The following is a 113,208-nucleotide window of genomic DNA, read 5'->3' as shown; positions in this document are numbered from 1 at the left end:
CTAGCAGTTAGAGGAAGAGGAGAGCCCTTAGGCAGAGCAGCCCTTCCTCTGAAGGCTTCTGAGCAGAAGCACGGAGCAACATGGCAATCTTTATATCAGCAAAAGCGGAGATCATGCTACTTTTTTTGGTTCTTACTCAGAAACCAACATGCCTGTTTTTGTTTGGTTGGGTTTTTTTTGCTTTTTTCCCCCCTCTGCTGCAGAAAGCCTGGCTTTTACCCATTCAAAGACTAGGAAGTGCAGTCCAAAAATGGAACTTTTCTGAGCCGTGCTTTGTGCTGCTTTGATTTGGGTTCGGTGACCTCCCATTGCCTGCAGAGATGTATGTGACAGCTTCGTCAGTCGATTACAGAAATAAGCACCGGTTCCTGTAAATTTATTTCTCTAATGCCTCAACTTCAGGGAACTTGCAGCGTTCCCAGCTGGTTCCCTCGGTTTACGGCAGGCTCTGTGGCCAAAGGAGCCCCTCCACGGCTCGGCCGGGGGCTGGTGGCAAATTCCCTCGGGGGGGGGGGAAGGCACCGTGAGCCTGCTTGCGTCAGAAATAGCCCAGCACCAAACCCGTAATGCAAACATAGGGATGAGGAAAGGGCTGGGAAAGGAAAGTGTCCCATAAGAGGAGCTGGCCTCCTTCCTGGCCTTTCCCACCATCCGACGGGAAAGGGTAAGCGAGGCTTCTGGGGTCCCTCTGAGCCACGGCGGGGAGAAATCCCACCCGTCTGGCTCCCCCTCCTCCACGTTTAGCTTGGCTGGTCTCCAGATGATGAATGGCCATTTAATGGCCAAATGGAAGGAGGGAGGCCCGTGCCAGAACACGCGAGCTACAGGGCATGGGAAGGCAAAACTCGAGGGGAAGGACCACAGATTAGCCACTTTTTTGCACCCATCTCCCACCCACCCAGGCATGGTCACAACCCCCACCCCCTTTCCTTAAAAAGGACAACATGAATGTGATGTGCCCTGAGAGAAAAGAACCGTTTTTTGTTTTAAAAGGGGAGAGTGAATAGGACTGCCAAGCGTTGCTGTTTATCCGCCTTGCTGGACAGCTTAGTGGCTTAGGTTTTGGGAGTTCGGTTCCCGGCTGCGCCTCTTTGACAGGGGCTGGACTCGATGGTCCGTAGCATCCCTTCCGGCTCGGCAGCGCTCAGATCTTCTTAACACGCACCCACCGATCCGTCTCTAAATAAACCTTTGCGCCCTCCAACACTGGGTGCCCTTAAGACAAAAGTCACTGTTTCTCTGCACTAGTTGCAGTCCCGGGAATGAGCCGTCGCAGGACCCGAAAGGGGGCCCAGGGACTGCCCCGAGGATGCTGCCGGGGTTGCAGGAAACCCTGTGAGGAGGGCGGGGGGGGGGGTCCGTCCCTCGGGGACTCCCTCCTCGACTAGCCAATTTCCACTCCCAACCAGAGTCCATTTCTTTTGGTGATTTGTTGGGAGCAGATCAGCCTGGCCGCCCTTCACACAACAACAACACCACCACGAGAGCTGCAGCCACCAGGAGCATTTTAGCGTTGCAACGTCTGACTCATGCGCAAACACACACACACACACACACACACACACAAACTTCCCTCCCTATCCCATGCGCTCGAACCTTATTTTAATTACCGCAAGCAACTCTCGGCCCACTTCGCCTTGTTAGATTACAGTTCCCATCTGCCCCGGCCCGAGTAGCCCAGGTCAAGGGATGCTGGGGTTTGTAGTCCAATCGCATCCGGAGAGCCACACTTTGCCCACCTTCCCTGGTTGTTATTTTTAGTGTGTGTGTGTGCTTGTTCCACAAAGCCACAGGTGTGCCAACATCATGGTGTCCTGGCTCTTCCCAGTCGGAATGGCTTCAAAGCTGTGGAATCAATTTGGCAGTATTTCCCCCACACACACCCCTTTGTCATCGCTCTCCCACCCTCCATCATCCCCCTTCCTCCTCCTCCTCCTCCTCCTCTTCCTCCTTCCTGTCCTTCTCTTCCATTGTAGTGACATTGATGGGATTTGCAGGCAGGAAAAGTCCACGTGATGGGGGCGAGCGGGAGGGCGAAGCTATTTTTCCACTGGGTGCCTAACATGGCTGTGGAGAAGCACACCGTTTACTGTTAAAACCATTTCCAGCCATCCGGCTTCTTGGGCAGCTGCAAAGCCTCCAAACAATTCTCTTTATATTTTCAAATCAGACTATATTTGGGTGTCCTCAGCGGGCATGTGCCTGGTGGTAAGCAATCCTTTAGAAATATTTACTTTAAACATGCGCCTGTCCTTTTTCTCTTTTTTTAAACAATAAAACAGTACTTATTCTAATTTTCCTACCATGAGAAACTTCCTAAAAGCCAAATTGTCCAAGTTTCACAATACCTTTTAGGGCAACAGAAGCCAGCTACATTTTATGCTTCTAAGCATCGCAGCACCAGGATGCAAATTAATTTTAATACGCAAAAATAAGCATTTGTTGTTTCTCTCTGAAAGCAGTTGTAAAAAACCATGGACTAAAGAGGGTGGACTGTTTTTCTCAAGGAAAATTAACCTCCTCCCCTGATGCTTCAAGATAACAGCAGCTGCTGCCGCCTCCAGTTTTGGGAGTCCTGAGAATTCCATTCCAGGTTTTCCCCTGCACTTTGCAGATGTTAGCCAAGATTCTGAAGCTTATCTTTTGGGAAGCTCTTGCAAAGGGCACATTGAAAGCCAGAGTGGATTGATGGCACCCCCTGAAATTGGAGTCGCTCACCAGCCACCACTGCCTCAAAACCACAAAATCCAGGGTTTCAAATTACCAAGCTGCACCGTAAAGTTAAGCTCTGCTCTCACTGTCATGTTTTTTCTTGATACATCATCCATTGAGGCAAGTCAAAGCCTCTTGAACCCAACCTGGGTGAGGGGCTGACGGTTCCAGTTGACCCAGGACCCTCAGAGAGCCACGAATCCTAACTCCCTGGGGGGGGGGGAGAAACCAAGACATCAACCCCCAAAGCCAGTCTGGGAGATAGTGTGTGCTCAGACTGTGAGGAAGGATTGTATCTGATCACAACTGAAAAGGCTTCTGGCTGCCTGGGGAATCACTCCAGCCTGTTCCCCCCGCTCCCCGCAAAAGTAGCCCTTTTGCTGGACCAAAAATATCCACCTTAAATCAGGATTCGGGCTGGGCTGGAACGCTATTGCCTGTATGTTCTGCGACCTCCAGGAAATATCTCCCACTGGACTCTGCCGGAAGTAATGTATGTCCCAAATGTGAGCGGTTTCCCACCCTAACCCTTAGAGTCCAGCACAAAAACATTCTCAAAGGCTCATCACCAGCTGGGCTGATGCTCCCATCTTATCTCAGTTCAGTTCTGGAGGGACGCCCCTTATCACTGGAAATGCAGTTGTCCGGCCTTCCCGGCCATGGGCTTTCTTACCAACAAGCAACGGCTGCAGCTTTCAGCCTGAGAAAAAACAGGCAATGGGCGGCTGAGGCACAGAGTTCATGGTGGATTAAGCAATGTCAGAATTGGCTGGAGAGTTGCAGAAGATTATGAGCTGCTGCTGGGAGCACCGAGCGCCACCAAGGGAAGACTAAAGTATACAGTGCTTTTTCTTTTTCTTCCTTCCTTCCTTCCTTCCTTCCTTCCTTCCTTCCTTCCTTCCTTCCTTCCTTCCTTCCTTCCTTCCTTCCTTCCTTCCTTCCTTCCTTCCTTCCTTCCTTCCTTCCTTCCTTCCTTCCTTCCTTCCTTCCTTCCTTTCTGCAGGCTTTGGAAAGCAAAGGAGAGATGATGTTTCCTTAGAGTTTTTATTTTAATTTTTCATAACAAAGAAAGAGGGGTCATTCGCAGGAAATTGAGCGACAAGATCAAGATCGACAGGAGGAGCCCCGCCTTTGCGTTGCACATAATTCAGTTATGAAACCTGCAACTTCACGCCAGCGGCGAAAGCCACTTGTTCAGGTGGCTTTTCTAAAAGATTAAACAGAGAAGGCTCTTGGCGGCTATTGATTTAGCTCTGGCCAAAAAAAAAAACCCAAAAAGTTTCCCAGTGCTTTGAAAAATTGCACACTGGCTCAGAGAGTTTGTGTGTTTTACCTCCCCTGCAAAAGTAACTTATTTGCGTTGTGGAGTCTCTGTATCAGAAGCAGTATATCTAGAGCTAGAAGCCTTCCCCACTAGCTGTGTAGGCCAGGATTTCTGGGAGTTGTAGTCCAAGAACATCTGGGGACCCAAGGTGGGGATCCACGGATTAAGGGCCAGGTCAACCATCCTCCCTAGAGGATAGTTACTTAACATATCACAAAGAAAGGAGGAATTAAAAGGGTACCACTTTGCATAATACTGAATATCTGTTAGGTACAGAGGCAAAATATGATTTAAAGAAAAAAAATATTTTAGAACAGAATTATCATTTGCTGCTTCCAAATTGAGGAAGGAGATGTTGACCAGATGGGGTGACTTGCGCGTCGGTAAGTCTGCTTCAAGGCGCTGCTACCTGTGGATGATGAACAGCATCAAAATTTTGGCTCTCCCTTTGTAGAGTTGCAGAGAAATGTAGAAAGAAGGTCCTCGCTATGGAGCGAGACCTTCAGTTTCGCTGGTCCAGCCTTATGAATTCTGACCAGAGGGTGACTTTCCAGTTTTCAGTCGAGATGCCTACCTAGGCCTAAGCTACCTGGAGACCAGCGGACTTCCCTGGTTGTCTCACATCTAGATACAGGCCAGGCCTGTTCATGCAGGAAGGTGGGCAATTTGGATTAGACTGGACAGTCTGTTGGAAGAAGAAGTGGCAGCCCTTCGAACAGAGGAATGTCCTCTGTAAAATAGAAAACCTGGCCACCCCACATCAAGTCTATCCAACGACTCTTAGGGACATTTGGCTGCAGGATGCAAAGCGGGGTGGAGAAGTCAAGAGCCCCTTGGAGGAGCACATGCTGACATACTTTGCAAAATTTTGCATGCCTCATTTTCTCTCTCTCTCTCTCTCTGTCTGTCTGTCTGTCTGTCTGTCTGTCTGTCTCTCTTTGCATATCCTAGATAACTTCCAGAAAGTTGGTCTGGAATAGAGAACTCTCCCCATTTTCAGCACTAGAAGCAATCCACTCGGCACGCCTTGTTGCCCCCCCTCCTCCCCCAAACAGGGACCTGTAGACAAATCTTGAACCCCGGGTCGGCAGGACTCCAGCGCCCTTTTCCTGCCTGGTGAAAGAGCTGTGGCAGGTCATATTTTCCCCTGCCAGCCTCTTTTGCTGCTCCCTCGGCTGGGAAGCAGCCTTTCCCTTCCTGATGAAGCTTACGCTTGAGGTTTTTCCGCTCCATTAAGCAAGTCACTAAGCAATTTTTGACAAAAGTCTCCTGTTATTGTCTTTTAGACACGGGAGGGAAACGGGCACTGGGATGAAATCGGCTCTCGACACCATGACACGGGCTGTAAAACAGGGGTATTGCTCTGGCTAAGAAATGGAAAAGCGAAGAAGAACATACAGCCAGGAAAGGCAGGGGCCGGGTGGGGAGACCCAACCTGAGCAACTTAGAACTTGGAAGTAACACCTTGCAGCACAATGAGTTCCTTGAGGAAGTTATCTTACTGGACTACAAATTCTAGCATCCCTCGGGCAGCGCAGAAGCTCCTGGCACAATAAATCGGCAAGCCTTAAAGGCGCCACAAGCGTTTATGGACTTGCTGCTGTTGAAGGAAACTAATACAGATGCCTTTCCGAAAATTCCTCCAGCAGGATAACTGTCAGTAATTTAGTTCCTTTTGAAGAAGGTGGAAAGACAGAACTACTTTTAGAAGTAGAACTGCCAGGGTGACTGATTGCTGAGGGGAGGATGCTGGAAGTGCCATGAGCAGCCATTGCTCTTGGAAAGCTATTGCTTGGCTCAGGTTCCTCTTTCCTGGGATCCTAAGCAGAGAAGAGCCAGCCCTTCAAGCTGAGCGTTTGCACCACAGAATTCCCGGCAGAAGCAGAGTGAGGATGAGGGGGTCCCTCGTGCGAAACAAGGAATCTATGCCAGTGTGATGCACGGTGTAGAGAGCTGGATCTGGGGTTCCCTGGCTCAGCCATGAAGGATGCTCAACAGCTCTGCATGGGTCAATCCGTCCACAGGGCATCATCCCTCGCTGGTCCAAAGGGAGCTGGCCAGAAGGAAGAAAGGATGCTTTTCGGAAGCATAACCCTGATGTGCTGTGGGTTCCATTGTTTTGCCTCCTTTTCCTCGACTGAATTATCTCGTCTTCACATTTTCAGTTAAATCCTCCAACTCAGTTTTGCAGCAAGTGACGCGAACCTCGCACGGCCACCAACAGGATTCTGGCCAGCAGGGCAGAGATGCACACGCCCAGCACCCTGAGCTATTTGGAGGAAAGGTGGGGGTAGCGAGTTCCAGAGTCAGGACACCCTCCAAACAAAGGTGGATCCAGGGGCGGCTTGTGAACTTGGATGGAAAAACATGTCACCCCCACGTTTCTCAGGCACTTCAGAGTTTCTTAGTTAGTGTCCTTTAAGCATTCTTTGATCAGGGAAGCAGCTTTTCCATACCTGCTGACTTTTATAGTTTATTTTGGGGCATCCTCTACTCCAGTCACAAGCCAGCAATGGGCAGCACCATTATGTTTAAAGTTATATACAGGGAATCTGCTCCTAAGATCGCCATCTATTAAACGAAGGTTACTAACACTGCATTTGGTGGGGCAGGCATAATGAGATTTTGCTGCGAGATTGTAGTTTTATGCACTTGGACAAAGCACCTCCTATTGAAATCAATGGGGTTTACACCAGAGGTGCCATGTCCCTGTAAAAGTATTTCTATGCACATGATTTGCTTGAGAAGGATTTCAATAGGGAATCAATAGGATTTCGTTTCAAGTCTCCATGCCTGGGATCACACTTTGTGAAAACTGCCGAGCCGGAAGGGACCCTGTGGGTCATCCAGTCCAGCCCCTGTCAAGGAGGCCCATATGGGGGAATCGAACTCCCAACCTCTGGCTCCCCAGCCAAGTGCCTTAAACCACTGAGCTATCCAGCAGTTCTATTATATTTCACAGGGCTATCCCAACTTTCAAATCACGGCTGCAACGATGACAGCACAGAGCATACACTGATCTGTAAGGTGGCGAAGAGGCAAGTTCATAAAACGAAAAAAGGAAAAAAAAGCTTTTTAATTAGGGCTGAAAACCACAGTCAATTTATCAATACGATGGATTGATCTGTTCCCTAAATTGAGGTTTTTAAAATGGGAAGTTGGATAGGATTTTAAGAACCAGAGAACGGAGAACTCCAGCAGCACAAGGGCAGCCGAAGCAAAATGATTTCCCAAAACCTTTGATGGTTTTATGGTTTCAGTCTTATCCTACGCAGGTTATAATCCAATATGCTGGCAGTTCTTAACGGTTCACCCATCATTCTGTCCAAAAAAAAAACCCCACACCCCTGTATGCCACCCTGACATGAACCCTCAGCCATGGGCACAAAACCCCTTTATCTCGCCAAGACGGGTGGGGGCTTTGTTCCCTGGTTGAAAACTGCTGGTCTGCAGAAGCGAATCCTGCATCTTTCCAGGTTTCTCCACAGTTGGCACTTTCCAGACAAGATGGACCACAACGCCCATCATCCCCATGGGACACGTTCCGTTCTCCTCCAACCCAGCATCCTCCAGACATGTCTTACTCTGAGCACGGATGGTGGGAGTTGTCGTCCGACACACTCATGGGCTGCTGGATTGTGGTGAAGCTCAATTCTTCCCTTTCCATCCTCCAGGATCTCTCCTGATTTAGATGTATCCTGGTTCTGTTCTTCTTCCCAAGCAGGAGGACATGGTGATGCTGGGCGGTGGGTGGGTGGCATGACATTCCTTTTTACAATAAAATAAGCCCGCGCTACAAGGGGAAATGGCCATTTAATTCATTCTTCAGACCATGCATTGATTTACACTTCTCCGAACAATCTGCGTTTCACGTCTTTGTTTTCTCTGCAGGAAAGCAGAATTACTGTATTGACTTTGTTAAATATCTTCAGTTCATGATGTGAGGCTGCAGCATAATTTTAATCAGGAAATGATTGATTAAATGGTAAAAAGCTGAGACAGTTCATCAACTGGTAGGGAGGAACTTCTCTGCCGGCTTGAGAGACAAAGTGGCCATGAAATCAGAGAAGTGGGCGGATTTTTAAACAGGCGAAGAAACTTTGCAGAGCGTACTGGGGGGTGCCAAAAAAGTCAAAAGCCCACAATGAAAAACGAAGGAACAATTGGCTGAACAGAAGGACAGCTGCCCGGCGTGCAGTTAATTGTGGATGAGTCAGCAGGGGGGAGAGATATTGGCCACACACCAAAATGACATTTTAGAAAGCCTTCACATTTTCAAATTAAGTTTAGATTCAGAAATGTGTTATGGATATGACTTGATGAGTGTACTAAACAAAAGGCAGAGTTGAGTAATGCCATTGAGGGTTTGTTTGATGGGCTGAGTGCTGTCACGTCAATTCTGACTTATGGTAACCCTTTTCAAGTAGTGGCTGACCCACCGCTTTTTCTGGGGGACTTTACAGCTTGCCCAAGGCCAAACAGGCTGACTCTCCTCCCCGGAGAGGGGAATTGAACTCCCAACCAGATACCCAACTCACTGAGCTATCAAAGCTTTAATTGCATGCTGTCAAGTCAGTTCAGATTCATGGCAAATCTTTCCAGGGTTTTCCAAGTAGAGAATATACAGATGTGCATTACCCTTCCCTTCCACTTGGGACAACCTTAGGTCTGTGTGCAGCTGGCCCAAGGCCACCCAGGCTGGCTCTTCTCCCAGAAGGCACAAGTGGGGAATTGAACTCCCAGCCTCTGGCCTGCAGCCAGAGGCCTAACTCACTGAGTTGTCCAGCCAGCATTACCATTTATTAGGACTCCAGAAATGTGAGCAGAAGCAGCGGAAAATGAAGCAAGCTTTTGGGTTCTCCAGAACTCTTCACTGAACAAAATTCAAGGTTGGGGAAGATATGAAGAGATTTTAAAAATTTGGCACTGGATGAAAATATATTCTTGGACTACAGCTCCCAGAAATCCTGGCCAGTTCAGCTACTGGTGAAGGCTTCTGGGAGTGGTAGTCCAGGAATGTCAGGGGACCCAAGGTTGGGAACGACTGCTTGGACAGGAGAGGAGAGCCTGTCTCGTCTTTCAGATCAGGCATCAGAAAGTTTTTAGGCTGGCCGTGGAGAGATGTTGCTGAACTCTGACATCCCTTCTCTTGTCTTGAAGCAGAACCTCTAAGAAGTGGTCCCCATCACAAAGGGTTCTGCGCTGGTGGATTTCTGTCTGGGCTGGAGCTGCCCGTTCTCCGCTCTGGACCCCGAAAGGCGATCAAAGAGACGTTTCAGAAACTCAAGGAGAGCATCAAAGATGCAGAGAGGACTTGAAATTAAGAAAACCTCTGAGGAGCATTTGAAGGAATTGGGTAAACTCGGCTTAGAGGAAAGGAGATTAAGAGAGGAGAGGATAACAGCCATCAAATGTTTAATAGGCTGTGGAAAAGGATCTTGAGTTTCACTCCGGGGAAGGTTAATCTAGAGGATGGATGAGAAGTGACAGGCAATGGATCTCTGGCTTTATAGCTGGATGCGCCTTTCCCAGCCCCCCGAAAAAACAGGCTTCTGATTTTAGCAACTCATGAAACAGATGGAAGAGCAAAATCACCCCCCCACACACACACACATGTGTGCAAACATCTGCCACTTGTTTTCCACCATGCCCTACTTTTCTAAGCACTTCCCCTCTTCCCTCTCCTCTCAAAGTTGCACTTCAAACGCTGAAGTAAATAAAGAAGCGCTTGAGGATTCTGTTGGAGTTTTTGCAACCTCGCAGGCTGCCTTTAGCTGGTTTGGCTGGAAGGGACCGTTATGGGCTGGGGTGACTGTCAATATATCTGGCACTAACCAATCATTTCCCCCCTCACCCCAGGATTCAAAGAGAGTTCCGCCTCTCAGCTTTGTGTTCTTTTTCCCTCTCTTCGGTCTGTTGGAAGCAGATCGTGTTATTCATTTGCTGTCGGTCCGTTCACAACTGGAAGCAAAGAAACGTTTTCGTTCTTCCTCCCGTTCTAGGCATACCTTTGCCTTCTGTAGATTGGATGTTTGAATTCAGAAATCATCGCCCTTCCCCACATGGGAAAGGAGAAGCAATGGAAGAATGAGGAAATGCTCCGGGTGCAGAGATTGGTGTGGTACAAGCATTTGGGTACGTTCTGGCAAGACCGAGGAGGATACTGGGATTTGTAGTCCAAAAGGAAAAAAGGGAAAAAAAGCCTTTTCCAAGCTCTGAAGCTGAGGGGCTAGAAACGAGAGAAATGGAGCAAAATCCAGAGTGCTACAGCTCGTTTGAGTCCCTGATGCTAATATGAATGATTCATTTCTTCAGTGGCTCAGCTCGTACTGTGTTGATCCCGCCACGTCCCGATGGCTCGAGTCAGAGTGCATTACACAAAGAGGTTAAATTAAAGTCACCTCATGCCTTCTTAATCCCGGCTGCTGAATGCCTGCCTAAAGTGGGAGGGTTTTTTTAAAAAAGGAAAAGGAAAGCAGAAGAAAATAAAAAGCAACCACAGCCCAGCTCTGCCAGAAAGTATTATTATTATTTTTGGGTGGACAGACTTTAACAGTTCTCTAGAGGTGGAAAATTTCCATGACTGGTGGGGTGGCCACCCTGAGCGCCGGGCCCTCTCCACGCCCTGTTTTGGGTTGCGAGGGGGGGTCGGAGTCGTGGCAGGGTGCCAGGGCGAGAAGAGCACGCCGGGAAACGAGGAGGGAGCCTCCTCTTGGCACCTGCGCCCTGCCACTTCAATCAGCAGCTGGACCGGTGCCACGCTGGCCAGCTACCAGCCCCACACCTGGAGGGAGGCAGGCACCCCCCGTTTCTCTTTTCCCGCTCTGCCACTCGCCCTCGCCTTCCTGACCGCCCGGTCACCCTGACCTCAGCAGGGAGGAGAAGGGTTCCTGGGCTTTGCAGGAGCGAGAGCCTGACCTGCTCAACGAGGCCGGGAACCACGCTGGGCGGTTCAGGCGTTGTAATTAAATGGGAGGAAAGGCTGAATTAGAGGGCTGCAGGAGGCATCTGGTCTGCTCCTTTGCGGTCAAGGGTGGGTCTCCTGGAGACGTAAGGCTCGGTTCAGCATCTGCTGGCATGGGGGCATCGGTCCTAGATCACAGGACAATCCTACATAATAATAATGATCATCATCATCTGCCATCAAATCCGTTCTGACTTATGGTGACCCTTTTTCAAGGATTTCCAGGCAGAGAAGACTCAGAAGTGCTTTACCCTTCCCTTCCACTGGGGGCGCCCTGGGACTGTGCAGCTGGCCCAAGGCCACCCAGGCTGGCTCTTCTCCCAGGAAGCCGAGCGGTGAATCGAACTCACTTTTGATATCTAATTCACTGAGATCTCCAGCCAGTTTCAAGACTATATGGTAGGTTTTAAATTAACACAAACCACTCAGTGTATTTCCCCTAGTACAGTTGCTGTGAACAGACAGCTGGGGCGGACAGGCGTGGCCTTCCATATTGTGTTGGGCTACAACTCCCAGCATTCTTTACCACTGGTTCTGCCAGTCAAGATCCACGGGGAGCTGAAATCTAATCAGGTCTGGAGGGCCAGATGTGGCTCACGTTGACTACGTGTGTATGTGTGTGTGTGTGTGTGTGTGTATGCATATGCATGCATGCATGCATGTGCATATGCACCATTTAAATGCTCTGTCCTTTTTTTTTTTTTTTTTTAAAGCAAACCTAATTCCACATTAAAATCTTTTTTCTGCACAATCACCAGAATCCGGCCTAGCAATGGATCCGGCCAACAGCTTGAGGATGTTCCTTTTTTTCCTCGACAAGAATTCCCAGCTTTAGTGGGTGGGGGATCATGGGAACTGTAGTCCAAAAGAGGTAGTGCTTCTGAGGTCTTTTCTAGCTGCTTGCAGGCGGACTTGAGCCAAATCTGAAACTTGTCCTTTTAGACACACTGCCAGAAACAGCACCCGTTTTGCAGAATGCTGGAATCCAGTCCTTGCAGATCCACAATGCCAGTCCCCCCAAAATGCTCTGTGTTCTTTTACTCCACCTTGCGGCCTCAGCCTGCTTTTCTGCTTCGCCAAACAAAAAAAACAAGCTGATTCTCTTTCAGTTAAAGATGTGTTTGGGGGGTGGTGGGTGGGAAAGCAACCCAAGAAAAGCCTCACATAATCCGTGGTTCAAAATAAATCTTGCTAGCTGCAGCAGCATCATGCCCAATGGCAGGTGTTGAACCATATGGGCGCTCCATGTGTTCCTGCGTGTGCCTGTAGGTCTATAGGGGTGCTTTTGCCTCCCACTCCCATCCTGTGGGAGACCCAGGGAAGGAGAGGCAGGCTGGAAACAACAACAACAACAACAACAAAAACCCCACAAGTTGAGCTCTCTAGCTAGTTATTATATATATATAACTAGCTATATATATCATTTTTCCTACCTGGGTGGGATCTACTGTACTGGCAAAAATTCCAGGTGCTCTACAGTAAAATGCCCCAAGCTTTTCTGACTCCCAATATTTTAACAAGGCCCAAGTGAAACCACAGCCAGTTGCTCATCTCTCCGCCTAAGGGTCCCCCTCACCTGGGAAAAAAAGGAAGGGCCGCTGGTTGCATCTCAACCCGTTGCTATGCCGCCCTGCTGGCTGGTTTTATCATGATGGTTTTATAACAATTGGAACAATGAAGGCCAGTTCATCAGGACAAATGGGGCACTATCCCACCCGAATCATCCTACACCCTGTCAGTCCACTCCTGCCTGCCTTCTTAGTAGTGGTGGAAAGCCAGGGGGTGGCTGGTGGGATCAAGAGAGGAGGGGTGTGTAGACAGACAGACAGACAGACAGACAGACAGACAGGCAGGCAGGCAGGCAGGCAGGCAGGCAGGCAGGCAGGCAGAGAGATAGATAGATAGATAGATAGATAGATAGATAGATAGATAGATAGATAGATAGATAGATAGATAGATAGATAGATTGATTGATTGATTGATTGATTGATTGATTGATTGATTGATTGATTGATTGATTGATTGATTGATTGATTCTAGTTTATGGTTCATGGGGGTTGCCACAGGAAGTGTATTCAATTCCATAAAGCAGCAATTCACGTCTGATTCTAGTTGGTAGCCCATGTAGCCGTCGGCAGCTTTGGTGGGTTTTTTGGACTACACATCCCAGCGATGCTCCCTAGGGGATACTGGAACGGCAATAAACTGCATACTACTAGAAGCAACATCCTTGACACGTGCCCAATGTCATAATTCCTGTCCTGGCAAACAGAGACAAGGTGTGTGTGTGTGTGTGTGGGGGTGCCAATTGGAGAGCAAAGGTCTGGACCCGACTGACAGGCAAGGTCAGGGATTCCCCAGGGCGCCCCCCCCGAAGTGGGGACTTGAGGTGGGGGTCCCTAGGGGAAGCAGAGCCTTCTCCGTGGGTCTTGTGGCTTAAGTGCGCCCGGACGAGCCATGGCCTAATCATGGGGTGAATGGCCACTGTTGCGGGATTCCCTAGTGGTGAAGGCAAAGAATTTTGCACATGCTCAGGAAGACATATTTTGGCTACAGAAAACACACACAAGGGCTAGCCTGGAAGTTTCTTTTTTTTTTAAAGGGGTAAGAGTTGCATCCTGGCTGAAATTGATCTCTGTCCTTATAGAAATGGCAGGGATTTGCCCAGAGTAGACCCTTGGTCTAGAGATGGGAGGGACAGAAATCTAATGAAGAATCAATCAATCAATCAATCAATATTGTTTAATGGCCTTGACTTGTTTCAAAATAACAAAGCAAAATAAAAAGAGATAAGCAACCTGTAGGCGCAGTCTAAACCCACTGGTGTGGATCCACAGAGGACCACTCGAAGAAACAGCCTTACAGGTAAGGAGCCTCTCTCTCTTTTTAAAAGAAACCAAAACAAAAGACAAGAAAGAGGGCTCGGGGAAAAAAAATATAATAATAATAATACAGTACGCGTTCCTTCGCGCCCTCTCGTGGAGATTCGCTGTAACTGCAAGAGCCCCGCCTCTCGGCGCCTCCTCCTCACCTCATTCGTCGTCTCTCCCCGCCCAGGCCGCCTTTGATTGGGCGCCGCTGATGTCTGTCGACGGCAAGAGGTAAGATGGCTCCTGGCAGCAAAGAAATGGGGTTTTGGTGGTTCCCCTTTGCGGGGGGGGGGGCATTTAGCTCGTCAGTGGGTTGCTGGGGGGTTTTTTTTGGAAGATTTTAGGAGCCCCCTTTGCAGGTTTGTTGTTAGCAAGACCTCCAGGCTCGGGACAGCGGTGGTTTTGGGCCTGGGGGCGCCTCTGGAAATTGGGAGGGGGGGGTTGCAAGGAATAAAAGGCTTCCCCCCCCCCTTTCCATTTATGTCTTTAGGAGAGGCAAAGAGTGGAAAAGTTCCTTTTCTCGGCGTCAAAAAAGGAGCTGCAGTCGCACAGGTGGCAGTAAGTTTAATCCTGCAAACAAGGCTTTATTGCTCCGTTTGGACTACAACTCCCACAATCCCCTGTCCCCTGCTGTCTGGGGATGCTGGGGGTTGCAGTGCACAGTAAGAGTCATCAAGGCTTTTTGCATTGTCTCTTTTTCTTTTTTTTCCATGCCTGGAAGTGCTTCCTAAGTTGGGCTCTCTCCCCTTGCCACCCCGAGGAGCCCTGGAGAGGGTGAGTGTGGAAGGGCAGGGCCCCCCCCCCTCGTTGTGGCAAGGGTCTCTCAAAGCCTTCCCAAAGAGAGCGACACACACACACACATACCCACAGAAGCCGCTGCACGGATGCAAGCGGGGGGGGGGGGCGAACCGGCTCTAGCCGTTTCCGTCTCCCTCCAGAGCAGGGCTTTTGTAGGGCCAACGGACCTTAACGGTTCGCTCAGAATCAGCCCAACCCAAAATACATCTGCGACAGCAGGAGACGCTCATCATATATTGCTGCTGGGAAATTCATTTTCCTAACTCATTTCAGTTACTGTTGGGTTACAGCTAAGCTCTGAAAGGACAAGAACACCTGGATTTGGGGGGGGGGGAACGACAGATGAGGTCAGGAGCCTTGCTAATCCAAAGGTTTGCAGGAAATTACCAGTTCCTTGTCATGTTTCATTGGCAACGCTTGGGATTTGAACTGGGGCCTTCTCTTCCTGGCCCCTTTGTTAGCTGGCACCTCCCCTCTGACCGGGAGCGTCTCTCCCTCCATCCCAGCAGCCTGTAAGGAAGGTTCATCCTGGAACATTCTGTATGCCAAGCATGTGCCGATCCCCCGAGCTTGAGTCCTCGTTGCAGGAAAGCGTACCTTCCCCTCGCTGTGCTGTGTTCGTTTCCTTTGCAGCCGACCGTCTTCCACGGGCTTAAGCACCAAACCCCAGGGTGTGTGTGTGTGTTGTGAAAGCTGATGCAAGCCTTGATTGCCCCCCCCGCCCAAAAAAAGCATTATACATTTGGAATATACTTTGGCTGCTGCAGAGCGTGGAAACATATTTATTTATTTAACAGACAAACTTGCATACTCACTGATAAATGCCGGATGCTATTCTGGGTGGTTTACATCAAAGGAGCCAATCAATTTGAGAATATAAGAAAGCAGAACACATAGAATATTCAGATTAAAAACAGATAATCAATTTCATCCAGGGAAAACAGTACCAATGTACATTTTGCTCTTCCACTAGTGAGAGAAATTGGCTTTTGGTCATGGAAGGTAGAATGATTTGGTCGTGAAATGAGAAATGAAAAGTACAGATGGTTACAGCTGATCATTCAGGATAAAAGGAATGGAGGGAGGGAGGAAGAAAAGTAAAGAACGGAATGGCTTAAGGGCCTGGGGGACTGCCTTAGATGCAACCCAGCCTGGCATGGAAGGGAAAAATCAGTCCTTTTGGGAAAAAAGCTCAGAATATTTTCCTTTTATCTTTTTTTGAAAAAACAGAGGGCCGTTGGGGATCCACCCCAGCCACGGCAGCCCACCAGTTCCTAAGGGAGCGGTTCCCAAGCTCGGATTCCCAAACGTCGGCAGATGGCCTCTTCTCCGGGACACCATGAGGATGGCTCTTGCTGTTCCCACCACTCCATGGCGGTGCCGAGTGTTCACCAGACTCTGGACGAGATGGATTTCGAGAGAGGTGCGGGATGCCTGATGACTTTGCCGTGGTCTGCAGGGACGTGAGCCTGTGGATCAGGAAGCAAACATGATCAAACCTCTCTCTCTTCTCTCCCTGACCCTTCTTTGTCCTCCTGCGGTGGTAAAAATAACCCTGCCGTCTCTCTCGGTCCTCACCCTCCGATCTTGTTGCAAAGGGTTGTTTGTTTTGGGGTTTAAATTTAGGCATCGCCTTTCTTTCGGCGAGCTCAGGGTGGGAGGTCTGTGGCTCTCTGGTCCACTTCACAGCAGGCCAGCAGGGCAGGTTACACCACGTACGATTTAAAGACCCTCCAACGCCTATTTTCCCCATTGACCTGGGGAGCCACATAGACTTCCAGACGAAACCAGAAGGGGCGACAGGCCTCCTTAAGGTTTGGAAACACAGCTGTGGCACTGGAAATTGGCCTTCCCATGGTGCCCGCTTTTGCTTTAAAGTTTCAGCCTCTGTTCTCTGTCCCCCAATTTCGCTCAGCTTCCAGTCTAATGAAGCATTTGGGAATCCTCCCATTTTTAACCGACCCACCTCTTGCATTCTGTGGAAGGGAAATTAATTCCTGGAAGCACAGGGCTAGAGAACCTGGCTGCTGCTGACCAGCTGTCAGACTGAGGGGTTTGGGGACCTGCTCCTGGTAAAACACGACACGGCACTTCCCCACCTAAGAGGTTTCCGCGGGCCCGAGACACCCTCTCCCTCACCAGAACTTTTCTCTGCTTACAAAATAAGTTTTTTTTCTCCGTTCTGTCTCAAGGCCAAGATGGTTGAGGTTGCTTCGCCTCTTGAGTAATGGCTTAATTTACTGTTTCAATTTGCATATGGTTGCAAATCATTTGCAGTGGGTGAGTGTATGCCGTGCAAGAAACATAGCCTGAAAAGAGGCATCCTTTGTGCATGAAACAAGGGTCTGGGGGTACGCAACACTCTCACCTACATGGAAGGCCACCTTCTGCCACTGGTGACACAGACAATTTGACTCAAGATGAGCTTGTTGGGTTTTTTCTCTCCGCTGGAACGTAATGCCCCTTAGTTGAAGGCATCTTTTAAGATGATTAATGAGTTTAAGCATTGCAATTCCATTTGAAAGAGTTATTTCTCGCCTTCCCCTCCCCCCCCCCCGCTTCTCGGAATGAGCGTGATCAGAAGTTGGATTAAAACAGGGTGGATAAAAATCAATAATTTTCCTTCTCTATCCCCTCTTTCTTTTTGTACCCTTTATCCCTGTTTCTAAATAAATATATAAAAAAGGAAAAAAAAAGTCAATAATTTTTAAAATATCAGAGGGATTCAAATCTTGATTTAAACGTTTAAATTTTATTTTTAAAAATTTGTTTTTTAGAATACTGCATTGCACTCTTGGAGCGGCGTATAAATTAAATCAATAAATAATTTAAATAATCAAAAAACGGCCCAATTTTTAAAAATTTAATTCGTGATTTAGATCAAATCACGGTGTTCTTTTCTTTAGGGATTTGGTGTGCGGCTCTGAATGGAGACCTCGAAAGAGTAAAAAGTCAGATCTTGCGCCACGGCAAACCCAGTGAACCAGACGCCTTTGGGTACACGGCTTTGGTACGTATCCTTAAGGGGCCGGTCCAGGCTCTTTGAGAGTCTTGCCTTTGCAATAAACCGAGGCTGAATGTGTGGATGACCCGTTAGCTGAGCCGTCCAGTCTGAAGGGCCACGTTTTCTGTCCCCGCAGCACTACGCCAGCCGCAACGGCCACTACCACGTCTGCCGCCTCCTCTTGGAGAGCGGCGCCCTCTGCAACGCCCAGACTCACGGTGGGGCCACCCCACTGCACCGAGCGGCTTATTGCGGCCACGTCGAAGTCGCTGAGCTGCTGTTGGAACACGGGGCTGATCCGACCATCGCGGACGACGAGGGAAGGACCTGCTTGCACAAGGTATGGCAGGTGGAAGGGGCTCCTCCAGGTTGCTCTGCATCAATGAGCGGAGGTGTGCAGATCAGCGCTTCACCAGGGCGTCATGGGGGCTTTGTCATGGGATTAGCAGCCTGAGCACTGCATTTAGCGGCGGAGCAGACCTCCTCCCTCCATGTTGGCTTGTGTCCTTCAATCGCAGGAGGGCACCGTCGGAGAGTGGCGGGTCGTTTCCAGCCTCATCAGACTCTCAGGGTCTGCACCAACCCCTTTCACAAAAATGACCGTGTCTAGAAGGTCATTTTCTGGTGGGGAAAAAAGCACACAAAACACTGTTTTCAAATAGAACACTGCACAATTTGCAATCATAGATATATATATATATGAAAATTAAAATGTTAGGAAGGTTAGACTATTTTTGACTAGAAACAATATACTACAATAGCGTTATCTTGGCCCATTTGCTAAATCTTGTACGCATGACTGGGCATAAAGTCGTGTAAGTGCTGCATGGATTGAATTTCTCCACAATCACAGAAAAGTTGTCCTGTCTCCAACTTGCACCATTTTACCCGATTTGTGTTTGATCCTCTTCTTTCGCTTCAAAGAACAGTCAAGCCCCTTCTGTGTATTCTCTGCTTCGAAAACCCTGGAAAGGGTTGTCATCAGTCAAAATGGACTTAATGGGACATGATGATGGTAATGATGATTTAGTAAAAAAAAAAGGGGGGGACACAGTTCTCAAGCTTTGGTGCGTGTCTGTGGAGAAGCGAAGGCTCCTTTGAACTGATTCTACATGAGGTGCGCCTGAGGCTTAAATCCTGCCGCCCGTCGTCCATTTATCATGCCTTTTTCTGTCCCTTTTTGCCGGCTTCCCCTTCCGTTCGCGCCTCCCTCCCTCGGATCCTCCTCAATGGGAAGGAGCCCAAGGCCTGACCCTTCACTCTTGCACTGAGGACACTTTTCCGTCTCTTCCTCCAGGCGGCAGAGAAGGGACACCGGGAGCTTTGCAGCCTCTTGCTGGCGCAGGATGCGGACCTGAAACACCTCCGGGACCAGAATCTGAAACGGGCCTGTGACCTGGTCCCCGACACGGACCAAGACCTGCGGGAGCAGCTGGCAGGCCCGTGACTTGGCGGGCGGTGGCTGCAGAGGACCTGGGGAGGGGTTGGGGGCCCCCCTTTTCCGGCAGATGGCTCCCTCGCTGGCATGCTCTGGTTTTCTAGCTGGGGTGGGCGGGCAACACCTGCCCATGGCGTTCCCTGTCCACCTCGATCCATTTAGAGCAAAGGATGTCCCATCTGTGCGGCTCTTCAGATGCGGTTGGACTGCAGGGCCCATGAGCCCCAGCCGGGCTAGCTGTTGGAGAGGGGCGAGGGGATTTGTAGTCGAGCAAACCTCCGGAGGTTAAAAACGACTTGGTTAAAAGCTACATGATGCGGTGCTCTTTCTCTCCCTGTCTCCTTCCCTCTCCCTGACCCTCTGTGTCATTTCTGGCCTGGCTTGCTCTTCAGTGCGATAGAAGGCGGGACAAGCTACTTTGTGTGTGGAAGGATGGGCTTTGCTAAAATGGGTTCCTCTCTCTTCCCTTTAAAGCAGCTAAAGGAATAGGTTCGGATTGGGAAAGAGTGTAATCTTTGTCTCTGGGTTTAACATTCCGTGACATGGTATAACACGGGTTCCTAACCTTGGGCCGGTCTCCAGATGTTCTTGAACTAAAACTCCCAGAAGCCTTCACCGGTAGCTGTGCTGGCCAGGATTTCGGGAGTTGTAGTCCAAGAACATCTGGGCCGCCCAAGGTTGGGAACCACTGGTTTAACATCATAGTATGGAGAAGTAGAACACTTGGAGGTGCTCTTCCCCCCCCTTTCCGTCTGCCACCAGCTGCAGCTTGTTCCTTTGCTCTCCTCCCTCGTCCTCTCTAGATGGGCGGCATATAAATGCAATAAATAAATAAATAAATAATAAATAAATAAATAAATAAATCTCTTGTTGACTCTGCAGGCGTCTAGTCCTCATTGCTACTCAGACTGCAGCCGTGGCCGCGGCTTGTCCTGGGGCTTTGGGGTTTAATTCAGGGTGGAGAGCATCAGGAACAAGCTGCCAGAGTTTGCAAGTGTTGCGTTTTGGACTACAGTTCCCAGAATCCCCCAACCTATCCAAAGGCAGGGTGCGGGGAGCGGGATTCTGGGAGTTGTATTCCAGAAATAGCAACACTCCAGGCTGTAACCCAATCTCACAGGCATGTTTGGATCCTCCAGCGCGTTGAGTCCTGCGATGAGTAAACAGAACCTGGTTTTGTCGTTAGGAACATGTGGGTCACCGCTCTGCCCAAATGTTTTTCCCAGATGGGCACAGGGCCTATTTATATCCAGCCTTCAGGCTTTAAATGGCGAAGTATGTCTTGGTGGGAAGCAGTTCTCGGTGGGCTCCTGGAAGCATTACCTGAGCGTCAGAATGGGCACAGCTTGGAAGTTGCTTTTAAGACCGAGGCGTAAGTCATGACCCGCTGAAGCCACCCGTAAAGGTATGATGTTGGGACGATGCTCCTGGACCGATCCTTGGACCAGGAGGATGGAATGCATGCCTTACGGAAACCGGAGGAGGGCATGAGTGGCTAGCAATGGCATCTCTCACATTAGAGAGTGCCAGCAGGTGAGCGGGCACTTTGCTGATGTGGTGGTGTCCTGTAATTGCATCCCTCGTATTGAGCAGAGAGATCTCTGGGTATCCTGTGGTGCTCAGAGTCCACAAAGCAGCATGCGCTAGCCCTCCATCCCCCGGCTAACCCTTTTATGCCAACCTTGAAAGGACAAACCACTGCTGGCTTCTGACCTTGCCCGCCCCACCTTACTGATCCTGGAGTCTCCATCCAAAAAATGTCAGAGACCCAGAGTCTCTCTCTTGTCAGCTTGAGCCCTTTGATGCTGAGGCTGGGAGGGAGGTGAGATGGAATAGCATCTCCCTGGGATTAAATATCATCCTATCTTGGTGCTATTTTCATCCTGCTTGTCTTGTACCTGAAATTTGAACTCTTAGCAGGCTAATGACACAGAATTCTGGCTTTCAAATCCCTGTAACCCATTCCTTTGACCGATCCCTTTTTTGGGGGGGGAGGTTCTTTAGGAAGAAGCCAGTGGGGGGCTGGGTCAGGGAGGTGGGGCAAAGCGGCTCAAATTTTAGCCTGTCGGTCTTCTCCATTTATCAACCTGAGAGATCAGAAAAGGTAGTTTTTATTTTATATTTTTCCTTTTTGGTATTGCCTCTCCCGGAATATTTCAGCCCGCACCGACAAAAGCTTCATGGGAGTTGTAGTCCAAAAAAAGCAACTTTCCCAAACTCCTATTAGCCTGAGCAGAAAATTGTGATGTCCATGAAAGCCGAAGGGTGAGAAGAGGCGACTGGTCTCTGTCCTGTTCTTTCTCTGGACTTCTTTCTAAATCTTGACTGTGTGCCAAATGACAAGGAGAAAATGCCTAAGGCTGTACCCTTTACACATAAAAGTTACTGTGGATTTATTATAATATGAATGTGCATTGTGCTTTAGTGTGTATAGAGCACTTCTTGTTATGTTGTTTCATTGCTCCTTGTCATCCTTTAAGGGAGGCCAGTCATATTGGTCTTGGGTTGTACGTAACCTCTCCATGGTGGCCATGGGGTTGGGTAGAGCAGTGGTTCCCAACCTGGGGTCCCCAGATATTCTTGGACTACGACTCCCAGAAATCCTGTCCAGTCCAGCTGGTGGTGAAAACTTATGGGAATTTTAATCCAATAACGTTTGGGGACCCAAGGTTGGGAACCAGCGGGCTAGAGGCTAGGAGAGGCTGGTAGAAGACCAGCCGGTAAGTTCATGGAAGAAAAGTGGGTTTTGAGCTCCCTGGTTCATAAACCAGCTTCTTGATCCAGTGGTTCTCTGTTGGGTCCTCCAGATGTTTTGACAAGATTCCCTGACCTCTGGCCATGCTGAGAGCGGAAATGCGAAAGATCTGGGGGATCAAAGCAGAGAATCCCTGTCTTGATTCAAAAGTCCTTCATAACCGCTGGACAACTTATGGCCTTCTAACTGTTATGCCTTTGCATATCTCATCCCTAACCAGCACAGCTGTTGGTGAAGAGCAATGGTTGTTGCAGCCCCAAAACACCTCAAGCGGGCATGAACTGCCCACATACTTACCTTAATACCGTAACAATAATCATGGGCCGTCATCAATTCTGACTTAAGGCAACCCTTTTTAGGGTTTTCAATGGAGACAATATTTAGAAGTGCTATACCCTTTCCTTCCTCTAGGGGGAGACCTGGGACTGTGCAGCTTGCCCAAGGCTACCCGGGCTGGCTCTTCTCCCAGGAGACACAAGAGGGGAATTGAACTCTCAACCTTTGGCTCCGTAGCCAGGTCCCTAAACCACTGAGCTACCCAGCCTCTACATTATTTTAGGAATGCGCTTCTTGTGTGAAGCCAATAGTATTAGTCGAGATTTCCAGATGAGGCTAGGAGCACCATGCATTTCCTAAGATCACAGAGCAGGTGGGTAGGCCAGACTGAAGTTTCATCTGTCACGTTTCCTTCCGTTGGTCATCTCAAATATGGCCTCAAAGTTGATACTTTTTTCCCAAAAGGTTGCTGGCTAACGAGAATGGTGATCTTTGTGAGATGCTTGGCCTGCTAGCTCATTTTCCGTCATTCAGGATCCATCACCTCTCCATCATCAAAATAGCCCCAACGGTAATCAATTCAGGGCGCCGGTAGTTGCTAATTAAAATGCCTGGCTAGTGTTAATGCCTCGGCAGCACAACCGTACCAAGACCGAAGTGCCTGTAGGATTCTGACGTCATCTGGTTCCCGGGTTCTCTCCTCACTTGCAAATTGGGCTAGAACTTAAGCCGATACCCTGTTTTATCCCAAATCTGTTCCCAGCCCTCCAGCTCATGTCATGAGACCCTCCATTCCCTGGGTTTGGGGAATCTTGTTGCTGTCCCTCCTTCTTCCATCACTGTCACATTCCGGAAATGTGTGAAGTTATCAAGTTATTTTAGCCGGTGTTACATGGCACCTGAATTATCCAGTTTGCTGGACCCAGGGAACGGTGGAGAGGGCGTTGTTCTGGACTACAGCCCAAACCCACCCTCCTCAGGGCGGCAATAAAACCGGCTGCCCACGCCAGGTGCTGGGGAGTGAGCGTTGCGGTTCTGGAAGACAGGGGGACCATGGATCTCTTCAGCATCCAGCAGTTGGTAAGAGGATGGATGGCATTTGGGGTGGGCGGGCGGGTGGGTGGGTGAAGAGAGGGGAACCCCCCACCTGCATTTGGATGGCCAGGTCTCTGATGAGACAGGCTTTTCCAGAACCCCGTTGGGACTGCGTACTGAATGGGGAGGGGGTTTCTCATATTTAAGGCTGGTCTAGAACGTGGAACCAAGCCACAGTTTGAAGACAAGCTCTCCAGGGGTGGATTTAAATTTCCACCGGAAAAAGAAAAGAAAAGGAAGAGGGAGGGAGAAAGGAAGGAAAAGAAGGAAGGAAGGAAGACAATTTTAGTCTACTTGTCATAATACTTATCAACTTATAACAAGTCATCACGTTATAACAAAGGCGTCTCCCACGTTTTCTGCTACGTCAACCAGCGTATTATGAAGAACTGTTTCCGACAGCGGTTGCCTCTTGTATTGATTTGAAGTATTTAGATTTTGTCTTGGGTTTTCTGTATGATGTCCAGTTAAGCGGGTTTGGATCCAAGCAGCTGAGGTCAGTTCATCTTTCCAGTGGCCAAGGGGTGCTGGCCCACTGCCCCCCCCTCGGCAGCAAAAAGCAATGGCCTTGTGGCCCCTCAAAGATGACCCTGTTTTATCTGGCCTAAGCTTCTGCAGCTTCCCTTCCCCTGCCCGCAAGGCGGATGGATGGATGGAGCTTTCGTAGCGGCTCAATTTGTTCCAGTCCATTTCTGACGAGTGTTTTTAAAAGCCAAAATGCCTAGATCTGTGCAGCAGAACAGTCGTCCTGCGTGGCCTTCTTCCATCCCCCAGATCTGGTGTGTTCAAACGTGCTCACGGAGGGAACGTGACTTTCTTTACGTGTGTTTGTGACTGGAAAATTATCCACGTCAATGGTGTGATCAAAGCGTCTCTTTTTTTAGTAGGAGAACTAAAAATACTTGAATAGAAAAGACACAATTCCTGTGCCTTTATGACATGGAAGTGACTCAAGAGTTTTTAAAAGCTTATGATGACAAAGCATAAACAAGGACCGTTTCTGACCACCTGATCGCATCTTAAGTGCATCTCTCAAGAGAGGTGGTGTCTCCATCATCCTCGGAGCAGCCTAGACCAGTATGGAGAGGCCCCACGACAAGCTTCACATGGGCCACAACCCCTGTACACAGAACAGCTGTAAAGATGATGATCCTGTGTCTTTGAGCGGGCGGTGACTTCTAAGAGCGGGCCGTTTGGAAGGGCCTGGCGTTTGGAACCGCCCGCAAGGTGGGCAGGTTTGTGGCTTGTGGCGTGTCAGCTGCAACCCCATGAGGTGTGCCAGATACCTGCAAATTGGAGAAAGCTCGGTAGCTTGACGTAGAGCACAGCCTTGGGGGGAAAAACGAGGGCTTGGGACGACGTGTCCCAGAATCTACCAGCCTCTCCGTGAGAGGTGTGGGTTTTGCTTCCAAAACGCTGGACTCCCATGTCCCAGAAAGGCTGGCCTGGCCGGCTGCGCTCTTTGCCTGCCTTCCTCACCTGAGGCAGGTGCCTCCCTTTGCCAAGCGAGAAGGCCAGTACGCAGCGCCACGAAGCGACCCACGTCCTGATGTGATGTTTTCATTGTGTAGTCAAGCTAATGAATTGTATAGCTAATGATGTATGAGCAGCTGGGTCATTTGTTTTGCTCTGAAGGTTGGGATCCTTTCAACAGACGGAAAAAGAGCCCCTCCCCTGGTGAGATCAGGGATGGGGGGGCTTCTTGCAGGGCGCATGGTTGATTGTTCATTAGTATCTGGATTTAACAGAATTTAGCAAAAGCCCCCATGCCTCCACCCTTCTCCCTGGCAAAGGTCAAAGGCAGAGAGTCTGCATCCGGTGATTTTTTATTTTTTGCAAAGGGCAGAGCTTTGAGTTCCACTCCAAAAGTCTGGTGCTTTTGCCCCAAAGCACATGAGATCTGCATTTAATTCCTTAGGGGTGTGGAAACGTTACTGTTTTGGGGATGAGTATTTCCAGCATCCCATGGGCAGCATGTCCAAGGGTCTTACCCAATGGGATTTATTCTTTTTAAAGGCTGTGTTTCCCGAATTCTGAGCCTGTAAATAATAGTAAGGTAGATAATGAGAGATGGACCATAAGTAAGACTGACCGCCAGAGAATTGATGCCTTTGAATTGTGGTGCTGGAGGAGGCTCTTGAGAGTCCCCTGGACTGCAAGGAGAACAAACCTATCAATTCTAAAGGAAATCAACCCTGAGTGCTCCCTGGAAGGACAGATCCTGAAGCTGAGGCTGCAATAACTTTGGCCCTCTCATGAGAAGAGAAGACTCCCTGGAAAAGACCCTGATGTTGGGAAAGTGTGAAGGCAAGAGGAGAAGGGGACGACAGAGGACGAGATGGCTGGACAGGGTCATAGAAGCGACCAACATGAATGTGACCCAACTCTGGGAGGCAGTGGAAGACAGAAGGGCCTGAGAGAATTTCCTGGTGGATCGTGCCCTATTAGGAGCTGGGGATTTTCCACCACTGAGCTGTTCTGCCTCAGGCGCCGGAGTGTCTCTGGCCGGCCTCATCGTTGATGGTGCTCCAGGTTGAGCACGAGGCTCCGCGGTGTGCCAGGAAGGCCGAAGAGAAGTCCATGCATGCTTATAAATAGAGGCTGATCCAACAGGGGCAAGAGCCGTCGTTAGTGGCATGACGGGAATGTCGCCGGCTGGAACCCTGGGAATGATCTTCCCTCGGCGGGAAAGGAAGGGGGCGTCTCAGAACAGGTCAGCTATTTCGGAGGAACTGATCAGCTCAGGCAGAGAGCGACAGAGCCCTCAGGAGGGAATGTGAGGGCGACTCAGCTTTGGGGGCAAAAAAGACCCTCTCTTCAAAGCCTGGAAGGAGGAAGTCCCATATTTCTTTATTTAAAGAAAGAAGGGGAAACTATACTAAAAGAATAAATAAAGGATTTTAAATGAATGGAACACATAAATATTTTAAAAATTAAATACAGTTACTAACAACGTAATAGCCCTGTAACCATGGCTTTCAACGCATGGGTGGCTTGACTTACAAGAGTGGAAGAGAGTTAAATTCCCTGAATAGAAATGAAGCAATTTTGACGGTGGAACAAGAAATGCTTTCCATTTATGGGCAGTTTAAGGCATTTTAGAGGCATTATGTTAATATATGCCATTCTTCTATCTATCCAAAGAGGGTTCCCCCCCACCTCCTTTTAATACTTGAATGTAAAGGAAAAGGAACGATCCGCTCAGCAAGCAATGCAACCCATTACTTTCCCCAAGTATTTGAATGAGCCATGTCATGGAATTACTTTCCAAAAGGCCATCGTTCGGTGAAAAATAAGGTTTAATGCGCTCCTTTCCCTTCTCTAGGTAAGTGGTGAACGGCATGAGGGGAAAGTGCGAGGATTCGAAGTCCTGGCGAGAGGCGCCGCCCGGGAGCCCGAGAGCTGGCACTCCGGCCCGGCTGGCGTGTGGGAAGCAGTCAGCAAGGAGAAGAGGAAAGTGGAGGAGGAGAAGAAGAAAAAGGTGAGTGAGGAAGGGGAGTGAGGACCAGGTGCCCCAAGAGGGTCGTATGTCTCCTGAATGGCCCCGTGGGGGCAGAACAGTAGGAAACCACCGCCACCCCCCGTATCTGCAGGATTGGTATCTCTGGTTTCATTTCTCTGTGGTCTAAAAAATTAAAAGAAAAATCTTAGAAATAAGTCTTTCCACAATGTCGTTACCAGAATTGGCCACTAGAGAGAGCCAGAGACCATGCTATGTGCCGTGTTTGCTGTTATCGTGGGTTTCGGTATCTGTGGGGCGGGCCTTGGAACCGATCCCACCCAGTGGCTTAGATTTCTGGCTGCAGAGGGAGAGGCTGCGGGTTCAGTTTCCCACGATGTCTCCTTAAGAAGGGCTGGACTTGATGGTCCTTAAGATCCCTTCCAGCTCTGCAATTCAAGGGCTTTTATGAAAGTCAACATTCTGTGATGGGGGGGGGGGATAGTCTGCTGTCTTATTGTCTCATATGGTCTGCTTGCTTCCCCCCCCCATTAAATAGTTTCCCTACAGATCACTTGTTTTTAAACTGACAAACCTAGAATTGGAAACACAAGCACGTTAACATGCTAGCATTAAACAATTAGATCAACCCCCAAAAAATATTGTTCAGAGTTAAAACATGGAGAAAATTTAACACATGCCAATTGTAACTTTTTAAAAACAAATATCATACAAGAATGATTAGAAACGGCCAGCAAGCCGATTAAAGTAGCGAGAACTATGGTTATTAAAGAATAATTCCACTGACGTTTAACCATGAAATCAAGGAACTGCAAAACTGTCGTTAAACATTTTAACAAATTAGGCAACTACAGATCATTTTTAAACATAGGCCAGAGTGCTGTTGATTTTTTAAAGTGCAGATGTTGCAGTAAAGAATGGAAACAAATGACTGCACAATGCTGGTCACGAGGCTGGCCATATGGTCATGCACCTGACTAGGCATGCAACCAGAACTTTCTTAATCAGTTTCAATTAGCTGCTTTAACATCTATGTTTTCCCTAATGTACACATAAGAAGCCAGAAACGTTCCGGGCTTTATTTCCAAGTTCTTAAAGCCGTTGACTAATTAGGATTTTCCCTGGCATAAATTAATTTCCAACTTTCTGTCTCCTTAGCTCGAGTCACTCAACAATTCCAGGCTGAAGATAGAGAGCCTGGAGGACTTGGAGGCTATTATTAAGCTTCGGAAGAATAAGAAGAAATTGAAAAAAGTGGTCCGCCCAAAGAAGCAAGAGCCGGAAGTGATCGTGAGTATTTACCGGCCTTGCTTGAAACCAGAGTTTGGAGGAAATTATTCGGGGGGGGGACTGCAGAAGACGCGCATCTGAAGTTCTGTTGTTGGCGCTGGGACTGATTTCCTCGCCCACAACAAGGTCCCCTGGTTAAGGGGAGACTCCTTCTCCTGTCTTCTTTAGACAGAATCTGTGGGCCCAGCACAGTTCCTTCAAGCCGTGCTGGAAAACCGAGTTCCTGTGATCAACAAATACCTGGAAGATGGAGGGGACCCCAACGCTCACGACAAGGTACCCGGCGAGCTTGGGTTCAAAAGAGATGTGTGTTTGCATCATGATGATGAAACAGAGAATGGGGGAAAGAAGGTCAGCTTGCGGGCACGGGGAGGAGGGGGAAATAGAAATGTCAGTATTCTAGTTAGGAAGTTAAAGATTAAGAGGGACAGAGCATGCAGGTAACTCACTACGAGTTATTTGTAATTCATTCCCACCACCACCACCTTTTTAGTAATAAACAGAGCTTGGGGGGAAATAGTGTTTCAATTACAGCTCTCAGATTTCCCCTCAGCTGGCATGGCCACTCCCACCCATGAGTTCTGGAAGTTGTATTCCAAAAAAAAAAAAAAAAAAAAAAGTTAAGTTTCCAAACTGGGTAACTGAAAAGGTGTCTCTGCCTTTGAAAACAAAATGAAGTTCCAGCTTCCTCCCTTTGCCTCCTGGTTGAGCGGGCTGTGTTCTCAGGGGAACAGCTCCATCTGCCTGCCACAAGAAATATTGTCCAGAATCCTCCTTCACTCACATTTTATACATGCCCAGTTCTCTAATTAAAAACATCTAGCTGATTAGTGGGCTGATTATACCCACATAAATTTGCATCTGCTCAAAACCGTTTAAATCATGCTTTGCTTTTGATCCGTCAGGTCCTGCATGCGCTCTCTGCTTCGCAATTTCCCCATCGGAAAAAGCCGTTACTGTTCTTGCTCGCAGAACTGAGATGTCATGGATGTTAATGGTTCACCCACAGTTTTTTTTTAAAAAAATCTTTTTGCAAAAGGGTGGTCTAAAAAAAAAACAACCTGCAGGTTTTTTTGGGGAGACTGGCGAGGATGAAACAGGAGCGCTCCCTGAGTGGGGAGGAGGCGACTGACGTGCCTTCGGGAAGAGAAGGACAGGATTGTAGGGGCAGGTTGGCACAGAACCACCGGTACCCCTAAACCAACCCCCCCTGTGTCCCCCCCCCCCGATTGCAGTTCAAATGTACAGCCCTGCACCGGGCCTGTTTACGTGGCCATGCAGAGACGGTGGACAAGCTGCTGGAAGCCGGGGCCAAACTGGAACCGAGAGATATGGTGAGTCTTCTCCAGCGACAGCCTTCCTGTCCCCTAATGCCGGCTCAAAAAGATTGTGCCCATCTTTACGGCGTGAGCGGTCCTTTCCCTTCCTGGGTCTCTCCCAGGATGATGACATACCTTGGTTGGAATTATCTCAGCCTTGTGCCGTTGCCTGGGGTGACTGACCCTCCATCAGTCCAGCAGTTGACCAATTGTTCATTTCCTGCTAGAGCCATGCCTCGTTCCCCCACCTGCTTTTTCAGTCAGTTATGTGGTCATCTGCTGGCCATTAGCCATTTATACAGTTAGAAAGCCGTCTGCTGGAAGCAGGCTATATATATCTGTTAAGGCCTGTTTGGGTAACTGGTCGATTTTGTACAGTATGCTTTTTTTAAAAAAAAATCTGTGCAGAACTGTAAATGGAAGCCTTTGTTCTTTCTCTTATCGATGTCTCAGAGTGTGTTATTGAGACTGTAAGTGCCAGCGGATGAGAACCTTAAGGAGCGGTCTACTCAGGGGAGACTTAAAGCTAATTTTGCTCTCTAGGTCCCTGTGCTTTGTGCCATGTTTTCCAGGCAGAATTCAACATTCTGCCAAGGCTACTAAGGGTAGAGAAATGTGTTTAGCTTGAGAGTAACACTCAAAGTCAGAGATGTTCTCGGGGCCCACAGTCCAGGCAAAAGGATGGAAACCTGTTTTATTTTAGCTTAAAGCCCTTCCTCGTGGTAATTTAAGCCTTAGGGAAAGCAGGCTGGCTTCTCGATATGGGAGAATCTCTGCAAAAGTCTGCAGTCTGGCCCCGAAGGCGTTACGGGGTGGTGGCTATTTGAGGGACCTCAGGAAAACCAATTTGGCCCTCAGGAAGGGACGGTTGAAGCCCCCGAGACTGGGGTTTCCCCCTCCCCTGCCCTGTGTAACGGCCCTGTTCTGCTTGGACACAGCTGGAGGCCACCCCCTTGTTCTGGGCCTGCCGTGGGGGACACCTCGAGATCCTCAAGCGCCTGATCAGCCGGGGAGCCAAGATCTCTACTCGGGACAAGGTGAGCCCCACGGCCCGGCCCCCACTTCCACCTGTATGAAAAAGGAGTTCTTCTTTCACGAATGCCGTTTCCCAGCCGGCTCTGGGCTGAGCTGGTGGTGGGGTTCGGCACTCCCACCCCCAGAATCCTGCAGCCATTCCCGCCACTGAGTCGGAGGGGGGTGTTTCTTATTGTCTGGCAGCTGTGGAGCACCCCGTTGCATGTGGCCGTCCGGACGGGCCACTCCGACTGCGCAGAGCACCTCATTGCCTGTGGGGCCAGCATCAACGCTCAAGACAAGGTATGAGGAACGTGGGCCTGTCTGGAGGAGCGCATGTGGATGTGAACGCGCGATCTGAGCGGGGAGGGAAGTAACTGAGAAAAGAGGGACTGCGGAGCTGCGCAGCCTCTGGCTTGCGCTGAGAAATGTTCCTCTCCAGAACCCACCTCCCAACCTCTTTGTGGCAGCCTAGCCACCCGAGTGTTCTTGGGTTTGTGGTTCCCCCCAAAAGATGGGCTTCCAGCAAAGCCAGTTCGACAAAATAAGGGCAAATTTAATAGCTGTTTACTTAACAGATGCTGGCCAGCTGCAAAAATCAGGGTGTGGGTTTTTAAGTTTCGTTCTCTGGAGAGCATGCAAACACGGTACGGTGGTGGTCTTTCCAGGACTCAGTATTTATTGGTACATTGCTGAATTACCCAGAGGGGTTTGCTCGGGGTCTTGAGCAGAGAGAGGCTTCTTCTCCCCTGGGTGCAAGGAATGAACCCAGAAAAGTATCTTTGGGACCACAACTCCCAGAATCCCCAGCCAGTGTGGCCGATGCCCATGGGATTTGTAGGCCCAGGGGAGACCACAGACACTCACCATCTCCTTTCCTCCCACACTCCTGGCCAGGAAGGAGACACCCCGCTTCATGACGCAGTCCGGCTAGGGCGCTTCAAGGCGGTGAAGACGCTGCTGATGTACGGCGCCGGCCTTGGCGTCCAGAACGAGGTGAGGAAGGGGCATTTCTTTGCTACCTTTTTTAGGCTAGGTCCCAGCTCTGCAAAAAGGGTGGCTTCTAACACCTTCTATTCCCCGCTGCTTCTCTGGAATCCCTGCCATGGCCAAGGGATAGAATACGTGGTTTACAGCCCTCTCCCCATCTTCTGAACACCCAGGCTTTGCAGCCCAGCTGGAAAGGGGGAAAAGAGAGAGGGGGGGGGACATGGGATTGAACGGCGGCAGGGAAGCCCCTTCCTTCTAGCCTTTCCAGAGGGAAAGCCTGGCAAAGTTAGTAACCTGGGTGATTGTTTCTTTCGACAGGCGGGAGTGACTCCGGTGGACCTGGTCAAGGACTGGCAGACAGGCATCCGGGAGACGCTGCAGGCCTGCGCTGACCGACAGCGAGCCTCCGCCAAGAACTGATGGGTGGGGGGAGGGCTGTCTTCAGGCGGCAGGGGGCCGGCTCCCCAAGCGGGGGCGCTCCTGCCTGCTCCCTCCTCTGGCCTGTGACCAATCTCTGTCCCTTTCTTGAACCGGGCAAGGGGCACTTTGGCCCGGCTGTGGTGGCTCTGATGCCAGGGGGCTTGAGGGTCCCTCTGGGCATCCCCGGGCGGAGTCCCTTGGGGACTTCCTTCGTGCCTCTGAGGCCTTCGAGGGAGTCTTCTGGGCTTCCGGGAACCAGCCGGGAGAGCAGTGCTGGACAACCCACCCACCCCCGAGCCCGTCCTGGCGCCCGCCTGCTGGGTCCCACAGGGCCCACACACCTCCCATGGGGGCACTTTTTGGCCAGGTTGGCAAGAGGAGAGACCAAAAAGACCCCGGCAGGTCCTTGCGTCCTCCCTCTGGCTGCCCTTCTCTGACCCCAAGGTAACCACGTGGAGGAGGAGGAGAGAGGCTTCATGGGCCCGCTGGAGCCAAAGTGGAGGGCAGGTGGGAGCGCCGTCGGGAAGGGAATGGCCGTCGATTCTGGGAGTTCCCGAAGCAACGGTGGAAGAAACGGGCAGCGATGGGCATGAAGGCTTCATAGCCCTGCCCGTTCCGTTCCCAGGTGGGCTCGGCAGGCTTTCAGAGGGACGGACAGGTTGGGGTGGCTGGCCCCACGGAGCCCCTTTGAGCCAGCGCTTCGGCTTCACAGGGGTGCCTGTTGCTCCCCCCGACCCTCTTCTCAGCCACCTCCCAGCCCCCTTTAAATGCAAGTGCATTGAGGTCCAGCCCTCTGGCTCCCCTGCTAGATGTGGGCCGAGATCCTGGGGTCATGGATAGTGTGAGCTGAAGCCCCCCCCCCAGGCCTTTCTCAAGAGGGCAGGACCCCTGCGCCCTCGCTCTAGACCCCTCCGGTCCTTGTCCTCAAGCCAAAGAGGCGCACGGCTGCCCTTGAATGGTGACCCTGCAGACCCCCCCCCCCATCATTCATGTCTCGGGCTTGAATGTCTCGCGCCAGGGACCTCCCCTTCCTCTTTGCCATTCCTGGCCACCGCCGGGTCCCAGGCGTCCCTCTGGGCACAACGACCCCCTTCATTCCTTGTGTGCTGACCTCAGCGCTGCGGGTCAGGCTGAGCGCCTCAACAGGCACACGGTTCTCAAAGATGGATTCCTTTGCATGCCAACCAGGCCCCGAGGTCACTGGCGGCACCAAGGCGGCATGGCTGCCGGTGGGCCAGGCGGCCTTTTTTGTTGTTGTTGGCACCAACTCATGACCGAATGTTTTCTGCTTCTGGAGCGCGTGAAGCAGCTCCTGAATTCTTAGCGATTACTTTCCTCGTGGGCCGGGTTCCGCGCAACTTAACTGTACATGACTATTATTTGTGACCGATCAAGGCGAACAACTGTGAAGGTGCCCCAGAGCCAGGCCGGCCGGCTCTTACTGACCGTGCCAGAGGATGGTAGCCTTGACTTCCCCACCTGGCACGTGGTTGAGACTGGACTCTGGGGAATGAACTTTTCCAAGGCACCCGCCCCTCTCTCTCCCAGCCTGGGCTGGAAGGAATTCCTTGAGCTGGTCTTTGCAAAGCAAGGCTGGCTCTCACCTCTTTCGAGTCGATCTTGAATCTAAACGCACCACGAGAAACGTTCTAGTCGCTGTTCTGTACGTTACAGACAAAAGCTGAAGCCACGCTGGGGAACCAGCGCTCTACCGGATGGGTACCTGACTCTCTGAACATCCATTCAACAGGGTTGGATGAGATTTCTTCTATGGTTGTTTGATCTGGGAGGCGTTCTCCTAACTTTGCCACATTATCTGGTCTCGCTCTTGTGGGCAACAATCCTCCTTTTCTTACTGGGTGGCGGGTGGACTTCAAAATGACCCTTTTTGTCCTTTGCAAAGTGGGACCGATTGTGGATTGCAAAAAAAAAAAGTCTTGTTACGAAAGATTCGTTTTGGCAGAGCTGGGCTGATGGGATGCGCTTCCTCTTTATTCTGTAATAAAACTGTTTCAAGCTTCGTTTTGGATATCAAAAGCTTTCGGAAATTGTTTGTGCTTGACCAGAGAGGAGCATCTCTTCCTCCTCAGCCCTTCCAATGGCTGAGCCCAAACAATGAGCTCAGAACCACGGAGGAAACGGAGGCTCCCTAATGATTTCATTCTTGACCAAAAAAAAAAAAAAAAAAAAAAAGGTTTGGTCAAGACCATTTTTTTCTATTCTGCTCAATAGCAGAAAGATCACCCCTCTTTTGTAGAGTTAGCAGCATTAGCAGAAAAGGGGGGATTGCATAGAACACCACATTTTGTGTAAAATACGGCACAAAATACCTAGTTATCTGCACAACAAAACGTGCACGCTTGTACAAAAAAAGATGCCAAAATGCAGGAAAGGTATGAAAACCATGGGGGAAGAGGGCTTGACATGTTTCATTCTCAATTCTGGAAATTAGTAAACATTTACATCCCTAGGTTGGATGCACATTTTGATGAGACGCGGTCCACATCTGTCGGAAAAGAAAAAAAAAAAAGGAAAGCAAGGGAGCAGGCAACTGTCTGGCCTCCTGTATGAAAAGTTCCCTGCAAATAAAAAGCTAGCCTGTTGGGAGAAGCCTCTTTCCCCAACTTTCTACTTGAGGGGAGCGGGGAAGAACTATGGAACAAAGGACATGACGTCTTTTTCCCCATCCATAGCCCGAAGGGGTTCCCCCAGTTCAGAACCATCAGCCCACCTTCTGCCAGTCCCAGATTATCCCAGTCTCATTATGACACAGGGATTAAAAACCCATTTTCCTCCATCCAAGGTATTTGCTGATGGCTTTCCCAGCAAGTCGGCTGATCCGGGTGAACCGACCGAGGAGGGAAGGCACCAGGTGCCAAGTGGACAGCAACTGGTCAGCACCGAAACTGGACAGGACGGGCCCATTTCTTGAGAGGCTTTTCCTTCAAGAGAGTGGCGGGCGGAGAAGGCCTGATCCAAAAGGCAGACGCAGGACAGAAAGCATAGGAGAGAGAGAGAAACAGGGGAGCAGGGTGCTGGTTTAACTCAGGCAGGGTTGCAACCTCAAAGATGGTCTTGCAGGGAACACAATCTCCGATTCTCACCTAAGCCACGCTGGGCAATGGCGCCCGTCAGTCTCACATTGGGCTGCCAGCTACGTACATGCCTGCACCACCTGCAAGTCAGGCCTTATAGTGGGGGGGGGGTGTTTTCAGAAACTGAGCGGCCCTGTGCACCCCAAGAGGCCGTTTTTCTGGCCCCCCAGAAGGCAAAGATCACTCCTCAGCCAAACGGGGGGAACCTGTGCTTCCAAGCCACCCAATCCTTGGCTAAAACAAGACCTGGCCCCCTCCGATTGTCTTTGCAAAAATCTGCGGGGTTTTCCCCTAACACTGGCAAGGGTCCCCACCCCCACCTGAAGAGGGCATGTTGTTGTTCTTCCTCCGTGGGGTAGCGTCATCGCCTGGGCTGCCGGAGGACTTTAGACCTAGAGCATCCCCGACCCAGTCTCAGCACAAAACGATGGCAAGGGTTAATGAGTTAAAACCCACCCATCCAAGGAGTTGCCCCATTACAGAAAGGGAGGGGATCCAAGCAGGCGAGAGGGCCCGCAACACAAGCGAGGGCTGTGCTGACGTGGAATGCGTGGGTGTTGCTGGGGAAAAAAGGGCTAGCAAAAGCGGTCCGTGGCCCAAGCGGCAGGGAGGAAAGAGAGGACCATTCTAACCCCCTTCCCCGAGGCACCTCGCTGTCCTGTCCACGCTGCATTGGAGAGAAGAGAAGGCAAAAGTTCGCCTTGGGTCCGTGGACCCCCCATCCCTTGCAAACCAGTATCTTACAAGCGGAGGCACACGCTTTGGCTAATCCATTTGCAGGTGCGGTCCTTGCAGGAAGGTGACAACAGAAGAGAGCGAGAGAGGCAGGTTGCAAATAATTTACCTGAACGGATACATTGCTTTCAGACAATTTCTGCCATTGGTTGGAAAACAGGAGGGGGAAAAAAGGAAGAGAGAGAGAGAGAGAGAGAGAAGGAAGTTGATTCCCTTTCTCCCTTTGCTCCTGGGTCTTTTATTTTCTTTAAAAAATAAAAAAAAATTGGAAACAAAATACTGTTAGTAGCAACTAGGAAGAAAAAAAAAGTCAAGTCTCTCTGCCAACGCTGGAGTGGAGGACGACCTTTTTGGAAAGGGCTGAGAGGAATCTCTCCTACGAACCACTCAGGCCTCGTTCTGAGGATGGAAAGTGGCCGATAGCACACGCCACGTGAGAGCGGGCCACTGCTGGTCTTCTACACACGAGGGCCAGAAGCCACCGAGGGCAAGGCAGTCCGTCTGGGACTCTCCCGGGGGGCCTTCGCAGGCCAATGGCCGAAAAGACTGCAGGTCCTTTCTGTCGTTGGCGAGAGAGGACGAGAGGCGCACCTGGAACATGGAGGTGGTGCTCGGGAGAGGCTGGGACGAAGGGCGCACGTTCCTTCCTCGGAGCCCCAAAGAGGTTGACAGGAGAAGTCAGGAGAGTGGTTTAAACACCAGGGTTTGGGTGGAGGCCACTGCAGGGGAGAGACGACCACCCGCCCGTGAGCCTTGCTTTGTCGCCTGGCGTGCAAACAGTGCTTTTCAAGCCAGCCCCGGATCGAAGGGTCAAAAGAAAATAACCTAAGCAGGAACAGGGGTAGGGGAGACAGGCCGTCCTCAGGGGGGACGGAGGGCGAGAGGAAAGGCGGACCAGGGTTCCTTTCCGGAAAGACGGCATTTTCTGGATGAGCAGCAAAGCCACCAATAGGCTGGATCTCCAGGCGAAGAAGGACCTTGCTTGGCTCCAGGGAGCAGAGATTTTTGGCACCGTTTCGGGAGAAAAAAAATCTCGGACGGGAGGGCGCCAGGTAGGGCCTGCGGACATGGCACGCTGAGACGGATCTGACCACCCGCCCAGGATGGTTTCCTTGAGGGAGTGGCCTGCCAAGGGCCCCAGAAAGCAGGAGGGACAGATCCTGCACCCCAGAGCTGCGTGGGTGGTGGATCCAGCTTTCTTCCCACGGCCCCTGGGCTGCCCAACCGGCCTCTTGGGACTCTGAGTGCCCACCAGACGTGGCCACTGCCCAGGTGAAGTCAGTGTGTGTCGGGGGGGGGAGGTAAGGAAGGGGCGACGCAAGGCAGGGGGTGAGTTGCCGTGTGGGCAAAGAGATCAACACTGTCAAAGCAAGAGAGGCCATTGTTGTGCACGTTTGCCATTCTCCGTTCGCACCAGCTACTATCAACGCAACCGAGTCCGCTTTCGTGGGGCAGCTCTTCTTGGCTGCTCAATCACCCGCCTCGGTCAAATGCTGTTGAAAGAGTGTCCCGGCTGGTGCCGCCGGGTCGAAGCCCCAGGAGCCGAGGGGCCAAGCCATCTGGTGGATTGAGACATGGGGGTCTCTCTGGCGTGCCAAACGAATGGTCCATCGCAAAGGTAGATGGGAGGCAGGAGGGGAGAGGTGCCCCCGAAGCCTCCAGCCCCACCTGTCTCCTCCAGCAGTCAGACCCCCGAACTCCGACGCTCCTCTTCTAGTAGGTTGAGTTTGCTTCCGCTTTTCCCTGGAGCAGCAGCAAGAGAGAGAAGGCAACGGTTAAGCTCTGCCCCCTGGGTTCGCTTGGTTCTCAGGCTGCAAAAATCTGAGCCAGGAGCAGGGGCGGTTCATTCCCAACCACTGAGGGGGGTGGGTCTTTGGTAAAGTGAATGACTCCTAATTGTCCATCTGAGAGGACAGGACACCCACCACGGGAATACCAGCAGAAACAAGAGCACGACTTGGCTACTCAGTTCGGAAGGAACAAGGAAGCCTGCATGTCATGGATAATGTCACCATCCCACACTCACCAGGAAGTCCCAATGCTTTCACCCTGTTAACCCTGGCTCCCCTATACTGCTAATGGGGATTTCTGGGATGCTGGATGTTCTGATGGACAAAGCATTTTGCCATTTTCTGTCTCACTGCCCCCCTTGCTGTCAACACGGGAAATAAATGTCTTATCACGGTTGCAACTCCCACGGCTATTACCTTTTCTAGCAGAAGCCCTGTTTTTTACATCCCATCTTCAGCGAACTGAAAGCAGGAGACACCAGCTCTCCCGGGCACTCATAAAAAACCCTTTGAGGGAGGGAGCAGAGGCTGAGGGAGCAGAGACCTGCCTGCTTAGTGAATTTCCTGACTGGGACTGGAACTCGGCTCTCCCATGCCCCAGCCCTAATGCTCTGAGCAAACCAGAGTTGGGGGAAATGTTTGGGCCTCCGGGAGTTTTAAGACTTCTATCATCTCTCACCTGCAAGTGGAAAAGGAGCCTCAGAGAGCTTGTTCTCCTGACAGGCTAGCTTTCCACTTGCAGTGAATAAACAAAAAAACAAGACTGCTCTGCTCCCTATGGGGTTCTGTGCGAGGAATAAGCCTCTCCCGGGGGGTCGCCAGAGGGCTATGAAGGGTGGGGAGAAAAACAGGGCCGGGTATATTTACCTTGCACTTAAAAAAAACAAAGAGGCACTCCAGACTATGGCAGAGAGGCCTGTGTTAAATGCAGTTCTCAATGGTGGCAAAGAAAGAGAGGTTGAGTGGAAAGGCTGGAGGGAGAAAAAAAGAAAGAAAGAGAAAAGAGGAAGGAGAAAAGGCATTTTAGCTCCAGGCAAGAAAGAGAGCGCAGCGACAGAGGACACGCGAACAAGCAAAAGATATTCTGCTCTGGCAGGGGAGGGAAGCCTCCCCCCCCCCGAAAGGGAAGCCCATGTATTCCGGGGGGGGGGGGGGAAGGAATCAAAAAAGCTCTTTCTTGCCTCTCACCCATCATTCCCCGCTCCCTGTCCTCTCCCTTTGCTCCGACATCCCCACGGTCTTCATCCATCCTTCCCCCCCACCCCCTCCCGCCCTGCTCTGACCACTGTCTTCTCTTGGGCTCCTCGGGGCCACTTTCCGAATTCTGTGGCCGAGCTGGGCATTGATTCCATATCTGGTGTTGTGTTTTGTTTCGAAGGGCCCGAGGCGATGCGGAAGAGGTGGCCAACCAACCAGAGAGGGGCTCGGCTGGAGCGCCAAGAGGAAAACCTTTCCTCTCTCCCCCCGCCCCCCAATTCCCTTGCGTCTTCGAGGGACGACATGCCAGGAACAGTTGGGGCCGAAACTCTCCGTGGATGGGGCCACAGGCAAAAGCTAGGGAGGGCCCCTCTTTTCTGTCCCCTACCCTCTCTTGTACAGCCATCCCAGGGGGGAGCCCCTGCCTCTCTCACTGGCACCCCTTCTCTCCTCTTCCTGCAAAATCCGCTCCCTTCTTCATCTCTGGCAAAGCTTCCCCCCCCCCCCAGGCCTTCTGGCTCCCCTCTCCCTGGCCATCTACACTTCTTTCGCTGCCCGACAGCCCCCTTCTTCCCCTTTCCATCTCACATCTGCTTCTCCCCCTCTCTCCACGAACTGCTCTCCCTTCGACATTTGTCCCCCCAACCCGATATCCCCCCATCTTCCCTTCCTGTGACGCTTCCTTTCCCTCCTGCTGGAAAAGGCGGAAGGCAGCAGGAGAAGAGGAACGGCCAAAGACAAGATGGGCTGACTCTTTAAAGGAAGCCACAGGCTTGGGTCTACAAGAGCTGAGTAGGACTGGTGAGGAGAGAAGACATTTTGGAGGTGGCTCCTTCATAAGGTTGCCTTAAATCAGAGACAACTTGACAGCAGATAGCCACCACCTCTCCTAGAACGGGTTATGAGCTGGCCAGCTCTGGTAAATGCACTCTGGAAATATACATATAAATATGTATTTCTGCAGGTTTTTTAATTTAGTATTTCCAGGCAACGGATAAGTGAATCAGTGGATACTGATCCTGCAGATAAGGGGGGGGTTCCTACTATATACTGAAGATGACAGGCTTCCCAATTTAAGGGGCTTATGGCAAGAAGGAGGCTGAGATCTGCTCATGAACTCAGGAGGGATAAGCAGAGCTCCAGAACACTCCGATCACACCTGAGCGGGCAGCCCGGGTGCCGGACAGGTGGAGAAAAGGTGAATTGTGCTCTGGGTGTTGCAAGAGAAATTGACACAGTGCCATCTAGTGGAAGCGTGCGCGCACACACACACACCCCACACACGTTACCTGCCGCAGCATTTTTGTCATTGAGAAGCTTGGTCTGGCTGCTGGGCACCACCTTCAGTTCAATGTTTTCCGGGGACTGGGGGGAATTCTGTATCCGCGAGGCCATGAGGGCGTTGAGGTACTGCAGCCGAGTCACCTGAAGGGGAGGGAGGGAGGAGACGGATTCACCATTTTGAGCAAGACCGTTTTGAACCTCAGCCAAGAGGAGGTTGGGAATAAAGCAGAGACGCAGGTTCACAGGCAGGAAGGAAGGCGCCCCAGTTAGGAGCAAAGGAATCTTAATGAGCCGCTGCTTCAAATTTGGCCCATAGTGTTTGGAAAGGTTTCCCCCTTTCCTTCCAGTGCCGGTTTTCTGGGAGAGGATGACTTTCAAAAGCTTGAGATGATGCTGGGCGACACAGACAGGTGCATGATTTATGCAGTTAAAGAAATCTTAAGACTGTTAATTGCATCAATTGCAATGGAGGGCCTATGTTGTTAAATGATTTGATCAGCACAGGTTGACGTACTATTAATGCCCCCACTCTGAATTAAATAGCACCTTTTCTTTTCATGTTTGCATCACAGGAAAATACTGCATGAAAGAAAGCATGCCCTCTTGTATGGGAATGGAAGGGGGAAACTTCTAATCCAGAGGTCATTTTTATATTAAACATAATTCTTTTTTTTTTGAATGGAATAATGTGACACCTGATTGAGGAATGGAGCTATGAATGGTTTAAGACAACCAATTAATCAATGAGAGCAGAGATGGGGTTCTTCCAGAGATGGCTGTGCCATCCACTTAACTCGCCAGACAGAGCAGGGGCTAACCTGCTGCTGTCCTGCAGTATCTCCCAACTGGTTCACCAAAGAATGCTTTCGTTCTGGAATCATTATTGTTTCCATACTGTGTGTTATTCGGGCTCACATGCTTTGGTGATCCGGTGATCACAGACTCCTTTGGAACCCAACCCTTGTAGTACTGCTTCAAGAAGGATGCTGACAAAATTGGAACCGGTTCGGAGGAGGGTGACAAGGAGGATGATCAGGAGGCTGGAAATCAAGCCCTAAGGTGGAAAGATGGAACGAATTCGGCCTGTTCAGCCTTGATAGAAGAAGGCAAGAGGGGTGATAGGATAATGCTTGAAAGACTGTCCTACAGAGGGGGGGGGGGGCAAGATCTGTTCTCCATCATTCCAGAGGGCAGGAAATGTCATAATACGCTCAAGTGACATGAAGCCAGATTTCGGTTGAATATCAGGAGAAAAACTTCCTAAAAGTTAGAGCAGTACAACAATGGAACCAGTTTACCTTGGGAGGTGGTGAGCGCTCCAACACTGGAGGCATTCAAGAGAAATTCAGACAGTCACCTGCCAGATCTGCTTTGATTTGTATTCCTGCATGGAGCAGGGGTTTGGACCTGACAGCCTTAGAGGGCCCTTCCAACTTAATGACTCTACAAGAAGTTCCCTTTTTGATTTAGAACTGGTGGCCATGATAATTGGAGGACTGTAAGACTCACAGCCCCCCTTCCCTAAAGGACCATGGTCCTCGTTCCGGTCATGCATACTGATGGCCTTTCAAAGCGGGGCTCCTTCTCTGCTTTTGCATTTCCAGGAAGACCTCAACGTAAGGAGATAATGTTGAGCTGCTACTAGGTTGGATTCAGCTTGGTTATTTCCAGCCTACGTTGACTGAGCCAGGCCCCAGTTTGCTTTGGTTGCAATCTTTAATCCAGAGCAGCATGTACCCTTCCGCCTCTGGCTCTTTAGGCACCTCCCGCTTTTTTTCGTTGAATTTGCGACAGTGGCCACAGCAGAAAACTCACACAACCCTTTCAAATCAAAGCATGTGGACCACCAAGGCGATACACCGCTTGACTTCAAAACAAGGTGTGTGTTCTCCCCACCTGCCTTAAAAAAAAAAGGAAATGGGAGAGGGGGGTATGTTGTCTGGGCGATGATCCCAAAGCAGGTGTGCTCCAGATCATCCCCTGCGCTCACCTTGATGAACTGAATATCGGTCAGGGCCCGGACGGTGTAGTCGGGACAGTACGCGGTGTAGTTGGGGGTCTCTGTGCATTCCAGCTGCTCGCGGCGGTTCATTCGGAGAGTGGAGACGGGGGACTGGTGGACTGTGGAAAAGGAAAACACCGGTTGGAAGCTGGAAAGTTTCAGGACAGGTGCATGATTTACGCAGTTAAAGAAATCTTAAGACTGTTAATTGCATCAATTGCCAAGGCCCCCCCCCCGCAAAGTCTGCCCTTCTTGGAAAATCAGTGGGAATCGTTTCCAATGGATGGATATATGAACATGTTAATTCTGCATTAACAGAAGAACAAGCCAAGGGATGCATTTGAAGAGCAATGCAGTAGGACTGCAGTGTCTGTGCGGGATCGGTCCCCAGTCCCTTGCAGGTGCCAGGAATAGTGGATAAACGAAGCACTTACTTCCAGGTTCTCTGGCATCCGTGCATGGTTGAGAGAGGGAGGCCTGGCCCACTTGCACCAAAGGACTAGGTTTCCTGCCCTGCTGCTCATAAAGGAGCCTTCCCTGGAACCAGCAACTGCCGCTGCCCCCCCCCCATCCCCACAAATGGAGTTTCTCCATTTCACCAAAAGCCGCTTCCCTCGGAGATGTGATGCCACTGGTGTATCTCTGTTAAGCTACCTGTATAGAGCATAGTCTCTGGTTCCATCTAGGGGTCAGTCCTGGTAATACATCTTGAGAATGTGCATTTCTGGGCATTTTTATCTTTTTTTTTCCCAGGCAGCAATAAGTGAAACCGTGGGTACTGATCTCATAGGCACGTCAGTCCTACCGCATTCAAAAGGTCATGTTTTTGGCATTATTTTCAAAATATTATTCTTTTTAAAAAAGATTGGATTCACTCTTCCTCTTTAAAACGTAGATAACCATTTTTATTACCTTAAATACCTTAAATCTAGCACAGTCATTTCCAAACTCTGTGTCCAGAAGCCTGCCAGACACAGGGCTTAGGCAAACCACTTTGGTCTCTGTTGTGCAGGGTGGAATCAACAGCGTGGAATTCCTGTGGTTGGTTCTTCTGAGTGCCCCGTGTGCTCAATTCAAAACATGCCCTCAAGAAATAAATCAGTTGCCCTCGAGGGCTTAGGAGCATCCCACCCCATCCTGAAAGGCGGGCTACCCCTGAGGGAAAGCGTTGGGGCCATTTGCCACTCACCTGATGAGGGAGCTGTCAACGCGGAGACACCGTAGTAGGTGAAGGCCCCGTTCTCAAACTTCAGCCCCTCCTTTCCGATCTCGACTTCGACCCTGCCCTGGGGGGGGGGGGAGAAGGCATGTGAACAGCCATGTGAGAATGCCCTAAATGGCAACATTGATGACATCAGGAGGGAGGACAGGGCAAGCCAAAGTGTGACCATGTTGATGTTTAGGTCACAAATCCCAAACAATGATATAATATATAACTGTGGCTTATGGTGACCCTTTTCAGAGTGTTCCAGGTAGAGAGGGCTCAGAAGTGCTTTACCCTTTCCTTCCTCTAGGGGGAGACCTGGGAAATGTGCAGCTGGCCCAAGGCTACCCAGGCTGGCTCTTCTCCCAGCAGGAACAGCAGTGGGGGAATCAAACTCCCAAACTCTGGCTTCGCCGCCAGAGACCTAAACCACAGAGCTATCCAGCCAGGCAATAGACTCCGAATTTTTCTAGCCTGGGTAGGACAGGCAGGAATGGCCTCTTCTTCAAGACGTTTTTCGGCACCTCTTGAGTGGCTCCTTCTGGTCCTTTTGCTCTGCGTACTGCTGTTTTATGTAACATGTCTTGAGTTTTCTTTTCTACGAACCAATTAAAAGATTTATAACCTGCACTTTCTGTACTGTCAACAGAACGCCCAGGCAAACAAGCATTTCCTCAATGCAATATTGGATTTTATGACCACTTTTAAGACCTTATTGTCGGTCACCCTTCTGTCCTCCTGGCGGACAGCTAACATATAAAGGTATTAAAACAAAAATAAACAGCCATTTAGGCTTTTGCTGGGATATAACTGCATTTCTTTAAAAAAAACACACAAATGTTAGCCCTCTCTGGCACCTCAGGCTAAGGGGAAAGTTGTTTTTTCCCCATGGGAATCATCCTCTTGCAATACCCCCACAGGAGCTGCTGCACATCGTAAACCCCTACTGAAAGGTTTTCCCTGAAGAGGGTCTCTCACGACTGGGAAAAAACGGCCCTCCGGCTTCCCCTCTTACAGGCCGGGCCAGCGGTGGTGGCGGCCACGGGACGTGGAGGGCCAGGTCTTCCCTTGGCTGGTGGCACTGCAGGAGGGGGGACGCTTTCCAGAGGACAGGAGAGTACAATGGGTCATACCACTTCAATAGAAGGTTGTCTTTTTGTCCCGAAGAAAAGGAACCCCCCCACACACAAACCAACGCCTTCTTCCAAAGAGTTCCCCAGGGCACACGAGGGAACAGACCCAGCCCAATGGCATGCCTCACAGAGCAGATGCCTGATCGCGGCACGGGTTCACTCCAAAGAGGAAACTTTCTGCCCTGTTCCCCCGTCGCCAGAGTGGCCCGGCCCCTTCTAGAACCTCAGCCAGCTTCCGCCTCATTCCTTCTGCTGCTCCTGAACACTGGCCCTGTGGTTTACAGAGCAAGGAGGCCTCTGCAGAACTGTACTGGGGGTGGGGTGGGGGGCAGCAGGGCTTTGATCCCAGGTATTGACGGTGAAGGGTTGCAAAACTCGGCTGCCGGAAGACTGCAAATCTGCCCGTCCCCCATGATATAAAATGAATAAAACTCATTCCATCGATGTACTGCTCTAACAGTTAAGAAATTGTTCCTCATATTCAGCCTACATCTGGCTTCCTGTAGCCTGAGCCCAATTATGACATGCCCTGTATTCTGGGAGGATCAGGAACCGATCCTGCCCCTTCTCTGCAGGACTATCTTTCATGGCTTTGAAAAGGGCTCTCCTGTTATCTCCCCGCAGTTTTCTTTTTTTAAGGCTAAACAGGTCCAGTTCTTACAGTTTTTCCTTTTTCTAGGGCTTGATTTCCAGTCCCCTGATCATCCTCGTTGCCCTCCTCTGAACTTGCTCCAGTTCGTTGGCATCTTTCTTAAAGTACGGTGTCCAGAACTGGACACAGGACTGAAGATGAGGCCTAAATCAGAGCTGAATAGAGAGGAACTAGTACCTCTCGGGATTTGGAGACTAGACTTCGTTAATGCATCGTAAAATAGCCTCTTTTTTTTTGCAGCCACATCACCCTGTTGGCTCCTCTTCAGCCCAGCTCCGAGACAGTCCTGATAGAGGGCAAGCCAGAGCATCAATCCACTGCATGCCTCCAAGCTCAAACGCAGAGCAATGAAACTCTGTGGGTGACGCTGAGCCAGTCGTATGTTTTCTCAGTCTGACCCACACCACAGGGTTGTTGTGAAACAAAGGAGGGAGAACGAGAACCGTCTACAGCCTCTTTTGCTCGCTGGAGGTAAAGCCGGACGTAAACGATAGGGCCTTCTCTCTTCCTGGCTGAGCCAGCCCAGAGTCTGGCCAAATAAGGAGAGCAAAGGAACGTTGGCTTAAAGCCGTACCTGCAAGATCAGAATGAAGTAATTGACCGGCTGGTTGCGCTGGTACAGGTAGTGCTCGGGAGAGAGACGGTTGCTGTCGTCGAACTTCACCTCCTGGTTGACGCTGGGGTGTTTCAGCAAGTGCAACAAGACCTTCTCAGAGATCCGAGCCGGACTGAAGAGGTCCACCTCTGGGTGTGGAGGAAACAGAGAAGGTTGCACCAGTGGGAATCAAACGTTGTATCGACCACGATTTGTTTAAACAACCAAGAAGCATTAAAAAAAATGGCAGAAAGGACGGAAACAGAAAGGGCTCCCCTACCCTTACACAAACCCGGAGGACTCATTCATAGCCAAGACAGCCATGTTGACAAAGGTGGAGGGGCTGGTAGAATCCAAAACCCACTTTTATTTGGGACCGATCAAAATGTCCTAAGCCTTTGAGTCCTCCAGCACATCTTCCTTAAGCGAAAGCAGAAGATGATGTGGGTGAAGGAAACCAAAATTAGGCCAGATGCCATGCCTGTGGGGGTCTGTACTTTGTAAACCAAGCCTCGAGACGAACATGGCACGAATTAGTCAATGCTAGGTGTGACAGGAATCAGATTAAATTCTCTAGCAAAGAAGCAATGGCCAATTCACATTTCTGAAAAGAAAAGCCCAATCTAGACTCTGGATCTGTCTCACGTTTTGGGAAAAATGCAGGCTTTAGTATTAGCAGAGAGCTGAAGTAAAGAGGAAGATTAAGCAAAGCCAGAGATTCATGTTTGGGGTTGCGCTAAATTTAAACAATCTTCTGAAGCTAAATTGACTGGTAGAACCTGAGGTTTGAAAAGCACAAGGACTCCTGTTAGCTTAAAAAAATCATGACAGAGCAAAACTCAATCAACTGAGACAGAGCAAAACTCAATCAACTCAATCATGACAGAGCAAAACTCAATCAACACTGTTCTTACAGTGTACTTTAATGGGTTAGAAAAATAGAGAGATGCTCAATTCTCAGCTGACTAAATATATATCAAAGCACATATTTCATCATGTACTTCCGAGAGAAAAGATGCATTTAATACAATTTACAATATTCACAGAAATACTTATTTGGGGAAGGTCCTGTTTTTTAAATCATGGATGAATGGGGGAGCAGAATGGAATTGCGCAGGGAAACACATGGAAGTGATGGATTCATCCAGCTTGAGCTGTTGAGCAGCTGTTAGCCCAGCATATGTAAAACAAGGGTCTTTTCTGCTTGTGAAATGTAATAAGGAGCTATAATAACCACCCAAAATCTCTCAACCAGAGAACAAATGATTGGTTTATCTAGGAAGCTGCCAACCCCCCCCCCCAACCCCACCTCTGCTACAGATAAACCAGACTGCTTGAGATTAAACAAAGGCTGGCCAATCATGCACGCTCAAAGCATGCGAGGCGCATGGAACAAGCACGAGGATGCTTTCAGGAGGGCACCTCTTCCGATACAAAGCTGGCCTGGCTGAGCTGTTAAAACTTTAATTTCCATGACTTGTTCACTTTCCACTTGCTGCCTGTTTCGATTGCTGAGCGTTTTCGATTTCACTGTTTATTTCCATATGCTGATCAGGCTGCCAGCTGCCTTTAGCAGTGTTGCAACATAGCTGAGGCTCACACAGGGGTAGGAATTTTGGATCAGGAGGGCCAGTGAGGTCATCTATACCCCCCCATCGCAGATTCCCTTGTCATCCCTGAGTTTAGCTATAATCCTCAGGGTTGCTTCAGAGAGAATGGTAGATTTTCTTAGCAGCAATATGCAAAGTATGATACAACGTATTTCGAGGTGGTATGGTACCGACCGGCAGTTGAGACCCAGTGACTTTACAAAAGGCCTGCTCCTCATGAAAACTGCTGGAACCAGTTTGTTGATATGGATCAGCAAAGCTGTCTCGATCATTACATTTGGAAAGCAGATCCCTTCTCTCGTCTTACCTCTGGATAAGAAGCGCTGTGTAGCCAGGAGTAGCTGCGGGGAGATTTTCACCTTACTTTCATTGTCGGACACTTTGAACAAGGAAAAATCTTCTTTTTTGCGATCCATCAGTGTCCCAAGTGGAGGTGGTTTTTTTTTCAATTTATTTTCCCCTGGAGAGTTGGCACGGGGAGGGGGTGGTACGCAAAAGGAAAAAGAAAAGTTAAACCTGTTCTATCCGATATTGTTTTATTAAGGTGGTGGTGGGTTTTCTGCAAACAGGCAGGAAAACCACAGAAGAGAGATAAGGGGAACAGAATTCTGAAATGACAGGTGTGCTCCAGCGTGCTTCCCTAGTAAAAGCAAAGTAAATCAACAAAAACATTCACAAACAACACGTTTAAAAAGTACTGCACATTGTGCGGAAAAGAACCGGTCCTCTTTGCTATTTTTTGCATTTAAAGGACATACTTAATGTACGAGGGGAGCATTAAAGATGCAATTCTCCTCCCACCAAATGGTACAATCCATTTCTAGGCTCAACTTCCGGCAGTGAGTTAAGAGTCTCGCCTTGCAGATTTGTGCAGACCGGGCCCCAGGCGGCTGCCTACTGTGGGCAAGAAGGCAAGAGTGAAATTCTAGCTGCTGTTTCAAACCCCTAAATCGAGATTCATTAACTGCAGAATTGTAATTGCATAAACTCTTCCCATGAACAACCAAATCAATCTCTCCACTAGGAATGAATACCAAAGGAAAAAACTGAAAAGCAGCAGGCCCTCTTGAGTCGACCTATGTGAGTGTGGACATCCTGGATGTGAAGTTCTTTAGAGTTAATTGAACACACTGAGGTCTACTGCAAAGCATTTGTGTGCCCTTTTAGAAAACAGCAGCAGGAGCTCAAACTCTGGAGAACCATACCAAGAATGACGTAGAAAGGTTATTAGGAGATTGGGTAAAAAATGTCTAGTTGGGGTTGACGATGAATTGGCTGCTTATAAAAAATAAATCAGTCCAGTGTGTATGGAAAATGGAAGTCAACCGCTAGCCCTCCAGATGCACATGGATTGCAACACCCATTATCCCCAGTCCACACAGCTAATGGTGAGTGATGCTGAGAGGTGCACTGGAAAAACACCCCAAAGAACCAGGTGTGCACCAATCTTGGTTTAGAAGAAAAGAGGTTCTGAAGGCCTGAGTAGGTGGGATCTACTGACTGACCTGTGAGTGACTCTGCAGCAGATCCCCAATAGTTCCTTGTTTCCAGTGGAGTAACAAGAGCAACAAGAATCACTTGCCTCCCGATTCTGCTTCAGGAATGGCGAATTTTGCTTCCCTGACCCTTTATTTATTTATTTATTTTGGGGGAGGGCAGCTTCCAAAATACCCCTGGGGTCCTGCTGGCTGGCTTGTTTTGGGAGTTGTCCAAAAATAGTTCTCCCTTCAGGCCTTCCTTAAAGTTGGGAAATGTTCCTTTTTGGGGGGGGAACCACCTGTCCCAGAACGCTCTGCCGTTCCCTGAGGCACCCCGGCTCCCTCCTTCGTATTAGGGTCCTCTCTCCTTCCACTAGGCACCCGAGCCACGGTTTAAGAGGTGGTTTTGCTCAGCAGAACGGCAGAACTCTACTCGGGATCCTGACCTGCACGTTGCTTTTTCCCAGAATGCCCTTGCCAGCTGTGCTATGGGGACCGAGGGATTCTGGGAGCTGTGATCTGAATGAGGTCCCGTTTACAAGCGGTGGTTCTAGAGAAGTATAATCTGGAAGCCCAAGAACCGTCTTGCCTGTTTTAGAGTACCTTGACTTAAAAACAAAACAATGAGTGAGTAAGAGAGAGAGAGATAGGAGAAGAATAAACAAAAGACACCCCCCCTCCCAACGGCCATACCTGCACAGAAACCACTTACTGTAGTCGTCTGACTCATCCATGATCTCCGATTTTATTATCTCCTCGATGACATCCTCCAGCGTGACCAAGCCCATCGCTTCATAGAAAGGGTCCCCTTCGCCTTCATTGTTCACCTTCTGCACGATGGCCATGTGTGATTTACCTGCGAGGAAGAGAGGCAATGAGCCCGGCTCCGTAGAGAGAACAAGGCAGGCCAATGGCCCGTGGAATTGGCTGCCAGTTCCCGAGAGCGAAGCCAGACCTTCCGGAGATCACGCATTCATCGGTTTGCCATGAAGTTGGCAGCACCCGATGGAGCGTGCAACAACGTCAACGATTGGGAGGGCTCATTTTTAAACAAGGCTTTAACCTCTTTTGTGCACCATTTCAAAACATTGTTTCAGATGCAGGATGGTGGAAGGGAAGGCGGTTAAATGAATAAATCGCAAAACACAGACCTGCTTCCATCTGGTTATTGTTGTTTTGGACTGTTGAGTCAACCTCGATTTAAGGTGACCCTATGAATTAGCCATCTCCAGAAATGCCCTGTCCTCAACAGCTCCTGCTCAGCTCTTGCAAACTCAAGCCTGTGGCTTCCTTTTGGGACTCGATCCATCTCACCTTGGGTCTCCCTGTTTCCTTGCTCCCTTCCTCCTTTCCCAGCGTGATGGCCTTTTCCAGAGAATCCTTCCTTCTCAGAAGTTGCCCAAAGGAGGAACCTCTAATTCCAACCTATTTCCACAACAGCAGCTTGCTATATTATTATTCAGTCTAGAGAAAAGGGAGGAAATGGGTGGCCTCCTAGATTTTTGAGCAGCGATCTACTCTATGCAGCCTAGGCAAGAGGTATGCCCGAATGCAGTCCAGGAACCGCTACAGATCCAGAACTCTCTCCCCCTGGACTAAGGTTGCCCTCTGGGTCTCTGCCGACAGGATTTACACCATCAAAGCAAGCAGGCTTCAGTGGAGGAACACAACGCCACACACTCCCCTGCCTCCCTCCCATTGCACCCTGCGGTCTCCTGCAGGACGATATGCACAAACTCTGTGAACAGCTCAAGCCGCCCTCCTGTGTTCCTCAAAACTCTCAGGCCACACCTCAGGCTTGCTGGAATTTGCCCCATGCACTGATCCTGGCCGGGTGCCACTCCGGCGAAGCAGAGCCCTTTCAAATCTTAGCAAGGCCGTGGATTTTTGTCCTTTTGCACAGCCTGGGCTCCTTGCAGGCCCGCGACGCCGCCTGCCAGCCGCACGACACGGCCCACCCCCTCCGAGGCTCCTTCGAGGGTGGCACCAGGGGAGAGGAGGGAGGGAAACCACAACGCCGTGAGAGCGACCCGTGGCTCCATGGAATAAGCCCAAGAAAGCACCGTTGCGGCAGTGAGAAGGAACCGGCTTGCCCCAGGAAGCTCAGTGCCTGAGTCAGAAATTTAGAAGCCGTCTCCTCTCTCTCATTAATACAGGACACGATCCATTCGCTGGGAAATTCTCCTGCAGGCAACTCGGGCTGCAAAGGACAGCATGCACCCTGGCGAATTTTGCACTGGATGATGTCTGCCAGTTAGGATCTGGCCTTTGGACCCCAAAGACCAGGTGGGCACCGACAGCCCAAGACACATATGGTCACCCCTGGGTCCTGTTCATACTTGTGGATGTGCGATGCCTCTCTTTGAAGCTGTTAATTAAAACCGCACGTCTTTGGATCACGATGTTTCCATCATGTGCGGCCACATCAAGCCCAAAACACCATCGCGGTGACTGTGAGCTCACCCACCTACACCCGATCAAAACAAACAAAAATAAGCGCTGTGATTTGGACGTGCATTAGGAGCAGGGCCACATTTTCAGCTCAACCCTCAGCAAATACACTCCCCCCCCCCACGGTTGACTGCAAACGTGTCGTTCTAACCCATGAGGAGCAAGGATAATCCAACTCTGGAGAATTTGGAACTCGGGTGAGGGCAGGAATGAAAGGCTAACATTCTTAGGAGGCTTAATTCCTCAGAGTTAAAATGACCTGGAAAGGGGGGGGGGCTTGGATGAAAACGGCCAAGGGTGGCCAACTGGATCTGTGAATTCGACTGTTCCGCCTTCTCTGCCAAGTAGCCAGATCTGTGCAACTACAGCATGTGGAGGTCAACCGGTACAAAACTACCTAAAAATAATAATAGCGGCATTATAATTTAGCTATTTCAGTGCTCTTTAACTGCAAGCAATATGGGCCTTCTTTGCAACATTTTGCAGCTGAAGCCACCATTTTTGACCCAAGCTTAGGATTTCTCAGGCTTTTGTCAGTATAAAACAGAGTCTGGAGAATTATTTTTCTCAAGCATTGGGAACAGCCTGATGAGAGAGGGACAACGGTGGGCTTTCAGCGGAGGGGGGGGGGAAAGTGCGATCAAATTCCTCTGGGAGCTGTGGCTGGTAATAGGCTTTAATTGCCCAGTTCCAATCAACAACCGTGCAGCTCTTTCCAGGACCAGCACCAATTGTGAGCCTACCGTTAAAGGCAGCTCCATGTGCCGCGCACTGGGAAGTCGCCAGGGGAAGGCTTCGTACAGTCAAACCCATCTTCACCCAGGTAACTCTGCAGAGGACGGTGCTCTGAGCGAGAGGGTCACCCAAACCTCTCTGCAATCATGCTTGTTCTTGGAGCACAACTCTGAGCAAGACGCTGGATCTGATCCACAGGTAGGAATCGTGTGGGGCCACTGCACACAATTTTGTCTTAGCCCCCAAATCACTTTTCCTGAGACTGTAAGTGCAGACCACGGGAGTTGGGAATGGGCGAAGGGCAGCCCCCAGACTCTGCAGCCGCCCAAAAAGCTTTAATAATATAGTAATAATAGTCTTAGCTGAAAGGGACCCTCTGGATCATCCAGTCCAGCCCCTGTCAAAGAGGCCCAGTGGGGGAATCAAACTCCCCACCTCTGGCTCCACAGCCAGATGCTTTAAACCCGTGAGCTATCCAGCAGTTCATGGCAAGGCAACCCCATCCAGAACAGGCCGCATCCCATTTCTCCAGGTGGGCGAACTGCCCTCAAGCAGCCCTTCTGTCTTATCTGGACAGAATCTCTGTTTGTCGACCCTTGCAAACAGCCGGCAAGGACCCCTCTACGAAACCTGTAAGAAGACAGACGGGGCTCTTTGAGGAACAGCATATGACTAGCTAAGACATCATAGACTAGCAGCTTTTGGCACAGATTTGCAAGGATGATGCCTGCATGGATTCACAAACAAGCAATGGATCAGGAAAGACGGCAAGGATGCCCGAAAGACAAAGCAGCCCATCACGGCTACGGCTTACAGTGTTCGGCTAAGGAGGGTGTTTAGCATTGGCCCCAACCTGCTACCTTCCAAATACGTTATGTCACAGCTCTCACGGTAATCCTCTGTGGTTATGGTTGCAGGCAATGGTGGCGTGGACCATCGGGAGCAGGGGGAGGCAGCTCTTAGATTCTGCAGATCATTGTATGCCCTCTGCAACTCTGCTCCTTTAAAACAGGATGGCACCAAGGTGTGTGTGTGTGTGTGTGCGCGCGTGCGTGCGCTTCCAAATGGGCCAGCAGCCCTAGCCAGCAGGGCCAAAGATAAGGAGGGCTGGAGGTTGCCGACCAGCAACCTCGGCAAAGCTGCATTTTGGGTGCTCCTGATGCATAGCAAAAAGTGTGCCAGGGCAATGCCCTCCATAAACGGCGCGCGGCTTCAAAAAATTCCTAGAACGCAGCAGCTTGCAGAATACCCACTTCAGATGCGCCAAGGCTCCTTAGACAGAAGAGGAAACGAGGAAGCCACTTACAGATCCACTCACGTTGCTGGCGACAGAGGCCAATAAGGAAGGTTCTCCCCCCCCCCTTATGCAAGGAGAAGAGAAAACAAAATTATCTTTGAAAAGACGATGGGGAAGAGGGAGAAAAGCAAGACAAGGACAATAAGGGGGTGGGTGCGAAACAGGCAGGGCTGGGCAATGGAGCTCCATGCAACGCTGGAGGGCATCGTTTAGGAAAACATGGGGGAAACTGCACGTTAGTTGCCACGCACGGGGACCATCGCACAGCCCTCCTCGGTGCAAAGCAGAAACCTCTCTGTGCGAACAGGGGTCCTGCGCCTGCTACCCTTGAGTGGCCACGCACGGCACCCGTGCCAGCTTACACCCAGCTTGCTCAACACGGTCTTAGTCTGAAAACAGGGCTCCCGGGAGGTGAGCAGGAGACGTGCAGCAGCTGTACTGGAGCGTTCGGCTCTTTGGACCGCACGCAGTGGGACGGATTAAGCCCTTCACCAATTCAGAGAGCAAACACGTGAAGGACTTGCGGGGTTCAAAAGCTGGCAGCGCTTGTCCAGATAATGAGCAGACTCAATAAAAGTTATTATTTTACCCAGCTCTTGTTCTGGACGAGCGACGTGGCTACTCTGATAAGGTGAATAAGGTGAGAACACAGGGTTCTTTCAAGCCCCAAGTTCAGACCTTGTTGTGTGTAAGAGAGATCCACCCCACAGGAGAGATTGTGCGCCCGGATAGCCCAGGACTCTTTACTCGGATTGGTGGCAGCAACGCCTTCCTGGGCCTCAGGCATACCTTTGCATTTTCCATTACATGCTACCTGATCTTTTTCAAACCCAGTGCCAAGGTACTGAAGCTGTGACCTTCCGAATACGAAGCAAGAGCTCTAACCCTGAGCCTGGACAGACTCATATCATGAGCCAGAGAGATGCTGGCCTTCATAGCAGAAAGCCCATGCAAACTCCACAACACAACACCAAGCCATGCAACTTTTGCATCGAGCCTTGTTTGGTTTTTGAACTTTCTGACTTCAGGAAACCCTTCCCACTTTGTCTCGCTCGAGGATCTGCTATGGAGAGAGAGACTGGGGTAGCCTCTTCCAAGGGCCCACCCCAATACAAGGCTACTGCTTTGTGGGAAGGGATGGTATCGCCTGCAATAGCAGCTCTTAACTTCTGGTGCTCCAGAAATTCCCTTCCCAGAATTCCTGACGGCTGACCATGCTCTCCAAGGCTGCTGGGAGATGACATTTCAAGTATCTGGAGAATCAAGAGTTAAGAACCACTACTCTAGAATACTTTCACAACACTCCCCGTGCAATGAGCAAAAAGACCAGCAAAGGCCAAGATATTTTCCAAAGACATTTTTTCCCATCTTTCCTTCTCTCTGCATTGAAGAACCCTGGGTAAGTTCATTAGGAAACACCATGGCTTCCCGGGATGGAGCTTCAAGACCATAACAGGAGCCTGGATGTTGGATCAGACAGCATTCTGTTCTCAAAATGGCCAACCCACTGCCTACGGGGAGCTCCCTAACATGACATGACCCACCATCTTGGGTGCTCCAGCAACTGTTCCAAAACTGAGACACTTTGTGGGTGCCTTTCAAGGGTCTCACTCAAAGGCGTTCCCTAAGCCAGGTACCCCAAATCCTTTAAAAAAAAAAAATTTAGGACTTTAAGCATACTATGCCCATGCTCCAAAGCGGTCTCCTTTACCTCGCTTGAATTCTTCCAGTACAGCATCCAGTTTAGTGTCATTGAAGACAAAGTGGAGTGGGTGGTTGTAGAACTTGATGATGGTGCTGAGCGGAGTGCAGTCATCGGGGTCCACCAAGGCCAGGTCCTTAACATAAAGCATATCCACCAGGTTGGTGCGCTCGTCTTCATAAACAGGAATACGGGTGTATCCGCTCTGCATGATCATGGACATGTTGTTGAAGTCCAGCACAGCGTTCGCGTTAAGCATGAAGCATTCGTCCAGCGGCGTCAGCACATCCTCGACTGTCTTGTTACGAAGTGCCCCTTTGCTGAACTCCTCCCGCACAAACTCATTGTAAGGGTCACTGTTGCGCACCATGTCCAGGATCTTCTCTCGTAAGAGAAAGACACTGGTGTCGTGCTGCAAAGCCAGTTCCAGCACCTTACTGAGAGGCAACGAGACCGGGAAGGTGAGCAGCATGAACAGCTGGGTGAGCCACAGCCCACGCGGGGCCAGCAGAAGACCCCACCGTGAACTGACCACGAAGGGCAGGACTTCGGCTAGGAGGAAGACCAGGCCCGCCATACCCAAAATGGCAGGCGCCAACAGCCCCACGGCTGTGTAGAAAAGCACAGCCAAGGCGGCGTGGGTCAAGGAGCTCAGCAGCAGGAGGGAGCACAAGACGAAGGTCCCGCGGTGCCGAAGGGGCTCCAGGGCTTTGGACGCCTCTCGCTCCGATTCCGAGCCGCAGTCCCGCAGCACGTACAGCTCCGCCGGGTCCAGCCACAAAGTGCTGAGCTGCAACGTCCGAAGCACAGCCAGGAGGGCCAGCAGGAGGGCCACCAAGGTGCCCAAGAGCCAGGGGGCCAGAGGGGGCGGCAAGGCCACGGCAGCCACCCTGCCGCCCCCGCCTTCGTCCTCGGTCACCAGGATCGCGTCCCCGGGAGCCACCGGAGCCCACTGGTGCCACCCGGGGCCGGCCGGGCTGCAGAGGCGGTACCGTCCCCGGGCCCCCTCGGGGGCCACCTTGACCGTCACCAGGGCCGCGTGGTCCCCGACGGGCAGGATGTCGTGGGCCAGCACCTCGGGGGCCCCCGCGGGGGACGGGGTCGAGGCCGGCAGTGCCCCCCTGGGGACCACGCAGGGGGCCTCCACGGGCACGAAGGCCGCCCAGGGCCAGCTGCGGTTGCTGAGGCCGGTGCCGTAGAGGCGCAGGCGGAAGGTGGCCCCCGGGGTGGCCCGGACGAGCCCGCCGGTGGCCGAGGCGCCCTCCTCCAGGCGGAAGCCCAGCACTTTGGGCACAGGGGCCGCCCCCCACCCGGGCCCTTGCAGGGTCCTGGCCTCCGGGGTGTGAGGGGCCCGGGTCTCTGGCAAGGGGGGCACCCCCGCAGGCTCCTGGCTGGCCCCCGCCTGCCCTTGGACAGCTCCGCAGCCCGGCCACCAGGCGGCAGTGGCGGCCGCCCAGCCACAAAGGAGCGCCGGCCAGCGCCAGCCGCCCACCATCGCTGGAGGCCCCGAGGAGGAGAAGGAGCAGCAGCACCAGCAGCACCAGCACCAACACCAGCAGCAGCTTCCCCAGGAGGGGGCGTGGCCTGGCCTGGGGAAAGGGAAGGGCGGTCAGCTGACTTGCCCCGCTGGCGCCGCCGAACCTGCCTGCGGACGGCTGGAGCCAATGCGAGCGGGCGGCTGCCGCGGCTCGGCCAATCGGCGACGGCCGGGGCGCGGCTTAGGTGGCGGCGGCGGTGGGGGGAAACGACGGGTTCGAGGCGGGCGGGGGGGGGAGGAGGCGGGAGCCGGGCGCAAGTTCGGTGGCGCCGTGCTATAAACAAGGAGGAGGCGGGAGGAGGGAGGGAGGGGCCATTTAAAGGGGCCGCGTCCCTTCTTTTGTTCTGCCGCTGGGGGCGGGGCGGGGGGAGGGATCATTAGGGGCGGGGCGGGGGGGAGATCTATCTTTGCAGTGGGAAGGATTCCCGGTGGAACCAGGGCAGGGAATGGGGAAAAAAAAACACACCTTTTTGGGGGGGACTACAACTCCCATGATGTAGTTGGAGCGGTTCCTGGCTGAGGGATTATGGGAGTTGTAGTTTTTTAAAAAAATTTAAAGGAACGTTTCCAAAACTTCGGAATGGGATTTCTGAGTCCCCTGGCCTGTAAAACGTAATGTTTCCAAGCCCTGGATGTTTAGAGCTCTTCCCCCCCCCCGAAATCTCTCTGATGGGCTTCTAGAAACTGTACCTTTTTTTTTTTTTTAAGCAACATTTCCAAACTGGGCAACAGGCGAAGAGGATCTGGGTGCCTGGGCTTCTTGGGGAAGCAAATTCCCTGGATCGCAGAGAGAGAGAGAGAGAGAGAGAGAGAGAGAGAGAGAGAGAGAGAGAGAGAGAGAGAGAGAGAGAGTGTATGTGTGTAAATAAGCACACAAGATCGGGGGGGGGGGTGCTATGGGGGACGCACGGGGTCACTTTCACCCCTTTTCCCCATGGAAAACTGGGGGGTCAAATGCCCTCATTCCATTTTTGGAGACGCTCCCTCTCCTAACCCCAAATTTCGTTTCATTTCTGCCCATTCGTGATAAATTCCAAACTGGCGTTTTGGGTAACCTTTTAATGAGCGTTACTCAAGCTGGAACTTCGTTCCAGTGGCCGGATCCCACAATTACTTTCCTCCCCCCCCCAAGCAATCCCTAAGTAGTCCATTATGAAGGCAAGATCTAGTACAGACAGTTAGGGCCTGCAATGCAAAGTCTGACGAATATCAATCTTTGTGGAAAACCTATCACCATAACCATCATTCAAGCCTAGGCTCCAAATATTGATGTTGAAGATGATGACATTGGAAACTTTTATGCAGGTAGCCTAGAGAAAATGGACCACACATCAAAACAAGATATGCTTATAGTCATTGGTGATTACAGGTAATTGGGAACTTAAATCCTAACAGGAATATGCCAACAAGCATGGAAAATAAAACAATGGTCCACAGAATGGAAACATTCAATACAGAAGACATTGCATGTTGTGCAGAACTCAGAAAAGTTTTAAAAGGCAAAATAACGTCTATTTTTGTGTGTGTGTGTGTGTGTTTTGTTTTGGTTTGGTTTGGTTTTTTTTGCCAATACTGCTGCACTTGAACAAAGATGGCTGGGTTCGCCCCCCCCCCCGGGTGCGCTCTTGAGAAAGAGTGAAAAACCCTGGATGGGGTGAATCTTTTTCAGTGGGATACCTTGATGCATTGAGACATGCTTTTTGATAACGGAGAAGAGAATTTGGGAGTATTCATTCCTTACTTGCTCCAAAGTATTGGAACCCCGGATCTATTTGCTTCAGCTGTTCATGCACACCAGCCATCAATGTCAGCTTTGGGATGGGGGTTTAACAGCTTGCCAGCTGGGTATCAAGGATCCCTCGCCTGTCTTTAACAGCAAAAGCACCGGCTGAAACCAACAGAACTTCATGCAGCTTGTCCATCAGCAGCATCACATATAAATGGCCGCAGATTCTGTTAACGGCACAAGGGCTGTATAATAGCAAACCTAGAGAAAACTGGTCCATTGCTGATCAGCACAATCAAGTACATTTCTCTAGAATCACAGCTAGGCTAATGATGTAATGAGAAGAGCGGAGAATCACCAACATTTTCCACCACATTTTGATTTGGTATTATTATTTATTTCATTTTTTAAAAGCATATCTCCCGGACGGGAGCTAAGAGATCTTCAGTTTAGTGTTTGTATTTTAAAATCAGAACAGAAAGACAATAAATTACATCATCTTACCCACAAAGGGGTAAATGTTGAGAAACCACTGTGCTTTCCTTAGGAATAACAATAATTACAAAAAAAGAAACAAGGAAGCAAAACCCCAAGGATTCCCCCTGCTTGCAACAGACCAAAAAAACACAAAAAAACCTTTCCTTTGTTGTTTAGTCGTTAAGTCGTGTCCGACTCTTCGTGACCCCGTGGACCAGAGCACGCCAGGCCCTCCTGTCTTCCACTGCCTCCTGGAGTTTGGTCAAAGTCATGTTGGTCGCTTCGGTGACCCTGTCCAACCATCTCGTCCTCAGCCGTCCCCTTCTCCTCCTGCCTTCACTCTTTCCCAACATCAGGGTCTTTTCCAGGGAGTCTTCTCTTGTCATGAGATGGCCAAAGTATGGGAGCCTCAGCTTCAGGATCTGTCCTTGCAGTGAACACTCAGGGTTGATTTCCTTCAGAACATATAGGTTTGTTCTCCTGGCAGTCCAGGGGACTCTCAAGAGTCTCTTCCAGCACCACAATTCAAAAGCATCCATTCTTTGGTGGTCAGCCTTCTTTAGGGTTCAGCTCTTACTTCTGATCATTGTAGACACATCTTCGCCTCCCAAATAATCCGTTTTGGAAATTTTAAAAAAATTCACAGAGCAATTGGAAGACTGGCATTTCCCCTGCCTTGGATTTCCAGAATCAAATATTGCTACAAACTGGGTCTGGGGACCCTGTGGTCTGGCAGATGTTTTGGGCTATGAGTCCCACCTCCCCCTGGAGCTTCTGGGGGCCGACGTCCAAAACATCTGCAGGGTTGAAATGTTCCCGACTGCGATGTAAAACAGACTCACAAGTTCAGAGTCAAATCTGCCTTGGCAAAAACGAAAGATGGAGGAAGTTACTGGCCTGAATCTAGACATGTCGGAAGGAATGAAATGGAAGAAAATCTGGAAATGGATGGTCGACCTGAGTTTTCTCCTGAGTGCTAGGTTTCCAATTTCGCTTGTTGATTTTATAAAGCTTAGGAGAGGATTCAAAGAATGGTATCGCCCATCTGCACTGGCATCATGCCCCAGATGTTCTGTCACCTTCTCTCTGCAGGATCTCTGACCACTTTTAGAAAGCTAGCTAGGCTGGGATTTCATCATGCTCTCTGGCAAGCAGGACCTATCGGAGCTGGCTCAAAAGGTGCCTTCTAGGTTGAACTGGGATTTGGTAACCTGCCTGAACTGGCCACTTGTTAGGAATCTGGGCTACCAACTGGAAATGGAGATTATAATTTTTTGGGACTCTGGCTTCCAGAATCTCAGAGTCAGCATAGCAGTTGGAGGCCAAAAGAAAGAACCATCTCCCATCTCTGCTTGCGCAGCTGAAGAAGAAGAGGGGCCAAAGGAGAAACCCGTCAAATCTGTGTCTTTCCCGGCACCCTGATGTGCAGACACAAGATCATAGCATCCTCCAAAGACAGTGCTGCTAAAAGCACCACCACACGGGCTGGCTGAAAAGTTGGCAACCCTCCGTCTCTTTTTTTTTTCTTGGATGGGGAACAAACGGATCAGAACATGTGACTCATTAAAAGGAAAATCTGGCTCAGTTTGAATTCAAAATCAGTTCTCGATATAAGACCACGGCCATTTCAACCCCGGTTTTGTACTTCTGAAGGGACGGCAGAAGGCTGCATCGTTTGAACATCCGCCTCCCACTCAGTTCAAACATGAAAAAAGGGCTCACCTGTGATTATCTATTTCCTGCCATAATGCCTACGTTAAGGAGGTAGCAGATTTTGGAGCATGATTCAGAGCAGTAAGTTATAATTTTTTAAAAAATATTCTAATGGAGAAGGAAGTGCCATTTAAATTTTCCGATTCAGAAATTAAAACGTCGTGGGCTGATAGGACTACGCCTTTGATAACAGCCTCCCATATTTATCACCCTCCCAGAATCTGGCTTGAGACATCGGGAGGAGGATGAAAAGGAGATGCTGTTCTACATAATCTGTCTGTCTGTTTCTCTCTCTCTTTTTAAAGAATCTTGTCCCTTGAGAAATACTGCCATGTTGGAAGTGGCTCGGCTGGAACAAATCCTTGTAATGGAAATAAAAATAATTTGTGCTGCTCCTCTCCACCCCATGATATAATTTAAACAGAGAAGCATCTCCATATAGGCATCATCATTTCGATGGCAGTGGAAAAAGCAGATCACATCCCCTCTATTTATTCTTTAAAGAGTGAGTGTCAAATTGCAGATTACAGTATCATCATAAACACTTCCCATTAAGGAGTCAGGCTCACTGAAACTCAAGAGAAATTCATTAATTTTGGAATCCACAGGCGTAGGGTATGGCCAGTGCAGAATTTCACTGCCGTCTCTACTTCAGTTGGCAGCTAACTGTGTGAGCCAAAACATCTTTCCCCCAAAAGGATCCACAGAAAAACAACAGCAAATAAAATTATTTTCTTTAAATCTTGTCTACTACAGCTAATAAAGGATGCTGTCGTGACGTGCTATTGAGTTGCTTCTCGCTTACGGCGGCCTTAACAGGGACTTTGAAATACACAAATGCTTGAGGAGTGGTTTATCCTTGCCACCAACTCTGCTGAGTTTACATGCCCTCTTTCAACTACACCGTAGGGCTTCTCTTATCTTATAGGCTCCTTGCCTTTAAAACAATTGATTAGCTGGGGGTTGCCTTTGACCAGGTCCTTGTATAATCTTTTTGGCCAACCCTAGAGTTTTGTATTAGCCTAGGTATAGATTGATGGTTTAAGTCTCTGGCTGCACAGCCAGAAGTTGGGAGTTCGATTCCCCACTTGTGCCTCCTGTGAGTAGAGCCAGCCTGGGTGGCCTTGGGCCAGCTGCACACAGTCCCAGGACGCCCCCTAGAGGAAGGGAAAGGGAAACCACTTCTGAGTATTCTCTACCTAGAAAACCCTGAAAAGGGTCCCCATAAGACAGAACTGACTTGACGGCACATTATTCTTATTAGATTGGTACTTGGATTTGGCCCATGGGGAGCTAAAGTACTTCTCTATCCCCATGGTTGGCTAGGGGATGCTGGCAGTCACCATGCAAGGAAAAACAGGTGTTTTTCAGCCTCTGAAAATGTTGTTTGGTTGAAGGACAAATAGCTGCCTACCCATGTTTTGCAACCTTCAGCAGCCTACCCAAAGCCCAGTATTCTGACTTCCCCATTTGCATGCTTGAATCAGATCAGAATCAACCCCGTGTAACAAGGATGTTTTGCCGTTTACTCTTAAAATGCTACTTCGGTGTAGAAGATCAGGAGGGGACGGCAACTTGTAACCCCCCACATTTTGCTGTAGGGCCCTGAGTCGCTGCAGCACACGGTGACAGATCATGGGAAGGGACGGTACCATAACCACTGGAAGGCCACCAGCACCCACACGCCTGGGCTGGATGAATAGGAATGGGAATCAGATGGGAAGCTTTGTCTGGTTGCTTTCGTCGGCTGCCGTGTTCCCAAAGAACTGCAAGGAGACGAGGGAAAGGGGTGACCAGGCCCTTCTAGGGCAAGGTGAACGAGCAGCCATGGAAAAGGCTGCAGTTGAATTCGTTTTATGATGAGAGAGAGGGTCGTATGACTTTTGACCCCTTTGCCCCTCCTGCGGAAGCGTCTTGCATCGACCCCACTCAACACAGATCAACTCAAGGTAACTTCCCAAGAAGAGAACGGTGCCTTCTTGAGGTGGCATCTTGTAGATCTTGCGGTCTTGAACTACAAAGCCCAGAATCCCCTGGCCAACCTGGCCATTGAGACCATTCAATTCTGGAACCCACAGCTCCCTATAAGTCATTTTCTCAAGCCTTGCATTTTCCTTATTGAATAAATTGCTGAGCCCAACAATCATCTCTCCCCCCCCCCCCCCGTCGGCCAACGAAGGCAGTTTGCACCTAGTCGGAGCGAAATCCGGCTTAACAGGCATGAAACGACGCATACATAGGATTACTGCAATTAAATTTCAGTCTCCTCCAAAAACAGCGATGGAAACAGATACTTCCACCCCACCCACCCAAGACTATAACTCCCAGAACCTGCCAGAGGGGTTGTAGAGGAAAAAGCACAAGTGCCAGTTCCATGTGTCTGATGAAGTTGACTCTGAAATAAATCTGTTGGTCTTTAAAGTGCTACGAGATATACATACGAGATCTCTCTCTCTCTTCTCTTTTTTTGCCAACTGTCCCAAATCATATCATTCCCAAACACTGTTTAAAACATCTGTATCTGGGATATCATCCACTAAACACAGATTCTGCTCTTGGATTTCAGGTCTACATGTTGCCTCCGTTCTTAGCTTTGTGAGCGCAAAAGCTATCATACTACTGTAACTCCCAACTGGTTCTGTGATGGTCAACAGACAGATCATGCAGGAGTACATGATACCTTAAAACCAAAAGTCTGGGGATTGACTAATTCATTCTTTATTAATTAAATATTTTTTTCTTAGCAGTTGTTTTCTTGACCCAACTTACGTGGCAGAATGATCTCGCAGAACGGACAGTACCGTTTGGGACTGAATGTGGAAATATAAAGTTTCTGAATGTTCCCCAGGTTAAAAAAAAACAATAAACAGTAAAAACATGCCTCCTTACAGGAAGAAAAATTCTAGCCCAGTCTTCTCCTTGATGTGCTAGTTTTCTACTTGCAGGGAGGTTCATAATAAAAAAAAGGTAGGAAACCAGCCACCTGCTACGTGAAATGAAGCAATTCCAATACGTGACTCCTAGGGATGCTGTCTGTTATTATTTCATGTGCTCTTGTCGGGAGTCCTCAAGATGAGACACTCGCCTGGAACCACAAAGCACAAAGCTGGAAGACGGACCTCCCAAGACACGAAAGTCCTTCTGAAGACAGAGGAGATGACCAGTTCCTAAAACGTTTGAAATCTTAGTTCCTCTGAGCTTGCCAGAACCTCGTCTCCTGGCCAGGGTGCAAGAGGACTTGTTGAAAAGCAAAGTTGTACAATACATCCCCAGAAAACAAAGAAGATTCATAAGTCCCTGAGGTGGGAACAAGAGTTCCTGTCTTATCAATGGATAAAAAGGGCCGCTTAGCTTTTGACCGCCAATGGCCATCGGTCTGTGCATCCTTTGTGCCTAAGTACCGCTGGAATGGAGGGAAGGAAAACGAGGCCCAAATAACTTCAGTAGGAAGAAAGGTGGTGGTGGGGGAAGATAAATCCAGAATCAGGCCAACTTCCAGAATGGGATCGTTCCCTTTCACACCGGCCTGAGACATATCGTGGCTTCATCTCCATTTCTCTCTCTCTCTCTCTTTTAAATTAAAAAAAGACCAAAAAAAAAGCCATCATAGAAAAACAGCAGCAAGGAAACTCCCTTTAAATATCCTCCTCTTTTTCTAGATCCCAGCCGCAACGCGGACCTGAGGGGACTCTGAGAACCAAAGCCGACTTTGATACCAGCGACTGGGATTCCCTTTCGCCAGAAACGGTTTCCTAGGATTCGGCAGTGGAGCGCCCTGCTTCCAGGATCCAGCCGCGGACCTGAATGGATCACAAAAAAAATCTGTCCCGGTGTCGGGAAACAGAGGGTCAGACCCCGGGCGGGAGGCTTCAAGAGAAACATCACCAGGATGCGTTGGGAGGGACGTTTCTCCCTCCGCGCTGCCGCTGCTACCTGAGGTTTGTAGACGCAGGATGGTTATCCTTTTGTGGGCACTGACGTGTCTTTGGAAGGGAAGAGAAGGGAAGGCGAGCCGGGCAGGGCTCGGTCGCCTGGGGACCAGGGTCAGACCACACTGTCGGAAGGGCTGTGGTTCAATCTGTGCTGCTGGCAGTTCTTCTCGTTCATCAGGCTGGTCGTCTCGTTGTTTAAAATGGGGGCGTCCCTCTTTTCCAACAAAGAGATCTCCAGCCTTGGGGGGCCGCTGTCTGGAGACTGGGGGCAGCTCTCGAGCCGGGAAGCCATGAGACCGTTTTGGTACTGGAGGCGCGTGATCTGCGGGGCAGAGGAAGAAGAGAGAGAGAGCTGTTGATCCTGAACGGCCATGCCCGGTGTGGAGAACAGCCGTCTTCCAAGTTGGCATCCTCTGAGTACGATGGACTGCAACTCCCATAAGCCCCCAGCTGACTGCTAGGAGTTGTAGTCCAACACTTCTTGAGGCTGCACAGTTGGGGGCAGCTGATGTGGAAGTACTTCTGCTTTTTTTTAAAAAAAAAAAATCCCAATTCTGCACTAGGAAAAATAAAATTCCACCCTGTGTATATAAACGTCGAATGCACAGCTTTACAAGCACACTCCTACTTTACACAATTCATTCTGTTCCTCCTAACTATGGGGTGGGGGAGAAATTGCTGGCAGCCTGACCTCTGATCGCTAAATATCATCTTTAGTCCCTGTGCTGCCCTGTCAAATCCCCTTGCTCTTCACATGTTTTCAAATTAAGGACGAGAAGCATGCATTGTAAACATGGCCGAGACTCTCCAAAGGCCAAATTCTGCATGCAGGAATATAATCTGTGTTTGTAGAGAGTAAAAACATCTCAGACTCAAGAGCAAGGTGTCTAACACTGGTAAATTTCCATACAAAACGATTCCTGCCACAAACAAGACAATCATTTTAGGTAAGAGTCAGAAGTAAAACTCTTCCCCAGAATAAACTTAGCTTTCACAATGCACACAAAGACATATCCCTTCATTATCTGTGTGAAACACATACCTCTGGCCTAAGCCTGTACCCCTCACTTACTTTTAACATAGGAACCTGACATATAGATCGCAATTTTAGGGAATTTTTAAAATGTTTTTTTTTTCTGCACCATCTTTGTGGTATTCCTGCCTGATGACGTTTTGTGCAGGGGCGAAAGCGAGCGTACGCTCATCACTTTTCTAGTGGTTCCATAAAGGTACCACTGACCCTTGCCCTCAGATCTGAAAAGTGCTATATTACAATAAAATACTATTTTTGGAGCTTTTGTGTTGAAAAAAAAACTGCCACTAAAATGCTAGCTTTTGCAGTAAGGTTTCAAAGCTCAGCAGATGTGTTTTTAGTTTAGAGGGTGACTCCATGTGGCCAAGGGCCCTGCCCACCCTTCGTCGTCTGATGGAGTCCAATCCTGCCACCCGAGCCTTACCTTGATGTACTGCAGGTCCGTGAGGGCTCGGACGCTGAAATCCGCAACGTACTGCGAGCTGACGTTGGCACTGAGCTGGTTGTTGCTTCCGCTGAAGGTGGAAGAGAGGGAATCGGAGCGCTCGTGGTAGCAGAGGGATGCCGAGCGGTTGAGATTACTCACGTGAGATGGGGAACGTGCCTCTGAAACTAGACACAGAAAAGGATGATCCAGAAATGCTCGGAGGTGTTTTTCTTTTCTTTCCCCCCCAACCTCGCATGCTACCTCTAGTAGGTGTGGTGGGGAGGGACCTTTCTGGGCTGAGGTGACTGTCAATCGATCTAGCACCAGCCAATCATTCCTTCCCTGGCTCTCTGCTTCACTTCCCTCACCCTCTGTTGGAAACAGCAAATCTGTGGACACCTGTAGCTTCAGGCAGCCATGTTTTGTTAGTTTGCTGTTTGATCTGTTCAGAACCGTAAGTAAAGGAAATAGCTTCCGTTTTTTCAACTTCAAATGTCTCAGAGTGAATCCCTGAGACTGTAAGTGCCAGTTAATGAAGAGAAAAAGGGCTGGTCTACTCTGCGGAACTTGAAGCTAATTGTGATCTATGAATCTTTGCACTTCTGTTGCACAGCTAGAGGAATTTTTGCCAAAATTCAAAATCTCTGCAACTGAAACGGCACCCTGTCCTTTTCTCCTTTCTGCCCTGGCTTAAGATCCTCCCCTTCTCTCAAACCAGAAAAAGGTGTCCTTCTGGCAGGGTTCAAGCTAGAAACATACAGATTTGTGGTTTTGGACGGAAACTCTCAGGACTCATGCCTGGGCAATTCTGGAAGTTGCAGTCCGAAAACACAAAGATTCACACCTCTAGTTAAAACTAACATCCCATTGATCTTTATTTGAGTGTCTATGATGAGAAATGCTTGACCTAAAAGGCAGGTCCATTTCTGAGTCACAGTTATAGCAGACTCACTGAATCAATGCTATTGTGCTAAGTCAACATTTGTGGAAGCCCTCTTCATGCAGTTGGTTTCCTCTAGCTGGGACTAATAAATGTGTATTTAGCACACACACACACACACCCTTTTTTAAAAAAGGATGGACTTATTAAAAGAAAATGTGGAGCAAACTCTGTGCACTCCGGTTGTAAGGGTGCAAAAATTCACATCTTTTAAAAAGGTCCTAAGTAATGGAAGATCATAACAGAGACTCTAATGCTGACGATGCTGAACTTGATCCGGTGCTAACTGGCCACAATACAGAGAAACAGGCAGCTGATGAACATGCGTTTAGCAAACAACAGGGAACAAGGCAGATGCCTCTGAAGTTAATGCCAGGGATGAGAAAACCAAGGAGACCTGAGGACTAAATATTAACCCATCGCAGGTTTATCCCCATTCTTCTTCGGAGATGCTTAAGACAGATGTGGCACATGGGCCATTTTAACTTTACAATCAGCCTGTCAGGTAAGTGGTGGTAAGAAGGAAAGAGGTTATATCTCAAAGGTCCCTCAGGGGGCTTTCACCCCACCCATCCTCAGATTCAGCGCAGCAGGAAGAAAGAGCGCTGACGTTATAATTGCTTTCCTTCCCTCGTTCTGTACCCTTAAGGGAAGGTCTCCCTCCACCAGCATGCGATCCCTCTGAGTCACAGCAAAGGTGCTGTAGAGATTTCTGACTCTTATCTCGCTCCAGATTTTAGTCCAAGTCTTAAAAGGAGCTAGAGTCTAGGGTTCTGGGTTTATTCCGGGCAGAGGGCTCAGCAACCCCACAGCTCTCGTAAAGTTCGGACTAACACCCGGAGCGGATGTGCCACCACCGTGTCACCAGCCTCCACCAGGCAAGGGTTAATGCACACACTCCTCACTCCATGCACAGTTGTGCAGTTTACCTGGCACCCTGGAAAACAAAGACCCTCGGTGTTTAATAGGCGGGCAGCGCTGGGGAATGTCTGGTGGAGCTAGACACAAAATATAGGCGTGCAGACACACACACACGGAAAAACAGGATGAGAAAGAGAGGCAAAAAAGGAGTTGGGGGGACAGTCAAAAGAAACCTTTCCCCCATCTCAAATACCTGTGAGACCATGCCTCCCTACACTCTTGATTCAAATGGGCCTACTTTAAGTGTGACCGGTATGCTAAAGTAGGCTGCATTTAAAGGAAGCCCATTTGAATCCATGGAACGTATGGAGGAGTGGACTCATTAAATTCCCACTGTTTCAGTGGGTCTCCTCTAGTGCGATTCAGTACACTAAGCAATAGGAGTACACTAAGCAAAATATATAAAGATTAAAACAAAGATTAAAACAATTTTAACACATTTGTAAACATTTAAAAATCTGTAGGTTTAATAAACAAAGCATTCCTGTTGTGCCTTCTGGGAGAAGAGCCAGCCTGGGTGGCCTTGGGCAAGCTGCACGGTCCCAAGGTTGCCCCCTAGAGGAAGGGAAGGGTAAAGCACTTCTGTGTATTCTCTACTTGGAAAACCCTGAAAGGTTTTGCCATAAATCAGAACTGACTTGACAGTATGCAATTAAAACTGACTGGATAGCTCTGTGAGTTGGGTATCTGGTTGGGAGTTCGATTCCCCTCTCCTGGGAGGAGAATCAGCCTGTTTGGCCTTGGGCAAGCTGTAAAGTCCCAGATTCGCCTTGATGGGACATGAAGGGTGAATTAATGCATAAGAGCCGACTGCATCCTCTTCAAAGGCTTTGAGGCCGGCCACTAGGTGGCGCCCCCCTTCCATCTAATACGATCACGCTTGCTGCTGAAACGCAACGTCTCGGACCTAGGGCCGGAACGGACAAACAGGCTGGCTCAAGCAAGTTTTCGTGGCACGCCAAGGTGGCGCTCATTCCACCTGCATCTCCCAGCTGCCGTGAGAAGCCTAGCCTCCAGCCGAGGGAACCCCAGAGCCACAGACTGGAAGGCTAGCTCTCTGGACGGGAGCATTGGTGCTGCAAGACCAGAGTTTGGCATTCTCCCTGTACCGCCAGAGAGAAAAGTCAGCTCTTGTGGCCCTGGGCAAGGGGCAGGGGCCCGGAAGGCTACTGGAAGGAGGGAAAGCACCCCATCATACTTCCAACGTGGCTGTCCTTCCACAAGCAGGCAGAGACCTTTCTCTTCAGACAGGCTTTTCCTGACTGACTACCAGTCCGAGAGGGCTTTTCAAACTGGAATGTTATGTGCTGTTGCTTTTAAATGTGTTTTTGGTATTGGTTTTAATTACTGTTTTTAATGGGATGCTCGTTTCATTCTTTTTCTTTTGCTGACTTCCTGGGTTGTTTTTTTTTTAAGCTTTTAAATATTGTCCTCTAAATGATGTAAGCCGCTTCGGGTCGTTTTAAGGAGAAAGGCCGGGTAAACATCTTCTAAATACATAAAATGAAATAAAACGAAACAAAAAAGATAATGGGACATTGAAGGCTCTCTGCATGAGCCAGAATGGGAAAATAAAAACGAGAGTTCTCTCCATCCTTACATCTGATGAGCGCTTCTCATTCCACTACTTTGCCCTCCCTTTATTCTCCTGGCGGTTATCTCCTGAGGCACACTTGCTTGCCTCCGATTTTTGCTCCTGCAGCTGCACCCTCAGGCAAGCTCAGCTCTTCTGCCGAGCTTTGAGCCTTCTCCTTAGAAGACGAGTCCACACGTTCTCTCCATCTTCCTCTGAGTCCCTCTTCAGCTCATCCCCCACGTTTCTTACAAACCTTTCGGCTCAGCAGGAACCCAGCCCATAACCCAGCCAGCCCCCATGCCCCTGAAATAAGGCTGGCTTCCTTGCTGGCCTCTCTCTCTCCTTTCTTCCCCAGATGTCCTCCTTGTGTCGCATTTTACAGTGTAAGCTCTTCGGGGCCATACCGGGTGGGGGACTGTGGGCGTCGTAGAGCAAGAAGTAGTTTCCCCCATTTCTGGCCGCATACCCCATTTCCCGCCCTTTTCCCATTTGCAACCTTTGGCAGCGAGAGGAATATGGAAAGTCACCTACCTGTCATGACAACCGGATTCAGGGCCATCACCCCGTAATAAGAGAATGGGCCGGTCTCAAATTTCATGTTTTCTTTGCCAGCCTCCACTTCTACCTTTCCCTGCAGGAGAGAAAAAGAGAGAAAACAACAGGAGGCTGAGAATCTGTATTGAACAGACTGAGAGCCTCAAATCCATGTTCTCCAACCCCCCCCCCTTTCCCCGAATCAGTTTGCCAAGCGCTTGAGGAAACTTTTAGGGGGGAGGGCCTGACAAAAAGGGAGAAAAAGCTAAGTCTGGCCTAGAATTGCTGATTTTTTTTCCAGCATGTACCAGAACTCCCTGGGAGATGTTCTAGACCGCATTCTGAGTTCTTCTGGAGCAAAGCCAAGGGTTGACAAGATTGTTGCCCCAGAAATGTATGTGCATGCTATGAGAGTGGTCTGCAATTTGGGAGCCTCTAGATGTGCTGGACTACAAACCCCACCATCCACCTCCTCTGGGGAATGATGGAAGTTGAAACCCAACAACAGCTTCTGGAGGAGGAAAGTGGGCACCTTCGGCCATCCAGATGTTGCCGGCCTGAATCTTCCAGGATATGCTGCATCTGGCTAAACTAACTAGAGCTGACCGGGGTTGCAGTTCCTGAAACATCTGCAGCATCCCCGGTGTCTCCATTACAGACAAATCAAAGGACGCACACACACACACACACACACACACCAGCAAAAGTTGGAAACCCTGAAAGCATACCAAGGCTTGGGTTTTGCACAAATGTCCCACTTGCGCACCTTACAGCTCCTGTGCAAAGCAGAGTCACGGAACTGGCCGTAGAAACATTATTTCTCCCCTTCCAAACTCATTGGGTCTTATGTATTCGCGAAGGCTTTCACAGCCAGGATCTAATGGTTGTTGTGGGTTTTTCGGGCTCTTTGGCCGTGTTCTGAAGGTTGCTCTTCCTGACATTTCGCCCGTCCCTGTGGCCGGCGTCTTCAGAGGACAGGAGTCAGGACAGAGACAGAGTTCAGAGACAGAGTGCTGTCCTCTGAAGATGGCCGGCCACAGAGACTGGAGAAACGTTAGGAAGAACCTTCAGAACACGGTCAAAGAGCCAAAAAAACCCACAACATCCATCATTGAGTCTCCTTTGGAGGAGGGACCCAAGGCCGGAGGTCTACCTGGAGGATGAGGATGAAGTAATCGGCGGGCTTGTTCCTGATGAAGAGGAAGTGCTGGGGGGCCCTCTTGTCTTCTTCGTCAAACTTCAGCTCGTTGATGACGTCCCGGTGCTTAAGCAGGCGGAGCAGGATCTTCTCCGAAATGTGGGCTGGGGTAAACTGCGTCACCTCTGGAAAAAGCAGGAGGTTAGGGCCCAAAAAGTAGGAAAGAGAAGGAAAAAAAAACAGTTCTTGAAAGAACCTCAGGGTGAAAGAGCAGGAAGGACCATTTCCACCCGTGTTTCCGCCTCTTTGGCCCGTGCAGTGGCAAGGCGTGGGGAGCCAAGCACCCAGGGCAGGGCAGGTAGGGTGCCCCCTCGAGGTGGCCTTGGGAAGCGGCAGGGGAGGGGGCTCAGCATCGGTGGAACCCCCACCCCTCCCCACCCCACCTGCTCCTCGTAGCTCGCCCGCCTGTTTCGTTGATGCCAAGGAAGGTGGCCAGGCTGCTTCAGGTTGCCTTCTCTGCGAGGAAGGGGGTCCGCTCGGAGATAGCCAAACAGGGCTTAGTGCTTGCATTCCTAAAGCTGGGTCTTTTTTAAAAATACAGTATACCCTAATACACCTCTGGAAATGCTTCTTCTTTTCGACTACAATTCCCAGTTGCCCCCAGCCTGCCAGAAAAGAACCACTTCTAAGCTCTGATCCTAATCTCCCTTCTTTCAGGAACCAAAACGTCTCTCTTTCTCTATTAGGAAGAGGTCCCCCCCCCCCAAAATCTGGCCATCGCTTGAAGGCTACATGTCTGTTCTGCGGTGAGAAACAGAGCCAGAAAAAAGAGAAAGGGCGAAGGGAGCTAAACAAACCAGCCGCGAGAAGAACACTCCCCCCCTCCATTCAAGCCAAAAGCCACAAGCAGACAGGATAATAGGAGGGCTGCCTTCCTCAGAAGGCAAGCCCCCCCCCCCCCGTAATTTCTGAAGGAGACAATGGAAACCGCAATCTCGTTGCGGTTGGATTATTGGATGAGCCTCAAGACGTGAGACAAAGGGAACCAACTGGAGGAGTTATGTCTGGAGTCTTGTCAGGGCAGAGGGGAGATTCTGCCTTCATTTCGGGTGTCTGTGGCAAACAAATGATGTCAAGCCCTTTTTCCAGGTTTAATCCTTAACGGGGTGAAATATGACGAGCTCAGGAGAATGGGAAAGGGACTGAAACTTTCCCTTCTCCCGTCATCACCAGCAAAGATGATGAAAAACATTCTCCTCATCCCACAAGGTCTTCTGTGGCACCATCAAGGAGAGGAGAAGGACCAGGACCATTTTGGGGAAGGCAGGTGAGTGCGAATTGGTGGAAATTGAGCAAAACTGCGCAAATCGAGGACAGCCGCCGCACGGGTTCGGAAATATTACAGACATCAAAAGAGGTGTGTGGGTGTGTGTGTTTCATTTTCACAATCGGGCAGTTATTCTGAGCTTTTTGGCCATGGAAAGGCTTGCTTCTAAGAAGGAAAGGATAGTCAATTTGCACAAAAGAGAGTTTGCACAGATCACAGAGTTTACATATATATATATATATATAACAGTAGAATTCGTGATCTTTCCCTTTCTTGGAGGGAAGGAATATTACAGGGCTTGACAAGATGGAGCCAAGACAGGCCAAAGTCAATGAGGACAAACAATTCAGGGAAGATTCCTTCCATCCTTGCCCCAGTGAGGGGATGTTGCACCATGTCCCCATATCTATGGCTTCTCCCTCATCCATTCCAGATGTATATATCTTTACTGCAAAGATCTGGGGTGGGGTTTCTAAGTGTCATCAGGGGCAAGGTCTGTTCTCCGTCACCCCAGAGTGCAGGACGTGTGACAATGGGCTCACGTTACAGGGAGCTGGATTGAGGCTGAAGATCAGGAAAAACCTCTTAACTGTTTGAGCAGTATGAGACTGGAACCCAGGACGAGGCACTGGAAGAAAAACTGGGCCTCCCTCTCTCAGATCTGCTTTGATTCAGGTGCCTGCCTTGGGTGGGGTGTGTGTGGACTTGATGGCCTTAAGAGGCCCCCTTCCCACTCCATGATTCTACCTGATGGGGAACATACAGGGCGCCACACAAAAGAAGTTAAAACAATTAAATGCTCCTGTGGGTCCTCGGCACGTCTTCGAAGACTTTTCTCTGTCATTACCGTTGCAGGAACCAGGAACAAGGACACCCCAAGGCGTCTCTTACCTGTAGAGAGGAAACGGTGAGCAGCCAACAGCAGCTGAGGGGAGATCTTCACTTTGGACTCTGTGTCGTTGTCCTTGAAGGCCGAGAAGTCTCTCTTGTGCTTCTGATTGCTCACTCGCTTTCTGGAGCGGTTGTCCGCTACGCAGAGGGAAGGACAGGCGTTAAAAGGAAAGGCGGCCTCACAGAGAGAGAACCTCTTGGTCCGCAAATAGTCCCTCTGCAGACACCCCGCCTGTATTCTGCACTTGCGCGTGCCCAGCCCGAGCGCACACCACCTGGATCCCCAACCCGTCAGGCCGCCTGAAGGGTGGCGTGTTCCGGAGAGCCCGCAAAACGAGGATGCGCCAACCCATGCCCACACGTCCCACCCAAAAGAGCCGAGATGTAGAAAGGACCTAACTGTACATGTCTGACTCGTCCAGGATCTCCGATTTGATGATCTCCTCAATGACGTCTTCTAAGGTCACCAGGCCCAGCACCTCGTAAAAAGGATCGCCCTCGCCTTCGTTGTTCACCTTCTGGACAATGGCCAGGTGGGATTTACCTGAAAGAGGAAAGAGACGTCTTGGTGATTACGAGCAGGGCACAAAGACTTGGCACCAATAAATCCACAGAACTGGGTTTGTGCCCCAGAATAGAGAGAAGATTATGAACGGGGTTGACGCCGGATGTTGGATGGAAGATTGACTTTGTCAGGAAATCAGGATGGTACGGAGGTCCCCGGCCGTCCACTTTTCTCATCTTCCATCCCATGAACTCAATCGACCATGAAAAAAATCAAAACAGACCCCTTATTCTGTGAAGGCCACTTCAACACATTCAGCATTTAGCCCTCCTATTCTAAGCAGGGATCTGAGATTTGCTGTACAGAGAGGAGGAGGAGGGGGGGAGGTTGAAGATTCCCACAGAGATACAGCTTTTAAATATATATATGTTAGACAAAGTGGTGGGTTTTCATTCACACAGCCCAATGAAAGCTGAGTCAGCATAATTCTGGCTGTTATTACAGCATTAGAGAAAATGGCAGTGCAGCACCTTGACTGACCCAAATTCTCCCACGCTGTGGGTGGGGGAAGACCTCCCACACTCGGAGAGGAAAAACTGCCAGCGCCGGCGGCGGCTGCTTGGGGACAGGGCTTTTCAGCTTCACGAAAGCCTTCGCTCCTCCAGGGCGAAAGGGACTCTCGCATCCGTAGCTCACCTGTCTGGGAGGGTTACCTGGTTGTGCCAAACGGCTCCAAAGCTTGGAAATCACTAGTTACACATAACACGGCTGTAATTAGTTACTTTTGGTTAGCCGGCCATGTAACTAGTAGTTACAAAGTTTTTAATGTGCAATGAAGTAACATCTAGGGACTCTCAAATGTTATCTTTTACAAAACATTTTAAGGCCTCTTGGGAGATGTTTTGAACAGGAATTTTTCAGGTTTTACGCCATTCTTTTATCAATCCCAAGTGCAAAGAACTTTTCTTTCCTTTTTTTTTGTCCTCTGTCTTGTTATAAATATTACAAGAGTGCAATATCAGAATCGACCCTTCCTAGAAGGCAGCTGGGTAGTGGCCTCAGGGCTTAGAGGGTTGAAGGTCTAGGACTTTCTGATTAGCCCGGATGGTAACATCCTTAGCCACCAACTTCAGTCTTCCCTGTTCCCATTGAAGCTGCAACCCTCACATTAGCAGCAAGGAAAAACATTTCTGCAGGAGCAACACACCGTCGCAAGCCATCTCTGTGACAGTGGAGAGCATTTTAGGGTGGCATGGTTTTGAATGGACAATCAAGAACTATTACCCTTACAAAAAACCCGCTCCTTGTGGAAGCCAAAACTATTCGGACTCCTTTATTGATACAGGCCAACTCTCCAGGGCGTGTGTGGAAAGATGACGTCGCAGGCTGTCTCATCGTACACCGACACTTCCAAATTCACCACCATGTTCTTGGGGGAAAGCAGAGTATTTCCCTATATTTTTTTTTGGCAAGTACAATAGGGGGCTTTCACAATGTACAATGCAACAAATTACATGCACAATTAGAGGAAAAACAATTATAACGGCACCCTGGCTGCCAAGAAGGATTTATATCTGACAGGTGAAAAATACAAGGGAAACAGGAGAGATATATAGGATAGAACAGACCAGCAAATCAACAGAAATCTCTCCATCAGAAATTTACTTGTGACATTTAGATCTTGCCCCTTCTACAGTTAATTCGATGTGGCCTACACAGCTCTCCTCATCTCAGTGAATACTCATAACAACCTTGCGAGGTAGGGCAGGCTGAGACAGGTTAAAAGGCATGCCTTTCATAGCCAAGAGGAGATTTGAACTCGGGTCATTTGAGTTTCAGTCCAACATTCGAACTATGCTGGCTTCTCTGGGCAGGAACAATACCAGATATAAGTAATGAGGTTTCTAGATACTGCAGTACAGCAACAACTTAATTGCTACCTTTAGCAACAAGAACAGTATTCTGTTTTCAGATCCTCAAAATGCTTTGCCTGATTTTTATCTTAGTGTAAACCTTGCAACGGGCAGAGAAGTGAACATGCATTACTCAGACAGCGTATATATAGCAAACAAGGCCAGGAGAGAGAAGAGAAAGCATTCCAATATGTTGAATTTCAGGGCCGAGAAAGTGCTATTTGGGGCTACAGCTTCCGTGGCCAGTGAGTGGATCTGCTCAGGGGTGCTTGGCCTCACCTTTGGCCACGTTTTTTAAAAAATAACAAATCATCGCCCCCATTGAACTTGGTTACTAGGAAGGGCAGCAATGAAGGAATCAGAAAAGGTCCTCAGGTGTAAGGATGTGTCACTGGAGACCCAGACCATCCTGTTATGGGTATAAAAGCTGGACAGTTAAGAAAGTTGACCGGGGGGAGGGGAGGGGAATCATCTGTTTGAAATATGGTGCTGGAGGAGAGCTTTGCAGATAACTTGAACTGCCAGAAAGACAAGTGGATCCTAAAGCAAATTAAGGCTAGATTATCTCTGGAGGCTAAAATGTTGAAACAGACTTTTTCCTCCTTTGGGCCCATCATGAGATGACGGGGGGGGGTGTGGTTTCTCTGGAAAAGACAATCACGTTGGGAAAGGTGGAAGGGAGCAGGGAATGAGAAAGACCCAATAGGAGATGGGCTGACTCCCTCAAAGAAGCCACAGAGGGCAGGATATTTTGGACATGGCTCGTTCATAGGGTCGTCAGAAGTTGGAGGTGACTGGACAGCGCATGACAACAACTGAGATATTCAGGCGCCTGTCCTTTTAGGGTGAGCCGAGCTCAGCCTCCCATGGATAGTCTCTGTTTTCTAGCTACAGAAGCTTGCAACCACCCTGTTTAAAGCCATAGGGCTTCAAAGAGGATCCTGCCCCCCTCGAGCAAGGGTAGACAGTGGACAGCCTTCCAAATGCTGGAGGACTAAAACCTCCATCACTCTTCACCACTGGCCGTACGTGCTAAAACAGCAGCCCAGGCAACATCTGGAACAAAAAAAATATGGTGTCCGAGTCTGCTTTTCTCCTCCTCCCTCCCATTTCTTCTTCCTTTGGTGCTGTGCCTTTTCAGCCCGAAAGCTCCAGAGCTTTGCAAATTGCTTGGGGAGGCATTCTGTCTGATGACAAAAAGTGGCTTTAAATGACTCAAAAAACCCTTCCCAGACTGATCCCAGGCCAGCTACAGCACAGAAGGGATTAAGCTTGCGGTGCGCCGGATTGCTATAAAGCAGTGATGGACGCCCCGACGAGTCTGGCTCGGGAGCTGTTCATGTCCTCAGGAACAGTTAAGCTGGACGAAACCGTGAAAGTCCTCTCTGGGTGCAGAACCTCCTGGCTCTCTTTCTTTCTGCCAAACGCCACGGGCACGCTGCAGGAGAGAGCCAGGCAGACAGAGAACTGGGCTTGGAAAAGAATTCGACTTTCCCAAAGGAATTAGTTACAGTTACCCATTCAAAGTCCACCCCCCTCAAATCCCTAAAATCTAACAAAAAAAGAGAGGTTGTGTCTTCTCCCCTTTTTAAAAAATGTGCCATGGACTGAATCTTGTCTCTAGGATGAAGACACCAAGTCGTTCCCCCCCCCCCAATGCAAGCCACTCTCAACAGAGGGGATAATTATACCAACTTAAAATACTATGGTGATATTGTTATTGTTGTGTGTCATCACATGGCCTCCAACTTATGGAGACCTTATGAATGAGCGGTCTGCAAAAGGTCTCGTCCTCAACGGCTCAGCTCTTGCAAACTCAAGGCTGTGGCTTCCTTAAGGGAGTCCGTCCATCTTGTATTGGGTCTTCCACAAAACAGAGGCGATTCTCCCCCTCCCCACCTGGTCTCCAGCTACACAACCTCACACAATCTCCAGAGGACGGGAAAGAGTCTGCTTCGTTTCTGCTTTGGGTGGAGAGAAGAAATATTGCAATCTGCAACTGACCGTTCTTGTGAAGCCATCGGGAGATACCGGATTAGCCCACTGATACTGATTGATTGATTGATTGAAAATAATATTTATACCCTGCCTTCCTACCTAAAAAAGGACCCCAGGTAGTTTATATCATTTTTAAAAAAGTACTGTAGTATTTAAAAGCTAAAATAAGGAGGGCAGGACATACACACTTGTTTTCTGATTTGGAGATTTAAGCCGAATCCTTTTTTTTTAAACCAAAAAACACAGGCTGACCTTTCACCTTTGGACTCCGGGTGCCAAAGGCGCCCACCTTCCCTCCCAAGATGCATGCCTGCGAACCATCGGCAAGATGGATTTGCTACCATTGATTCCCCCATACACACACACACACACCTGTGGCAGAATGTGTGCTTTGTCCACTATCCACACAGAACAGGTTCTACCTATTCCTGCCTCACCGGTTGGAAAAAAAGGAATCGGTTTTATTTCATTGTAAACCAAAGGTCAGAGCAAATGCAGTTAGCATTTTTTTAAAAAATAAATAAATAAAAGGTCCATAAAGAACTATGCAAAGATTTTGAGATGAAATATTTGCCAAAGCGGAGGCTTGCTGGGTGGCAACCGCTATTTTCCAGCCGCTCCTGGACACAAAAGGGGCCAAGGATCACTGGAAGAATGGGCCTCTGTCGTGGCAGGTGGGAGAATGACTGACTCTCCCATCAGCTAAAGAAGCAGCACATGCAAGAAGCTTTTTTCCCCTCCCCTCCTTCCCCTTTGCTGGAAAAAAATTATTCAATTTATTTCAGTTTTCCTGGAGACTACTTGCCTGTGGGTCCATAATAAACTAACAGAAGTCACCAACAACCTGGAAGTTTCTTTGGGGGAAAAAAATCCACAAATCTTCAGTGTCTAGTCACCTGGAGCGCTTTCTCCACTCCCCATAGACGAGCAACTATTTCTGTCTAAACAACCCAAAGGAAGCGGAAAAGAAGCATCCTTTGACCCAGACCTTAGGGAAGTTCATTTTTGGGACCCACGTTTTTGGGACCAGGGTCTTCTAGCTAGCGTGGCATTCCACAGCATCTCCCTCTGAAAGGTTGTTAGCCCGGCTCCAACAGTGGGGGCAAGCTGCGATTCAACAGCCAAACTGTTTATCATTCTTCTGCCCTTGCAGCACCTTGCTTTTTCCATGAGCTAAAGCAACAGAGGGCAGAAAAACAAGCCAGTTTGATGGACAATAAAGTTATCTCTGTTTGCAGAGGTTTTATACATCCCCAGACTAACCTGGACACACCTGCTCTTATCTATTTTCAGAGGCTGAGCAGGGAAAGGCTTGGTATTTACAGGGAGGGGCAGGAATCTTGCAAAAAGATGATGCCTGAAACACTGGACCACTCATGCCCGTTGGGTCCCCTTTAATTAGCTTGGCTCCATGCTACATCTTGCAGTGTAGGCAGCAAGAGGCTGAAATTCACTTCTGTATTTCAGAGGAGCAAAAGCAGGCAATTCCATCTCACCAGACTACAAATCCGAGCATTTAGCGCATGAAGCCATGGGAGTTAAAATGGAATCACGCTGCTATCCCTGGGTAGGGCAAATGCTTTTACAGAGCTGACCATACATGGCTAGCTAGAGCAAGAATGTGACTCAGGAGAAGACAACTTTTTACGTTCCACTCCTTCGCCATGCAATTTGGTCAAGTGATGAGAAACGTTCAGGTTGAATCAGAGTTTTGGCATTTACTGTGACCCGTGGGCATGCTTTTAACACAATTCTGGCTCATTAACAGTGAGATAATTGGAATGGAACTCCATAAAGGGGTTCAAATCACCATATACAGTTCATGCTGGCATGCCAGCTTCTCTGCAACCCCAGGCTAAGACCTGTTTTTGAGAAGTGGGATGGAAAGATGCAATAGGAACCACAACGTGACATCATCTCTTTGGGCACTGATGCATCACGATTAAAGTTGGCGTGGGCATCTTTCCCTCCACTAAAGACATTGGCGGGTGGGCAAGCCACCTCTTAGGTGCTCAGATGATACCATACACGCACACGCACACGCACACGCACACACACACACACACACACACAAAGTACCAAGAGGCATGGAAAACTGGAAAACACTGTGGAGGGCCCTTACTAAGGCAACCCAGCATCATCATGACGTGCCACCCAGTCAATTTTGATTTACGGCAACATTGTTCAGGGTTTCCCAGGTATTTATTTTATTTTATTTTATTTATTTATCTGTAGAAAATACACAGATGTGCATTACCCTTCCCTTCCTCTAGGGGCAACCTTGGGACTGTGTGCAGCTGACCCAAGGCCACCCAGGCTGGCTCTTCTCTCAGGAGGTGGGGAATCAAACTCCCAACCTCTGGCTCTGCAGTAAACAAAGGTACCAAGAGCCCAAAGAGGACGCAACACACACAAGGCAGAGAAATTCCCAGGTGGTTCCTCCAAAGAGGAAAGCATGGCAGTAGAAGGGACCAATTAAAAGCGGGGCTTTATGCTGAGCGTGCTTACATGCATGGGTTCTCTCCACTCTCTGGCAGGCGACAGCCTTCCAGAAAAAAGTCAGACTGGCAGGAAGTGAAGGTGACCGGGGAGGGTGTGTGTGCATGTGGAGAGGATGCACAGCAAAGACACGGCGCCTGATGAACTTTGCTCCGTGGCAGCCTTATAATCTGTGCAAGTAAAATGGGTCTATGAAGCAGGCTACGTCTTTCGGCGAACCCACCCTGCAGAGGGACAGAAGCAATTAATCAGCAGGCGCAGCTTTTCCGAGCCGCTCCCATCCAGCCGCTCCCCTCTGCTCGGTAAACCCAGGATTATGGGTTTATGAGCCTCGGAAACCTACCAGTAAACAGTTTGCAGGTGGTAAACTCCTGGAGGCATCTTGGAAGAGCGAGGGGGCACAGTGGTGGCCTATATGTCACCTTCTGGATGACCCAAGAGACCACCGGATGGGCCCTGGGGGCTGGGGAGGGGAGAAAAGGTGTAGGAACACAGCAGGCGGTTGCTGACACCATGACAGACCCGTAGTCCATCCGGATCCAGCAGCTTCCGACCGAGGTCATTTCCATTCCCATGGAAAGATGGTGGGAACCAGGAAATGAATTGGAGGCTCCAGCATCTAAAATGTATGCCTTGTCCCTAGAAGTGTGCAAATCTGTGTTCTTGGACTCCAACTCCCCAAATCCACCAGGTACCATCTTATGGTAGTACAATGCAGCTGATCTGTTCTACGTTTTGCAAGGACGAACCAATGCATGAGAAAATGAGGTGATAGGGTGCCCCACCAAATTGCAGCATATTTGAGACTAAAATAAAGAGCACCAGAGTGGCATGGTGGACAGAGTGCCAGGCCAAGCCTCGGGGGGACCTGGGTTCAAATCCCCACTCGGCCAGGAAAACCCATCAGGAGGTGGCACTGGTTAAACCACTCCTCGAATAGCTTAAAAATGCTATTAGGGTCATTGTAAATAAGAAGGGACTTGGTGGAGTAGGAAAGCAAAAATAAAAAGCAGAAGACCCATCCACAGACAGTGGCTCCAAGCCATGGGAAACGGCGGTCTCCCCTTGATGTCTCGTGGCCCCCCAAAATCAACCCGTCCCACCTTTTTTGGCTCTGCTCCACAACCTGCTCAAAAGAGCAAAACGGGGCCAAGTTACTTCTTTCGAGACGACAAGCCCCAGAATCCTGCAGTCGCCATAGCTCTAGCCATGACGGCTAGAAGAGTCTGAGGTCTGTGGTCCATAAAGGGCCATGCTGTGATTTGCGGTCCAAAAAATAACATATATATTGTCTAAACTCTGCAACAGGTTGTCTTCAAAAAGCACCACCCCCTTCCCACCTGGGCCATGAACAAAACCTCCAGCTCCAAAAGCAGTGTACCTTGGAATGCCGACCCTCACGTATCTTGTGCGGTGAAATCCATGCACCATTATGCGTTGGGTGGAATGAAAATTAAAAGTGACATAGGGCCGCGCAAGGCTAAGCTTGTGGGCTCTGCAGTCCCATGGACTTCAATGGGGCTGCCTCCCTAGAATGTATATAAGAGTGCATAGCGCTACCTTCGGGTTCTTAATATGGGCTGTGCATTGGGGTTTGTTTGTTTTTACATTTTGAAAGCAGACTATGAAAAGGAAGAGGTAGCTGGTTATCAAAAGGACTTGCTTTGGACACATGACACACCCTGTACTGGCCAGATCAAGGGCTAGACACACAATGCGATGACTCCATGGAAAAATGTTCCTGATTTTCCCAGAGATGCAACATGTAAACCCCCTTTGCTGGCTAGATTTTAGCTGGCTAATGGTGCCACTCTCCCGTGGGTCGGCTTTGCTCCCCACCTCCTCGTCGCCAGGTTCCCAGACACCCATAATTGAAGAAGATTAAGTCACACAAAACCAAATTCTAAAAATACTGGAACAATGATCTCAGTCCTAAATGGGCTCTCGTGACTTGGAGCCCCTGTCCCACGCAACACCGGAGCCACTATTTAAGATAGGAATTGTCGGAGTTGCAAAAGATCATCCAGGCTGCCCTCTGGATTCTTCAGACATGCATAAAAGCCACTGGGATCTCAAAAGGAAAATGTATTTATGTATTACTTTAATTTATATACCACCCCATTAGGTGATGGAGTGCTATTCCAAGCAGTTACAGGCAATTAAAACCAGAGAAGAAAGAAAAAAGGGTTGAAAATCCAAGTCTTAACAAACCGTCCGGGATTTTTTGCATTGGAAAATCCCAAAATGGGTAACTAGGAAAATGATAAGTTGCTGCTGGAACAGTTCATATGTACAACACCTATTCTCACTTAAATGCATTATTTGTACAGTTAGGTTTTTGCTCTTAAAGTTCATGTTCCTAAGCCAGAACACAGAACTTTAACATTATTTTTCCCAGCCTTTTCAGAGTTGTTAGAGGGAAGGTCCCCCCCCCATTACAGCCATTAATTAAACTAGCGATACCCCCATTATGGGAGAAAAGGAACGGATGAGCCAGGGAGGAAGGAGAGATCCATTTGTTAGCTGCAGTGGTGTACAGGGACCAGCGAACATTGGTGGCTCCAATTTCAGGGAGGCTGGGAACCCACTCCCGGTTTTTAGATGGCTCCAGGTTCATAGGAGCTATCCAGCGTGCTGAACCCTTTCTTGTAAATAGGTTCAGCATCTTGCAAAGCTCCGGCCCCATTCGGACCACTGTGGATTCACCCTCCCCTGCCCTGCCAAAGGGGACTCACCCACCAGAAGAACAACCTGGCCCTCATACCTGAAAGCGCCAGACTTGTTCTAGGGTTGCAGGACAGGAGCATGGGCTATGTGGTGCAGCTGGCATAGTCCCCTTAAAGAGAGGAGAAAGGCTGATGGACGGGTGGAGTCATGAAGGTATACCTGTCACCCAAGACCAGGGGTGTAGTGGAACTGGGGCTCAGGGGGTCAAAGTTTGATAACTTTCTGAGTCACAGAAACTATGATATCATCCACCCACTGCTCTCACTCAAACAAATCGATTTTCCCAGGAACATTGGTTCAGGTTCTCCTTCCTGCCATGCAAAGTGTTTAGAGGGTGGCTTTGTCTTGACTGTGCAATTAAGAGTCATTAGCTCCACAAAAGACCCACCCTTCATTTGTCGATCTGGACCAATCCACGGCACTTCCTCTCTGGACTCTCCCTGCCTGCACAAGTTTGGTTAAACTAGACGAGAGGCACATGAGAGCAAAATTCCAAGTCTAGTGGGACAAGATTTATATACGTCAAGGATAACAAAATGCAAAAATAAAAATAAAATAATAAAATAGATCCAAACCCCTAAAGGTATTGTGGCACTGTAGAGATGCATAGATTTATTTCAGTGCGCACTTTGGTGAATAGCAATCAATTTTCTCAGGGCGCATGGAAGAAGCTCACATCGAAACAAATCTGCTAGTCTTTAAAATGCCACCACGATTTGGTTTCCATTACACACGCTGGGGCAAACTAACAGAACCACCTCTTCTGCAACAAAGTTTTGCACACAATCACCACCACGCCTCCTTGAGTTATCAACAGAAAACACAGCCATTAAAATTGTGATGAGAGGCACAGAACCATCACACTTCCAGGGGATTTTTTTTCTTTTCTTTTCTTTCTTTTTTTTTAAAAAAAGAAAAGAGTCATTTTGGTCACTGGCCTGTCTGAGCCTTTAGTCCCTTTATCCTTGATTTTCTTTACATTTCTCTCTCTCTCAGCTTCCCCGCGCAACCTTGGCGGAGCCCATCTGCAGAGGGTCTGAACTTGAAAATCCGGTAGGGTAGGAGCAGAACGATCGCTGTTCCACTGAAGCGCTGGGGTGGGTGATGATCAATCACATGCAAGAGGACGAGTTATCTGCCTTGAGGGCAGGGTGTGTGATGATACGCAGAGGCAATAATGACAGGGAGTATGGGTTTCTGTTTGCACAAACAGCTTTCTGGCCTGCCTCGACCTCAGTGCTCCGACTCCTCCAGACTTTTAACGGCAACCATGAGAGATTAGGGGAATTTGTTGCCCAAGCCGGGTTGACCGCCAAAAGTTTCTCATCTCGAGGATTCAGCACTGCGAGCCTCCCAGCTTCCACCAGGAGGAATCCCACACGAGGTGCAATTGGTGCGGGCTCTAGAGTCAAATGGCTAGGCCCACCCTAGGATCCTGCACCATCCAAATCTACTCTGTGCATCCCTTCAGTGCTGGCCAGCCTCCTTCTCACAACCCCCGTTTCCTTCTAGAGGCACACGGAGCATCTTTTGTCTTTCGCGAGCTATCCGGCAAAAGCAGACAACTGCGAAGAGGGCCAGATTCTCATTCATGTCGTTTTGCACAGCCGGCTTCTTGCTGCTGATTGACTGCCAAGCAAACCAGAGCTGGCATTCGGAGCCAGCTCAGAGGACGGCGATGAAAGGTTTCCCCCCGTGATTTATCACAAGCCACACTGGGAGTTCTTTCCAGAGCTGATAGGTAGGAGAGCATTGTTACACATATGAAATAAATGCCATTCTTCCCACCAGCTATCTGAAGCGGTACATTTTGTCCACCTCGCGGGCTGGTGGCCTGAAATGACACACAGACACCCTGGCCCTACAGTTTGACGGCTTTAAGAGACTCCTTCTGAGGAATCTTATGCCAAAATATCTCATTTCCATCCCAGCCAGAAAGGCAGCTCATTTTAAGCAGGCAATCCTGCCTTGGCAGGAGCAAAATGAATCATACGCACTTCAAAATATGCTTTTGGAAAATTAGCATGGGCCACTTAACTACACCAGGAGTGTTTTTTTTAAAAAATTTCCTTTTCTTTTTTTTCCCTTTTCTTTGAAGGAGGCGAGAGCCTGCCATCAGAAAGTCGCCACTTTTTCAAGCAAGCAAGCAAGCAAGCAAGCAAGCAAGCAAGCAAGCAAGCAAGCAAGCAAGCAAGCAAGCAAGCAAGCAACTCCTGATCTTGGTCTAACCCCTTGAGCTATCCAGATAACACATCTACCAACCACCCCTGTCCATCTGCATCTTGACAAATGGTTAGTGAAACCCACCTGCCTCACTCCACATCCTGCAGTGAGGGAGTGACAGCCCTAAAGCAGGAATTCAGCCCTTGGTCAACTTAACAGGGCTGACCCAATCGATTTCGCTGCCTGAGGGTAACACTGGCCATTGAAACCTGCTGCCATAGAGGCAATGAGCTGGTCTTCCTCACCCCGTTGGAGGCATGTGAGTAGCTGCAGGCTTGTGGGAGACAACAAACACTCCACTCACCTCCCCCAAGTGCCAAACGAAGGGATGGGCCCCGGAGAAGGCTCACGTACATAAGGAACAGTGGGAAAAGGTCACCGCAGGCAACGGCCCCACTCTGACCGGTTCTGTCATTCCTTTTTCCTCCCAGAGATGGAAGGCATGGGCTCTCCAAGAAGCACGCGCATGACTGTGTGTGTAAGGCCAGGACCCAAAACAGACCCAGCCCTAAGAAAACAAGGCCTGAAGAAGATAACTGAGTTCCCCCAGCCCTGTCACTCCCAAACAAAGCCAGAGAGCAAAATTGCGATGGAGGAAACCATCGCACTTCCACACCTATGAATTTGCCCCCCCCATCGCCCCAGTGGGGGAAAAAAGCCAGGAAAGTCTAAGGGTCTCTTGCCACGCCATGGATTAGGGTGGGTGGTACCCAAGCCTTATGCACCTGACCTTCTCTTAAAGCATCTCTAACACTGGATACCTAAGGACACCCTCAATATCATCAGTATATTTATAACCTACATGGTTGCCTACGACGTCAGTATTATCTTCATTGATGTTGTTAAGATGCCAGCTGGACGTTTAGGAGGAATGACAACCACAGAGGAATCTCCTCAGACCTGGAAGCGCTTTTCAGGGCTTTGGGGTTTTGAATAAGACAGAAGTTTTGAAGGCGGTGGGGATATGATTTTGCTCATTCAGAGGCGTGTGGTGTAGATATTTAAGTTCTGGACCGGGAATTCAGAGATTCAAATTCCTTTCCCCACTGAGGACTGTCTCTGTCCTTCTCTGATTTTCTTTAGAGTTACTGTGAGGATAATGGGGGTGGGAGAGAAAAGGCATGGACAGAATCGTGACCTCACTGGTGCAAAAATGGGTCATAAATGTAATAGCAACAAATAAATATAGTATTCTTAAATTTAGCATATAAAACTGGCTGGATAGCTCAGTGGTTTAAGCATCTGGTTGTAGAACCAGAGGTTGGGAGTTCGATTCCCCCCACGGGGTCTCCTATGAGTAGAGCCAGCCTGGGTGGCCTTGGGCCAGCCGCACAGGAGTCCCAGGGATCCCCCCCCTCCAGAAGAAGGGGAGAGTAAACCACTTCTGTGTATTTTCCACCTAGGAAACCAAGGAAAAGGTCACCATAAGTCAGAACTGACTTGAGAGCATGCAATTAATTAAATATGTGGTGTGTCATGTTATGTACGACAGAATCACGTGGCTGTTCTTGTCTAAATCAAAAATACAAATCAGCATACAAGGCTCATGGCATGAGTCATGTATCCTGAAAGCCTGAAGCCAAACCTCACCTTAGCCACAACAATCTCACGAGGTGGAAGAACTTCATACAGATCGTGCCCTGTTGAAGATTTATTTGTCTTCCCTTATTTAATAATTACTTTACATTTATCCAGCACTTTCTCTAAACAGTTGAAAGCATTTCCACGGCCACCTCCTCCACTCCCTTCTCTCACCATAAAATCACTGAGCAGGATAGACGTAAAAGCACCGATTGGCCCCAAATCAAATAATAATAATTTTTTTAAAACCCCAAAGTATTAGAGCCGATAGCTTCAGAAGCTTCTTCAAGGTACCAGAATACCTTTGGCTTGTGTTTGCTTGGTTGCTAAAACAAACTCCAGGCTGCCTCCCTGAAATCTACTCTAATAAGCTTTGAGGCTGAATGGAAATTTGAAGCTAGCTATCCTGGAAGAGTTAAGATTCTCAGCTAGCGGTATGCGGACGACAGGTGGAATATAGAAGTCATCTCGGCGGGATGCAGAGTTTTCATAACACGACCGGACGTTATCGTGATCTTGGTTTGTTTGCATCTAATCACAGCAACATCTGTTTCTGACAAAACAACTACATTTTTAATTTATTGTTTTTGTGCCTCACGACTGCCATGACAATAAAACGTAGTGTACACTCCCAACACAGCTCCTGTCTTTACGTTGTTGAAACTTGCTATAAACAACAAAAAGAAGGGGGGGGGACAACACAGGGTGTCCGTCAACATATCATCATCTTCATCATCTTAAGAAGTGCAGAGCTGGAAGGGACCCTATGAATCATCGAGTCGAGCCCCTATCAAGGAGGCCCAGTGGGGAACTCCCAACCTCTGTAAAAGTGTCTTTAAAAAACAACTCATTTTTTTGTCATGGTGGGGTCCAGGTTCTTTGACAGAGGGAAAGACATTGGCTTGAAGAGCCAAGAACCAAGTCAAGAAGCTTCTCTTGACTCTCCCCAACCACGGCAGTTCCAATACTCCTCACTCTACCAAAACACAGCCGGCGTTGGCCTCCAGAAATTTTGGACTACAACTCCCATAAATTCCAGCCCTTAACCATGCTGGCTGAGACTCATGGGAGTTTCAGTCCAAGGCATCTGGGGAGCTTTGGATGACTCTAATCTCTCATTAAACTATATCAAATGACATCCTTCACACACTAAGATTCCTAGGTCTAAACCCCTAGCTACCAGTCCACAGCAGTGCCCAAAGATCCAGCAACTGCATGCTGCTTGGACAATGGCGTCCATCTCTGACCGGTGAAATCGTGCTGGCTGGACCTGCTCAGGGGGTCTGGAAGAGATTTGGCACAGGCTCCCCCACGCCCAACTGTTCCGGCGTCGAGATTTGAGAATGCTCCACACAATCTCTTCTATCTTGCATGTTGGAAAAGCAGCAGCTGAAGGTATAAATATCTCTTGAAAGCGGTGCTTAATTGCTAAAGCAGGAGGTGTTAGAATTGCTGGGAGGTCACACTTTATTTGGGGAGGCATCCTAGGGTTTGGCGCCCCTACATAAACTCTGCACATGCTAAGAAGTAAACTCCCGCAGAGTTCTTTTCATATGGCTCAAGACTGCAGGCTTGCATTAAATGGTTAAGCCACAATTCAGGGCTGGCTCAGATAAAATCCTGGTTTTCCATAGCCATTGTCTACTCCTGCCTCCCCCTGTCTGCGGCTGATGCGCCCACGGGGCAGGTTGGAAATATATATGTATATCTATCACATCACATGCTCCCACCCATTGATTTATCGCCAGCGCACTGTCCCTTCATTGTAACTGAGTCATCTGTGCTTGGCCAAGCCGTAAGCAGACATCTCTCTCTTTGAAAAATCCTTCTGGAAATACAAATACTGAGATTCAAGTAAATTTTGACTTTGTGCCCCCCCCCAGCAAGTGATTTTTGAATTCTCAGAATCTGACATAGCTAAATATGGGTGAGAAAGTTGGTATCTTCTCATGCTTTTAAGTCAACTGTTCCCATCAACTCTAGCCAGAGGAGCCCATGGTGAAGGATTGTGGGACCTGTAGTCCCCAAAACATCTGGATAGCTCCCGTGCCTTAGATGCTCCCATCTCTTTCTGCCTTTTAACAACAACATCACGTCAATTTAGACTTATGGCAACCCTTTCCAAAGTTTTCTAGGTAGAGAATACTCAGAAGTGGTTTCCCACTCTGTTTTTCTGGGGGTGACCTGAGATTATGCCACTTGCCCAAGGCTACACAGGCTGGCTTTACTCGCAGGAAGCCCAATGGGGGAATTGAACTAGAGGCCTGGCCTGGCCGAATGGCACCCAGGGAGCTTCACGAGCCCTGGTCAGGCACCACAGAAGCAGCTGTTCTGGACAGGCGGCGAGGCGAAAACCCAACCTCGCTCCCACCATCATCACTTTCTTCATGAATCTCATTTCCTGAAGAGGTTCCTGCACTCGTGTAGGCTTAGCGTGAGGCCAGGAACTCAGGCTTTGCAAGATTCCTGTTTGTGTGGAAAACTGACTCACAAAACACCCTAGTTTCACACCATTCACCCCAAGGGGTGCGAAGGGTGCAATTTTCGGCCTTTTCCTTAAAACCGCACCACTGCCATTGGGAGAAGTTTTGCGAGGAATCCGAGAAGTGCGTCGACCTCCTTAGCAGCCAAGAAAAGTGCGACCCAGCTCATCCTCGTGTGTGAGGACGCATCAAGCAAGACTTCCCAGGGCTTGGCCGCACTCACAATTCCCTCCATTTATTCATCCCCAAATGTCAGGAAAAAGATTAAAGGGCAAATTCTTCCTAGGATTGAGCCAAAGCGACATTTTTTAAATTAACATTTTCTGCCTTGTGTATATGGGGAGCGGGGTGAGCACCCCCCCTTTGACAGTTTTTGGGGTCTTAAAATGTGCATTTATATTTATTTATTTATTTATTTATTTATTTATTTATTTATTTATTTATTTATTCATTCATTCAATTTCTACCCCGCCCATCTAGACCGAAGTCTACTCTTGTCCATCATAACTTGTTCTATTGAGCTAAGACAATAACTACATGGCAATTTAAGCCAAAGTCAACCACCCGCACAACACTCACTCCAGCGTGACAGCCAAAATTTAGGACAAATCAGAGACTGCAGGCGGCCGGCCTGCTGTTCACAGGCCAGAGTTTGACCCTGGCTTTCCCAGCGCTTAATCTCCAACGGTAGTCAAGTGGAGGTTAAAAAGGGAAGGGAACCCAGGCCTTCACTTATAAAGAACATTTCAAACGTTGCAAATGAGGAGAGTATTCTTCACCCTATAATATCAAATGAGTAGATTCGTATTGTTGGAAAACACAAATTTGCAGATGTTTATTAGTACCACATATCTCATTGGCATATCTCCATCATAGTCTCGACCATGCCCTGTCAGGATCCATACTTCAAAGGTGGGGGCACCTCACCCCAGCATTTCGGGGGGCACCCATTTCCAAGGTTGTGGGGGTCACCTACGCGGTGAAGGCCTCCCCTTTTTCTCAACTCACAGATCTCTCTCAAAACTCACAAGGTTTTTTTATACTTTATGTTGTAAGCCGCCTAGAGTGGTTGAAATGACTGGATAGGCGGGGTATAAATACAATAAATAAATAAATACAATAAACAAACAAACAAACAAACAAACAAACAAACAAACAAACTTGGGCACAAATCCCTTCCCTTTTCCTCTGATTTAGTTCCACTGACTTCTCAGCTACATTTACACCTCACCTTCCCTATAGGCTGAAGGCCCATGGCTTTTCTCCCCTGACCCTGTTTAGGCTCAAAGCAACCCTACGAGGTAGGCTGGCCGGGGAGCGAGCCACCTGTTGCCAGTCCTGACCAGAGGCCTAAGTCGGAGTGTGACAGCCTCCCTTGTGTGCATGCATATCTGGTTACCCACTTCTGCTCCTGATTCAGCACCAAGCTGGCTCCGACCTCGTCTGCAACGCCAACTCCTGGAGTTCAGCAGTCAGACTTATACCTATTGGAATTCCCTCCCCTGCCCCACATTTTACAGGTCATTCAGCCCTCTAATTTTTTGTGCATGCGTACACGCACACACCCCACTTTCACATCTAAGAACACTCAGCAACACAGTTGTAGACAGATTTATGGAGGAACGGAGGCCCATTGAGAATTACTGTAGCTTAGTAGGACGGAGCACATGGCTGCACAGCTGGGAGACTGAATCCCCCCCCCCGTCAAATGCCTCCCAGGAAAGGGGCCACCCAAGATCACTGGGGCGAGTGTGGCAGAGAGCGTGATGTGCTCTACCACCTGCGCCACTTTGGGCAAGACGTACAGGGTGGGTTGGTGTGTCCCAGAGTGACACCAAATGGAGGGGAAACCTCTCAGTATGCAGAAAACCCTGGGAGGCTCAGAAGGATTCATACCTGACCTGACACTACAGCACTATTGCTGTTGCTACACTTTCCATTGCGTTCAATGGAGCTTACCTCCTATCACAGTGTTGGGGCTAAAATGACCCATTGTTAACTTACAACCCTATACAGTGATGCCTCCCTTAACGAGCGCACCGTACAACGACAAAATCGCATAGCGATCCTTTTTTGGGATCGCTAATGCGATTGCTCAACGTTTTTTAGATAGGACAAAATTCGCTTTGCGAAGATCGGTAAGCGTTTCGCTTACCGATCTTCGCAAAACGAAGCCCCGACGATCAGCTGTTAGGCGGACAAAATGGCCGCCGGAAGCCCGGAAATGGCCCAAAATGGCCGCACGCAGCGTTTTCGCGCCCTCATTAACTGAGGGGAGGGCGCGAAAATGGCTGCTGGCCATTAAGAAGCATCGCTGAATGGTGAGTATTCGGCCCATTTGGAACGCATTAAACCATGTTTAATGCATTCCAATGGAATTCCCTGCCCCGTTCAACGATGCTTCAGCATAGCGAAGGTTAATCCGGAACGGATTAACCTCGCTATGCGAGGCACCACTGTATAAGAGATGCACAGGAAACATGCGACCATCCAGATGTGCTTAGACCGCCATTCCTTCCCACCCTCACTATCATGGGGCTCCTTGATCCTTAACACATACATCGACTCAGTGAGCTTACTGAGGAAACATGCAAGGATTTGGGACAGCCAAGGAGCATCTCAGCATCAGTCACTTCTCTCTCCGGATGCAAAGGAGAAGGAAATTCCTGGGCAGCAACTCATACGGAGACACAGCAGACAGCCTCCTTGAGAATGTCAGCGTTTCTCTATTGTTGCCTCAGTGCTGGGAGTAAATGAGTGATTTGATTGTACTGAATGGACGTCACTGGGGATTATCCATTCGCAGTAAATCCTGATTAGAAAGAAGGAAGGCACTGATGAGAGTGACTCATCTGTATGTAAAAAAAACCAAAAAACCCATCCCTTTCATGGGTTCTGAACCCTGCTAGCATCTTTGCACCATGAATGACCCCCAGATCCAGAGGCAAGGGGAACCACGACCCACCGACCCCTCTCAGGACAAGGCCAGAGCAGGACAATGAAACACACACGGGGTCTCCTGCCTCCACCAGACTGTAACGATTTAAACGGATCTATTCATTCAGATCTTTCAAGCAACCAATGTATTAATATAGTTCCTGTGACGCCCTAAGTCAATACCTTCATTAGCCATTGAAAGGGGAAGGTCGGGGAACCTCTTGGGGGGGGGCAAACTCTCATTGCAGAGCCAAAAATATGGCCAGATCAACAGCATTTCCCAACAGTAAAACTGCACTGGGCCGTCCGAAGCCACAACCCCGTTGGGTGCTACGTCCCACGCTCCTCGCAGAAAGCGGCTAAAACATTTCCTTCAAACGGGGAATGCAGAAAAACAACTGCCACAGAAGTACACACAGAGAGATGTACACACTCTGTGGTTTCACTTCTCCTCCTAAAGCTATGCCAAGAGTTCACAGAGAACCCCCCATGATGCTGTGTTTGGACTGCAAAGAGAGGGAAATGTTTCATGCTGACACAAGGGTTTTTCTCCCCTCCTTTATTTATACATGCAGTATGTTTCTATCCAATATCCCGGCTGAAAATGGCAGAAAATCCGTGGCACCCTTCAAAGCAGAGCTGTTGTGCGCTTTTGACATAAACAGGGACAAGGCAGCTCCAGAAAGCTGACTCCCGGGTGGATTGCGCCCCTACCCGATTCATGATGGGCTGGCCTTGACACTATAGCTTTCAAAGAAAGCAATCATGCATCTAGGTCCCACTAAGGAAATCTGGAAGGGCCGGCAGCTGATTGTGACCCTGCAGCTTTAAGAGTCTTCTCCATTTAACGGAGACGTTAATTTCATCACAGCACCCTAAGCTTCCTGGAACTCTCCCAGAAAAAAGGTTGGAAACACCCCTTTTGCAAGGAAAGTGGGCATCCACAGAAGTAAGAAAGTTGCTTGCAACCGACAGAAATGCTCGTGGGTCCCTGGTATCTGAGTCTTGCATCTGACTCACCAATGCCCAAAGTAACAACAAGCGTTTATATTTTTCTCCCAGAGGCAGCCCTGCCAGTATGCTCTGCCCACACAAAGTGGTGGTGGCACTTTGAAGACTAACTTATCAATCTCTGCACCAGCTAGTCTCTGAAGAAGTGGGTGGTCGCCCACGAGGGCTCGCCCTGGCACGGCACAGCAGTACGGTGGCGTTCCTTCTTTGCTTTCAAGGTCTCCAAATATTTCTGTGTGCAAAGCGATTCCTCCCAGGCCTGGCGCTCAGCTATTCTGGGCAAAAGGCTGGCGAAGCTAGGCTTACTTTCCTGCCCCCCCCTCCCCGGTCAGCCAGCTAATCTGGCCCAAGGCCGGAAGGATCTCCTTCCGGAAAGATTCTGTCTCCTACGTGATCCTCATTAGCTTGTTTTTCTACAAGAAGTTGCATCAAAAGTAACCTCAGGCGCTTTGTTTTATAAACTTTGGCCTTTGTTTCTGTTTGGCAAAGTTGTGGGGGGGTTATACCTGGTTCAGGCCAGTATGTAGCGTCTGGGGAGAGGAAACATAACCATCCCTAAATCACAGTCTATTCACAAGAAGAGAGCTGAAATTCAGAAACCAATTCCATTTGTGTGTGTGTGTGTGTGTGTGTGTGTTAAGAAAGCAATTAAGCCTGAAGAGGGTAAAACCCTCGAGTGAGGGGCAGGGTAGCGCAATCTGCTCAAGAAGGCACGGAAGTTTATTCACCTGGTTTTCCATAGCCATTGTCTACTCCTGCCTCCCCCTGTTCACAACATAGGTGGCTGTGAATAGGCAAGAGAGAAAAAGAGAGAGAGAGAGAGAGAGAGAGAGAGAGAGAGAAATCCTGGAAAGGAGTCCATGTACCGTGGTGCCTTGCTAGACGATGATAATCCGTTCCACTGAAATCGCTGTCTAGCGAAATCATTGTCTAGCGAAAAGCAAATCGCTGTCTAGCGAAAATCAGTTTGCAAAGCAGGGACCAAACATTGTCCAGCGAAATTCCCCCATAGGAATCACTGTTTTGCAAATCGCTATAGCGATTGCAAAAAGTCAATGTCTAGCGAAAAAACTGTCATGCGGGGTAACTGTCTAGCGAGGCACCACTGTATTTGGAAACACAAGCATGAAATAAGTGGATCCACCAGGGCACCAGGGTTGACGACAGCTCCTTGCTAAGGAAGCTACTGTTGGCAAACCTGGGTTTTCTATCACAAAACACAGGAAACGCCTCCAAGAACAGGCTAGTTTGCCCGCCTGGGCCAGAAGCCGCTCCGTTCCCTTCGCCTTACCCTTCTTGAACTCCTCCAGCATGGCATCCAGCTTGGTGTCGTGGAAGACGAAATGGACCGGGTGGTTGTAGAACTTTGTGATGGTCTTCAGGGTGGTGCAGTCGTCCGGATCGACAAAGGCCAGGTCCTTGACGTAAAGGATATCCACAATGTTGGAGTGCTCCTCTTCGAAGACGGGGATCCGCGTGTAGCCACTCTCCATGATCTCCGACATGGTGTTGAAATCCAAGATGGCGTCGCTGTTGATCATGAAGCAGTCGTGGAGCGGGGTCATGACATCCTCCACCGTCTTGGTCCTCAGCTCCAGGGCTCCCTGGATCATGTTCAGCTCCTCCTTGACCAGGTCGTTGTAAGGCTCGGTGATCTTCAGCATCTCCACCAGCTTCTCCCGGTTGTAGACGGTCCCGATCTCTTGGCCCAGGGCGCAGTCCAGGAGCTTGCTGATGGGGAAGGAGAGGGGAAAGGTCAGCAGCATGAAGAACTTGGTGAGGATGATGGTGTTGGCCCCCACCGCCAGCCCGTGGCGGGAGCAGAGGGCCTGCGGGACGATCTCCCCGAAGATGACGATCCCGCCGGTGGAGGCGATGACGGCCCCCAGCCCGGAGCCGATGAGGTCGTCCAAGAGGATGGTGAGGGTGGTGTTGACCAAGACGTTGCCCAGGAGGAGGGAGCAGAGCAGGTAGTTGCCCTTGCGCCGGATGGGCTCGATCTTGCGGGCGTAGCGCTTCTCCTTGTCGGTGCCGCAGTTCTGGACGATGCGCAGCTCCATGGGGTCGAGGGCCATGAGGCCCAGGTTGAGGCCGCTGAACATGCCCGAGAGCATCAGGAGGAAGGCGATGAGGATGACCTGCAGCCAGAGGGGGAGCAGGTGCTTCTTCTCCTCCACCACCTTCAGGAAGGCGTCCTCGCCCTCCAGGGGCTGCCAGGGCTGCCCGGGGCCGCCCCGCTGGGTGCACAGGACGTAGAGCTTGGACTTCTCCGCCTTGCGCAGGAACTGGACCTTGACGAAGACCACGGCCGAGGTCTCCCGGCTCTCGCCCCGGCGCGGCTGCACCACCAGGTCCTGGCTCTTCTCCGAGCAGGTGGCATTGGCGGTGAGGTTGCCCCTTCCTCCTCCTCCTCCTCCTCCTCCTCCCTCGGGCACCTCGGAGAAGGAGACCACCTGGTAGAGGGGGGCGCCCTCCATGCGCAGCCCGTAGAGGCGCAGCTGGATCTCGGTGCCCTCCAGCACTTGGAGGATGCCGTAGTCCTGGATCTCCGGGGCCGGCCGGCTGCTGTGGGCCAGCCTCATGCCCAGGATCAGGGGGCCCGGCGGGCCAGGCGGATCCTGCGCGGAGGCGGCGCGCCACGGGCAGAGCAGCAGCAGCAGGAGCCACAGCGGGCCCAAGCCCGGCACCCGCCAGCCCAGCCGGGGCGGCCACCCCCCGGCCTCGCCCTCGCCCTCCTCGCCCTCCTCGCCGCCCCGCCAGCGCAGCGCCATCTTCGCCTCGCTCGCTCGCTCCCTGGACTCGATCCCTCGCCCGCACCGCTGCCGCCGCCGCCGCCGCCGTTGGAGAACTTTTGCACGGGCGGGGAGGGGGGCGGGGCCCCGGGTGACGTCACGGGTTCGCCTCATTTGCATACACCACGCACCTCCCCCTCCCCGGCGAGCGGGGGGGGGGGTCAAAAAGGATGGAAGGAGGGAACGCCTTTTAAGGACGCGCCGGTCCTTTTTTTTGGGGGGGGGCGCTTTATGTGTCTTTTTAACATACGTTTCTTTTTTTTAAGGAGGCACCGGGGGGGGCGCTTTTTGTAAAAAGGAAGGTCGGAGGGAAGGTGGGGGCAGAGGTGGGAAAGGTCTCCCTTTTTTTTGGATTACAACTCCCATCATCCACCACCACCCCCGCCGCCGCGGCCCCCCAGGATTCTGAGCTCTGAAGGCTTTCGAGAAAAAAGGAGCAGAGACAGGGAGCAAAGCAAGACCGCAACCACCACCACCCCGGAATCCCTGTGCCCCCCGGGTCTGGATTATGGGAGTTGTAGTCCGTACGGCGCATGGCAAAACAGCTACACCTTGAAAATTTCCTTTTAACTTCCCAAATATTGTCGTTAGCATCCACATTAGCAATCGGGCAGACCCAGGTTCTGTCCACAGCATCTATTCCCATACCTATTTATTTATATACCCATTTTATTTAAAATATTTTGCTTCTCTTCTACTTCCAACATCTGTGTCTGTAGCCAAATGCTAAGTCACAAAGAAAACAATGAGATCCTGGAGCTTGCTCTGATGCCGCTCATTCCCCTGCTCTTTCCCTTTGCTTTAATTATTCAGTTGTTTTAGTTTTGCTGTAAAAAGTGAAAGCCCATAATGGGTTGGGGGCAAAGACAAGGAAGCTTTTCTCAGAACCTTGCTCAGTTCTGGTCTATGTTGGCTTATTAGTTTAAATTTCATAGCTTTAAAATAATAATAATAATAATAATAATAATAATAATAATAATAATAATAATAATAATAATAATAATAATAATAATAATAATAATAATAATAATAATAATAATAATAATAATAATGGAAAGTACAGTTTGCTAAGAATTGCCTTTTACACATAGTTGAACATCATCACAGAATTAAAATGTTTACTGTCCAGTTTCTCTGAAATAAAAGGGAAGCGGGATGGTTTTCAAACCAGTGTTGACTTAGTTGTGTAAGTAGACTGGTGATTTGATATTTGCCATCTTAGTCTGTCCATGCCTGATTCTCCAGGGTTTTCACTTGGAATTTCTGGTTTACAGCACAAACTACGGGTTAGGCCAGTGTCCCTTCAAAATCTTTTCTGGCTGACTTTTGTCAGTATTACAGCAACAAAGAAAACGGGCGCTGTGTTCATCTGGTGCCTGGTGGGGGGGGGGAGTAATGCTGAGGAAGGCTATAAATATCCTGCATTTACAGAGTGCCTTTCATCTCCTGCCCAAGATTTATAAAGAATATTAAAAAAAAACACAACTTTACAGATTGTTACAGAGAATGCACTCATGGTAGGGAGAAGCCCAGGCCTGAAATGCAGCCAGTTTCTCAAGGGAACATCATGCTCCTTTAACCACTCAGAAGAACCCATATAAATTGTTTAAAATGTTGCTAGACAGGCTAGTCTGATGAGACCACTTCACTTGCGGCAAGACAAATAATAATAAAGCTGTGCTGTAGATCGCAAAAATATTCGGAAATATTCTTCAGTGGGAGCAGCTTCATCTGTTAGTTAAGTGGGGCTGAAACAGGGCTGTAAAATAATAAAGAGCCAATAAAAGCTGTGCTTAAAGTAAAGCAGATTCTGCACTAAGAAAAACATCATTTTTTGCAACCGGTTTAAATGAGCATTTGTGTTAAAGAAAAGCTGCAGCGTGAGTCAGATGCAGACGCAAAATTTTGGATGGAGCACAATTTTTACTGAATCAATAAAATGTCACACACATGAAGTAATACTGCTATTTTTTTTCCCCTGTGTGCTATTGGGAATACCACGACCAGCCAGTCAGAGCCAGTTCTACGGTTAAAGGACAAAGTTTTCCCAGATGAGTGTACTTCAGTGATGAGTCGGCCTCCTCCAACTACTAGATATAAATACCAATTTGGCTGTATTTATTTATAGTCCGTCTTTCTTCCAGGGAAAGGACTCAAGGCAGCATACAACAACTAAAAAAACACAAATGCTTAAAAGCATGATAAATTAAGATAGGAATATTAAAATGTAATACAGTAAAATCTAAAACAGCACATGGCCTCATATCCCCTCAGTTCCTTTAATTATGATCAACAGATCAGAATGTTTAAAAATGTGTTTTTAATATATAGATCAAGTTTAAGTTAACAGAAGGTTAAATGCAGGGAAAGCTAAACTGGTGTTTACATCTAGATCGCTTCTTCTGTGCACATAAAGGCTGCTATGAGCAGGGAGGTTGGACTTAAAGGCCTTAAAGGACCTTTCCAACTCAGTTATTCTATGAGCTTGTGCTGTACACATTTTTCCTCCTCTCTGAATAGCTCAGTGAGTTGGGTGAATGGCTGCTGGAGCCAGAGGTTGGGAGTTCGATTTCCACCTTGGAGAAGAGCCAGCCTGGGTGGCCTTGGGCAAGCTGCACAGTCCCAGGGCGCCCCCAGTGGAAGGGAAGGGTAAAGCACTTCCGAGTATTCTCTCCCTGGAAAACTCTAAAAAGAGCTGCCAAAGGTTGAAATGGGCTTGAGCGAGGGCACATAATTATTAAGCCAAAGTAGGGGGTCCTCATTCTGGCCAGTAGAGAGATGTCTAGAAGTCCAAGCTTTGGCTATGGGGCAGTGGTGGCAGACTGAAAATTAATTTCTGCACCTTTTTGTTTTTCATTGTATCTACATTTTTTTTTCCATCTTGCAAACAGTCAGTCTCAAAAAACAATGGATGTTACTCCAGGCTTGATTTGCAGCGGCTGTTGTTTTTGCTGTTGTTTTTCATTTTTCCTGCTTCCCTTATCCCCAAACTTTAAAACAGCTAATGCCCTAGGACTGGTTTAATAATTACGTATAGATGACTGCAGTGGTCTGTTCTCCAGTTATTCAGTTACGAGGATTTACTCATTTCTATGATGAACCTAATTGTTATGTTCTTGTATCTATAAATGCTTTAAAACTCACTGTCAGTACTCTCAAAAAGGAAAAAAGAAAAGAAAACAGGAATCTATAAATAAACTTGGCTCAGTTTTCTGCCAGCCTTAAATGGCAATTGAAAAAAATAATTGTTTTTATAAGTGCCATAGTAATGTTTCAACTTTGGTGGAGCTGCTTAGCCACATTGGGGATGGCGCTGAACACTTTTAGAGTCACAGGGAATTTTCCAAGAAAGATTACTCTTCCTTAGAAAATGAAGAGAAAGGACAATAAAGGCTCGGAGAACATAACAGTGAAATGTTGTGTGTGAAGCTTGACCTTTGAACAAAACAGAGAATTAAGCATATTTTAAAAATATTTGTAGCACAGATAATTATTGGAGCCAGGTTTGGCTTTTGTAAAAGGAAGGAAAGGCTCTGTCCATAGTCCTTAGGCAGTGGACAAGGGACTTGGGGCCGGCCCTGTCACTGGGCAGTGTGAACCATCCATCTGTCTTGTGCTGGAAATTTGGGGTGTCTGTGTGTGTTAAGGATTCACAAAAGCTAAGATGGGAAAAGTTAGCTTTTCTGGACTACATCTACCAAAATTACCCAAGTTGGGTTGCAACCGGACTTGCTGACCAAAGTCACTTGGCAGTCCCAAAAACAGCCTGTCCTTTTCCTGCATAAAATCTATCAAAGGGTGAATTATTTACTTTATTCTTATTCTGTTTTTACTACCGGGGATAGGGAAAAAAAAGATACGACGGTGACAGCCCTCGTACCCGTCCCTTCGAGAAATAGAATGCAAAAAAAGAAAGGCAGCTGGACGGCTCATGCCAACCAACAAAGAGCAGGTCTTTTGTAGATCTTATGGTTCTTAATGGCCACTTCAAAGGCCAAACCACTGGATGTTCTTATGGACCACGTCAGCTTGCCGCACGTTTGGCCTCTCTGGATGGGTCTTTTGCTGGAGGCCCCCCCCCTCCAGAATTACTCCTGCGCCAATCCAGCCGGCAAAGACGCGCAGCGACATCCCTGGCGGCGAAATAAAGGCTTCTGCCCCTTTAAAAGCTTCAACCCTCGCGAACTATATTTCCCAGAATGCCGTGCGACCAGAAAACATGGCGTTTGTGTTCCCAGCCCCCGCCCCCCTCAGGGAGGGAGCAACGAGAGGCGGCCTCGGGCCATTCAAAGCGCGCAAGAAAGGCGGAAATGGGCGGGGCCCGACTGGAGAGCCAATCAAAGCGGGTTCCGCGGCGGGGGGCGGAGCTTGGGGCCTCCGTCGGGGCCGGAGGTGGAGGAGGAGGGCAGAAGATGGCGGCGGCGGGTGGCTGGCGCGGCTGCCGGGGCCGAGCGGGGCTGCTACTGGTTGGGCTCTGCCTGCTGCTGGGGTGCGGGGCCCGGGCCGAGCAGATGGACGAGTACTTGAAGCGGGAGCACTCGCTCGTCACGCCCTACCAGGGTGAGCGGTGGCTTTAGGGGACCTGGCGCTCGACCTCCGCGCAGGCAGGAGTCCGTCAGGTGACGCTCCACCCACCCCACCCCAGTACGGCGCTGCCTTGGGTGCAGAGGCTTCCCCGGTTGGATGTCCGGCAGGCGGTTAAGGCGCCAAGAGCTCCGAGCCCTTCTCGCAAGTTACCTTTGCTTGCAGAAGAGGAGAGGGAGGGTTCCACCTGTTGGGTCTCTGCCTGTCAGGCCGATGTTCAAGGCATCTCATACTGAGCGGCTGGGCTCGCTGCACTTTCTGCTGGAAATCGTTCACCTGTTGAATGCCTGCCTGCCATGCACATGCTTTTAGAAGGGGGAGGGGTATTGGCCAGTTGCTGGTTCCAGCTGAAGTAGACTCATTGATTCAACAGGACTTATTTGTTGATTTATTGTTATTTAAATCAACTGACTTAATGGGCCAACTCTAATTAGGGGTAGCATTAAGATGTTGACCAGCCCTGTTTTAGGGTGTGTGTGTGTTTTTTTTCCTCCCCAGAAGAGAAAGTTCATCTGATACAAGTGAGATATTTCTTGCTTGGGATAAATGGGCGCCTGTGCCCTTAGTTAGTCCCTGGGATAGGGAATCCAACAGGTGAAGTGCCTCTTTCCAAGGGCATGTAGGTTAAAACGGGGCGGGGGGAACACCCAAACCCATTGCATTTCTCAATCCAGGTGGAAACAGGGGACTGCTTTATGGGCTTTCTGGTTGGATTCATGGAGGGCACAGAGGATTTGGGTACAGAAGATGCCCAGAAGGGCCGGAGGGGGGGGGCTAGAGTGAAAAACAGCTTCTGGACCACGAGGGGGGATGAGTTCAGGAGCCGGGCAGTGAAGACAAGCAAGCAGCAAGGGCCAGTCTGTGGGGAAAGAGGGAGGGCTTGAGTTTTTTAAACAGCTGGGTCTTGAAAGGAAAGGGGTATATGGGGCAGCTCAAAGGCGCTGTCAGCTCATCCTTGAAATATTGGGGCAAAATATTCCCTTCTGTGCTCAGACCATCAATATCTATGCATAGGTATCTATGCACACAGAGGGAATGTGCGTGAGTGATTGTTTACATGCGTTTGCTAGAACCAGATTGTTGTATTTGCATAAATGCTAATGTTACCATAATCAGAATTTTTAGTCAGCCAGGCTGCTCTATAAAGCCGGTGTCAGTCAGACCCGTCTGTCAGACAGGGCTACCCATGTAGAGGAAGATGAGGTTGAGGACATGATGGAGGTCAGAGAGAAATAAGGATGTAACTACAGTAACTAAATATATATAATAGAGATTACAAATGACACAGTGTAACCATGAGAGAGATAGTTATAAGAGAAAATAAGTCTGTTATGCCAAATGTGTAAGCATTGGAAGTTATATTTTATAGATATTTATAAACTATAATATATAATAGGGCTTACAAATGTCACAGTGTAACAATGAGAGAAATAGTTACAAGAGAAAATATCTGTTATAGTTATACCATATTTCTAAGCACTGTGAGTTATGTTGTTTGTACTTTATATATATAAACAGTAAGAGTTCTTTCATGTTTTAACCAAGACACTAGTGAGAGTATTTTAATACCGATGGCTGGCACAAAACACACATAGGGGAGAAATACAAATCTTTTACTATACAATAGTGGCTTTTCGTCTAAAGGTTTCCGGCTGCTTGATGCAAATTCTGCCAAGTTGTAGGTTATTATTTATTAATTATAACCGAAAGCCAACAAGGCTGAAGGGTGAGCTTGGTTTTTTTATGACATCTGTTGTTCCAGGCGAAACTGCTCCCTTTTGTAGATGTGAATACAAGCACCCACATACTGCTGGATCGCTCAGCGGTTGAGGACTCTGGCTGCTGAGCCAGAGGTCTGGAGTTTGATTCCTCCACTGGGCCTCCTTGAGAGAGGCTGGATTCGATCATCTATAGGGTCCCTTCCTGCTGGGCAGTTCTAAGATGGTTATGTGAAAGGATGCAGATCCCTACCCCAACAACACAAACCAGTTGCTTGCCCCCATGGCCGTTCGTCCTCCACTGTGTAGTTCCGTTCTGGGTTCTGTTTCTTGATTGCACTACACGGCAACAAGACATAAGGAGCCTGCTCCACCTGCAGGAGGACCCAAATTCTAATCGTCTTCTCTTTTCAGGCGTCGGATCGAGCAGCTCTTCCTTGTGGGAACTTATGGGCAATGCGATGGTGATGACCCAGTTTATCCGGCTCACTCCCGATGTTCAGAGCAAGCAGGGCGCCATCTGGAACCGAGTGGTAAGGCTCACACTTCTTCCCCCTCCTCCATGGGTCGGCTTTGAGAGTTGGTTCCCACAGAAACCATCGATGCCCAAACGTTTCCAGCTCTTGATCTGATCTCCGCCTGAAACAAACAGTGAATAGGATGGCTGTTCCAGAGTTTGGAGAAGTTCCTTTTCTTGGAAACTCCCCCCCCCCAGCTCCCAAAATGTCAGTAGCCACAGGACATTTCCTCTTGAGAACAAATCATTGCCATATGTAAGTGGAAGGGTCACTTTACTGTTGTGAGTTGAAGCAGACAACCTGCAATCCCCTGGGTTCTGAAATGGTGCGAATCAGTTCTGGTTTACTGAGGGAAATTCTTAACTCCTGGGCAGGGAGATTCTGTTGATGTTTCAGCCACTGGTTTTCAAGTGTTTCGGACTCACCATCACTCATCAGCTCCAACACTCATTTAGGTGTTGGTATATTTGCCCTTGACTTTGCAACCTGACTTGGTGACTCAGTAAATTAAACTGCTGTATAGTCAGCTTTTCACTGGCATAAAGTGTAATATTATGTTTGCCTTCTTGGTGTGGCTCTTGAAATTGCCTCTATTTTTGCAGTCTTTGACTTGGAGGATACAGACGAATTCCTCTGTCATGGAGACTGGATCCTTGAGCTCCAAAATGGGAGACCAGAAGGAGTCTCAACTTTTCACTATTGCCATGATCTCATTAGGCGGATTGACGGACACCCCGTCTCTTACACCTGCTCTTCTCTGCTCTTTCCATCTATAATATGGTATTAAAATATGGAACTTCCTTATGGTGCTGTTGCAGCAAGTGAGGCAGTTTGAAAGCAACTTGCATCAAGCTTGTGGGGACCTTTGATGCTTTTTACTTCAGTGCCCAGACGGCTGAGCCAGTGTGGCTTAGGGTAAATGATTGTGGGAGACGTAGTTCCAAATATCTGGAGGTTCCCCAGTTCTGTCTGCATTGTATTAAATGCTGGGTCTCATGGCTGCCAGATGGAGCATGGGGTCAGGCAGAAGTGAAATGGATGGTCTGGCTCAAATGCAGGATCAGGCAGGGACCGCGTTCTGTTCGTAACACCGTGTGACCGGGGGTCATTCCAGGTCACACACTGTTCATAATAACCCCTTTCCTAGTTCAAGGGGACTTTTAAACAGTAGTGATAAAATGTTCTTAGAAACAATTTTTTGGGGGCTGGAAGCAGCTTGCTTCTGACCCAGCAGGGCAGAGATTCCATTTTTGCTGCATCCTAGCTTCCAGTAGTCCATTGGTCTAGATGGGTGGGGTATAAATCTAATAAATAAATAAATTTCAGGACCAGCCATTACTGTGAACTCTGGAGGCTCATAGTGCAAAAACGACAATGCAGTTAATTTATTAGTGGTGTTTAAGATATAGATAGTATGTGAGTCTACTTAGTAAAGAAAACTGGGAGGGGGGGGGGAATTGATTTGTTGGAAATGTACTGGAGGAGAGCTTTGTGTATACCCTGGATTGCCAGAAAGATAAAACAAGTGGATCTTAGCCCAAATCAAAGTTGAACTATCTCTGGAAGCAGAAATGTTAAAAATGAGGCTGTCTTGTATTGAGAAGGCAGGATTCTCTGGAAAAGGCCATCATGCTGGGAAAAGTGGGAGGCATCAGGAAAAGAGGAAGACCAAATGCAAGATGGACTGACTCTTTAAAGGAAGCCACAGGCTTTTGTTTGCAAGAGCTGAGCAGGGCTGTGGAGGAGAGGGCATTCTGGAGATCCCTCATTCAAGGGGTTGCCAGACGTTGGAGGCGACTTGATGGCATAGGACAACCTGTCAGTCAGACTCCAGATTCTCTTCCCTTTGGTAAACCTCACTCTGCCCCTCCCCCAGTCAGCCTGTGCCAGTTGTTTTGTTTTTATTCCTAAGTACCATTTGTTTTCACTTAATAATGCCAACTGGGATTAATTACTTTGTCTTGTTTTCTAAATATAGCTCAGTTGGCAAGGACATCTATAGGTTCTTGGCCAGGTGGGTGAGAAAGCGCTCCCTTGCACTCTGGGGATGAAATGGAAAGCAGCACTTTCCACAGCAGAGAGTCTGGCAAAATTACTTTTTGGGACACCTTTCACAAACTATCAGCCAGCACGGGGAGGCGATGGAGATCCGTGTTATAGTCAAAACTATAGACTGTAGATAAAGCTGCAGCCAACTTCGCAGCAGAGACCGGGTGAGGTGTTCTTGTAGCTTCCCTCTGTACATTTGCAAATGTTTAAAATAAAGTGGTCTTTGGATGGGGAAGGATGAAAGGCATCCGATCAGTGTGTTGATCATGCAGAGTGCGAGGGTGTTAACCTTGTCGTGCAGCTAAATTAGCCAAGGCTGGTGGCTGACAAATACAGACATCTTGGTGGCAACTTGCTGTGGATTCACGGCTTGGAAGAAGCTGGAAGAATTCTTGTGCCTTCGTGTATTTAAAAAATTTGCTTCTCCTGTCTGTTTGCCTGGAGGTGATTCCTGCTTGCCCCAGACAAGTGACCCAGTATGCTGTAGAGAAGAAACAAACCTGGATGTTGGCTTCTGAGCTTCTTTAGGTGGTGAAACAGAGCTTGGAAAATTAATTTAGCTTGGTCGCTTAGTCAGTCAACAACTATTATAATCCACTATCTCCAAACCAGAAAAACAACTTTTCAAAACTTTGCATTGACCATATTTCCCCGGTTCAGTGCTGTTCCTTTTCATCACCGCTGTGAAGGAAATGCGCCCACCCCTGGCTTTGGCATTTGCTCAGGGACCACGTGTCTCTGTGTTTGTTTTCTGCCTGAGGATAGAGAACACTGTTAAGGTCTGCATTTTGTTGCAGGAAACCGAGCCAATTCATTCAGCCTTTCACAAGTTTACATTCTGGAGGATCCATGGGTCCACATATTGCTTGTCATTGTGGAAAAGGTGTGAAGGTTTTTTTTTTTTCTCATTGCTAACCTGCCCCTGACATTGTGTATATATATATATCTATTTTTTCTCCCCACGCCCCTGCCTTGCCCCCATTCCCGTTGCCTTCAACAGCCTTGTTACTTGAGAGATTGGGAGATGCAAGTGCACTTCCGAATCCACGGACAAGGAAAGAAGAACCTGAATGGAGACGGCTTTGCAGTCTGGTACACAAAAGACCGGATGCAGCCAGGTAAAAGTCTGTTGAGCACCTTAGCAAAACCCAAACCAGTTTTCCAAAGCATGCGACGCCCACCATGCACATGGCAGGGGGCACCCATCGGTTCCTCACTGGTTGCAGGTAGTCAGATCAGCTTGCCGTGGATGTTTGGAACATTTTACTTGGCCTGTTGCCTCTTCTCCTGTATTTGTTAGGTGTGAGATGTCTCTTGTCCTGTGTCGTACCAGGCAAGGAGTGAGCTAAAAACCACTTCAGACAGAGTTCCTGAGACCCCAGTGTCGTGGGAGGTTACTGGTCCATCTTTTTGTTCCTTGCAGGGCACTAAAACTTCCTTAACCTCTCCAGCTTGGTGCGTTCCAGATGTTTTTGATGACAATGCCCATCACCCCCAGCCAGCAGCGCCAGTGGTTGAGGGCAGTGGGAATTGTAGTCTTAACTTGTCTGGTAGCCACCAGACTAGCAGATATTATACTCATGGCCACAGCTTGGAGAAGATGCTTTACAGTGGTTTTAGTCCAGATGTTCTTGGACTACAACTCCCAGAAGCCTTCGCCACTAGCTATGCTGGCCAGGATTTCTGGGAGTTGTAGTTCAAGAACCTCTGGGGACCCCAGGTTCGGAGCCACTGCTTTAGAAGCTTCTGAATGAAAGACTCAGCTGCCCTATGCAGAAGACTGGTGCCCCCAGTTGAGGTGTTGTTGTGTGTTTTCTAAATCTCCCCCCAGCTGTTGCGTTACTGAAGGGCAAAGTTCTGGTTTAAATCAAAAGTAGGCAACATCATCAGACTCAGGATTGACCTGTCTGCTGCCATGGTAAGAAATATACAGTGGTTCCTCGCTTAACGAGCACACCATTTAATGACGAATCCGCATAGCAACGCGTTTTTTGCGATCGCTAATGCGATTGTATTGCGATGTTTAGATAGGCTAAACATCGCATTGCGATGATCGGTAAGCATTTCGCTTACTGATCTTCGCATTGCGATGTTTAGAAAACAGCTGATCGGTGGTTCCAAAATGGCCACCCGCAGCATTTTCGCGCCCTGCCTCGCTTACCGGGCAGCGAAAATAGCGGCCAGATGGGAGAATCTTCGCTTACCGGTGAGTTTTTCCCCAATAGGAACGCATTAAACAAAGTTTAATGCGTTCCTATGGGTCCCCCCCCGCATAGTGATGAATCCGGATAGTGACGTTAATCCTGGAATGGATTAACGTCGCTATGCGGGGCACCATTGTAGATATTCCCTTGTTTCATAGCAGGAGTAAAATTTGCTAGGTTCGCTCCGTGGTTTAAGTCCCTGGCTGCAGAGCCGGAGGTTGGGAGTGTGATTCCCCCACGGGGCCTCCTGCGAGAAGGGTCAGCCTGTGTAACCTTGGGCCAGCTGCACAGTCCTAGAATTGTCCTATGGGTACCTTCCCAAGTTGGCGGTTCTGCACAGTTTTAATTCCCGGCTGCTGACGGGAAACATGCTTCTCTGCCTCCTGGTGATTCTTCAATAAAGACATGGGACTCTTTTGGATCTCAGCTGGGGTTTTTTATGATTCAGATCTCTCTGGGCCACAAGCTTCTAAGCGATCAAGGCGGGAAGGGCTGAGTAATCACGTTTCCAAAAATGTTGTGTAAACGGGAAGGTGGGGGTCTGTCTGGCTGGTGGGGTTGGGGGTGGAACTACCCTGGTCCCTGCTGCGGAGTAGGGAAAGCCATGGCTTTGTTCCAAGTGAGGAAGCCCATGGGGTGAACCCGCTGTTGTCTGTTCTAGGCCCTGTCTTTGGGAGCAAGGATAACTTTCTCGGCCTGGGTGTGTTTGTAGACACGTATCCAAACGAGGAGAAGCAGCAGGAGGTAAGGGGGCTCTGGGGATGCTGCGCTTTGGGAGGGGTGGGATCATGCCTTGTCGACCTTCCGGGCCTGTTGGTTGCAACCCGTGGAGAGGAACTTTTCAGGGACCCGATCCGGCACGCTAAGTTCTTCTGCTCCACAGTGAGGTCAAAAGGCTGGACTCAGTGCATCTGACCGGGGTGGGGCTTTTTTTTACAGTCTTACAGCATTTAATAGGATGATTGGGTTAGGGTTAGGGATGGTCATGTTCCCTGCAGGTCTCCTCCTCCAGGGGGAAAACCCAAATGGAAATCATTTTGACCTGCATTTTAGTCCTAAGTTCAAGGACAAGGAATAATTTTCAGTCCCTGAAACTCATGGACCAACGGAGGAGGAGGAGGAGAGAGAAAGCAAAGGGAAGAGAGGATCAGGAGCTGGGAGATACAGAAAGAAGTGGGGAAATGACCCTAGAAGGGAAATAGGAAAAGAAAGAAAAAGAATATAAAGCTGGTGCTTTCCACCCACAGCCAGTCAAGCCAGCCCCCTGTGTGGGTTGAGGTATTCTGGATGTTATCCTTCAGAAAAAGAAACTTTTTTCCCCTTTGGTTGGGATTTTCCAGTCTTTGGGCAGCTGTAGTCCCTTCATTTTTCTGAATTAAAACAGGTGACACCCCCCTCCCCTCTGCTTTTGTGGGGTAAAACAGGAAGCCTGTGGTCCTCTGGGTGCTGCTGGATTCCAAACCCATCCTCTCTCACCTTCGGCCGTGCAGGGGGAGGTTCTGATGGGAGCCTGGCCCCCAGCCTGGCTTGGAGGGTCACAGGCTTTCTCCTCCCTGCTTCATGCCCAAGAAGGTTCACTTTTAGGTTTTGGGTCTACTTGCCTGAGTTAAATCCCTGCTCCTCCCTGCTCTGTTTGAGTAGCGGCCTTGAGCATGGCTGCAGATTGGAATTGAGAGCACGGACTCACGCAGAGATGCACCGGGCAGCCTCTTATGAAGACTGGGTCGCTTTATGACATCTCAAGAGTCAAGAAGAACATGAACAGTCTAGTTATAGGAGATGCAGCAGCAACCTGCATGTTTCCAGTGGAGATTTACTTGGACGGAGCCAAAACCAGAGCAAGGAGAGATGGGGAGCTCTCTCTGTCTCTCTGCAGTTGAGTCTGCGGTCTTCGGAAAGTTTTGAGTGGAATGAGCTCGGCAGAAAGACGGACAGGCATCGGTTCCTGTTGCAACATATTTGTCTTGCGATGGCAAAGCGCAATGCAATGGGCTTTGAGGGAACATTTTGAATGATATTTTTTAACATGTTTTTAAAAACGGCACTTTTAATCCCTGTGAAATAATTCGAGTCCATCTGTTGTAAATCATTTTGCAAGCTGTGCTTGGACAGAAAAGGGAGAAGCAGTTGCTTTAAATCATGAACTACAGGTGAGAATACACGGCTGCTAAGTCAACGGGTTAGAAAATGTGTTTGCCCTGTTTTGCGCTTAGAAAAAAAAACCCTGCGATTCCTTCTGTAGGGCGTGTTTGCCTGTGTGAGAGGGGGAGAGAATGAGGAAGCTGGGATTCTAGGTGATTGTGATGGTGGAGGTGTTACTTCAGTGCGTAAATCTCAACCAATCCTCATGTATCTCATGTATCCTGTCTCTCCCTGGCTGTGTACGCCCAGTGTACGAATGGTGGCCAGCCCTCCTCCATATGTTAAGCCTTCCCAAGAGCAAGGGAGGGCTGGTGTGATTGTCATTGTGTATGTCTGGAAGCCGAGACAGGGAGATTTTCTTTCCCACCACCTAGATCAGCGCTAAGCCACCTGATGTATGACTGTCTTTTGCTTCTGTCCCTCTCCCCCACCCCCGTGCTTTGCAATAACTGTTATGGATTCTCAGGCCCAGAAGAGGAGGTATTCGGCAGGAAACCAGGTACTCAACGATGTTTTTCCCACTTGTCCCGTGCTTGTAGGATCTGCTATTCCCGCTCGGCTTCTTCCTCTCCCATTCGTCTTCGAGTTTTAAATAGCCCCCTTCCAGGCTGAAGGAACTGCAGCGTTCGGAGCCAGAGAGACCCCTGCCGAACATCAGTGTGCTTTGTTGGCCCGCTCTTTGTCTCTTGCTGTTGCTTTTCTTTTGCTTGTTCCTGTTATTTCAACCAAAGAAGAAGGGGGTTTGGGGAAATGGCTGTCCTTTGAACAAAGTTTCCCCCTCCTTTTTTTTTAAATACACTTGCTTAAGGCAGTAGATGAGTACTGGGGGGTGTCCTGAGTTCAAGTCTCCCATGCTGTTCAAACTCAATCGAGCTGGTTTGCTAGCAATAGAGCCAGTGACCTTTTGGGAAAGCAGGCCGACATGTGTTTCAGGCGAAATTCAGGCGTCCTGGCAGGAAAAACCTTTGCCGAGCCATCACCTGTGGCACGCATGCGCGTGCGCACACGCACACACGGCCGTCCCTGGCATAATTCAGGAGCCTCTTCAGGAACCTCACTTGTAACTCCTGTCTCTGGAGAGATTGTGATTGTTCTCTGGCCGCCGAGCCGCTTTGCTTCTCGAAAGTAGAACCTCCCCGCCTGCTTCTGCTGGGTCACGTTTCCGTCCTGCTCGGCTGCATGCATGCTTCCTCCCTCTTTTGGCCAACGAATGTAGCTAGACCTCCTGAGGGCATCCGGGGCCGAGATGGGCAGCTGACCTGCCTCCCCTTGTCTTCTCCTCCAGCGCGTCTTCCCCTACGTCTCCGCCATGGTGAGTAACGGTTCGCTAGCCTACGACCACGACCGGGACGGGAGACCCACAGAGCTCGGCGGCTGCACGGCGATGGTGCGCAACTTGAACCACGACACCTTTCTGGTGATCCGCTACGTGAAGAGGAGGCTGACCGTAAGTGTCTCTCTCTTGCCACTTGGGGCCTTTGCCCGCTGGCCAGGTGCAGCCTCAAGGAAGAGCTGACGGGCCCCGATTCTCCTCTTTCCCAGGTCCTGCTGGATATCGACGGCAAGCACGAATGGCGAGATTGCGTTGATATCCCTGGAGTCCATTTGCCCCGAGGATACTATTTTGGTGTGTCATCCGTCACTGGAGATCTCTCAGGTATATATTGATTTAGTTTCCATCTTGTTTTTGTCTCCTAAACCTTGAAAAGGGTTGCTGTAAGTCAGAACTGACTTGATGATGGCACAGTCATGATGCTGGGGGATCCAAGGCAGCTTCAAAAATATTTAAAAATGACAAATCATGAAAAATATGCTAATTAAAAATTTAAAGCTATGGCATAGCTCTGCTGGAAAGGACTGCTTTCTGCCCCCCTTTTCTTGGGCACAGACGACTCACCACCTTCCCCTCCTTCTGCCCTAGATAATCATGACATCGTTTCCCTGAAGTTGTACCAGCTGACCGTCGAGCGAACGCTGGAGGAAGAGAAGCGGGACAAGGAAGTCTTCCTCCCGGTTGTGGACAACATGAAGCTGCCCGGATGTAAGTGGGCACAGGGTGGTGGAGAAGGGTCTGGAGCCGCTGGGAGGTTGTGTGTGTCCCCCCCCCCCCGGAGTGCTTTTCAGGCCACTGGCCCAGCTAGGGGAGTGCTTGAGACTCGGGGGGGGGCACAAGGGAGCACAGTGGCAGCTTGCTTTGGGAGTCCCAGCATTGTCCGGCAGGATTGGCAATGAAGGCGCTCTGGACTCCGCTGGGAGGAGCCTCCACCCACAGACCCTGCGGTGCTGTCGTCTCATGCCAGGCTAGGACTTTGGGTGAAGGAACCACAGGGGAAGGCTTGTAACCTGGTGGTGCAGCACAAATGTTGCACACCAGCGTCCCCAAGTTCACTGACGTCACCGAGGAGGGCTGGGAAGAAGGCCCCTCTGGAGAGCCCTGGCCTCACGCACTAGCTTCCCCCCCCCCCCCGTGAAATTCAGGCCCCTGGCCCATCCTGCGCTGGGCTTCCCAAAACCTCAAAACCAGGTTGGCGCTCCCTAGGGATTTCTGGATGGTGCCGTCCAGAAATGGATTTACGCTGCGGCCCTGAAGATGCTGGCGGCTCCCTGTCTGGGTTGGTGGAATGGATACAGAGTTCCCTCCTGCTCCTGGATAATCCTCCCCAAAGGAGCAGCGTGCCTACTCGAGAGCTTCCCCGTCTCTGCCTCTTCCCCTTGCAGTGGAGTCTCCGATGGAGCCCATGAGCGGCCTTGCCCTCTTCCTGATCGTCTTCTTCTCCCTGGTCGCCCTCGTCTTCGCCCTCGTGATTGGCATCATCGTCTACAACAAGTGGCAGGATCAGAGCCGGAAACACTTCTACTGACCGGGAAGCCTCATCTCCTGTTCCCGGTTTTCGTTTTCGTTTTTTCTTTTTGGCCTGCCGGACGACCTTTGGTTTTGTTGGCATGGGCGAGGGCCCCATGTGCTGCCAGCAGGTCTCCAGGAACCTTCCTGCAAGATTGCTGGTCCATGCGCGAGTCTTAAAACGATTTAACAGAGGGTCTCGTGAAGTGCTGGTGTCTTTTCTGGTGGGGAGAGCAGCCTTACCTCTCCTCTCTACTTCGCTTTCTCTGCCTCGAGGCGCCAGCACTGGCATTTCAGCCCGACTCGGTGATTAATTATAGACATATCCTTGACGTTGCAGTGCAACATGGACTTTGGTATCTCTGCAAGCCAATCAGGGAGACATGGAGCCAGTCTTCTGCCGTCAGTGGCCTCCGCTGCCCTTCTGGGTGGTTGGCTGAAAGTCATGGGCTTTGGTTTGGCCAGCACCAAGGTAGCAACCCATGGCGAAATATGGGAGAAACCATGAGGTGTGAATCCTGACGTTCTGGGTGGGATGTTTTACTGGGATGCCTTAACTAGCATCGGGGGAAGGATGGGGAACCTGTGGGCCTCCTGGGAGGTTGTTAGGACTATGACACCCATGATCCCTTGGGCTGGGGCAGCAAGGGCTGATGGGAGTTGCAGTCCAGCATCACTTGGTGGACCACGTTGCCCAACCAGGATAGAGGCAAGTCTTTGCCTTGGGAAAGAAAACCAGACAACCTGTTGCTGTATGGAATCAGGACCACTAATCTACAATCGGTAGCCCAAATACTGCTTGAAACCGTGCGTAGAAGAGTTAAGGGTCACAGGAAAAACAGAACGAAACACTAGGCTGCTGAATAAACAAATGTGAATTTCTTGGTCTCCGTGATGTTAGGAAAATCAGCCTCTTTTTCGACCTCCTTTTCTGCTCTGGAGAGATTACTGGCTGATCTGGGGGGGGGGAGCAAACTGTTGCATGTAATGTGGCTTTTGGTTTCTGCAGTCCCCCCCCCCCGTGTTTTCCTGCCTGCGTGAGAACATCACAACGGGGGCCCTGCCTCTGAGAAGGATTGCCATATGGAAATCCACATTTCTCGTACACTGCAGGAACTTGGTCAGTTAGCTGTCCTGCTGGCCGTGTGAGTGAACTGTGAGAATGATGACTTTTGACCTTTCACAAAAAACAAAACAAAACCCTGACCTTAACTGTTCCAATAACTTTCTATAACTATAAAATCTCTCTCTCTCTCTCTCTGTCTCCCCTTGGATGGATTTTTCCTTTTCTCAGTTGCCAGGTTAACACTGTGCACACGTGTGTCCTTGAAAGTTTTAGGGCTCAATCCATTGAAGGGTTTTAACCAGTAAAGGCACACACGTAGGCATCTGTAGAGCGCTAGCCGTGGGGCTGGTTGACCATGGGTGGCAACCAGAGAGAAGGATGAAGGTTTGCTTGGCTGTACACTCTGTTGCGCCCGAGGGGACCCACTTACCTGGGAGTAAATCCTACTGACCTCAGCTGGGCTAGCTTTTGAGTAGACGGGTATAGGCAGGCCCAGCACAGATGCCTTTCTAAACACACTAAAGGAACTCTCCCCTGCCCTGCATCAGTTCTGCC

General features: G+C 49.5%; 5 protein-coding genes across 10 annotated transcripts; 3 read left to right on the top strand and 2 right to left on the bottom strand.

Annotated features, from left to right (window-relative positions):
• The first annotated feature begins 14,148 nt into the window (after positions 1-14,148).
• Positions 14,149-21,512, top strand: ANKRD39 (ankyrin repeat domain 39). Its single transcript, XM_020780214.3, has 5 exons — positions 14,149-14,428; positions 15,899-16,091; positions 17,575-17,678; positions 17,809-18,012; positions 18,970-21,512. The coding sequence occupies exons 2-5, from the start codon at positions 15,986-15,988 to the stop codon at positions 19,117-19,119; spliced, it is 564 nt and encodes a 187-aa protein (XP_020635873.3). The 5' UTR covers positions 14,149-14,428; positions 15,899-15,985; the 3' UTR covers positions 19,120-21,512.
• Positions 21,513-22,289: 777 nt separating this feature from the next.
• On the top strand, positions 22,290-33,766 carry ANKRD23 (ankyrin repeat domain 23). Of its 2 annotated transcripts, none has more exons than XM_072979088.2 (9): positions 22,290-22,712; positions 26,562-26,717; positions 27,855-27,986; positions 28,155-28,262; positions 29,222-29,320; positions 30,244-30,342; positions 30,524-30,622; positions 31,217-31,315; positions 31,628-33,766. In XM_072979088.2, the coding sequence occupies exons 1-9, from the start codon at positions 22,641-22,643 to the stop codon at positions 31,727-31,729; spliced, it is 966 nt and encodes a 321-aa protein (XP_072835189.2). In that variant the 5' UTR covers positions 22,290-22,640; the 3' UTR covers positions 31,730-33,766. The 2 variants fall into 2 exon arrangements, with proteins under 2 accessions (XP_072835189.2, XP_072835190.2); XM_072979089.2 differs by lacking the exon at positions 22,290-22,712 and adding an exon at positions 22,723-23,221.
• Positions 33,767-35,648: 1,882 nt separating this feature from the next.
• Positions 35,649-56,269, bottom strand: CNNM3 (cyclin and CBS domain divalent metal cation transport mediator 3). Of its 2 annotated transcripts, XR_012080869.2 has the most exons (9): positions 54,699-56,269; positions 49,217-49,360; positions 47,334-47,486; positions 45,396-45,565; positions 43,022-43,118; positions 41,821-41,951; positions 39,836-39,971; positions 38,217-38,320; positions 35,649-37,302 (listed from the first exon to the last, which is right to left on the bottom strand). XR_012080869.2 is itself a non-coding variant. In XM_072979087.2 (8 exons), the coding sequence occupies exons 1-8, from the start codon at positions 56,182-56,184 to the stop codon at positions 37,244-37,246; spliced, it is 2,376 nt and encodes a 791-aa protein (XP_072835188.2). In that variant the 5' UTR covers positions 56,185-56,268; the 3' UTR covers positions 35,649-37,243. The 2 variants fall into 2 exon arrangements, 1 of the variants encoding a protein (XP_072835188.2); XM_072979087.2 differs by lacking the exon at positions 38,217-38,320 and having other exon boundaries at positions 54,699-56,268.
• A 6,575-nt stretch (positions 56,270-62,844) lies between these two features.
• On the bottom strand, positions 62,845-95,577 carry CNNM4 (cyclin and CBS domain divalent metal cation transport mediator 4). Of its 2 annotated transcripts, XM_020780210.3 has the most exons (8): positions 94,030-95,577; positions 73,262-73,405; positions 72,862-72,999; positions 70,659-70,828; positions 69,503-69,602; positions 67,404-67,472; positions 65,532-65,719; positions 62,845-64,396 (listed from the first exon to the last, which is right to left on the bottom strand). In XM_020780210.3, the coding sequence occupies exons 1-8, from the start codon at positions 95,507-95,509 to the stop codon at positions 64,187-64,189; spliced, it is 2,499 nt and encodes an 832-aa protein (XP_020635869.3). In that variant the 5' UTR covers positions 95,510-95,577; the 3' UTR covers positions 62,845-64,186. The 2 variants fall into 2 exon arrangements, with proteins under 2 accessions (XP_020635869.3, XP_020635870.3); XM_020780211.3 differs by lacking the exon at positions 67,404-67,472 and having other exon boundaries at positions 94,030-95,575.
• Positions 95,578-99,897: 4,320 nt separating this feature from the next.
• LMAN2L (lectin, mannose binding 2 like) lies at positions 99,898-112,475 on the top strand. Of its 3 annotated transcripts, none has more exons than XM_020780206.3 (9): positions 99,898-100,090; positions 102,247-102,365; positions 105,400-105,517; positions 107,265-107,347; positions 109,212-109,244; positions 110,031-110,192; positions 110,288-110,402; positions 110,667-110,786; positions 111,464-112,475. In XM_020780206.3, the coding sequence occupies exons 1-9, from the start codon at positions 99,943-99,945 to the stop codon at positions 111,604-111,606; spliced, it is 1,041 nt and encodes a 346-aa protein (XP_020635865.3). In that variant the 5' UTR covers positions 99,898-99,942; the 3' UTR covers positions 111,607-112,475. The 3 variants fall into 3 exon arrangements, with proteins under 3 accessions (XP_020635865.3, XP_020635866.3, XP_020635868.3); XM_020780209.3 differs by having other exon boundaries at positions 100,009-100,149; XM_020780207.3 differs by lacking the exon at positions 109,212-109,244.
• The last annotated feature ends 733 nt before the right edge of the window (positions 112,476-113,208 follow it).

This window comes from Pogona vitticeps, chromosome 8, assembly GCF_051106095.1.
Source record: "Pogona vitticeps strain Pit_001003342236 chromosome 8, PviZW2.1, whole genome shotgun sequence".
NCBI classification, from domain to species: domain Eukaryota; kingdom Metazoa; phylum Chordata; class Lepidosauria; order Squamata; family Agamidae; genus Pogona; species Pogona vitticeps.
Note: the sequence above shows the minus strand (reverse complement) of the source record. Positions and strands in the feature narration are given on the sequence as shown.

Bases quoted from the DNA above. Each gene is read 5' to 3' on its own strand.
- ANKRD39 (XM_020780214.3), top strand. From the start codon at position 15,986: ATGGCCTCTTCTCCGGGACACCATGAGGATGGCTCTTGCTGTTCCCAC. The intron at 16,092-17,574 runs GTGCGGGATGCC...TCTTTTCTTTAG, and splicing joins CGAGATGGATTTCGAGAGAG to GGATTTGGTGTGCGGCTCTG. The intron at 17,679-17,808 runs GTACGTATCCTT...CTGTCCCCGCAG, and splicing joins CCTTTGGGTACACGGCTTTG to CACTACGCCAGCCGCAACGG.
- ANKRD23 (XM_072979088.2), top strand. From the start codon at position 22,641: ATGCTTGGCCTGCTAGCTCATTTTCCGTCATTCAGGATCCATCACCTC. The intron at 26,718-27,854 runs GTGAGTGAGGAA...CTGTCTCCTTAG, and splicing joins AGGAGGAGAAGAAGAAAAAG to CTCGAGTCACTCAACAATTC. The intron at 30,343-30,523 runs GTGAGCCCCACG...ATTGTCTGGCAG, and splicing joins AGATCTCTACTCGGGACAAG to CTGTGGAGCACCCCGTTGCA.
- CNNM3 (XM_072979087.2), bottom strand. From the start codon at position 56,184: ATGGTGGGCGGCTGGCGCTGGCCGGCGCTCCTTTGTGGCTGGGCGGCC. The intron at 45,566-47,333 runs GTAAGACGAGAG...CTCCACACCCAG, and splicing joins ACAGCGCTTCTTATCCAGAG to AGGTGGACCTCTTCAGTCCG. The intron at 43,119-45,395 runs GTACGGCTTTAA...CCCCCCCCCCAG, and splicing joins ACTTCATTCTGATCTTGCAG to GGCAGGGTCGAAGTCGAGAT.
- CNNM4 (XM_020780210.3), bottom strand. From the start codon at position 95,509: ATGGCGCTGCGCTGGCGGGGCGGCGAGGAGGGCGAGGAGGGCGAGGGC. The intron at 70,829-72,861 runs GTAAGAGACGCC...TGCTTTTTCCAG, and splicing joins TCACCGTTTCCTCTCTACAG to AGGTGACGCAGTTTACCCCA. The intron at 64,397-65,531 runs GTAAGGCTCGGG...TCTGCCCCGCAG, and splicing joins CGGACCTGCAGTACATCAAG to ATCACGCGCCTCCAGTACCA.
- LMAN2L (XM_020780206.3), top strand. From the start codon at position 99,943: ATGGCGGCGGCGGGTGGCTGGCGCGGCTGCCGGGGCCGAGCGGGGCTG. The intron at 100,091-102,246 runs GTGAGCGGTGGC...TTCTCTTTTCAG, and splicing joins GCTCGTCACGCCCTACCAGG to GCGTCGGATCGAGCAGCTCT. The intron at 110,787-111,463 runs GTAAGTGGGCAC...TTCCCCTTGCAG, and splicing joins CAACATGAAGCTGCCCGGAT to TGGAGTCTCCGATGGAGCCC.